The following is a 144,179-nucleotide window of genomic DNA, read 5'->3' as shown; positions in this document are numbered from 1 at the left end:
AGATATTTCCATGTTTACACAGATAGCGTTGTAGATATTTCCATCTTTATACAGATAGCGGTGTAGATATTTCAATGTTTATACAGATAACGGTGTTAGTATTTTCATGTTTATACAGATAGCGGTGTAGATATTTCCATGTTTATACAGAAGGCGGTGTAGATATTTCCAAGTTTATAAAGATAGCGGTGTAGTTATTTCCATGTTTATACAGATAGCGGTGTACATATTTCCATGTTTCTTCAGATGGCTGTGTAGATATTTCCATGTGTATACAGATGGCAGTGTAGATATTTCCATGTTTATACAGATGGAGGTGTAGATATTTCCAAGTTTATACAGATGACTGTGTAGATATCTTCATGTTTTTACAGAGGGCGGTGTAGATATTTCCATGTTTATACAGATAACGGTGTCGCTATTTCTATGTTTATACAGATAGCAGTGTAGCTATTTCCATGTTTATAGAGATAGCTGTGTAGATATTTCCATGTTTATACAGATAGCGGTGTAGATATTTCCATGTTTATACAGATAGCGTTGTACATATTTCCATGTTTATACAGATTGCAGTGTAGATATTTCACTGTTTATACTGATAGCGGTGGAGCCATTTCCATGTTAATACAGATAGCGATGTAGATATTTCCATGTTTATAGTGATGGCGGTGTAGATATTTCCATGTTTATAGAGATTGCAGTGTAGATATTTCCATATTTATAGAGATAGCGTTGTACGTATTTCCATGTTTATAGAGATAGCGGAGTAGATATTTCCGTGGTTACACAGATGGCTGGGTAGCTATTTCCACGGGTATACAGATGGCACTGTAGATATTTCCATGTTTATAGATATGGTGGTGTAGATATTTCCATGTTTATACAGATGACTCTGTAGATATTTGCATGTTTATACAGATGGTGGTGTAGATATTTCCATGTTTATAGAGATAACAGTGTAGATATTTCCATGTTTATAAAGATAGCGAAGTAGATATTTCCATGTTGATACAGATAGCGGTGTAGATATTTCCATGTTTACAGAGATAGCGGTGTAGATATTTCCATCTTTGCACAGATTGCGCTGTAGACATTTCGATCTTTACACAGATAGCTGTGTAGATATTTGCAAGTTTACACAGATATCTGTGTAGATACTTCCATGTTTACACAGATAGCGTTGTAGATATTTCCATGTTTATACAGATAGCGGTGTAGATATTTCCCTGTTTATACAGATATCGGTGTAGATATTTCCATGTTTATACTGATAGCGGTGGAGATATTTCCATATTTATACAGATAGCGATGTAGATATTTCCATGTTTATAGAGATGGCGGTGTAGATATTTCCAGGTTTATAGAGATTGCAATGTAGATATTTCTATGTTTATAGAGATAGTGGTGTAGATATTTCCATGTGTACAGAGATGGCGGAGTAGGTATTTCCATGTGTATAGATATGGCGGTGTAGGTATTTCCATGTTTATAGAGATAGTGGTGAGGATATTTCCGTAGTTATACAGATAGCGTTGTAGGTATTTCCAGGTTTATAGTGATAGTGGTGAGGATATTTCCATATTTATACAGATAGCGTTGTAGATATTTCCATGTTTATACAGATAGCCGTTTTGGTATTTCCATGTTTATAAAGATAGCGGTGTAGATATTTCCATGTTTATACAGATAGCGGTGTAGATATTTCCATGTTTACACAGATAGGTGTGTAGATATTTCCATGTTTATACAGATAGCGTTGTAGATATTTCCATCTTTATACAGATAGCGGTGTAGATATTTCAATGTTTATACAGATAACGGTGTTGGTATTTCCATGTTTATACAGATAGCGGTGTAGATATTTCCATGTTTTTACAGAAGGCGGTGTAGATATTTCCAAGTTTATAAAGATAGCGGTGTAGTTATTTCCATGTTTATACAGATAGCGGTGTACATACTTCCATGTTACTTCAGATGGCTGTGTAGATATTTCCATGTGTATACAGATGGCAGTGTAGATATTTCCATGTTTATACAGATGGAGGTGTAGATATTTCCAAGTTTATACAGATGACTGTGTAGATATCTTCATGTTTTTACAGAGGGCGGTGTAGATATTTCCATGTTTATACAGATAACGGTGTCGCTATTTCTATGTTTATACGGATAGCAGGGTAGCTATTTCCATGTTTATAGAGATAGCTGTGTAGATATTTCCATGTTTATACAGATAGCGGTGTAGATATTTCCATGTTTATACAGATAGCGTTGTACATATTTCCATGTTTATACAGATAGCGGTGTAGATATTTCATTGTTTATACTGATAGCGGTGGAGCTATTTCCTTGTTAATACAGATAGCGATGTAGATATTTCCATGTTTATAGTGATGGTAGTGTAGATATTTCCATGTTTGTAGAGATTGCAGTGTAGATATTTCCATATTTATAGAGATAGCGTTGTACGTATTTCCATGTTTATAGAGATAGCGGAGTAGATATTTCCGTGGTTACACAGATGGCTGGGTAGGTATTTCCTCGGGTATACAGATGGCACTGTAGATATTTCCATGTTTATAGATATGGTGGTGTAGATATTTCCATGTTTATACAGATGACTCTGTAGATATTTGCATGTTTATACAGATGGTGGTGTAGATATTTCCGTGTTTATAGAGATAACAGTGTAGATATTTCCATGTTTATAAAGATAGCGAAGTAGATATTTCCATGTTGATACAGATAGCGGTGTAGATATTTCCATGTTTACAGAGATAGCGGTGTAGATATTTCCATCTTTGCACAGATTGCGCTGTAGACACTTCGATCTTTACACAGATAGCTGTGTAGATATTTGCAAGTTTACGCAGATATCTGTGTAGATACTTCCATGTTTACACAGATAGCGCTGTAGATATTTCCATGTTTATACAGTTAGCGGTGTAGATATTTCCATGTTTATACAGATATCGGTGTAGATATTTCCATGTTTATACTGATAGCGGTGGAGATATTTCCATGTTTATACAGATAGCGGTGTAGATATTTCCATGTTTATACAGATATCGGTGTAGATATTTCCATGTTTATACTGATAGCGGTGGAGATATTTCCATATTTATACAGATAGCGATGTAGATATTTCCATGTTTATAGAGATGGCGGTGTAGATATTTCCATGTTAATAGAGATTGCAATGTAGATATGTCTATGTTTATAGAGATAGTGGTGTAGATATTTCCATGTGTATAGAGATGGCGGTGTAGGTATTTCCATGTGTATAGATATGGCGGTGTAGGTATTTCCATGTTTATAGAGATACTGGTGAGGATATTTCCGTATTTATACAGATAGCGTTGTAGGTATTTCCAGGTTTATAGTGATAGTGGTGAGGATATTTCCGTATTTATACAGATAGCGTTGTGGATATTTCCATGATAATACAGATAGCCGTTTTGGTATTTCCATGTTTATACAGATAGCGGTGTAGATATTTCCATGTTTATACAGATAGCGGTGTAGATATTTCCATGTTTACACAGATAGGTGTGTAGATATTTCCATGTTTACACAGATAGCGTTGTAGATATTTCCATCTTTATACAGATAGCGGTGTAGATATTTCAATGTTTATACAGATAACGGTGTTGGTATTTCCATGTTTATACAGACAGCGGTGTAGATATTTCCATGTTTATACAGAAGGCGGTGTAGATATTTCCAAGTTTATAAAGATTGCGGTGTAGTTATTTCCATGTTTATACAGATAGCGGTGTACATATTTCCATGTTTCTTCAGATGGCTGTGTAGATATTTCCATGTGTATACAGATGGCAGTGTAGATATTTCCATGTTTATACAGATGGAGGTGTAGATATTTCCAAGTTTATACAGATGACTGTGTAGATATCTTGATGTTTTTACAGAGGGCGGTGTAGATATTTCCATGTTTATACAGAGGGCGGTGTAGCTATTTCCATGTTTATACAGATAACGGTGTCGCTATTTCTATGTTTATACAGATAGCAGTGTAGCTATTTCCATGTTTATAGAGATAGCTGTGTAGATATTTCCATGTTTATACAGATAGCGGTGTAGATATTTCCATGTTTATACAGATAGCGTTGTACATATTTCCATGTTTATACAGATAGCGGTGTAGATATTTCAGTGTTTATACTGATAGCGGTGGAGCTATTTCCATGTTAATACAGATAGCGATGTAGATATTTCCAAGTTTATAGTGATGGCGGTGTAGATGTTTCCATGTTTGTAGAGATTGCAGTGTAGATATTTCCATATTTATAGAGATAGCGTTGTACGTATTTCCATGTTTATAGAGATAGCGGAGTAGATATTTCCGTGGTTACACAGATGGCTGGGTTGGTATTTCCACGGGTATACAGATGGCACTGTAGATATTTCCATGTTTATAGATATGGTGGTGTAGATATTTCCATGTTTATACAGATGACTCTGTAGATATTTGCATGTTTATACAGATGGTGGTGTAGATATTTCCATGTTTATAGAGATAACAGTGTAGATATTTCCATGTTTATAAAGATAGCGAAGTAGATATTTCCATGTTGATACAGATAGCGGTGTAGATATTTCCATGTTTACAGAGATAGCGGTGTAGATATTTCCATCTTTGCACAGATTGCGCTGTAGACATTTCGATCTTTACACAGATAGCTGTGTAGATATTTGCAAGTTTACACAGATATCTGTGTAGATACTTCCATGTTTACACAGATAGCGTTGTAGATATTTCCATGTTTATACAGATAGCGGTGTAGACATTTCCATGTTTATACAGATATCGGTGTAGATATTTCCATGTTTATACAGATAGCGGTGGAGATATTTCCATATTTATACAGATAGCGGTGTATGTATTTCCATGTTTATAGAGATGGCGGTGTAGATATTTCCATGTTTATAGAGATTGCAATGTAGATATTTCTATGTTTATAGAGATAGTGGTGTAGATATTTCCAAGTGTACAGAGATGGCAGTGTAGGTATTTCCATGTGTATAGATATGGCGGTGTAGGTATTTCCATGTTTATAGAGATAGTGGTGAGGATATTTCCGTATTTATACAGATAGCGTTGCAGGTATTTCCAGGTTTATAGTGATAGTGGTGAGGATATTTCCGTATTTATACAGATAGCGTTGTAGATATTTCCATGTTTATACAGATAGCCGTTTTGGTATTTCCATGTTTATACAGATACCGGTGTAGATATTTCCATGTTTATACAGATAGCGGTGTAGATATTTCCATGTTTACACAGATAGGTGTGTAGATATTTCCATGTTTACAAAGATAGCGTTGTAGATATTTCCATCTTTATACAGATAGCGGTGTAGATATTTCAATGTTTATACAGATAACGGTGTTGGTATTTCCATGTTTATACAGATAGCGGTGTAGATATTTCCATGTTTTTACAGAAGGCGGTGTAGATATTTCCAAGTTTATAAAGATAGCGGTGTAGTTATTTCCATGTTTATACAGATAGCGGTGTACATATTTCCATGTTTCTTCAGATGGCTGTGTAGATATTTCCATGTGTATACAGATGGCAGTGTAGATATTTCCATGTTTATACAGATGGAGGTGTAGATATTTCCAAGTTTATACAGATGACTGTGTAGATATCTTCATGTTTTTACAGAGGGCGGTGTAGATATTTCCATGTTTATACAGATAACGGTGTCGCTATTTCTATGTTTATACAGATAGCAGGGTAGCTATTTCCATGTTTATAGAGATAGCTGTGTAGATATTTCCATGTTTATACAGATAGCGGTGTAGATATTTCCATGTTTATACAGATAGCGTTGTACATATTTCCATGTTTATACAGATAGCGGTGTAGATATTTCAGTGTTTATACTGATAGCGGTGGAGCTATTTCCATGTTAATACAGATAGCGATGTAGATATTTCCATGTTTATAGTGATGGTGGTGTAGATATTTCCATGTTTGTAGAGATTGCAGTGTAGATATTTCCATATTTATAGAGATAGCGTTGTACGTATTTCCATGTTTATAGAGATAGCGGAGTAGATATTTCCGTGGTTACACAGATGGCTGGGTAGGTATTTCCACGGGTATACAGATGGCACTGTAGATATTTCCATGTTTATAGATATGGTGGTGTAGATATTTCCATGTTTATACAGATGACTCTGTAGACATTTGCATGTTTATACAGATGGTGGTGTAGATATTTCCATGTTTATAGAGATAACAGTGTAGATATTTCCATGTTTATACAGATAGCGAAGTAGATATTTCCATGTTGATACAGATAGCGGTGTAGATATTTCCATGTTTACAGAGATAGCGGTGTAGATATTTAAATCTTTGCACAGATTGCGCTGTAGACATTTCGATCTTTACACAGATAGCTGTGTAGATATTTGCAAGTTTACACAGATATCTGTGTAGATACTTCCATGTTTACACAGATAGCATTGTAGATATTTCCATGTTTATACAGATAGCGGTGTAGATATTTCCATGTTTATACAGATATCGGTGTAGATATTTCCATGTTTATACTGATAGCGGTGGAGATATTTCCATATTTATACAGATAGCGATGTAGATATTTCCATGTTTATAGAGATGGCGGTGTAGATATTTCCATGTTTATAGAGATTGCAATGTAGATATTTCTATGTTTATAGAGATAGTTGTGTAGATATTTCCATGTGTATAGAGATGGCATTGTAGGTATTTAGATGTGTATAGATATGGCGGTGTAGGTATTTCCATGTTTATAGAGATAGTGGTGAGGATATTTCCGTATTTATACAGATAGCGTTGTAGGTATTTCCAGGTTTATAGTGATAGTGGTGAGGATATTTCCGTATTTATACAGATAGCGTTATAGATATTTCCATGTTTATACAGATAGCCGTTTTGGTATTTCCATGTTTATACAGATAGCGGTGTAGATATTTCCATGTTTATACAGATAGCGGTGTAGATATTTCCATGTTTACACAGATAGGTGTGTAGATATTTCCATGTTTACACAGATAGCGTTGTAGATATTTCCATCTTTATACAGATAGCGGTGTAGATATTTCAATGTTTATACAGATAACGGTGTTAGTATTTTCATGTTTATACAGATAGCGGTGTAGATATTTCCATGTTTATACAGAAGGCGGTGTAGATATTTCCAAGTTTATAAAGATAGCGGTGTAGTTATTTCCATGTTTATACAGATAGCGGTGTACATATTTCCATGTTTCTTCAGATGGCTGTGTAGATATTTCCATGTGTATACAGATGGCAGTGTAGATATTTCCATGTTTATACAGATGGAGGTGTAGATATTTCCAAGTTTATACAGATGACTGTGTAGATATCTTCATGTTTTTACAGAGGGCGGTGTAGATATTTCCATGTTTATACAGATAACGGTGTCGCTATTTCTATGTTTATACAGATAGCAGTGTAGCTATTTCCATGTTTATAGAGATAGCTGTGTAGATATTTCCATGTTTATACAGATAGCGGTGTAGATATTTCCATGTTTATACAGATAGCGTTGTACATATTTCCATGTTTATACAGATAGCAGTGTAGATATTTCACTGTTTATACTGATAGCGGTGGAGCCATTTCCATGTTAATACAGATAGCGATGTAGATATTTCCATGTTTATAGTGATGGCGGTGTAGATATTTCCATGTTTATAGAGATTGCAGTGTAGATATTTCCATATTTATAGAGATAGCGTTGTACGTATTTCCATGTTTATAGAGATAGCGGAGTAGATATTTCCGTGGTTACACAGATGGCTGGGTAGCTATTTCCACGGGTATACAGATGGCACTGTAGATATTTCCATGTTTATAGATATGGTGGTGTAGATATTTCCATGTTTATACAGATGACTCTGTAGATATTTGCATGTTTATACAGATGGTGGTGTAGATATTTCCATGTTTATAGAGATAACAGTGTAGATATTTCCATGTTTATAAAGATAGCGAAGTAGATATTTCCATGTTGATACAGATAGCGGTGTAGATATTTCCATGTTTACAGAGATAGCGGTGTAGATATTTCCATCTTTGCACAGATTGCGCTGTAGACACTTCGATCTTTACACAGATAGCTGTGTAGATATTTGCAAGTTTACGCAGATATCTGTGTAGATACTTCCATGTTTACACAGATAGCGTTGTAGATATTTCCATGTTTATACAGTTAGCGGTGTAGATATTTCCATATTTATACAGATATCGGTGTAGATATTTCCATGTTTATACTGATAGCGGTGGAGATATTTCCATGTTTATACAGATAGCGGTGTAGATATTTCCATGTTTATACAGATATCGGTGTAGATATTTCCATGTTTATACTGATAGCGGTGGAGATATTTTCATATTTATACAGATAGCGATGTAGATATTTCCATGTTTATAGAGATTTCGGTGTAGATATTTCCATGTTAATAGAGATTGCAATGTAGATATTTCTATGTTTATAGAGATAGTGGTGTAGATATTTCCATGTGTATAGAGATGGCGGTGTAGGTATTTCCATGTGTATAGATATGGCGGTGTAGGTATTTCCATGTTTATAGAGATAGTGGTGAGGATATTTCCGTATTTATACAGATAGCGTTGTAGGTATTTCCAGGTTTATAGTGATAGTGGTGAGGATATTTCCGTATTTATACAGATAGCGTTGTAGATATTTCCATGTTTATACAGATAGCCGTTTTGGTATTTCCATGTTTATACAGATACCGGTGTAGATATTTCCATGTTTATACAGATAGCGGTGTAGATATTTCCATGTTTACACAGATAGGTGTGTAGATATTTCCATGTTTACAAAGATAGCGTTGTAGATATTTCCATCTTTATACAGATAGCGGTGTAGATATTTCAATGTTTATACAGATAACGGTGTTGGTATTTCCATGTTTATACAGATAGCGGTGTAGATATTTCCATGTTTTTACAGAAGGCGGTGTAGATATTTCCAAGTTTATAAAGATAGCGGTGTAGTTATTTCCATGTTTATACAGATAGCGGTGTACATACTTCCATGTTACTTCAGATGGCTGTGTAGATATTTCCATGTGTATACAGATGGCAGTGTAGATATTTCCATGTTTATACAGATGGAGGTGTAGATATTTCCAAGTTTATACAGATGACTGTGTAGATATCTTCATGTTTTTACAGAGGGCGGTGTAGATATTTCCATGTTTATACAGATAACGGTTTCGCTATTTCTATGTTTATACAGATAGCAGGGTAGCTATTTCCATGTTTATAGAGATAGCTGTGTAGATATTTCCATGTTTATACAGATAGCGGTGTAGATATTTCCATGTTTATACAGATAGCGTTGTACATATTTCCATGTTTATACAGATAGCGGTGTAGATATTTCAGTGTTTATACTGATAGCGGTGGAGCTATTTCCATGTTAATACAGATAGCGATGTAGATATTTCCATGTTTATAGTGATGGTGGTGTAGATATTTCCATGTTTGTAGAGATTGCAGTGTAGATATTTCCATATTTATAGAGATAGCGTTGTACGTATTTCCATGTTTATAGAGATAGCGGAGTAGATATTTCCGTGGTTACACAGATGGCTGGGTAGGTATTTCCACGGGTATACAGATGGCACTGTAGATATTTCCATGTTTATAGATATGGTGGTGTAGATATTTCCATGTTTATACAGATGACTCTGTAGATATTTGCATGTTTATACAGATGGTGGTGTAGATATTTCCGTGTTTATAGAGATAACAGTGTAGATATTTCCATGTTTATAAAGATAGCGAAGTAGATATTTCCATGTTGATACAGATAGCGGTGTAGATATTTCCATGTTTACAGAGATAGCGGTGTAGATATTTCCATCTTTGCACAGATTGCGCTGTAGACATTTCGATCTTTACACAGATAGCTGTGTAGATATTTGCAAGTTTACACAGATATCTGTGTAGATACTTCCATGTTTACACAGATAGCGTTGTAGATATTTCCATGTTTATACAGATAGCGGTGTAGATATTTCCATGTTTATACAGATATCGGTGTAGATATTTCCATGTTTATACTGATAGCGGTGGAGATATTTCCATATTTATACAGATAGCGATGTAGATATTTCCATGTTTATACAGATGGCGGTGTAGATATTTCCATGTTTATAGAGATTGCAATGTAGATATTTCTATGTTTATAGAGATGGTGGTGTAGATATTTCCATGTGTACAGAGATGGCGGTGTAGGTATTTCCATGTGTATAGATATGGCGGTGTAGGTATTTCCATGTTTATAGAGATAGCGGTGAGGATATTTCCGTATTTATACAGATAGCGTTGTAGGTATTTCCAGGTTTATAGTGATAGTGGTGAGGATATTTCCGTATTTATACAGATAGCGTTGTAGATATTTCCATGTTTATACAGATAGCCATTTTGGTATCTCCATGTTTATAAAGATAGCGGTGTAGATATTTCCATGTTTATACAGATAGCTGTGTAGATATTTCCATGTTTACACAGATAGGTGTGTAGATATTTCCATGTTTACACAGATAGCGTTGTAGATATTTCCATCTTTATACAGATAGCGGTGTAGATATTTCAATGTTTATACAGATAACGGTGTTGGTATTTCCATGTTTATACAGATAGCGGTGTAGATATTTCCATGTTTATACAGAAGGCGGTGTAGATATTTCCAAGTTTATAAAGATAGCGGTGTAGTTATTTCCATGTTTATACCGATAGCGGTGTACATATTTCCATGTTTCTTCAGATGGCTGTGTAGATATTTCCATGTGTATACAGATGGCAGTGTAGATATTTCCATGTTTATACAGATGGAGGTGTAGATATTTCCAAGTTTATACAGATGACTGTGTAGATATCTTCATGTTTTTACAGAGGGCGGTGTAGATATTTCCATGTTTATACAGATAACGGTGTCGCTATTTCTATGTTTATACAGATAGCAGTGTAGCTATTTCCATGTTTATAGAGATAGCTGTGTAGATATTTCCATGTTTATACAGATAACGGTGTAGATATTTCCATGTTTATACAGATAGCATTGTACATATTTCCATGTTTATACAGATAGCGGTGTAGATATTTCAGTGTTTATACTGATAGCGGTGGAGCTATTTCCATGTTAATACAGATAGCGATGTAGATATTTCCATGTTTGTAGTGATTGCGGTGTAGATATTTCCATGTTTATAGAGATTGCAGTGTAGATATTTCCATATTTATAGAGATAGCGTTGTACGTATTTCCATGTTTATAGAGATAGCGGAGTAGATATTTCCGTGGTTACACAGATGGCTGGGTAGGTATTTCCACGGGTATACAGATGGCACTGTAGATATTTCCATGTTTATAGATATGGTGGTGTAGATGTTTCCATGTTTATACAGATGACTCTGTAGATATTTGCATGTTTATACAGATGGTGGTGTAGATATTTCCATGTTTATAGAGATAACAGTGTAGATATTTCCATGTTTATAAAGATAGCGAAGTAGATATTTCCATGTTGATACAGATAGCGGTGTAGATATTTCCATGTTTACAGAGATAGCGGTGTAGATATTTCCATCTTTGCACAGATTGCGCTGTAGACATTTCGATCTTTACACAGATAGCTGTGTAGATATTTGCAAGTTTACACAGATATCTGTGTAGATACTTCCATGTTTACACAGATAGCGTTGTAGATATTTCCATGTTTATACAGATAGCGGTGTAGACATTTCCATGTTTATACAGATATCGGTGTAGATATTTCCATGTTTATACTGATAGCGGTGGAGACATTTCCATATTTATACAGATAGCGATGTAGATATTTCCATGTTTATAGAGATGGCGGTGTAGATATTTCCATGTTTATAGAGATTGCAATGTAGATATTTCTATGTTTATAGAGATAGTGGTGTAGATATCTCCATGTGTATAGAGATGGCGGTGTAGGTATTTCCATGTGTATAGATATGGCGGTGTAGGTATTTCCATGTTTATAGAGATAGCGGTGAGGATATTTCCGTATTTATACAGATAGCGTTGTAGGTATTTCCAGGTTTATAGTGATAGTGGTGAGGATATTTCCGTATTTATACAGATAGCGTTGTAGATATTTCCATGTTTGTACAGATAGCCGTTTTGGTATTTCCATGTTTATACAGATAGCGGTGTAGATATTTCCATGTTTACACAGATAGTGGTGTAGATATTTCCATGTTTACACAGATAGGTGTGTAGATATTTCCATGTTTACACAGATAGCGTTGTAGATATTTCCATCTTTATACAGATAGCGGTGTAGATATTTCAATGTTTATACAGATAACGGTGTTGGTATTTCCATGTTTATACAGATAGCGGTGTAGATATTTCCATGTTTATACAGAAGGCGGTGTAGATATTTCCAAGTTTATAAAGATAGCGGTGTAGTTATTTCCATGTTTATACAGATAGCGGTGTACATATTTCCATGTTTCTTCAGATGGCTGTGTAGATATTTCCATGTGTATACAGATGGCAGTGTAGATATTATCATGTTTATACAGATGGAGGTGTAGATATTTCCAAGTTTATACAGATGACTGTGTAGATATCTTGATGTTTTTACAGAGGGCGGTGTAGATATTTCCATGTTTATACAGATAACGGTGTCGCTATTTCTATGTTTATACAGATAGCAGTGTAGCTATTTCCATGTTTATAGAGATAGCTGTGTAGATATTTCCATGTTTATACAGATAGCGTTGTAGATATTTCCATGTTTATACAGATAGCGTTGTACATATTTCCATGTTTATACAGATAGCGGTGTAGATATTTCAGTGTTTATACTGATAGCGGTGGAGCTATTTCCATGTTAATACAGATAGCGATGTAGATATTTCCATGTTTATAGTGATGGCGGTGTAGATATTTCCATGTTTATAGAGATTGCAGTGAAGATATTTCGATATTTATAGAGATAGCGTTGTACATATTTCCATGTTGATAGAGATAGCGGAGTAGATATTTCCGTGGTTACACAGATGGCTGGGTAGGTATTTCCACGGGTATACAGATGGCACTGTAGATATTTCCATGTTTATAGATATGGTGGTGTAGATGTTTCCATGTTTATACAGATGACTCTGTAGATATTTGCATGTTTATACAGATGGTGGTGTAGATATTTCCATGTTTATAGAGATAACAGTGTAGATATTTCCATGTTTATAAAGATAGCGAAGTAGATATTTCCATGTTGATACAGATAGCGGTGTAGATATTTCCATGTTTACAGAGATAGCGGTGTAGATATTTCCATCTTTGCACAGATTGCGCTGTAGACATTTCGATCTTTACACAGATAGCTGTGTAGATATTTGCAAGTTTACACAGATATCTGTGTAGATACTTCCATGTTTACACAGATAGCGTTGTAGATATTTCCATGTTTATACAGATAGCGGTGTAGACATTTCCATGTTTATACAGATATCGGTGTAGATATTTCCATGTTTATACTGATAGCGGTGGAGATATTTCCATATTTATACAGATAGCGATGTAGATATTTCCATGTTTATAGAGATGGCGGTGTAGATATTTCCATGTTTATAGAGATTGCAATGTAGATATTTCTATGTTTATATAGATAGTGGTGTAGATATTTCCATGTGTACAGAGATGGCGGTGTAGGTATTTCCATGTGTATAGATATGGCGGTGTAGGTATTTCCATGTTTATAGAGATAGTGGTGAGGATATTTCCGTATTTATACAGATAGCGTTGTAGGTATTTCCAGGTTTATAGTGATAGTGGTGAGGATATTTCCGTATTTATACAGATAGCGTTGTAGATATTTCCATGTTTATACAGATAGCCGTTTTGGTATTTCCATGTTTATACAGATAGCGGTGTAGATATTTCCATGTTTATACAGATAGCGGTGTAGATATTTCCATGTTTACACAGATAGGTGTGTAGATATTTCCATGTTTACACAGATAGCGTTGTAGATATTTCCATCTTTATACAGATAGCGGTGTAGATATTTCAATGTTTATACAGATAACGGTGTTAGTATTTCCATGTTTATACAGATAGCGGTGTAGATATTTCCATGTTTATACAGAAGGCGGTGTAGATATTTCCAAGTTTATAAAGATAGCGGTGCAGTTATTTCCATGTTTATACAGATAGCGGTGTACATATTTCCATGTTTCTTCAGATGGCTGTGTAGATATTTCCATGTGTATACAGATGGCAGTGTAGATATTTCCATGTTTATACAGATGGAAGTGTAGATATTTCCAAGTTTATACAGATGACTGTGTAGATATCTTCATGTTTTTACAGAGGGCGGTGTAGATATTTCCATGTTTATACAGATAACGGTGTCGCTATTTCTATGTTTATACAGATAGCAGGGTAGCTATTTCCATGTTTATAGAGATAGCTGTGTAGATATTTCCATGTTTATACAGATAGCGGTGTAGATATTTCCATGTTTATACAGATAGCGTTGTACATATTTCCATGTTTATACAGATAGCGGTGTAGATATTCCAGTGTTTATACTGATAGCGGTGGAACTATTTCCATGTTAATACAGATAGCGATATAGATATTTCCATGTTTATAGTGATGGTGGTGTAGATATTTCCATGTTTGTAGAGATTGCAGTGTAGATATTTCCATATTTATAGAGATAGCGTTGTACCTATTTCCATGTTTATAGAGATAGCGGAGTAGATATTTCCGTGGTTACACAGATGGCTGGGTAGGTATTTCCACGGGTATACAGATGGCACTGTAGATATTTCCATGTTTATAGATATGGTGGTGTAGATATTTCCATGTTTATACAGATGACTCTGTAGATATTTGCATGTTTATACAGATGGTGGTGTAGATATTTCCATGTTTATAGAGATAAAAGTGTAGATATTTCCATGTTTATAAAGATAGCGAAGTAGATATTTCCATGTTGATACAGATAGCGGTGTAGATATTTCCATGTTTACAGAGATAGCGGTGTAGATATTTCCATCTTTGCACAGATTGCGCTGTAGACATTTCGATCTTTACACAGATAGCTGTGTAGATATTTGCAAGTTTACACAGATATCTGTGTAGATACTTCCATGTTTACACAGATAGCGTTGTAGATATTTCCATGTTTATACAGATAGCGGTGTAGATATTTCCATGTTTATACAGATATCGGTGTAGATATTTCCATGTTTATACTGATAGCGGTGGAGATATTTCCATATTTATACAGATAGCGATGTAGATATTTCCATGTTTATAGAGATGGCGGTGTAGATATTTCCATGTTTATAGAGATTGCAATGTAGATATTTCTATGTTTATAGAGATAGTGGTGTAGATATTTCCATGTGTACAGAGATGGCGGTGTAGGTATTTCCATGTGTATAGATATGGCGGTGTAGGTATTTCCATGTTTATAGAGATAGTGGTGAGGATATTTCCGTATTTATACAGATAGCGTTGTAGGTATTTCCAGGTTTATAGTGATAGTGGTGAGGATATTTCCGTATTTATACAGATAGCGTTGTAGATATTTCCATGTTTATACAGATAGCCGTTTTGGTATTTCCATGTTTATAAAGATAGCGGTGTAGATATTTCCATGTTTATACAGATAGCGGTGTAGATATTTCCATGTTTACACAGATAGGTGTGTAGATATTTCCATGTTTATACAGATAGCGTTGTAGATATTTCCATCTTTATACAGATAGCGGTGTAGATATTTCAATGTTTATACAGATAACGGTGTTGGTATTTCCATGTTTATACAGATAGCGGTGTAGATATTTCCATGTTTATACAGAAGGCGGTGTAGATATTTCCAAGTTTATAAAGATAGCGGTGTAGTTATTTCCATGTTTATACAGATAGCGGTGTACATATTTCCATGTTTCTTCAGATGGCTGTGTAGATATTTCCATGTGTATACAGATGGCAGTGTAGATATTTCCATGTTTATACAGATGGAGGTGTAGATATTTCCTAGTTTATACAGATGACTGTGTATATATCTTGATGTTTTTACAGAGGGCGGTGTAGATATTTCCATGTTTATACAGATAACGGTGTCGCTATTTCTATGTTTATACAGATAGCAGGGTAGCTATTTCCATGTTTATAGAGATAGCTGTGTAGATATTTCCATGTGTATACAGATGGCAGTGTAGATATTTCCATGTTTATACAGATGGAGGTGTAGATATTTCCAAGTTTATACAGATGACTGTGTAGATATCTTCATGTTTTTACAGAGGGCGGTGTAGATGTTTCCATGTTTATACAGATAACGGTGTCGATATTTCTATGTTTCTACAGATAGCAGTGTAGCTATTTCCATGTTTATAGAGATAGCTGTGTAGATATTTCCATGTTTATACAGATAGCGGTGTAGATATTTCCATGTTTATACAGATAGCGTTGTACATATTTCCATGTTTATACAGATAGCGGTGTAGATATTTCAGTGTTTTTACTGATAGCGGTGGAGCTATTTCCATGTTAATACAGATAGCGATGTAGATATTTCCATGTTTATAGTGATGGCGGTGTAGATATTTCCATGTTTATAGAGATTGCAGCGTAGGTATTTCCATATTTATAGAGATAGCGTTGTACGTATTTCCATGTTTATGGAGATAGCGTAGTAGATATTTCCGTGGTTACACAGTTGGCTGGGTAGGTATTTCCACGGCTATACAGATGGCACTGTAGGTATTTCCATGTTTATAGATATGGTGGTGTAGATGTTTCCATGTTTATACAGATGACTGTGTAGATATTTGCATGTTTATACAGATGATGGTGTAGATATTTCCATGTTTATAGAGATAGCGGTGTAGATATTTCCATGTTTATACAGATATCGGTGTAGATATTTCCATGTTTATACTGATAGCGGTGGAGATATTTCCATATTTATACAGATAGCGATGTAGATATTTCCATGTTTATAGAGATGGCGGTGTAGATATTTCCATGTTTATAGAGATTGCAATGTAGATATTTCTATGTTTATAGAGATAGTGGTGTAGATATTTCCATGTGTATAGAGATGGCGGTGTAGGTATTTCCATGTGTATAGATATGGCGGTGTAGGTATTTCCATGTTTATAGAGATAGTGGTGAGGATATTTCCGTATTTATACAGATAGCGTTGTAGGTATTTCCAGGTTTATAGTCATAGTGGTGAGGATATTTCCGTATTTATACAGATAGCGTTGTAGATATTTCCATGTTTATACAGATAGCCGTTTTGGTATTTCCATGTTTATACAGATAGCAGTGTAGATATTTCCATGTTTATACAGATAGCGGTGTAGATATTTCCATGTTTACACAGATAGGTGTGTAGATATTTCCATGTTTACACAGATAGCGTTGTAGATATTTCCATCTTTATACAGATAGCGGTGTAGATATTTCAATGTTTATACAGATAACGGTGAATATATTTCAGTGTTTTTACTGATAGCGGTGGAGCTATTTCCATGTTAATACAGATAGCGATGTAGATATTTCCATGTTTATAGTGATGGCGGTGTAGATATTTCCATGTTTATAGAGATTGCAGCATAGGTATTTCCATATTTATGGAGATAGCGTTGTACGTATTTCCATGTTTATAGAGATAGCGGAGTAGATATTTCCGTGGTTACACAGATGGCTGGGTAGGTATTTCCACGGGTATACAGATGGCACTGTAGGTATTTCCATGTTTATAGATATGGTGGTGTAGATGTTTCCATGTTTATACAGATGACTGTGTAGATATTTGCATGTTTATACAGATGGTGGTGTAGATATTTCCATGTTTATAGAGATAACAGTGTAGATATTTCCATGTTTATAAAGATAGCGAAGTAGATATTTCCATGTTGATACAGATAGCGGTGTAGATATTTCCATGTTTACAGAGATAGCGGTGTAGATATTTCCATCTTTGCACAGATTGCGCTGTAGACATTTCGATCTTTACACAGATAGCTGTGTAGATATTTGCAAGTTTACACAGATATCTGTGTAGATACTTCCATGTTTACACAGATAGCGTTGTAGATATTTCCATGTTTATACAGATAGCGGTGTAGATATTTCCATGTTTATACAGATATCGGTGTAGATATTTCCATGTTTATACTGATAGCGGTGGAGATATTTCCATATTTATACAGATAGCGATGTAGATATTTCCATGTTTATAGAGATGGCGGTGTAGATATTTCCATGTTTATAGAGATTGCAATGTAGATATTTCTATGTTTATAGAGATAGTGGTGTAGATATTTCCATGTGTATAGAGATGGCGGTGTAGGTATTTCCATGTGTATAGATATGGCGGTGTAGGTATTTCCATGTTTATAGAGATAGTGGTGAGGATATTTCCGTATTTATACAGATAGCGTTGTAGGTATTTCCAGGTTTATAGTGATAGTGGTGAGGATATTTCCGTATTTATACAGATAGCGTTGTAGATATTTCCATGTTTATACAGATAGCCGTTTTGGTATTTCCATGTTTATACAGATAGCGGTGTAGATATTTCCATGTTTATACAGATAGCGGTGTAGATATTTCCATGTTTACACAGATAGGTGTGTAGATATTTCCATGTTTACACAGATAGCGTTGTAGATATTTCCATCTTTATACAGATAGCGGTGTAGATATTTCAATGTTTATACAGATAACGGTGTTGGTATTTCCATGTTTATACAGATAGCGGTGTAGATATTTCCATGTTTATACAGAAGGCGGTGTAGATATTTCCAAGTTTATAAAGATAGCGGTGTAGTTATTTCCATGTTTATACAGATAGCTGTGTACATATTTCCATGTTTCTTCAGATGGCTGTGTAGATATTTCCATGTGTATACAGATGGCAGTGTAAATATTTCCATGTTTATACAGATGGAGGTGTAGATATTTCCAAGTTTATACAGATGACTGTGTAGATATCTTCATGTTTTTACAGAGGGCGGTGTAGATGTTTCCATGTTTATACAGATAACGGTGTCGCTATTTCTATGTTTATACAGATAGCAGGGTAGATATTTCCATGTTTATAGAGATAGCTGTGTAGATATTTCCATGTTTATACAGATAGCGGTGTAGATATTTCCATGTTTATACAGATAGCGTTGTACATATTTCCATGTTTATACAGATAGCGGTGTAGATATTTCAGTGTTTATACTGATAGCGGTGGAGCTATTTCCATGTTAATACAGATAGTGATGTAGATATTTCCATGTTTATAGTGATGGCGGTTTAGATATTTCCATGTTTGTAGAGATTGCCGTGTAGATATTTCCATATTTTTATAGAGATAGCGTTGTACGTATTTCCATGTTTATAGAGATAGCGGAGTAGATATTTCCGTGGTTACACAGATGGCTGGGTAGGTATTTCCACGGGTATACAGATGGCACTGTAGGTATTTCCATGTTTATAGATATGGTGGTGTAGATGTTTCCATGTTTATACAGATGACTGTGTAGATATTTGCATGTTTATACAGATGGTGGTGTAGATATTTCCATGTTTATAGAGATAACAGTGTAGATATTTCCATGTTTATAAAGATAGCGAAGTAGATATTTCCATGTTGATACAGATAGCGGTGTAGATATTTCCATGTTTACAGAGATAGCGGTGTAGATATTTCCCTCTTTGCACAGATTGCGCTGTAGACATTTCGATCTTTACACAGATAGCTGTGTAGATATTTGCAAGTTTACACAGATATCTGTGTAGATACTTCCATGTTTACACAGATAGCGTTGTAGATATTTCCATGTTTATACAGATAGCGGTGTAGATATTTCCATGTTTATACAGATATCGGTGTAGATATTTCCATGTTTATACTGATAGCGGTGGAGATATTTCCATATTTATACAGATAGCGATGTAGATATTTCCATGTTTATAGAGATGGCGTTGTAGATATTTCCATGTTTATAGAGATTGCAATGTAGATATGTCTATGTTTATAGAGATAGTGGTGTAGATATTTCCATGTGTATAGAGATGGCGGTGTAGGTATTTCCATGTGTATAGATATGGCGGTGTAGGTATTTCCATGTTTATAGAGATAGTGGTGAGGATATTTCCGTATTTATACAGATAGCGTTGTAGGCATTTCCAGGTTTATAGTGATAGTGGTGAGGATATTCCCGTATTTATACAGATAGCGTTGTAGATATTTCCATGTTTATACAGATAGCCGTTTTGGTATTTCCATATTTATACAGATAGCGGTGTAGATATTTCCATGTTTATACAGATAGCGGTGTAGATATTTCCATGTTTATACAGATAGCGGTGTAGATATTTCCATGTTTACACAGATAGCGTTTTAGATATTTCCATCTTTATACAGATAACGGTGTAGATATTTCAATGTTTATACAGATAACGGTGTTGGTATTTCCATGTTTATACAGATAGCGGTGTAGATATTTCCATGTTTATACATAAGGCGGTGTAGATATTTCCAAGTTTATAAAGATAGCGGTGTAGTTATTTCCATGTTTATACAGATAGCGGTGTACATATTTCCATGTTTCTTCAGATGGCTGTGTAGATATTTCCATGTGTATACAGATGGCAGTGTAGATATTTCCATGTTTATACAGATGGAGGTGTAGATATTTCCAAGTTTATACAGATGACTGTGTAGTTATCTTCATGTTTTTACAGAGGGCGGTGTAGATATTTCCATGTTTATACAGATAACGGTGTCGCTATTTCTATGTTTATACAGATAGCAGTGTAGCTATTTCCATGTTTGTAGAGATAGCTGTGTAGATATTTCCATGTTTATACAGATAGCGGTGTAGATATTTCCATGTTTATACAGATAGCGTTGTACATATTTCCATGTTTATACAGATAGCGGTGTAGATATTTCAGTGTTTTTACTGATAGCGGTGGAGCTATTTCCATGTTAATACAGATAGCGATGTAGATATTTCCATGTTTATAGTGATGGCGGTGTAGATATTTCCATGTTTATAGAGATTGCAGCGTAGGTATTTCCATATTTATAGAGATAGCGTTGTACGTATTTCCATGTTTATAGAGATAGCGGAGTAGATATTTCCGTGGTTACACAGATGGCTGGGTAGGTATTTCCACGGGTATACAGATGGCACTGTAGGTATTTCCATGTTTATAGATATGGTGGTGTAGATGTTTCCATGTTTATACAGATGACTGTGTAGATATTTGCATGTTTATACAGATGGTGGTGTAGATATTTCCATGTTTATAGAGATAACAGTGTAGATATTTCCATGTTTATAAAGATAGCGAAGTAGATATTTCCATGTTGATACAGATAGCGGTGTAGATATTTCCATGTTTACAGAGATAGCGGTGTAGATATTTCCATCTTTGCACAGATTGCGCTGTAGACATTTCGATCTTTACACAGATAGCTGTGTAGATATTTGCAAGTTTACACAGATATCTGTGTAGATACTTCCATGTTTACACAGATAGCGTTGTAGATATTTCCATGTTTATACAGATAGCGGTGTAGATATTTCCATGTTTATACAGATAGCGGTGTAGATATTTCCATGTTTATACAGATATCGGTGTAGATATTTCCATGTTTATACTGATAGCGGTGGAGATATTTCCATATTTATACAGATAGCGATGTAGATATTTCCATGTTTATAGAGATGGCGGTGTAGATATTTCCATGTTTATAGAGATTGCAATGTAGATATGTCTATGTTTATAGAGATAGTGGTGTAGATATTTCCATGTGTATAGGGATGGCGGTGTAGGTATTTCCATGTGTATAGATATGGTGGTGTAGGTATTTCCATGTTTATAGAGATAGTTGTGAGGATATTTGCGTATTTATACAGATAGCGTTGTAGGCATTTCCAGGTTTATAGTGATATTGGTGAGGATATTTCCGTATTTATACAGATAGCGTTTTAGATATTTCCATGTTTATACAGATAGCCGTTTTGGTATTTCCATGTTTATACAGATAGCGGTGTAGATATTTCCATGTTTATACAGATAGCGGTGTAGATATTTCCATGTTTACACAGATAGGTGTGTAGATATTTCCATGTTTACACAGATAGCGTTGTAGATATTTCCATCTTTATACAGATAGCGGTGTAGATATTTCAATGTTTATACAGATAACGGTGTTGGTATTTCCATGTTTATACAGATAGCGGTGTAGATATTTCCATGTTTATACAGAAGGCGGTGTAGATATTTCCAAGTTTATAAAGATAGCGGTGTAGTTATTTCCATGTTTATACAGATAGCGGTGTACATATTTCCATGTTTCTTCAGATGGCTGTGTAGATATTTCCATGTGTATACAGATGGCAGTGTAGATATTTCCATGTTTATACAGATGGAGGTGTAGATATTTCCAAGTTTATACAGATGACTGTGTAGATATCTTCATGTTTTTACAGAGGGCGGTGTAGATATTTCCATGTTTATACAGATAACGGTGTCGCTATTTCTATGTTTATACAGATAGCAGTGTAGCTATTTCCATGTTTGTAGAGATAGCTATGTAGATATTTCCATGTTTATACAGATAGCGGTGTAGATATTTCCATGTTTATACAGATAGCGTTGTATATATTTCCATGTTTATACAGATAGCGGTGTAGATATTTCAGTGTTTTTACTGATAGCGGTGGAGCTATTTCCATGTTAATACAGATAGCGATGTAGATATTTCCATGTTTATAGTGATGGCGGTGTAGATATTTCCATGTTTATAGAGATTGCAGCGTAGTTATTTCCATATTTATAGAGATAGCGTTGTACGTATTTCCATGTTTATAGAGATAGCGGAGTAGATATTTCCGTGGTTACACAGATCGCTGGGTAGGTATTTCCACGGGTATACAGATGGCACTGTAGATATTTCCATGTTTATAGATATGGTGGTGTAGATGTTTCCATGTTTATACAGATGACTGTGTAGATATTTGCATGTTTATACAGATGGTGGTGTAGATATTTCCATGTTTATAGAGATAACAGTGTAGATATTTCCATGTTTATAAAGATAGCGAAGTAGATATTTCCATGTTGATACAGATAGCGGTGTAGATATTTCCATGTTCACAGAGATAGCGGTGTAGATATTTCCATCTTTGCACAGATTGCGATGTAGACATTTCGATCTTTACACAGATAGCTGTGTAGATATTTGCAAGTTTACACAGATATCTGTGTAGATACTTCCATGTTTACACAGATAGCGTTGTAGATATTTCCATGTTTATAGAGATAGCGGTGTAGATATTTCCATGTTTATACAGATATCGGTGTAGATATTTCCATGTTTATACTGATAGCGGTGGAGATATTTCCATATTTATACAGATAGCGATGTAGATATTTCCATGTTTATAGAGATGGCGGTGTAGATATTTCCATGTTTATAGAGATTGCAATGTAGATATGTCTATGTTTATAGAGATAGTGGTGTAGATATTCCCATGTGTATAGAGATGGCGGTGTAGGTATTTCCATGTGTATAGATATGGCGGTGTAGGTATTTCCATGTTTATACAGATAGTGGTGAGGATATTTGCGTATTTATACAGATAGCGTTGTAGGCATTTCCAGGTTTATAGTGATAGTGGTGAGGATATTTCCGTATTTATACAGATAGCGTTGTAGATATTTCCATGTTTATACAGATAGCCGTTTTGGTATTTCCATGTTTATACAGATAGCGGTGTAGATATTTCCATGTTTATACAGAAAGCGGTGCAGATATTTCCATGTTTACACAGATAGGTGTGTAGATATTTCCATGTTTACACAGATAGCATTGTAGATATTTCCATCTTTATACAGATAGCGGTGTAGATATTTCAATGTTTATACAGATAACGGTGTTGGTATTTCCATGTTTATACAGATAGCGGTGTAGATATTTCCATGTTTATACAGAAGGCGGTGTAGATATTTCCAAGTTTATAAAGATAGCGGTGTAGTTATTTCCATGTTTATACAGATAGCGGTGTACATATTTCCATGTTTCTTCAGATGGCTGTGTAGATATTTCCATGTGTATACAGATGGCAGTGTAGATATTTCCATGTTTATACAGATGGAGGTGTAGATATTTCCAAGTTTATACAGATGACTGTGTAGATATCTTCATGTTTTTACAGAGGGCGGTGTAGATATTTCCATGTTTATACAGATAACGGTGTCGCTATTTCTATGTTTATACAGATAGCAGTGTAGCTATTTCCATGTTTGTAGAGATAGCTATGTAGATATTTCCATGTTTATACAGATAGCGATGTAGATATTTCCATGTTTATAGAGATGGCGGTGTAGATATTTCCATGTTTATAGAGATTGCAATGTAGATATGTCTATGTATATAGAGATAGTGGTGTAGATATTTCCATGTGTATAGAGATGGCGGTGTAGGTATTTCCATGTGTATAGATATGGCGGTGTAGGTATTTCCATGTTTATAGAGATAGTGGTGAGGATATTTGCGTATTTATACAGATAGCGTTTTAGGCATTTCCAGGTTTATAGTGATAGTGGTGAGGATATTTCCGTATTTATACAGATAGCGTTGTAGATATTTCCATGTTTACACAGATAGCCGTTTTGGTATTTCCATGTTTATACAGATAGTGGTGTAGATATTTCCATGTTTATACAGATAGCGGTGTAGATATTTCCATGTTTACACAGATAGGTGTGTAGATATTTCCATGTTTACACAGATAGCGTTGTAGATATTTCCATCTTTATACAGATAGCGGTGTAGATATTTCAATGTTTATACAGATAACGGTGTTGGTATTTCCATGTTTATACAGATAGCGGTGTAGATATTTCCATGTTTATACAGAAGGCGGTGTAGATATTTCCAAGTTTATAAAGATAGCGGTGTAGATATTTCCATGTTTATACAGATAGCGGTGTACATATTTCCATGTTTCTTCAGATGGCTGTGTAGATATTTCCATGTGTATACAGATGGAGGTGTAGATATTTCCAAGTTTATATAGATGACTGTGTAGATATCTTCACGTTTTTACAGAGGGCGGTGTAGATATTTCCATGTTTATACAGATAACGGTGTCGATATTTCTATGTTTATACAGATAGCAGTGTAGCTATTTCCATGTTTATAGAGATAGCTGTGTAGATATTTCCATGTTTATACAGATAGCGGTGTAGATAGTTCCATGTTAATACAGATAGCGTTGTACATATTTCCATGTTTATACAGATAGCGGTGTAGATATTTCAGTGTTTTTACTGATAGCGGTGGAGCTATTTCCATGTTAATACAGATAGCGATGTAGATATTTCCATGTTTATAGTGATGGCGGTGTAGATATTTCCATGTTTATAGAGATTGCAGCGTAGGTATTTCCATATTTATAGAGATAGCGTTGTACGTATTTCCATGTTTATAGAGATAGCGGAGTAGATATTTCCGTGGTTACACAGATGGCTGGGTAGGTATTTCCACGGGTATACAGATGGCACTGTAGATATTTCCATGTTTATAGATATGGTGGTGTACATGTTTCCATGGTTATACAGAAGACTCTGTAGATATTTGCATGTTTATACAGATGGTGGTGTAGATATTTCCATGTTTATAGAGATAACAGTGTAGATATTTCCATGTTTATAAAGATAGCGAAGTAGATATTTCCATGTTGATACAGATAGCGGTGTAGATATTTCCATGTTTACAGAGATAGCGGTGTAGATATTTCCATCTTTGCACAGATTGCGCTGTAGACATTTCGATCTTTACACAGATAGCTGTGTAGATATTTGCAAGTTTACACAGATATCTGTGTAGATACTTCCATGTTTACACAGATAGCGTTGTAGATATTTCCATGTTTATAGAGATAGCGGTGTAGATATTTCCATGTTTATACAGATATCGGTGTAGATATTTCCATGTTTATACTGATAGCGGTGGAGATATTTCCATATTTATACAGATAGCGATGTAGATATTTCCATGTTTATAGAGATGGCGGTGTAGATATTCCCATGTTTATAGAGATTGCAATGTAGATATGTCTATGTTTATAGAGATAGTGGTGTAGATATTCCCATGTGTATAGAGATGGCGGTGTAGGTATTTCCATGTGTATAGATATGGCGGTGTAGGTATTTCCATGTTTATAGAGATAGTGGTGAGGATATTTGCGTATTTATACAGATAGCGTTGTAGGCATTTCCAGGTTTATAGTGATAGTGGTGAGGATATTTCCGTATTTATACAGATAGCGTTGTAGATATTTCCATGTTTATACAGATAGCCGTTTTGGTATTTCCATGTTTATACAGATAGCGGTGTAGATATTTCCATGTTTATACAGAAAGCGGTGTAGATATTCCCATGTTTACACAGATAGGTGTGTAGATATTTCCATGTTTACACAGATAGCGTTGTAGATATTTCCATCTTTATACAGATAGCGGTGTAGATATTTCAATGTTTATACAGATATCGGTGTTGGTATTTCCATGTTTATACAGATAGCTGTGTAGATATTTCCATGTTTATACAGAAGGCGGTGTAGATATTTCCAAGTTTATAAAGATAGCGGTGTAGTTATTTCCATGTTTATACAGATAGCGGTGTACATATTTCCATGTTTCTTCAGATGGCTGTGTAGATATTTCCATGTGTATACAGATGGCAGTGTAGATATTTCCATGTTTATACAGATGGAGGTGTAGATATTTCCAAGTTTATACAGATGACTGTGTAGTTATCTTCATGTTTTTACAGAGGGCGGTGTAGATATTTCCATGTTTATACAGATAACGGTGTCGCTATTTCTATGTTTATACAGATAGCAGTGTAGCTATTTCCATGTTTGTAGAGATAGCTGTGTAGATATTTCCATGTTTATACAGATAGCGGTGTAGATATTTCCATGTTTATACAGATAGCGTTGTACATATTTCCATGTTTATACAGATAGCGGTGTAGATATTTCAGTGTTTTTACTGATAGCGGTGGAGCTATTTCCATGTTAATACAGATAGCGATGTAGATATTTCCATGTTTATAGTGATGGCGGTGTAGATATTTCCATGTTTATAGAGATTGCAGCGTAGGTATTTCCATATTTATAGAGATAGCGTTGTACTTATTTCCATGTTTATAGAGATAGCGGAGTAGATATTTCCGTGGTTACACAGATGGCTGGGTAGGTATTTCCACGGGTATACAGATTGCACTGTAGATATTTCCATGTTTATAGATATGGTGGTGTAGATGTTTCCATGTTTATACAGATGACTCTGTAGATATTTGCATGTTTATACAGATGGTGGTGTAGATATTTCCATGTTTATAGAGATAACAGTGTAGATATTTCCATGTTTATAAAGATAGCGAAGTAGATATTTCCATGTTGATACAGATAGCGGTGTAGATATTTCCATGTTTACAGAGATAGCAGTGTAGATATTTCCATCTTTGCACAGATTGCGCTGTAGACATTTCGATCTTTACACAGATAGCTGTGTAGATATTTGCAAGTTTACACAGATATCTGTGTAGATACTTCCATGTTTACACAGATAGCGTTGTAGATATTTCCATGTTTATAGAGATAGCGGTGTAGATATTTCCATGTTTATACAGATATCGGTGTAGATATTTCCATGTTTATACTGATAGCGGTGGAGATATTTCCATATTTATACAGATAGCGATGTAGATATTTCCATGTTTATAGAGATGGCGGTGTAGATATTTCCATGTTTATAGAGATTGCAATGTAGATATGTCTATGTTTATAGAGATAGTGGTGTAGATATTCCCATGTGTATAGAGATGGCGGTGTAGGTATTTCCATGTGTATAGATATGGCGGTGTAGGTATTTCCATGTTTATAGAGATAGTGGTGAGGATATTTGCGTATTTATACAGATAGCGTTGTAGGCATTTCCAGGTTTATAGTGATAGTGGTGAGGATATTTCCGTATTTATACAGATAGCGTTGTAGATATTTCCATGTTTATACAGATAGCCGTTTTGGTATTTCCATGTTTATACAGATAGCGGTGTAGATATTTCCATGTTTATACAGAAAGCGGTGTAGATATTTCCATGTTTACACAGATAGGTGTGTAGATATTTCCATGTTTACACAGATAGCGTTGTAGATATTTCCATCTTTATACAGATAGCGGTGTAGATATTTCAATGTTTATACAGATAACGGTGTTGGTATTTCCATGTTTATACAGATAGCGGTGTAGATATTTCCATGTTTATACAGAAGGCGGTGTAGATATTTCCAAGTTTATAAAGATAGCGGTGTAGTTATTTCCATGTTTATACAGATAGCGGTGTATATATTTCCATGTTTCTTCAGATGGCTGTGTAGATATTTCCATGTGTATACAGATGGCAGTGTAGATATTTCCATGTTTATACAGATGGAGGTGTAGATATTTCCAAGTTTATACAGATGACTGTGTAGATATCTTCATGTTTTTACAGAGGGCGGTGTAGATATTTCCATGTTTATACAGATAACGGTGTCGCTATTTCTATGTTTATACAGATAGCAGTGTAGCTATTTCCATGTTTGTAGAGATAGCTATGTAGATATTTCCATGTTTATACAGATAGCGGTGTAGATATTTCCATGTTTATACAGATAGCGTTGTACATATTTCCATGTTTATACAGATAGCGGTGTAGATATTTCAGTGTTTTTACTGATAGCGGTGGAGCTATTTCCATGTTAATACAGATAGCGATGTAGATATTTCCATGTTTATAGTGATGGCGGTGTAGATATTTCCATGTTTATAGAGATTGCAGCGTAGTTATTTCCAGATTTATAGAGATAGCGTTGTACGTATTTCCATGTTTATAGAGATAGCGGAGTAGATATTTCCGTGGTTACACAGATGGCTGGGTAGGTATTTCCACGGGTATACAGATGGCACTGTAGATATTTCCATGTTTATAGATATGGTGGTGTAGATGTTTCCATGTTTATACAGATGACTCTGTAGATATTTGCATGTTTATACAGATGGTGGTGTAGATATTTCCATGTTTATAGAGATAACAGTGTAGATATTTCCATGTTTATAAAGATAGCGAAGTAGATATTTCCATGTTGATACAGATAGCGGTGTAGATATTTCCATGTTTACAGAGATAGCGGTGTAGATATTTCCATCTTTGCACAGATTGCGCTGTAGACATTTCGATCTTTACACAGATAGCTGTGTAGATATTTGCAAGTTTACACAGATATCTGTGTAGATACTTCCATGTTTACACAGATAGCGTTGTAGATATTTCCATGTTTATAGAGATAGCGGTGTAGATATTTCCATGTTTATACAGATATCGGTGTAGATATTTCCATGTTTATACTGATAGCGGTGGAGATATTTCCATATTTATACAGATAGCGATGTAGATATTTCCATGTTTATAGAGATGGCGGTGTAGATATTTCCATGTTTATAGAGATTGCAATGTAGATATGTCTATGTTTATAGAGATAGTGGTGTAGATATTCCCATGTGTATAGAGATGGCGGTGTAGGTATTTCCATGTGTATAGATATGGCGGTGTAGGTATTTCCATGTTTATAGAGATAGTGGTGAGGATATTTGCGTATTTATACAGATAGCGTTGTAGGCATTTCCAGGTTTATAGTGATAGTGGTGAGGATATTTCCGTATTTATACAGATAGCGTTGTAGATATTTCCATGTTTATACAGATAGCCGTTTTGGTATTTCCATGTTTATACAGATAGCGGTGTAGATATTTCCATGTTTATACAGAAAGCGGTGTAGATATTTCCATGTTTACACAGATAGGTGTGTAGATATTTCCATGTTTACACAGATAGCGTTGTAGATATTTCCATCTTTATACAGATAGCGGTGTAGATATTTCAATGTTTATACAGATAACGGTGTTGGTATTTCCATGTTTATACAGATAGCAGTGTAGATATTTCCATGTTTATACAGAAGGCGGTGTAGATATTTCCGAGTTTATAAAGATAGCGGTGTAGTTATTTCCATGTTTATACAGATAGCGGTGTACATATTTCCATGTTTCTTCAGATGGCTGTGTAGATATTTCCATGTGTATACAGATGGCAGTGTAGATATTTCCATGTTTATACAGATGGAGGTGTAGATATTTCCAAGTTTATACAGATGACTGTGTAGATATCTTCATGTTTTTACAGAGGGCGGTGTAGATATTTCCATGTTTATACAGATAACGGTGTCGCTATTTCTATGTTTATACAGATAGCAGTGTAGCTATTTCCATGTTTGTAGAGATAGCTATGTAGATATTTCCATGTTTATACAGATAGCGGTGTAGATATTTCCATGTTTATACAGATAGCGTTGTACATATTTCCATGTTTATACAGATAGCGGTGTAGATATTTCAGTGTTTTTACTGATAGCGGTGGAGCTATTTCCATGTTAATACAGATAGCGATGTAGATATTTCCATGTTTATAGTGATGGCGGTGTAGATATTTCCATGTTTATAGAGATTGCAGCGTAGTTATTTCCATATTTATAGAGATAGCGTTGTACGTATTTCCATGTTTATAGAGATAGCGGAGTAGATATTTCCGTGGTTACACAGATGGCTGGGTAGGTATTTCCACGGGTATACAGATGGCACTGTAGATATTTCCATGTTTATAGATATGGTGGTGTAGATGTTTCCATGTTTATACAGATGACTCTGTAGATATTTGCATGTTTATACAGATGGTGGTGTAGATATTTCCATGTTTATAGAGATAACAGTGTAGATATTTCCCTGTTTATAAAGATAGCGAAGTAGATATTTCCATGTTGATACAGATAGCGGTGTAGATATTTCCATGTTTACAGAGATAGCGGTGTAGATATTTCCATCTTTGCACAGATTGCGCTGTAGACATTTCGATCTTTACACAGATAGCTGTGTAGATATTTGCAAGTTTACACAGATATCTGTGTAGATACTTCCATGTTTACACAGATAGCGTTGTAGATATTTCCATGTTTATACAGATAGCGGTGTAGATATTTCCATGTTTATACAGATATCGGTGTAGATATTTCCATGTTTATACTGATAGCGGTGGAGATATTTCCATATTTAAACAGATAGCGATGTAGATATTTCCATGTTTATAGAGATGGCGGTGTAGATATTTCCATGTTTATAGAGATTGCAATGTAGATATGTCTATGTTTATAGAGATAGTGGTGTAGATATTTCCATGTGTATAGAGATGGCGGTGTAGGTATTTCCATGTGTATAGATATGGCGGTGTAGGTATTTCCATGTTTATAGAGATAGTGGTGAGGATATTTGCGTATTTATACAGATAGCGTTTTAGGCATTTCCAGGTTTATAGTGATAGTGGTGAGGATATTTCCGTATTTATACAGATAGCGTTGTAGATATTTCCATGTTTACACAGATAGCCGTTTTGGTATTTCCATGTTTATACAGATAGTGGTGTAGATATTTCCATGTTTATACAGATAGCGGTGTAGATATTTCCATGTTTACACAGATAGGTGTGTAGATATTTCCATGTTTACACAGATAGCGTTGTAGATATTTCCATCTTTATACAGATAGCGGTGTAGATATTTCAATGTTTATACAGATAACGGTGTTGGTATTTCCATGTTTATACAGATAGCGGTGTAGATATTTCCATGTTTATACAGAAGGCGGTGTAGATATTTCCAAGTTTATAAAGATAGCGGTGTAGATATTTCCATGTTTATACAGATAGCGGTGTACATATTTCCATGTTTCTTCAGATGGCTGTGTAGATATTTCCATGTGTATACAGATGGAGGTGTAGATATTTCCAAGTTTATACAGATGACTGTGTAGATATCTTCACGTTTTTACAGAGGGCGGTGTAGATATTTCCATGTTTATACAGATAACGGTGTCGATATTTCTATGTTTATACAGATAGCAGTGTAGCTATTTCCATGTTTATAGAGATAGCTGTGTAGATATTTCCATGTTTATACAGATAGCGGTGTAGATAGTTCCATGTTAATACAGATAGCGTTGTACATATTTCCATGTTTATACAGATAGCGGTGTAGATATTTCAGTGTTTTTACTGATAGCGGTGGAGCTATTTCCATGTTAATACAGATAGCGATGTAGATATTTCCATGTTTATAGTGATGGCGGTGTAGATATTTCCATGTTTATAGAGATTGCAGCGTAGGTATTTCCATATTTATAGAGATAGCGTTGTACGTATTTCCATGTTTATAGAGATAGCGGAGTAGATATTTCCGTGGTTACACAGATGGCTGGGTAGGTATTTCCACGGGTATACAGATGGCACTGTAGATATTTCCATGTTTATAGATATGGTGGTGTAGATGTTTCCATGTTTATACAGAAGACTCTGTAGATATTTGCATGTTTATACAGATGGTGGTGTAGATATTTCCATGTTTATAGAGATAACAGTGTAGATATTTCCATGTTTATAAAGATAGCGAAGTAGATATTTCCATGTTGATACAGATAGCGGTGTAGATATTTCCATGTTTACAGAGATAGCGGTGTAGATATTTCCATCTTTGCACAGATTGCGCTGTAGACATTTCGATCTTTACACAGATAGCTGTGTAGATATTTGCAAGTTTACACAGATATCTGTGTAGATACTTCCATGTTTACACAGATAGCGTTGTAGATATTTCCATGTTTATACAGATAGCGGTGTAGATATTTCCATGTTTATACAGATATCGGTGTAGATATTTCCATGTTTATACTGATAGCGGTGGAGATATTTCCATATTTATACAGATAGCGATGTAGATATTTCCATGTTTATAGAGATGGCGGTGTAGATATTTCCATGTTTATAGAGATTGCAATGTAGATATGTCTATGTTTATAGAGATAGTGGTGTAGATATTTCCATGTGTATAGAGATGGCGGTGTAGGTATTTCCATGTGTATAGATATGGCGGTGTAGGTATTTCCATGTTTATAGCGATAGTGGTGAGGATATTTCCGTATTTATACAGATAGCGTTGTAGGCATTTCCAGGTTTATAGTGATAGTGGTGAGGATATTTCCGTATTTATACAGATAGCGTTGTAGATATTTCCATGTTTATACAGATAGCCGTTTTGGTATTTCCATGTTTATACAGATAGCGGTATAGATATTTCCATGTTTATACAGATAGCGGTGTAGATATTTCCATGTTTACACAGATAGCGGTGTAGATATTTCCATGTTTACACAGATAGCGTTGTAGATATTTCCATCTTTATACAGATAGCGGTGTAGATATTTCAATGTTTATACAGATAACGGTGTTGGTATTTCCATGTTTATACAGATAGCGGTGTAGATATTTCCATGTTTATACAGAAGGCTGTGTAGATATTTCCAAGTTTATAAAGATAGCGGTGTAGTTATTTCCATGTTTATACAGATAGCGGTGTACATATTTCCATGTTTCTTCAGATGGCTGTGTAGATATTTCCATGTGTATACAGATGGCAGTGTAGATATTTCCATGTTTATACAGATGGAGGTGTAGATATTTCCAAGTTTATACAGATGACTGTGTAGTTATCTTCATGTTTTTACAGAGGGCGGTGTAGATATTTCCATGTTTATACAGATAACGGTGTCGCTATTTCTATGTTTATACAGATAGCAGTGTAGCTATTTCCATGTTTGTAGAGATAGCTGTGTAGATATTTCCATGTTTATACAGATAGCGGTGTAGATATTTCCATGTTTATACAGATAGCGTTGTACATATTTCCATGTTTATACAGATAGCGGTGTAGATATTTCAGTGTTTTTACTGATAGCGGTGGAGCTATTTCCATGTTAATACATATAGCGATGTAGATATTTCCATGTTTATAGTGATGGCGGTGTAGATATTTCCATGTTTATAGAGATTGCAGCGTAGGTATTTCCATATTTATAGAGATAGCGTTGTACGTATTTCCATGTTTATAGAGATAGCGGAGTAGATATTTCCGTGGTTACACAGATGGCTGGGTAGGTATTTCCACGGGTATACAGATTGCACTGTAGATATTTCCATGTTTATAGATATGGTGGTGTAGATGTTTCCATGTTTATACAGATGACTCTGTAGATATTTGCATGTTTATACAGATGGTGGTGTAGATATTTCCATGTTTATAGAGATAACAGTGTAGATATTTCCATGTTTATAAAGATAGCGAAGTAGATATTTCCATGTTGATACAGATAGCGGTGTAGATATTTCCATGTTTACAGAGATAGCAGTGTAGATATTTCCATCTTTGCACAGATTGCGCTGTAGACATTTCGATCTTTACACAGATAGCTGTGTAGATATTTGCAAGTTTACACAGATATCTGTGTAGATACTTCCATGTTTACAAAGATAGCGTTGTAGATATTTCCATGTTTATAGAGATAGCGGTGTAGATATTTCCATGTTTATACAGATATCGGTGTAGATATTTCCATGTTTATACTGATAGCGGTGGAGATATTTCCATATTTATACAGATAGCGATGTAGATATTTCCATGTTTATAGAGATGGCGGTGTAGATATTCCCATGTTTATAGAGATTGCAATGTAGATATGTCTATGTTTATAGAGATAGTGGTGTAGATATTCCCATGTGTATAGAGATGGCGGTGTAGGTATTTCCATGTGTATAGATATGGCGGTGTAGGTATTTCCATGTTTATAGAGATAGTGGTGAGGATATTTGCGTATTTATACAGATAGCGTTGTAGGCATTTCCAGGTTTATAGTGATAGTGGTGAGGATATTTCCGTATTTATACAGATAGCGTTGTAGATATTTCCATGTTTATACAGATAGCCGTTTTGGTATTTCCATGTTTATACAGATAGCGGTGTAGATATTTCCATGTTTATACAGAAAGCGGTGTAGATATTTCCATGTTTACACAGATAGGTGTGTAGATATTTCCATGTTTACACAGATAGCGTTGTAGATATTTCCATCTTTATACAGATAGCGGTGTAGATATTTCAATGTTTATACAGATAACGGTGTTGGTATTTCCATGTTTATACAGATAGCGGTGTAGATATTTCCATGTTTATACAGAAGGCGGTGTAGATATTTCCAAGTTTATAAAGATAGCGGTGCAGTTATTTCCATGTTTATACAGATAGCGGTGTACATATTTCCATGTTTCTTCAGATGGCTGTGTAGATATTTCCATGTGTATACAGATGGCAGTGTAGATATTTCCATGTTTATACAGATGGAGGTGTAGATATTTCCAAGTTTATACAGATGACTGTGTAGTTATCTTCATGTTTTTACAGAGGGCGGTGTAGATATTTCCATGTTTATACAGATAACGGTGTCGCTATTTCTATGTTTATACAGATAGCAGTGTAGCTATTTCCATGTTTGTAGAGATAGCTGTGTAGATATTTCCATGTTTGTACAGATAGCGGTGTAGATATTTCCATGTTTATACAGATAGCGGTGTAGATATTTCCATGTTTATACAGATAGCGTTGTACATATTTCCATGTTTATACAGATAGCGGTGTAGATATTTCAGTGTTTTTACTGATAGCGGTGGAGCTATTTCCATGTTAATACATATAGCGATGTAGATATTTCCATGTTTATAGTGATGGCGATGTAGATATTTCCATGTTTATAGAGATTGCAGCGTAGGTATTTCCATATTTATAGAGATAGCGTTGTACGTATTTCCATGTTTATAGAGATAGCGGAGTAGATATTTCCGTGGTTACACAGATGGCTGGGTAGGTATTTCCACGGGTATACAGATGGCACTGTAGATATTTCCATGTTTATAGATATGGTGGTGTAGATGTTTCCATGTTTATACAGATGACTCTGTAGATATTTGCATGTTTATACAAATGGTGGTGTAGATATTTCCATGTTTATAGAGATAACAGTGTAGATATTTCCATGTTTATAAAGATAGCGAAGTAGATATTTCCATGTTGATACAGATAGCGGTGTAGATATTTCCATGTTTACAGAGATAGCAGTGTAGATATTTCCATCTTTGCACAGATTGCGCTGTAGACATTTCGATCTTTACACAGATAACTGTGTAGATATTTGCAAGTTTACACAGATATCTGTGTAGATACTTCCATGTTTACACAGATAGCGTTGTAGATATTTCCATGTTTATAGAGATAGCGGTGTAGATATTTCCATGTTTATACAGATATCGGTGTAGATATTTCCATGTTTATACTGATAGCGGTGGAGATATTTCCATATTTATACAGATAGCGATGTAGATATTTCCATGTTTATAGAGATGGCGGTGTAGATATTTCCATGTTTATAGAGATTGCAATGTAGATATGTCTATGTTTATAGAGATAGTGGTGTAGATATTCCCATGTGTATAGAGATGGCGGTGTAGGTATTTCCATGTGTATAGATATGGCGGTGTAGGTATTTCCATGTTTATAGAGATAGTGGTGAGGATATTTGCGTATTTATACAGATAGCGTTGTAGGCATTTCCAGGTTTATAGTGATAGTGGTGAGGATATTTCCGTATTTATACAGATAGCGTTGTAGATATTTCCATGTTTATACAGATAGCCGTTTTGGTATTTCCATGTTTATACAGATAGCGGTGTAGATATTTCCATGTTTATACAGATAGCGGTGTAGATATTTCCATGTTTACACAGATAGGTGTGTAGATATTTCCATGTTTACAGAGATAGCGTTGTAGATATTTCCATCTTTATACAGATAGCGGTGTAGATATTTCAATGTTTATACAGATAACGGTGTTGGTATTTCCATGTTTATACAGATAGCGGTGTAGATATTTCCATGTTTATACAGAAGGCGGTGTAGATATTTCCAAGTTTATAAAGATAGCGGTGTAGTTATTTCCATGTTTATACAGATAGCGGTGTACATATTTCCATGTTTCTTCAGATGGCTGTGTAGATATTTCCATGTGTATACAGATGGCAGTGTAGATATTTCCATGTTTATACAGATGGAGGTGTAGATATTTCCAAGTTTATACAGATGACTGTGTAGATATCTTCATGTTTTTACAGAGGGCGGTGTAGATATTTCCATGTTTATACAGATAACGGTGTCGCTATTTCTATGTTTATACAGATAGCAGTGTAGCTATTTCCATGTTTGTAGAGATAGCTATGTAGATATTTCCATGTTTATACAGATAGCGGTGTAGATATTTCCATGTTTATACAGATAGCGTTGTACATATTTCCATGTTTATACAGATAGCGGTGTAGATATTTCAGTGTTTTTACTGATAGCGGTGGAGCTATTTCCATGTTAATACAGATAGCGATGTAGATATTTCCATGTTTATAGTGATGGCGGTGTAGATATTTCCATGTTTATAGAGATTGCAGCGTAGTTATTTCCATATTTATAGAGATAGCGTTGTACGTATTTCCATGTTTATAGAGATAGCGGAGTAGATATTTCCGTGGTTACACAGATGGCTGGGTAGGTATTTCCACGGGTATACAGATGGCACTGTAGATATTTCCATGTTTATAGATATGGTGGTGTAGATGTTTCCATGTTTATACAGATGACTCTGTAGATATTTGCATGTTTGTACAGATGGTGGTGTAGATATTTCCATGTTTATAGAGATAACAGTGTAGATATTTCCATGTTTATAAAGATAGCGAAGTAGATATTTCCATGTTGATACAGATAGCGGTGTAGATATTTCCATGTTTACAGAGATAGCGGTGTAGATATTTCCATCTTTGCACAGATTGCGCTGTAGACATTTCGATCTTTACACAGATAGCTGTGTAGATATTTGCAAGTTTACACAGATAACTGTGTAGATACTTCCATGTTTACACAGATAGCGTTGTAGATATTTCCATGTTTATAGAGATAGCGGTGTAGATATTTCCATGTTTATACAGATATCGGTGTAGATATTTCCATGTTTATACTGATAGCGGTGGAGATATTTCCATATTTATACAGATAGCGATGTAGATATTTCCATGTTTATAGAGATGGCGGTGTAGATATTTCCATGTTTATAGAGATTGCAATGTAGATATGTCTATGTTTATAGAGATAGTGGTGTAGATATTCCCATGTGTATAGAGATGGCGGTGTAGGTATTTCCATGTGTATAGATATGGCGGTGTAGGTATTTCCATGTTTATAGAGATAGTGGTGAGGATATTTGCGTATTTATACAGATAGCGTTGTAGGCATTTCCAGGTTTATAGTGATAGTGGTGAGGATATTTCCGTATTTATACAGATAGCGTTGTAGATATTTCCATGTTTATACAGATAGCCGTTTTGGTATTTCCATGTTTATACAGATAGCGGTGTAGATATTTCCATGTTTATACAGAAAGCGGTGTAGATATTTCCATGTTTACACAGATAGGTGTGTAGATATTTCCATGTTTACACAGATAGCGTTGTAGATATTTCCATCTTTATACAGATAGCGGTGTAGATATTTCAATGTTTATACAGATAACGGTGTTGGTATTTCCATGTTTATACAGACAGCGGTGTAGATATTTCCATGTTTATACAGAAGGCGGTGTAGTTATTTCCGAGTTTATAAAGATAGCGGTGTAGTTATTTCCATGTTTATACAGATAGCGGTGTACATATTTCTATGTTTCTTCAGATGGCTGTGTAGATATTTCCATGTGTATACAGATGGCAGTGTAGATATTTCCATGTTTATACAGATGGAGGTGTAGATATTTCCAAGTTTATACAGATGACTGTGTAGATATCTTCATGTTTTTACAGAGGGCGGTGTAGATATTTCCATGTTTATACAGATAACGGTGTCGCTATTTCTATGTTTATACAGATAGCAGTGTAGCTATTTCCATGTTTGTAGAGATAGCTGTGTAGATATTTCCATGTTTATACAGATAGCGGTGTAGATATTTCCATGTTTATACAGATAGCGTTGTACATATTTCCATGTTTATACAGATAGCGGTGTAGATATTTCAGTGCTTTTACTGATAGCGGTGGAGCTATTTCCATGTTAATTCAGATAGCGATGTAGATATTTCCATGTTTATAGTGATGGCGGTGTAGATATTTCCATGTTTATAGAGATTGCAGCGTAGGTATTTCCATATTTATAGAGATAGCGTTGTACGTATTTCCATGTTTATAGAGATAGCGGAGTAGATATTTCCGTGGTTACACAGATGGCTGGGTAGGTATTTCCACGGGTATACAGAGGGCACTGTAGATATTTCCATGTTTATAGATATTTTGGTGTAGATGTTTCCATGTTTGTACAGATGACTCTGTAGATATTTGCGTGTTTATACAGATGGTGGTGTAGATATTTCCATGTTTATAGAGATAACAGTGTAGATATTTCCATGTTTATAAAGATAGCGAAGTAGATATTTCCCTGTTGATACAGATAGCGGTGTAGATATTTCCATGTTTACAGAGATAGCGGTGTAGATATTTCCATCTTTGCACAGATTGCGCTGTAGACATTTCGATCTTTACACAGATAGCTGTGTAGATATTTGCAAGTTTACACAGATATCTGTGTAGATACTTCCATGTTTACACAGATAGCGTTGTAGATATTTCCATGTTTATACAGATAGCGGTGTAGATATTTCCATGTTTATACAGATATCGGTGTAGATATTTCCATGTTTATACTGATAGCGGTGGAGATATTTCCATATTTATACAGATAGCGATGTAGATATTTCCATGTTTATAGAGATGGCGGTGTAGATATTTCCATGTTTATAGAGATTGCAATGTAGATATGTCTATGTTTATAGAGATAGTGGTGTAGATATTTCCATGTGTATAGAGATGGCGGTCTAGGTATTTCCATGTGTATAGATATGGCGGTGTAGGTATTTCCATGTTTATAGAGATAGTGGTGAGGATATTTCCGTATTTATACAGATAGCGTTTTAGGCATTTCCAGGTTTATAGTGATAGTGGTGAGGATATTTCCGTATTTATACAGATAGCGTTGTAGATATTTCCATGTTTACACAGATAGCCGTTTTGGTATTTCCATGTTTATACAGATAGCGGTGTAGATATTTTCATGTTTATACAGATAGCGGTGTAGATATTTCCATGTTTACACAGATAGGTGTGTAGATATTTCCATGTTTACACAGATAGCGTTGTAGATATTTCCATCTTTATACAGATAGCGGTGTAGATATTTCAATGTTTATACAGATAACGGTGTTGGTATTTCCATGTTTATACAGATAGCGGTGTAGATATTTCCATGTTTATACAGAAGGCGGTGTAGATATTTCCAAGTTTATAAAGATAGCGGTGTAGATATTTCCATGTTTATACAGATAGCGGTGTACATATTTCCATGTTTCTTCAGATGGCTGTGTAGATATTTCCATGTGTATACAGATGGAGGTGTAGATATTTCCAAGTTTATACAGATGACTGTGTAGATATCTTCATGTTTTTACAGAGGGCGGTGTAGATATTTCCATGTTTATACAGATAACGGTGTCGATATTTCTATGTTTATACAGATAGCAGTGTAGCTATTTCCATGTTTGTAGAGATAGCTGTGTAGATATTTCCATGTTTATACAGATAGCGGTGTAGATAGTTCCATGTTTATACAGATAGCGTTGTACATATTTCCATGTTTATACAGATAGCGGTGTAGATATTTCAGTGTTTTTACTGATAGCGGTGGAGCTATTTCCATGTTAATACAGATACCGATGTAGATATTTCCATGTTTATAGTGATGGCGGTGTAGATATTTCCATGTTTATAGAGATTGCAGCGTAGGTATTTCCATATTTATAGAGATAGCGTTGTACGTATTTCCATGTTTATAGAGATAGCGGAGTAGATATTTCCGTGGTTACACAGATGGCTGGGTAGGTATTTCCACGGGTATACAGAGGGCACTGTAGATATTTCCATGTTTATAGATATGGTGGTGTAGATGTTTCCATGTTTATACAGAAGACTCTGTAGATATTTGCATGTTTATACAGATGGTGGTGTAGATATTTCCATGTTTATAGAGATAACAGTGTAGATATTTCCATGTTTATAAAGATAGCGAAGTAGATATTTCCCTGTTGATACAGATAGCGGTGTAGATATTTCCATGTTTACAGAGATAGCGGTGTAGATATTTCCATCTTTGCACAGATTGCGCTGTAGACATTTCGATCTTTACACAGATAGCTGTGTAGATATTTGCAAGTTTACACAGATATCTGTGTAGATACTTCCATGTTTACAGAGATAGCGTTGTAGATATTTCCATGTTTATACAGATAGCGGTGTAGATATTTCCATGTTTATACAGATATCGGTGTAGATATTTCCATGTTTATACTGATAGCGGTGGAGATATTTCCATATTTATACAGATAGCGATGTAGATATTTCCATGTTTATAGAGATGGCGGTGTAGATATTTCCATGTTTATAGAGATTGCAATGTAGATATGTCTATGTTTATTGAGATAGTGGTGTAGATATTTCCATGTGTATAGAGATGGCGGTGTAGGTATTTCCATGTTTATAGAGATAGTGGTGAGGATATTTCCGTATTTATACAGATAGCGTTGTAGGCATTTCCAGGTTTATAGTGATAGTGGTGAGGATATTTCCGTATTTATACAGATAGCGTTGTAGATATTTCCATGTTTATACAGATAGCCGTTTTGGTATTTCCATGTTTATACAGATAGCGGTGTAGATATTTCCATGTTTATACAGATAGCGGTGTAGATATTTCCATGTTTACACAGATAGGTGTGTAGATATTTCCATGTTTACACAGATAGCGTTGTAGATATTTCCATCTTTATACAGATAGCGGTGTAGATATTTCAATGTTTATACAGATAACGGTGTTGGTATTTCCATGTTTATACAGATAGCGGTGTAGATATTTCCATGTTTATACAGAAGGCGGTGTAGATATTTCCAAGTTTATAAAGATAGCGGTGTAGTTATTTCCATGTTTATACAGATAGCGGTGTACATATTTCCATGTTTCTTCAGATGGCTGTGTAGATATTTCCATGTGTATACAGATGGCAGTGTAGATATTTCCATGTTTATACAGATGGAGGTGTAGATATTTCCAAGTTTATACAGATGACTGTGTAGATATCTTCATGTTTTTACAGAGGGCGGTGTAGATATTTCCATGTTTATACAGATAACGGTGTCGCTATTTCTATGTTTATACAGATAGCAGTGTAGCTATTTCCATGTTTGTAGAGATAGCTGTGTAGATATTTCCATGTTTATACAGATAGCGGTGTAGATATTTCCATGTTTATACAGATAGCGTTGTACATATTTCCATGTTTATACAGATAGCGGTGTAGATATTTCAGTGTTTTTACTGATAGCGGTGGAGCTATTTCCATGTTAATACAGATAGCGATGTAGATATTTCCATGTTTATAGAGATGGCGGTGTAGATATTTCCATGTTTATAGAGATTGCAGCGTAGGTATTTCCATATTTATAGAGATAGCGTTGTACGTATTTCCATGTTTATAGAGATAGCGGAGTAGATATTTCCGTGGTTACACAGATGGCTGGGTAGGTATTTCCACGGGTATACAGATGGCACTGCAGATATTTCCATGTTTATAGATATGGTGGTGTAGATGTTTCCATGTTTATACAGATGACTCTGTAGATATTTGCATGTTTATACAGATGGTGGTGTAGATATTTCCATGTTTATAGAGATAACAGTGTAGATATTTCCCTGTTTATAAAGATAGCGAAGTAGATATTTCCATGTTGATACAGATAGCGGTGTAGATATTTCCATGTTTACAGAGATAGCGGTGTAGATATTTCCATCTTTGCACAGATTGCGCTGTAGACATTTCGATCTTTACACAGATAGCTGTGTAGATATTTCAATGTTTATACAGATAACGGTGTTGGTATTTCCATGTTTATACAGATAGCGGTGTAGATATTTCCATGTTTATACAGAAGGCGGTGTAGATATTTCCAAGTTTATAAAAATAGCGGTGTAGTTATTTCCATGTTTATACAGATAGCGGTGCACATATTTCCATGTTTCTTCAGATTGCTGTGTAGACATTTCCATGTGTATACAGATGGCAGTGTAGATATTTCCATGTTTATAAAGATAGCGAAGTAGATATTTCCATGTTGATACAGATAGCGGTGTAGATATTTCCATGTTTACAGAGATAGTGGTGTAGATATTTCCATCTTTGCACAGATTGCGCTGTAGACATTTCGATCTTTACACAGATAGCTGTGTAGATATTTGCAAGTTTACACAGATATCTGTGTAGATACTTCCATGGTTACACAGATAGCGTTGTAGATATTTCCATGTTTATACAGATAGCGGTGTAGATATTTCCATGTTTGTACAGATATCGGTGTAGATATTTCCATGTTTATACTGATAGCGGTGGAGATATTTCCATATTTATACAGATAGCGATGTAGATATTTCCATGTTTATAGAGATGGCGGTGTAGATATTTCCATGTTTATAGAGATTGCAATGTAGATATGTCTATGTTTATACAGATAGTGGTGTAGATATTTCCATGTGTATAGAGATGGCGGTGTAGGTATTTCCATGTGTATAGATATGGCGGTGTAGGTATTTCCATGTTTATAGAGATAGTGGTGAGGATATTTCCGTATTTATACAGATAGCGTTGTAGGCATTTCCAGGTTTATAATGATTGTGGTGAGGATATTTCCGAATTTATACAGATAGCGTTGTAGATATTTCCATGTTTATACCGATAGCCGTTTTGGTATTTCCATGTTTATACAGATAGCGGTGTAGATATTTCCATGTTTATACAGATAGCGGTGTAGATATTTCCATGTTTACACAGATAGGTGTGTAGATATTTCCATGTTTACACAGATAGCGTTGTAGATATTTCCATCTTTATACAGATAGCGGTGTAGATATTTCAATGTTTATACAGATAACGGTGTTGGTATTTCCATGTTTATACAGATAGCGGTGTAGATATTTCCATGTTTATACAGAAGGCGGTGTAGATATTTCCAAGTTTATAAAGATAGCGGTGTATTTATTTCCATGTTTATACAGATAGCGGTGTACATATTTCCATGTTTCTTCAGATGGCTGTGTAGATATTTCCATGTGTATACAGATGGAGGTGTAGATATTTCCAAGTTTATACAGATGACTGTGTAGATATCTTCATGTTTTTACAGAGGGCGGTGTAGATATTTCCTTGTTTATACAGATAACGGTGTCGATATTTCTATGTTTATACAGATAGCAGTGTAGCTATTTCCATGTTTATAGAGATAGCTGTGTAGATATTTCCATGTTTATACAGAAAACGGTGTAGATAGTTCCATGTTTATACAGATAGCGTTGTACATATTTCCATGTTTATACAGATAGCGGTGCAGATATTTCAGTGTTTTTACTGATAGCGGTGGAGCTATTTCCATGTTAATACAGATAGCGATGTAGATATTTCCATGTTTATAGTGATGGCGGTGTAGATATTTCCATGTTTATAGAGATTGCAGCGTAGGTATTTCCATATTTATAGAGATAGCGTTGTACGTATTTCCATGTTTATAGAGATAGCGGAGTAGATATTTCCGTGGTTACACAGATGGCTGGGTAGGTATTTCCACGGGTATACAGATGCCACTGTAGATATTTCCATGTTTATAGATATGGTGGTGTAGATGTTTCCATGTTTATACAGATGACTCTGTAGATATTTGCATGTTTATACAGATGGTGGTGTAGATATTTCCATGTTTATAGAGATAACAGTGTAGATATTTCCATGTTTATAATGATAGCGAAGTAGATATTTCCATGTTGATACAGATAGCGGTGTAGATATTTCCATGTTTACAGAGATAGCGGTGTAGATATTTCCATCTTTGCACAGATTGCGCTGTAGACATTTCGATCTTTACACAGATAGCTGTGTAGATATTTGCAAGTTTACACAGATATCTGTGTAGATACTTCCATGTTAACACAGATAGCGTTGTAGATATTTCCATGTTTATACAGATAGCGGTGTAGATATTTCCATGTTTATACAGATTTCGGTGTAGATATTTCCATGTTTATACTGATAGCGGTGGAGATATTTCCATATTTATACAGATAGCGATGTAGATATTTCCATGTTTATAGAGATGGCGGTGTAGATATTTCCATGTTTATAGAGATTGCAATGTAGATATGTCCATGTTTATAGAGATAGTTGTGTAGATATTTCCAAGTGTATAGAGATGGCGGTGTAGTTATTTCCATGTGTGTAGATATGGCGGTGTAGGTATTTCCATGTTTATAGAGATAGTGGTGAGGATATATCCGTATTTATACAGATAGCGTTGTAGGTATTTCCAGGTTTATACAGATAGCCGTTTTGGTATTTCCATGTTTATACAGATAGCGGTGTAGATATTTCCATGTTTATACAGATAGCGGTGTAGATATTTCCATGTTTACACAGATAGGTGTGTAGATATTTCCATGTTTACACAGATAGCGTTGTAGATATTTCCATCTTTATACAGATAGCGGTGTAGATATTTCAATGTTTATACAGATAAGGGTGTTGGTATTTCCATGTTTATACAGATAGCGGTGTAGATATTTCCATGTTTATACAGAAGGCGGTGTAGATATTTCCAAGTTTATAAAGATAGCGGTGTAGTTATTTCCATGTTTATACAGATAGCGGTGTACATATTTCCATGTTTCTTCAGATGGCTGTGTAGATATTTCCATGTGTATACAGATGGCAGTGTAGATATTTCCATATTTACACAGATGGAGGTGTAGATATTTCCAAGTTTATACAGATGACTGTGTAGATATCTTCATGTTTTTACAGAGGGCGGTGTAGATATTTCCATGTTTATACAGATAACGTTGTCGCTATTTCTATGTTTATACAGATAGCAGTGTAGCTATTTCCATGTTTATAGAGATAGCTGTGTAGATATTTCCATGTTTATACAGATAGCGGTGTAGATATTTCCATGTTTATACAGATAGCGTTGTACATATTTCCATGTTTATACAGATAGCGGTGTAGATATTTCAGTGTTTATACTGATAGCGGTGGAGCTATTTCCATGTTAATACAGATAGCAATGTAGACATTTCCATGTTTATAGTGATGGCGGTGTAGATATTTCCATGTTTATAGAGATTGCAGTGTAGATATTTCCATATTTATAGAGATAGCGTTGTACGTATTTCCATGTTTATAGAGATAGCGGAGTAGATATTTCCGTGGTTACACAAATGGCTGGGTAGGTATTTCCACGGTTATACAGATGGCACTGTAGATATTTCCATGTTTATAGATATGGTGGTGTAGATATTTCCATGTTTATACAGATGACTCTGTAGATATTTGCATGTTTATACAGATGGTGGTGTAGATATTTCCATGTTTATAGAGATAACAGTGTAGATATTTCCATGTTTATAAAGATAGCGAAGAAGATATTTCCATGTTGATACAGATAGCGGTGTAGATATTTCCATGTTTACAGAGATAGCGGTGTAGATATTTCCATCTTTGCACAGATTGCGCTGTAGACATTTCGATCTTTACACAGATAGCTGTGTAGATATTTGCAAGTTTACACAGATATCTGTGTAGATACTTCCATGTTTACACAGATAGCGTTGTAGATATTTCCATGTTTATACAGATAGCGGTGTAGATATTTCCATGTTTATACAGATATCGGTGTAGATATTTCCATGTTTATACTGATAGCGGTGGAGATATTTCCATATTTATACAGATAGCGATGTAGATATTTCCATGTTTATAGAGATGGCGGTGTATATATTTCCATGATTATAGAGATTGCAATGTAGATATGTCTATGTTTATAGAGATAGTGGTGTAGATATTTCCATGTGTATAGAGATGGCGGTGTAGGTATTTCCATGTGTATAGATATGGCGGTGTAGGTATTTCCATGTTTATAGAGATAGTGGTGAGGATATTTGCGTATTTATACAGATAGCGTTGTAGGCATTTCCAGGTTTATAGTGATAGTGGTGAGGATATTTCCGTATTTATACAGATAGCGTTGTAGATATTTCCATGTTTATACAGATAGCCGTTTTGGTATTTCCATGTTTATACAGATAGCGGTGTAGATATTTCCATGTTTATACAGATAGCGGTGTAGATATTTCCATGTTTACACAGATAGGTGTGTAGATATTTCCATGTTTACACAGATAGCGTTGTAGATATTTCCATCTTTATACAGATACCGGTGTAGATATTTCAATGTTTATACAGATAACGGTGTTGGTATTTCCATGTTTATACAGATAGCGGTGTAGATATTGCCATGTTTATACAGAAGGCGGTGTAGATATTTCCAAGTTTATAAAGATAGCGGTGTAGTTATTTCCATGTTTATACAGATAGAGGTGTACATATTTCCATGTTTCTTCAGATGGCTGTGTAGATATTTCCATGTGTATACAGATGGAGGTGTAGATATTTCCAAGTTTATACAGATGACTGTGTAGATATCTTCATGTTTTTACAGAGGGCGGTGTAGATATTTCCATGTTTATACAGATAACGGTGTCGATATTTCTATGTTTATACAGATAGCAGTGTAGCTATTTCCATGTTTATAGAGATAGCTGTGTAGATATTTCCATGTTTATACAGATAGCGGTGTAGATAGTTCCATGTTTATACAGATAGCGTTGTACATATTTCCATGTTTATACAGATAGCGGTGTAGATATTTCAGTGTTTTTACTGATAGCGGTGGAGCTATTTCCATGTTAATACAGATAGCGATGTAGATATTTCCATGTTTATAGTGATGGCGGTGTAGATATTTCCATGTTTATAGAGATTGCAGTGTAGATATTTCCATATTTATAGAGATAGCATTGTACGTATTTCCATGTTTATAGAGATAGCGGAGTAGATATTTCCGTGGTTACACAGATGGCTGGGTAGGTATTTCCACGGGTATACAGATGGCACTGTAGATATTTCCATGTTTATAGATATGGTGGTGTAGATGTTTCCATGTTTATACAGATGACTCTGTAGATATTTGCATGTTTATACAGATGGTGGTGTAGATATTTCCATGTTTATAGAGATAACAGTGTAGATATTTCCATGTTTATAAAGATAGCGAAGTAGATATTTCCACGTTGATACAGATAGCGGTGTAGATATTTCCATGTTTACAGAGATAGCGGTGTAGATATTTCCATCTTTGCACAGATTGCGCTGTAGACATTTCGATCTTTACACAGATAGCTGTGTAGTTATTTGCAAGTTTACACAGATATCTGTGTAGATACTTCCATGTTTACACAGATAGCGTTGTAGATATTTCCATGTTTATACAGATAGCGGTGTAGATATTTCCATGTTTATACAGATTTCGGTGTAGATATTTCCATGTTTATACTGATAGCGGTGGAGATATTTCCATATTTATACAGATAGCGATGTAGATATTTCCATGTTTATAGAGATGGCGGTGTAGATATTTCCATGTTTATAGAGATTGCAATGTAGATATGTCTATGTTTATAGAGATAGTTGTGTAGATATTTCCATGTGTATAGAGATGGCGGTGTAGTTATTTCCATGTGTATAGATATGGCGGTGTAGGTATTTCCATGTTTATAGAGATAGTGGTGAGGATATTTCCGTATTTATACAGATAGCGTTGTAGGTATTTCCAGGTTTATAGTGATAGTGGTGAGTATATTTCCGTATTTATACAGATAGCGTTGTAGATATTTCCATGTTTATACAGATAGCCGTTTTGGTATTTCCATGTTTATACAGATAGCGGTGTAGATATTTCCATGTTTATACAGATAGCGGTGTAGATATTTCCATGTTTACACAGATAGGTGTGTAGATATTTCCATGTTTACACAGATAGCGTTGTAGATATTTCCATCTTTATACAGATAGCGGTGTAGATATTTCAATGTTTATACAGATAAGGGTGTTGGTATTTCCATGTTTATACAGATAGCGGTGTAGATATTTCCATGTTTATACAGAAGGCGGTGTAGATATTTCCAAGTTTATATAGATAGCGGTGTAGTTATTTCCATGTTTATACAGATAGCGTTGTACATATTTCCATGTTTCTTCAGATGGCTGTGTAGATATTTCCATGTGTATACAGATGGCAGTGTAGATATTTCCATGTTTATACAGATGGAGGTGTAGATATTTCCAAGTTTATACAGATGACTGTGTAGATATCTTCATGTTTTTACAGAGGGCGGTGTAGATATTTCCATGTTTATACAGATAACGGTGTCGCTATTTCTATGTTTATACAGATAGCAGTGTAGCTATTTCCATGTTTATAGAGATAGCTGTGTAGATATTTCCATGTTTATACAGATAGCGGTGTAGATATTTCCATGTTTATACAGATAGCGTTGTACATATTTCCATGTTTATACAGATAGTGGTGTAGATATTTCAGTGTTTATACTGATAGCGGTGGAGCTATTTCCATGTTAATACAGATAGCGATGTAGATATTTCCATGTTTATAGTGATGGCGGTGTAGATATTTCCATGTTTATAGAGATTGCAGTGTAGATATTTCCATATTTATAGAGATAGCGTTGTACGTATTTCCATGTTTATAGAGATAGCGGAGTAGATATTTCCGTGGTTACACAGATGGCTGGGTAGGTATTTCCACGGTTATACAGATGGCACTGTAGATATTTTCATGTTTATAGATATGGTGGTGTAGATATTTCCATGTTTATACAGATGACTCTGTAGATATTTGCATGTTTATACAGATGGTGGTGTAGATATTTCCATGTTTATAGAGATAACAGTGTAGATATTTCCATGTTTATAAAGATAGCGAAGTAGATATTTCCACGTTGATACAGATAGCGGTGTAGATATTTCCATGTTTACAGAGATAGCGGTGTAGATATTTCCATCTTTGCACAGATTGCGCTGTAGACATTTCGATCTTTACACAGATAGCTGTGTAGTTATTTGCAAGTTTACACAGATATCTGTGTAGATACTTCCATGTTTACACAGATAGCGTTGTAGATATTTCCATGTTTATACAGATAGCGGTGTAGATATTTCCATGTTTATACAGATTTCGGGGTAGATATTTCCATGTTTATACTGATAGCGGTGGAGATATTTCCATATTTATACAGATAGCGATGTAGATATTTCCATGTTTATAGAGATGGCGGTGTAGATATTTCCATGTTTATAGAGATTGCAATGTAGATATGTCTATGTTTATAGAGATAGTTGTGTAGATATTTCCATGTGTATAGAGATGGCGGTGTAGTTATTTCCATGTGTATAGATATGGCGGTGTAGTTATTTCCATGTTTATAGAGATAGTGGTGAGGATATTTCCGTATTTATACAGATAGCGTTGTAGGTATTTCCAGGTTTATAGTGATAGTGGTGAGTATATTTCCGTATTTATACAGATAGCGTTGTAGATATTTCCATGTTTATACAGATAGCCGTTTTGGTATTTCCATGTTTATACAGATAGTGGTGTAGATATTTCCATGTTTATACAGATAGCGGTGTAGATATTTCCATGTTTACACAGATAGGTGTGTAGATATTTCCATGTTTACACAGATAGCGTTGTAGATATTTCCATCTTTATACAGATAGCGGTGTAGATATTTCAATGTTTATACAGATAAGGGTGTTGGTATTTCCATGTTTATACAGATAGCGGTGTAGATATTTCCATGTTTATACAGAAGGCGGTGTAGATATTTCCAAGTTTATATAGATAGCGGTGTAGTTATTTCCATGTTTATACAGATAGCGTTGTACATATTTCCATGTTTCTTCAGATGGCTGTGTAGATATTTCCATGTGTATACAGATGGCAGTGTAGATATTTCCATGTTTATACAGATGGAGGTGTAGATATTTCCAAGTTTATACAGATGACTGTGTAGATATCTTCATGTTTTTACAGAGGGCGGTGTAGATATTTCCATGTTTATACAGATAACGGTGTCGCTGTTTCTATGTTTATACAGATAGCAGTGTAGCTATTTCCATGTTTATAGAGATAGCTGTGTAGATATTTCCATGTTTATACAGATAGCGGTGTAGATATTTCCATGTTTATACAGATAGCGTTGTACATATTTCCATGTTTATACAGATAGCGGTGTAGATATTTCAGTGTTTATACTGATAGCGGTGGAGCTATTTCCATGTTAATACAGATAGCGATGTAGATATTTCCATGTTTATAGTGATGGCGGTGTAGATATTTCCATGTTTATAGAGATTGCAGTGTAGATATTTCCATATTTATAGAGATAGCGTTGTACGTATTTCCATGTTTATAGAGATAGCGGAGTAGATATTTCCGTGGTTACACAGATGGCTGGGTAGGTTTTTCCACGGTTATACAGATGGCACTGTAGATATTTTCATGTTTATAGATATGGTGGTGTAGATATTTCCATGTTTATACAGATGACTCTGTAGATATTTGCATGTTTATACAGATGGTGGTGTAGATATTTCCATGTTTATAGAGATAACAGTGTAGATATTTCCATGTTTATAAAGATAGCGAAGTAGATATTTCCATGTTGATACAGATAGTGGTGTAGATATTTCCATGTTTACAGAGATAGCGGTGTAGATATTTCCATCTTTGCACAGATTGCGCTGTAGACATTTCGATCTTTACACAGATAGCTGTGTAGATATTTGCAAGTTTACACAGATATCTGTGTAGATACTTCCATGTTTACACAGATAGCGTTGTAGATATTTCCATGTTTATACAGATAGCGGTGTAGATATTTCCATGTTTATACAGATTTCGGTGTAGATATTTCCATGTTTATACTGATAGCGGTGGAGATATTTCCATATTTATACAGATAGCGATGTAGATATTTCCATGTTTATAGAGATGGCGGTGTAGATATTTCCATGTTTATAGAGATTGCAATGTAGATATGTCTATGTTTATAGAGATAGTTGTGTAGATATTTCCATGTGTATAGAGATGGCGGTGTAGTTATTTCCATGTGTATAGATATGGCGGTGTAGGTATTTCCATGTTTATAGAGATAGTGGTGAGGATATTTCTGTATTTATACAGATAGCGTTGTAGGTATTTCCAGGTTTATAGTGATAGTGGTGAGTATATTTCCGTATTTATACAGATAGCGTTGTAGATATTTCCATGTTTATACAGATAGCCGTTTTGGTATTTCCATGTTTATACAGATAGCGGTGTAGATATTTCCATGTTTATACAGATAGCGGTGTAGATATTTCCATGTTTACACAGATAGGTGTGTAGATATTTCCATGTTTACACAGATAGCGTTGTAGATATTTCCATCTTTATACAGATAGCGGTGTAGATATTTCAATGTTTATACAGATAAGGGTGTTGGTATTTCCATGTTTATACAGATAGCGGTGTAGATATTTCCATGTTTATACAGAAGGCGGTGTAGATATTTCCAAGTTTATATAGATAGCGGTGTAGTTATTTCCATGTTTATACAGATAGCGTTGTACATATTTCCATGTTTCTTCAGATGGCTGTGTAGATATTTCCATGTGTATACAGATGGCAGTGTAGATATTTCCATGTTTATACAGATGGAGGTGTAGATATTTCCAAGTTTATACAGATGACTGAGTAGATATCTTCATGTTTTTACAGAGGGCGGTGTAGATATTTCCATGTTTATACAGATAACGGTGTCGCTATTTCTATGTCTATACAGATAGCAGTGTAGCTATTTCCATGTTTATAGAGATAGCTGTGTAGATATTTCCATGTTTATACAGATAGCGGTGTAGATATTTCCATGTTTATACAGATAGCGTTGTACATATTTCCATGTTTATACAGATAGCGGTGTAGATATTTCAGTGTTTATACTGATAGCGGTGGAGCTATTTCCATGTTAATACAGATAGCGATGTAGATATTTCCATGTTTATAGTGATGGCGGTGTAGATATTTCCATGTTTATAGAGATTGCAGTGTAGATATTTCCATATTTATAGAGATAGCGTTGTACGTATTTCCATGTTTATAGAGATAGCGGAGTAGATATTTCCGTGGTTACACAGATGGCTGGGTAGGTATTTCCACGGTTATACAGATGGCACTGTAGATATTTTCATGTTTATAGATATGGTGGTGTAGATATTTCCATGTTTATACAGATGACTCTGTAGATATTTGCATGTTTATACAGATGGTGGTGTAGATATTTCCATGTTTATAGAGATAACAGTGTAGATATTTCCATGTTTATAAAGATAGCGAAGTAGATATTTCCACGTTGATACAGATAGCGGTGTAGATATTTCCATGTTTACAGAGATAGCGGTGTAGATATTTCCATCTTTGCACAGATTGCGCTGTAGACATTTCGATCTTTACACAGATAGCTGTGTAGTTATTTGCAAGTTTACACAGATATCTGTGTAGATACTTCCATGTTTACACAGATAGCGTTGTAGATATTTCCATGTTTATACAGATAGCGGTGTAGATATTTCCATGTTTATACAGATTTCGGTGTAGATATTTCCATGTTTATACTGATAGCGGTGGAGATATTTCCATATTTATACAGATAGCGATGTAGATATTTCCATGTTTATAGAGATGGCGGTGTAGATATTTCCATGTTTATAGAGATTGCAATGTAGATATGTCTATGTTTATAGAGATAGTTGTGTAGATATTTCCATGTGTATAGAGATGGCGGTGTAGTTATTTCCATGTGTATAGATATGGCGGTGTAGTTATTTCCATGTTTATAGAGATAGTGGTGAGGATATTTCCGTATTTATACAGATAGCGTTGTAGGTATTTCCAGGTTTATAGTGATAGTGGTGAGGATATTTCCGTATTTATACAGATAGCGTTGTAGATATTTCCATGTTTATACAGATAGCCGTTTTGGTATTTCCATGTTTATACAGATAGCGGTGTAGATATTTCCATGTTTATACAGATAGCGGTGTAGATATTTCCATGTTTACACAGATAGGTGTGTAGATATTTCCATGTTTACACAGATAGCGTTGTAGATATTTCCATCTTTATACAGATAGCGGTGTAGATATTTCAATGTTTATACAGATAAGGGTGTTGGTATTTCCATGTTTATACAGATAGCGGTGTAGATATTTCCATGTTTATACAGAAGGCGGTGTAGATATTTCCAAGTTTATATAGATAGCGGTGTAGTTATTTCCATGTTTATACAGATAGCGTTGTACATATTTCCATGTTTCTTCAGATGGCTGTGTAGATATTTCCATGTGTATACAGATGGCAGTGTAGATATTTCCATGTTTATACAGATGGAGGTGTAGATATTTCCAAGTTTATACAGATGACTGTGTAGATATCTTCATGTTTTTACAGAGGGCGGTGTAGATATTTCCATGTTTATACAGATAACGGTGTCGCTATTTCTATGTTTATACAGATAGCAGTGTAGCTATTTCCATGTTTATAGAGATAGCTGTGTAGATATTTCCATGTTTATACAGATAGCGGTGTAGATATTTCCATGTTTATACAGATAGCGTTGTACATATTTCCATGTTTATACAGATAGCGGTGTAGATATTTCAGTGTTTATACTGATAGCGGTGGAGCTATTTCCATGTTAATACAGATAGCGATGTAGATATTTCCATGTTTATAGTGATGGCGGTGTAGATATTTCCATGTTTATAGAGATTGCAGTGTAGATATTTCCATATTTATAGAGATAGCGTTGTACGTATTTCCATGTTTATAGAGATAGCGGAGTAGATATTTCCGTGGTTACACAGATGGCTGGGTAGGTTTTTCCACGGTTATACAGATGGCACTGTAGATATTTTCATGTTTATAGATATGGTGGTGTAGATATTTCCATGTTTATACAGATGACTCTGTAGATATTTGCATGTTTATACAGATGGTGGTGTAGATATTTCCATGTTTATAGAGATAACAGTGTAGATATTTCCATGTTTATAAAGATAGCGAAGTAGATATTTCCATGTTGATACAGATAGCGGTGTAGATATTTCCATGTTTACAGAGATAGCGGTGTAGATATTTCCATCTTTGCACAGATTGCGCTGTAGACATTTCGATCTTTACACAGATAGCTGTGTAGATATTTGCAAGTTTACACAGATATCTGTGTAGATACTTCCATGTTTACACAGATAGCGTTGTAGATATTTCCATGTTTATACAGATAGCCGTTTTGGTATTTCCATGTTTATACAGATAGCGGTGTAGATATTTCCATGTTTATACAGATAGCGGTGTAGATATTTCCATGTTTACACAGATAGGTGTGTAGATATTTCCATGTTTACACAGATAGCGTTGTAGATATTTCCATCTTTATACAGATAGCGGTGTAGATATTTCAATGTTTATACAGATAACAGTGTTGGTATTTCCATGTTTATACAGATAGCGGTGTAGATATTTCCATGTTTATACAGAAGGCGGTGTAGATATTTCCAAGTTTATAAAGATAGCGGTGTAGTTATTTCCATGTTTATACAGATAGCGGTGTACATATTTCCATGTTTCTTCAGATGGCTGTGTAGATATATCCATGTGTATACAGATGGCAGTGTAGATATTTCCATGTTTATACAGATGGAGGTGTAGATATTTCCAAGTTTATACAGATGACTGTGTAGATATCTTCATGTTTTTACAGAGGGCGGTGTAGATATTTCCATGTTTATACAGATAACGGTGTCGATATTTCTATGTTTATACAGATAGCAGTGTAGCTATTTCCATGTTTATAGAGATAGCTGTGTAGATATTTCCATGTTTATACAGATAGCGGTGTAGATATTTCCATGTTTATACAGATAGCGTTGTACATATTTCCATGTTTATACAGATAGCGGTGTAGATATTTCAGTGTTTTTACTGATAGCGGTGGAGCTATTTCCATGTTAATACAGATAGCGATGTAGATATTTCCATGTTTATAGTGATGGCGGTGTAGATATTTCCATGTTTATAGAGATTGCAGCGTAGGTATTTCCATATTTAGAGAGATAGTGTTGTACGTATTTCCATGTTTATAGAGATAGCGGAGTAGATATTTCCGTGGTTACACAGATGGCTGGGTAGGTATTTCCACGGGTATACAGATGGCACTGTAGATATTTCCATGTTTATAGATATTTTGGTGTAGATGTTTCCATGTTTGTACAGATGACTCTGTAGATATTTGCGTGTTTATACAGATGGTGGTGTAGATATTTCCATGTTTATAGAGATAACAGTGTAGATATTTCCATGTTTATAAAGATAGCGAAGTAGATATTTCCATGTTGATACAGATAGCGGTGTAGATATTTCCATGTTTACAGAGATAGCGGTGTAGATATTTCCATCTTTGCACTGATTGCGCTGTAGACATTTCGATCTTTACACAGATAGCTGTGTAGATATTTGCAAGTTTACACAGATATCTGTGTAGATACTTCCATGTTTACACAGATAGCGTTGTAGATATCTCCATGTTTATACAGATAGCGGTTTAGATATTTCCATGTTTATACAGATATCGGTGTAGATATTTCCATATTTATACTGATAGCGGTGGAGATATTTCCATATTTATACAGATAGCGATGTAGATATTTCCATGTTTATAGAGATGGCGGTGTAGATATTTCCATGTTTATAGAGATTGCAATGTAGATATTTCTATGTTTATAGAGATAGCTGTGTAGATATTTCCATGTGTATAGAGATGGCGGTGTAGTTATTTCCATGTGTATAGATATGGCGGTGTAGGTATTTCCATGTTTATAGATATAGTGGTGAGGATATTTCCGTATTTATACAGATAGCGTTGTAGGTATTTCCAGGATTATAGTGATAGTGGTGAGGATATTTCCGTATTTATACAGATAGCGTTGTAGATATTTCCATGTTTATACAGATAGCCGTTTTGGTATTTCCATGTTTATACAGATAGCGGTGTAGATATTTCCATGTTTATACAGATAGCGGTGTAGATATTTCCATGTTTACACAGATAGGTGTGTAGATATTTCCATGCTTATACAGATAGCGTTGTAGATATTTCCATCTTTATACAGATAGCGGTGTAGATATTTCAATGTTTATACAGATAACGGTGTTGGTATTTCCATGTTTATACAGATAGCGGTGTAGATATTTCCATGTTTATACAGAAGGCGGTGTAGATATTTCCAAGTTTATAAAAATAGCGGTGTAGTTATTTCCATGTTTATACAGATAGCGGTGTACATATTTCCATGTTTCTTCAGATTGCTGTGTAGACATTTCCATGTGTATACAGATGGCAGTGTAGATATTTCCATGTTTATAAAGATAGCGAAGTAGATATTTCCATGTTGATACAGATAGCGGTGTAGATATTTCCATGTTTACAGAGATAGCGGTGTAGATATTTCCATCTTTGCACAGATTGCGCTGTAGACATTTCGATCTTTACACAGATAGCTGTGTAGATATTTGCAAGTTTACACAGATATCTGTGTAGATACTTCCATGTTTACACAGATAGCGTTGTAGATATTTCCATGTTTATACAGATAGCGGTGTAGATATTTCCATGTTTATACAGATATCGGTGTAGATATTTCCATGTTTATACTGATAGCGGTGGAGATATTTCCATATTTATACAGATAGTGATGTAGATATTTCCATGTTTATAGAGATGGCGGTGTAGATATTTCCATGTTTATAGAGATTGCAATGTAGATATGTCTATGTTTATACAGATAGTGGTGTAGATATTTCCATGTGTATAGAGATGGCGGTGTAGGTATTTCCATGTGTATAGATATGGCGGTGTAGGTATTTCCATGTTTATAGAGATAGTGGTGAGGATATTTCCGTATTTATACAGATAGCGTTGTAGGCATTTCCAGGTTTATAGTGATTGTGGTGAGGATATTTCCGTATTTATACAGATAGCGTTGTAGATATTTCCATGTTTATACAGATAGCCGTTTTGGTATTTCCATGTTTATACAGATAGCGGTGTAGATATTTCCATGTTTATACAGATAGCTGTGTAGATATTTCCATGTTTACACAGATAGGTGTGTAGATATTTCCATGTTTACACAGATAGCGTTGTAGATATTTCCATCTTTATACAGATAGCGGTGTAGATATTTCAATGTTTATACAGATAACAGTGTTGGTATTTCCATGTTTATACAGATAGCGGTGTAGATATTTCCATGTTTATACAGAAGGCGGTGTAGATATTTCCAAGTTTATAAAGATAGCGGTGTAGTTATTTCCATGTTTATACAGATAGCGGTGTACATATTTCCATGTTTCTTCAGATGGCTGTGTAGATATATCCATGTGTATACAGATGGCAGTGTAGATATTTCCATGTTTATACAGATGGAGGTGTAGATATTTCCAAGTTTATACAGATGACTGTGTAGATATCTTCATGTTTTTACAGAGGGCGGTGTAGATATTTCCATGTTTATACAGATAACGGTGTCGATATTTCTATGTTTATACAGATAGCAGTGTAGCTATTTCCATGTTTATAGAGATAGCTGTGTAGATATTTCCATGTTTATACAGATAGCGGTGTAGATATTTCCATGTTTATACAGATAGCGTTGTACATATTTCCATGTTTATACAGATAGCGGTGTAGATATTTCAGTGTTTTTACTGATAGCGGTGGAGCTATTTCCATGTTAATACAGATAGCGATGTAGATATTTCCATGTTTATAGTGATGGCGGTGTAGATATTTCCATGTTTATAGAGATTGCAGCGTAGGTATTTCCATATTTAGAGAGATAGTGTTGTACGTATTTCCATGTTTATAGAGATAGCGGAGTAGATATTTCCGTGGTTACACAGATGGCTGGGTAGGTATTTCCACGGGTATACAGATGGCACTGTAGATATTTCCATGTTTATAGATATTTTGGTGTAGATGTTTCCATGTTTGTACAGATGACTCTGTAGATATTTGCGTGTTTATACAGATGGTGGTGTAGATATTTCCATGTTTATAGAGATAACAGTGTAGATATTTCCATGTTTATAAAGATAGCGAAGTAGATATTTCCATGTTGATACAGATAGCGGTGTAGATATTTCCATGTTTACAGAGATAGCGGTGTAGATATTTCCATCTTTGCACTGATTGCGCTGTAGACATTTCGATCTTTACACAGATAGCTGTGTAGATATTTGCAAGTTTACACAGATATCTGTGTAGATACTTCCATGTTTACACAGATAGCGTTGTAGATATCTCCATGTTTATACAGATAGCGGTTTAGATATTTCCATGTTTATACAGATATCGGTGTAGATATTTCCATATTTATACTGATAGCGGTGGAGATATTTCCATATTTATACAGATAGCGATGTAGATATTTCCATGTTTATAGAGATGGCGGTGTAGATATTTCCATGTTTATAGAGATTGCAATGTAGATATTTCTATGTTTATAGAGATAGCTGTGTAGATATTTCCATGTGTATAGAGATGGCGGTGTAGTTATTTCCATGTGTATAGATATGGCGGTGTAGGTATTTCCATGTTTATAGATATAGTGGTGAGGATATTTCCGTATTTATACAGATAGCGTTGTAGGTATTTCCAGGATTATAGTGATAGTGGTGAGGATATTTCCGTATTTATACAGATAGCGTTGTAGATATTTCCATGTTTATACAGATAGCCGTTTTGGTATTTCCATGTTTATACAGATAGCGGTGTAGATATTTCCATGTTTATACAGATAGCGGTGTAGATATTTCCATGTTTACACAGATAGGTGTGTAGATATTTCCATGCTTATACAGATAGCGTTGTAGATATTTCCATCTTTATACAGATAGCGGTGTAGATATTTCAATGTTTATACAGATAACGGTGTTGGTATTTCCATGTTTATACAGATAGCGGTGTAGATATTTCCATGTTTATACAGAAGGCGGTGTAGATATTTCCAAGTTTATAAAAATAGCGGTGTAGTTATTTCCATGTTTATACAGATAGCGGTGTACATATTTCCATGTTTCTTCAGATTGCTGTGTAGACATTTCCATGTGTATACAGATGGCAGTGTAGATATTTCCATGTTTATAAAGATAGCGAAGTAGATATTTCCATGTTGATACAGATAGCGGTGTAGATATTTCCATGTTTACAGAGATAGCGGTGTAGATATTTCCATCTTTGCACAGATTGCGCTGTAGACATTTCGATCTTTACACAGATAGCTGTGTAGATATTTGCAAGTTTACACAGATATCTGTGTAGATACTTCCATGTTTACACAGATAGCGTTGTAGATATTTCCATGTTTATACAGATAGCGGTGTAGATATTTCCATGTTTATACAGATATCGGTGTAGATATTTCCATGTTTATACTGATAGCGGTGGAGATATTTCCATATTTATACAGATAGTGATGTAGATATTTCCATGTTTATAGAGATGGCGGTGTAGATATTTCCATGTTTATAGAGATTGCAATGTAGATATGTCTATGTTTATACAGATAGTGGTGTAGATATTTCCATGTGTATAGAGATGGCGGTGTAGGTATTTCCATGTGTATAGATATGGCGGTGTAGGTATTTCCATGTTTATAGAGATAGTGGTGAGGATATTTCCGTATTTATACAGATAGCGTTGTAGGCATTTCCAGGTTTATAGTGATTGTGGTGAGGATATTTCCGTATTTATAGAGATAGCGTTGTAGATATTTCCATGTTTATACAGATAGCCGTTTTGGTATTTCCATGTTTATACAGATAGCGGTGTAGATATTTCCATGTTTATACAGATAGCTGTGTAGATATTTCCATGTTTACACAGATAGGTGTGTAGATATTTCCATGTTTACACAGATAGCGTTGTAGATATTTCCATCTTTATACAGATAGCGGTGTAGATATTTCAATGTTTATACAGATAACGGTGTTGGTATTTCCATGTTTATACAGATAGCGGTGTAGATATTTCCATGTTTATACAGAAGGCGGTGTAGATATTTCCAAGTTTATAAAGATAGCGGTGTAGTTATTTCCATGTTTATACAGATAGCGGTGTACATATTTCCATGTTTCTTCAGATGGCTGTGTAGATATTTCCATGTGTATACAGATGGCAGTGTAGATATTTCCATGTTTATACAGATGGAGGTGTAGATATTTCCAAGTTTATACAGATGACTGTGTAGATATCTTCATGTTTTTACAGAGGGCGGTGTAGATATTTCCATGTTTATACAGATAACGGTGTCGCTATTTCTATGTTTATACAGGTAGCAGTGTAGCTATTTCCATGTTTGTAGAGATAGCTGTGTAGAGATTTCCATGTTTATACAGATAGCGGTGTAGATATTTCCATGTTTATACAGATAGCGTTGTACATATTTCCATGTTTATACAGATAGCGGTGTAGATATTTCAGTGTTTTTACTGATAGCGGTGGAGCTATTTCCATGTTAATACAGATAGCGATGTAGATATTTCCATGTTTATAGTGATGGCGGTGTAGATATTTCCATGTTTATAGAGATTGCAGCGTAGGTATTTCCATATTTATAGAGATAGCGTTGTACGTATTTCCATGTTTATAGAGATAGCGGAGTAGATATTTCCGTGGTTACACAGATGGCTGGGTAGGTATTTCCACGGGTATACAGATGGCACTGTAGATATTTCCATGTTTATAGATATGGTGGTGTAGATGTTTCCATGTTTATACAGATGACTCTGTAGATATTTGCATGTTTATACAGATGGTGGTGTAGATATTTCCATGTTTATAGAGATAACAGTGTAGATATTTCCATGTTTATAAAGATAGCGAAGTAGATATTTCCATGTTGATACAGATAGCGGTGTAGATATTTCCATGTTTACAGAGATAGCGGTGTAGATATTTCCATCTTTGCACAGATTGCGCTGTAGACATTTCGATCTTTACACAGATAGCTGTGTAGATATTTGCAAGTTTACACAGATATCTGTGTAGATACTTCCATGTTTACACAGATAGCGTTGTATTTATTTCCATGTTTATACAGATAGCGGTGTAGATATTTCCATGTTTATACAGATATCGGTGTAGATATTTCCATGTTTATACTGATAGCGGTGGAGATATTTCCATATTTATACAGATAGCGATGTAGATATTTCCATGTTTATAGAGATGGCGGTGTAGATATTTCCATGTTTATAGAGATTGCCATGTAGATATGTCTATGTTTATAGAGATAGTTGTGTAGATATTTCCATGTGTGTAGAGATGGCGGTGTAGTTATTTCCATGTGTGTAGATATGGCGGTGTAGGTATTTCCATGTTTATAGAGATAGTGGTGAGGATATTTCCGTATTTATACAGATAGCGTTGTAGGTATTTCCAGGTTTATAGTGATAGTGGTGAGGATATTTCCGTATTTATACAGATAGCGTTGTAGATATTTCCATGTTTATACAGATAGCCGTTTTGGTATTTCCATGTTTATAAAGATAGCGGTGTAGATATTTCCATGTTTATACAGATAGCGGTGTAGATATTTCCATGTTTACACAGATAGGTGTGTAGATATTTCCATGTTTACACAGATAGCGTTGTAGATATTTCCATCTTTATACAGATAGCGGTGTAGATATTTCAATGTTTATACAGATAAGGGTGTTGGTATTTCCATGTTTATACAGATAGCGGTGTAGATATTTCCATGTTTATACAGAAGGCGTTGTAGATATTTCCAAGTTTATAAAGATAGCGGTGTAGTTATTTCCATGTTTATACAGATAGCGGTGTACATATTTCCATGTTTCTTCAGATGGCTGTGTAGATATTTCCATGTGTATACAGATGGCAGTGTAGATATTTCCATGTTTACACAGATGGAGGTGTAGATATTTCCAAGTTTATACAGATGACTGTGTAGATATCTTCATGTTTTTATAGAGGGCGGTGTAGATATTTCCATGTTTATACAGATAACGGTGTCGCTATTTCTATGTTTATACAGATAGCAGTGTAGCTATATCCATGTTTATAGAGATAGCTGTGTAGATATTTCCATGTTTATACAGATAGCGGAGTAGATATTTCCATGTTTATACAGATAGCGTTGTACATATTTCCATGTTTATACAGATAGCGGTGTAGATATTTCAGTGTTTATACTGATAGCGGTGGAGCTATTTCCATGTTAATACAGATAGCAATGTAGACATTTCCATGTTTATAGTGATGGCGGTGTAGATATTTCCATGTTTATAGAGATTGCAGTGTAGATATTTCCATATTTATAGAGATAGCGTTGTACGTATTTCCATGTTTATAGAGATAGCGGAGTAGATATTTCCGTGGTTACACAGATGGCTGGGTAGGTATTTCCACGGTTATACAGATGGCACTGTAGATATTTCCATGTTTATAGATATGGTGGTGTAGATATTTCCATGTTTATACAGATGACTCTGTAGATATTTGCATGTTTATACAGATGGTGGTGTAGATATTTCCATGTTTATAGAGATAACAGTGTAGATATTTCCATGTTTATAAAGATAGCGAAGTAGATATTTCCATGTTGATACAGATAGCGGTGTAGATATTTCCATGTTTACAGAGATAGCGGTGTAGATATTTCCATCTTTGCACAGATTGCGCTGTAGACATTTCGATCTTTACACAGATAGCTGTGTAGATATTTGCAAGTTTACACAGATATCTGTGTAGATACTTCCATGTTTACACAGATAGCGTTGTAGATATTTCCATGTTTATACAGATAGCGGTGTAGATATTTCCATGTTTATACAGATATCGGTGTAGATATTTCCATGTTTATACTGATAGCGGTGGAGATATTTCCATATTTATACAGATAGCGATGTAGATATTTCCATGTTTATAGAGATGGCGGTGTAGATATTTCCATGTTTATAGAGATTGCAATGTAGATATGTCTATGTTTATAGAGATAGTGGTGTAGATATTTCCATGTGTATAGAGATGGCGGTGTAGGTATTTCCATGTGTATAGATATGGCGGTGTAGGTATTTCCATGTTTATAGAGATAGTGGTGAGGATATTTCCGTATTTATACAGATAGCATTGTAGGCATTTCCAGGTTTATAGTGATAGTGGTGAGGATATTTCCGTATTTATACAGATAGCGTTGTAGATATTTCCATGTTTATACAGATAGCCGTTTTGGTATTTCCATGTTTATAAAGATAGCGGTGTAGATATTTCCATGTTTATACAGATAGCGGTGTAGATATTTCCATGTTTACACAGATAGGTGTGTAGATATTTCCATGTTTACACAGATAGCGTTGTAGATATTTCCATCTTTATACAGATACCGGTGTAGATATTTCAATGTTTATACAGATAACGGTGTTGGTATTTCCATGTTTATACAGATAGCGGTGTAGATATTGCCATGTTTATACAGAAGGCGGTGTAGATATTTCCAAGTTTATAAAGATAGCGGTGTAGTTAATTCCATGTTTATACAGATAGCGGTGTACATATTTCCATGTTTCTTCAGATGGCTGTGTAGATATTTCCAGGTGTATACAGATGGAGGTGTAGATATTTCCAAGTTCATACAGATGACTGTGTAGATATCTTCATGTTTTTACAGAGGGCGGTGTAGATATTTCCATGTTTATACAGATAACGGTGTCGATATTTCTATGTTTATACAGATAGCAGTGTAGCTATTTCCATGTTTATAGAGATAGCTGTGTAGATATTTCCATGTTTATACAGATAGCGGTGTAGATAGTTCCATGTTTATACAGATAGCGTTGTACATATTTCCATGTTTATACAGATAGCGGTGTAGATATTTCAGTGTTTTTACTGATAGCGGTGGAGCTATTTCCATGTTAATACAGATAGCGATGTAGATATTTCCATGTTTATAGTGATGGCGGTGTAGATATTTCCATGTTTATAGAGATTGCAGTGTAGATATTTCCATATTTATAGAGATAGCGTTGTACGTATTTCCATGTTTATAGAGATAGCGGAGTAGATATTTCCGTCGTTACACAGATGGCTGGGTAGGTATTTCCACGGGTATACAGATGGCACTGTAGATATTTCCATGTTTATAGATATGGTGGTGTAGATGTTTCCATGTTTACACAGATGACTCTGTCGATATTTGCATGTTTATACAGATGGTGGTGTAGATATTTCCATGTTTATAGAGATAACAGTGTAGATATTTCCATGTTTATAAAGATAGCGAAGTAGATATTTCCATGTTGATACAGATAGCGGTGTAGATATTTCCATGTTTACAGAGATAGCGGTGTAGATATTTCCATCTTTGCACAGATTGCGCTGTAGACATTTCGATCTTTACACAGATAGCTGTGTAGTTATTTGCAAGTTTACACAGATATCTGTGTAGATACTTCCATGTTTACACAGATAGCGTTGTAGATATTTCCATGTTTATACAGATAGCGGTGTAGATATTTCCATGTTTATACAGATTTCGGTGTAGATATTTCCATGTTTATACTGATAGCGGTGGAGATATTTCCATATTTATACAGATAGCGATGTAGATATTTCCATGTTTATAGAGATGGCGGTGTAGATATTTCCATGTTTATAGAGATTGCAATGTAGATATGTCTATGTTTATAGAGATAGTTGTGTAGATATTTCCATGTGTATAGAGATGGCGGTGTAGTTATTTCCATGTGTATAGATATGGCGGTGTAGGTATTTCCATGTTTATAGAGATAGTGGTGAGGATATTTCCGTATTTATACAGATAGCGTTGTAGGTATTTCCAGGTTTATAGTGATAGTGGTGAGGATATTTCCGTATTTATACAGATAGCGTTGTAGATATTTCCATGTTTATACAGATAGCCGTTTTGGTATTTCCATGTTTATACAGATAGCGGTGTAGATATTTCCATGTTTATACAGATAGCGGTGTAGATATTTCCATGTTTACACAGATAGGTGTGTAGATATTTCAATGTTTACACAGATAGCGTTGTAGATATTTCCATCTTTATACAGATAGCGGTATAGATATTTCAATGTTTATACAGATAAGGGTGTTGGTATTTCCATGTTTATACAGATAGCGGTGTAGATATTTCCATGTTTATACAGAAGGCGGTGTAGATATTTCCAAGTTTATATAGATAGCGGTGTAGTTATTTCCATGTTTATACAGATAGCGTTGTACATACTTCCATGTTTCTTCAGATGGCTGTGTAGATATTTCCATGTGTATACAGATGGCAGTGTAGATATTTCCATGTTTATACAGATGGAGGTGTAGATATTTCCAAGTTTATACAGATGACTGTGTAGATATCTTCATGTTTTTACAGAGGGCGGTGTAGATATTTCCATGTTTATACAGATAACGGTGTCGCTATTTCTATGTTTATACAGGTAGCAGTGTAGCTATTTCCATGTTTGTAGAGATACCTGTGTAGATATTTCCATGTTTATACAGATAGCGGTGTAGATATTTCCATGTTTATACAGATAGCGTTGTACATATTTCCATGTTTATACAGATAGCGGTGTAGATATTTCAGTGTTTTTACTGATAGCGGTGGAGCTATTTCCACGTTAATACAGATAGCGATGTAGATATTTCCATGTTTATAGTGATGGCGGTGTAGATATTTCCATGTTTATAGAGATTGCAGCATAGGTATTTCCATATTTATAGAGATAGCGTTGTACGTATTTCCATGTTTATAGAGATAGCGGAGTAGATATTTCCGTGGTTACACAGATGGCTGGGTAGGTATTTCCACGGGTATACAGATGGCACTGTAGATATTTCCATGTTTATAGATATGGTGGTGTAGATATTTCCATGTTTATACAGATGACTCTGTAGATATTTGCATGTTTATACAGATGGTGGTGTAGATATTTCCATGTTTATAGAGATAACAGTGTAGATATTTCCATGTTTATAAAGATAACGAAGTAGATATTTCCATGTTGATACAGATAGCGGTGTAGATATTTCCATGTTTACAGAGATAGCGGTGTAGATATTTCCATCTTTGCACAGATTGCGCTGTAGACATTTCGATCTTTACACAGATAGCTGTGTAGATATTTGCAAGTTTACACAGATATCTGTGTAGATACTTCCATGTTTACACAGATAGCGTTGTAGATATTTCCATGTTTATACAGATAGCGGTGTAGATATTTCCATGTTTATACAGATATCGTTGTAGATATTTCCATGTTTATACTGATAGCGGTGGAGATATTTCCATATTTATACAGATAGCGATGTAGATATTTCCATGTTTATAGAGATGGCGGTGTATATATTTCCATGTTTATAGAGATTGCAATGTAGATATGTCTATGTTTATAGAGATAGTGGTGTAGATATTTCCATGTGTATAGAGATGGCGGTGTAGGTATTTCCATGTGTATAGATATGGCGGTGTAGGTATTTCCATTTTTATAGAGATAGTGGTGAGGATATTTCCGTATTTATACAGATAGCGTTGTAGGCATTTCCAGGTTTATAGTGATAGTGGTGAGGATATTTCCGTATTTATACAGATAGAGTTGTAGATATTTCCCTGTTTATACAGATAGCCGTTTTGGTATTTCCATGTTTATAAAGATAGCGGTGTAGATATTTCCATGTTTATACAGATAGCGGTGTAGATATTTCCATGTTTACACAGATAGGTGTGTAGATATTTCCATGTTTACACAGATAGCGTTGTAGATATTTCCATCTTTATACAGATACCGGTGTAGATATTTCAATGTTTATACAGATAACGGTGTTGGTATTTCCATGTTTATACAGATAGCGGTGTAGATATTGCCATGTTTATACAGAAGGCGGTGTAGATATTTCCAAGTTTATAAAGATAGCGGTGTAGTTATTTCCATGTTTATACAGATAGCGGTGTACATATTTCCATGTTTCTTCAGATGGCTGTGTAGATATTTCCATGTGTATACAGATGGAGGTGTAGATATTTCCAAGTTTATACAGATGACTGTGTAGATATCTTCATGTTTTTACAGAGGGCGGTGTAGATATTTCCATGTTTATACAGATAACGGTGTCGATATTTCTATGTTTATACAGATAACGGTGTCGCTATTTCTATGTTTATACAGATAGCAGTGTAGCTATTTCCATGTTTATAGAGATAGCTGTGTAGATATTTCCATGTTTATACAGATAGCGGTGTAGATAGTTCCATGTTTATACAGATAGCGTTGTACATATTTCCATGTTTATACAGATAGCGGTGTAGATATTTCAGTGTTTTTACTGATAGCGGTGGAGCTATTTCCATGTTAATACAGATAGCGATGTAGATATTTCCATGTTTATACAGATGGAGGTGTAGATATTTCCAAGTTTATACAGATGACTGTGTAGATATCTTCATGTTTTTACAGAGGGCGGTGTAGATATTTCCATGTTTATAAAGATAACGGTGTCGATATTTCTATGTTTATACAGATAACGGTGTCGCTATTTCTATGTTTATACAGATAGCAGTGTAGCTATTTCCATGTTTATAGAGATAGCTGTGTAGATATTTCCATGTTTATACAGATAGCGGTGTAGATAGTTCCATGTTTATACAGATAGCGTTGTACATATTTCCATGTTTATACAGATAGCGGTGTAGATATTTCAGTGTTTTTACTGATAGCGGTGGAGCTATTTCCATGTTAATACAGATAGCGATGTAGATATTTCCATGTTTATAGTGATGGCGGTGTAGATATTTCCATGTTTATAGAGATTGCAGTGTAGATATTTCCATATTTATAGAGATAGCGTTGTACGTATTTCCATGTTTATAGAGATAGCGGAGTAGATATTTCCGTCGTTACACAGATGGCTGGGTAGGTATTTCCACGGGTATACAGATGGCACTGTAGATATTTCCATGTTTATAGATATGGTGGTGTAGATGTTTCCATGTTTATACAGATGACTCTGTAGATATTTGCATGTTTATACAGATGGTGGTGTAGATATTTCCATGTTTATAGAGATAACAGTGTAGATATTTCCATGTTTATAAAGATAGCGAAGTAGATATTTCCATGTTGATACAGATAGCGGTGTAGATATTTCCATGTTTACAGAGATAGCGGTGTAGATAATTCCATCTTTGCACAGATTGCGCTGTAGACATTTCGATCTTTACACAGATAGCTGTGTAGTTATTTGCAAGTTTACACAGATATCTGTGTAGATACTTCCATGTTTACACAGATAGCGTTGTAGATATTTCCATGTTTATACAGATAGCGGTGTAGATATTTCCATGTTTATACAGATTTCGGTGTAGATATTTCCATGTTTATACTGATAGCGGTGGAGATATTTCCATATTTATACAGATAGCGATGTAGATATTTCCATGTTTATAGAGATGGCGGTGTAGATATTTCCATGTTTATAGAGATTGCAATGTAGATATGTCTATGTTTATAGAGATAGTTGTGTAGATATTTCCATGTGTATAGAGATGGCGGTGTAGTTATTTCCATGTGTATAGATATGGCGGTGTAGGTATTTCCATGTTTATAGAGATAGTGGTGAGGATATTTCCGTATTTATACAGATAGCGTTGTAGGTATTTCCATGTTTATAGTGATAGTGGTGAGGATATTTCCGTATTTATACAGATAGCGTTGTAGATATTTCCATGTTTATACAGATAGCCGTTTTGGTATTTCCATGTTTATACAGATAGCGGTGTAGATATTTCCATGTTTATACAGATAGCGGTGTAGATATTTCCATGTTTACACAGATAGGTGTGTAGATATTTCCATGTTTACACAGATAGCGTTGTAGATATTTCCATCTTTATACAGATAGCGGTGTAGATATTTCAATGTTTATACAGATAAGGGTGTTGGTATTTCCATGTTTATACAGATAGCGGTGTAGATATTTCCATGTTTATACAGAAGGCGGTGTAGATATTTCCAAGTTTATATAGATAGCGGTGTAGTTATTTCCATGTTTATACAGATAGCGTTGTACATACTTCCATGTTTCTTCAGATGGCTGTGTAGATATTTCCATGTGTATACAGATGGCAGTGTAGATATTTCCATGTTTATACAGATGGAGGTGTAGATATTTCCAAGTTTATACAGATGACTGTGTAGATATCTTCATGTTTTTACAGAGGGCGGTGTAGATATTTCCATGCTTATACAGATAACGGTGTCGCTATTTCTATGTTTATACAGATAGCAGTGTAGCTATTTCCATGTTTATAGAGATAGCTGTGTAGATATTTCCATGTTTATACAGATAGCGGTGTAGATATTTCCATGTTTATACAGATAGCGTTGTACATATCTCCATGTTTATACAGATAGCGGTGTAGATATTTCAGTGTTTATACTGATAGCGGTGGAGCTATTTCCATGTTAATACAGATAGCGATGTAGATATTTCCATGTTTATAGTGATGGCGGTGTAGATATTTCCATGTTTATAGAGATTGCAGTGTAGATATTTCCATATTTATAGAGATAGCGTTGTACGTATTTCCATGTTTATAGAGATAGCGGAGTAGATATTTCCGTGGTTACACAGATGGCTGGGTAGGTATTTCCACGGCTATACAGATGGCACTGTAGATATTTTCATGTTTATAGATATGGTGGTGTAGATATTTCCATGTTTATACAGATGACTCTGTAGATATTTGCATGTTTATACAGATGGTGGTGTAGATATTTCCATGTTTATAGAGATAACAGTGTAGATATTTCCATGTTTATAAAGATAGCGAAGTAGATATTTCCATGTTGATACAGATAGCGGTGTAGATATTTCCATGTTTACAGAGATAGCGGTGTAGATATTTCCATCTTTGCACAGATTGCGCTGTAGACATTTCGATCTTTACACAGATAGCTGTGTAGATATTTGCAAGTTTACACAGATATCTGTGTAGATACTTCCATGTTTACACAGATAGCGTTGTAGATATTTCCATGTTTATACAGATAGCGGTGTAGATATTTCCATGTTTATACAGATATCAGTGTAGATATTTCCATGTTTATACTGATAGCGGTGGAGATATTTCCATATTTATACAGATAGCGATGTAGATATTTCCATGTTTATAGAGATGGCGGTGTAGATATTTCCATGTTTATAGAGATTGCAATGTAGATATGTCTATGTTTATAGAGATAGTGGTGTAGATATTTCCATGTGTATAGAGATGGCGGTGTAGGTATTTCCATGTGTATAGATATGGCGGTGTAGGTATTTCCATGTTTATAGAGATAGTGGTGAGGATATTTCCGTATTTATACAGATAGCGTTGTAGGCATTTCCAGGTTTATAGTGATAGTGGTGAGGATATTTCCGTATTTATACAGATAGCGTTGTAGATATTTCCATGTTTATACAGATAGCCGTTTTGGTATTTCCATGTTTATACAGATAGCGGTGTAGATATTTCCATGTTTATACAGATAGCGGTGTAGATATTTCCATGTTTACACAGATAGGTGTGTAGATATTTCCATGTTTACACAGATAGCGTTGTAGATATTTCCATCTTTATACAGATAGCGGTGTAGATATTTCAATGTTTATACAGATAACGGTGTTGGTATTTCCATGTTTATACAGATAGCGGTGTAGATATTTCCATGTTTATACAGAAGGCGGTGTAGATATTTCCAAGTTTATAAAGATAGCGGTGTAGTTATTTCCATGTTTATACAGATAGCGGTGTACATATTTCCATGTTTCTTCAGATGGCTGTGTAGATATATCCATGTGTATACAGATGGCAGTGTAGATATTTCCATGTTTATACAGATGGAGGTGTAGATATTTCCAAGTTTATACAGATGACTGTGTAGATATCTTCATGTTTTTACAGAGGGCGGTGTAGATATTTCCATGTTTATACAGATAACTGTGTCGCTATTTCTATGTTTATACAGATAGCAGTGTAGCTATTTCCATGTTTATAGAGATAGCTGTGTAGATATTTCCATGTTTATACAGATAGCGGTGTAGATATTTCCATGTTTATACAGATAGCGTTGTACATATTTCCATGTTTATACAGATAGCGGTGTAGATATTTCAGTGTTTTTACTGATAGCGGTGGAGCTATTTCCATGTTAATACAGATAGCGATGTAGATATTTCCATGTTTATAGTGATGGCGGTGTAGATATTTCCATGTTTATAGAGATTGCAGCGTAGGTATTTCCATATTTATAGAGATAGCGTTGTACGTATTTCCATGTTTATAGAGATAGCGGAGTAGATATTTCCGTGGTTACACAAATGGCTGGGTAGGTATTTCCACGGGTATACAGATGGCAGCGTAGGTATTTCCATATTTATAGAGATAGCGTTGTACGTATTTCCATGTTTATAGAGATAGCGGAGTAGATATTTCCGTGGTTACACAGATGGCTGGGTAGGTATTTCCACGGGTATACAGATGGCACTGTAGATATTTCCATGTTTATAGATATGGTGGTGTAGATGTTTCCATGTTTATACAGATGACTCTGTAGATATTTGCATGTTTATACAGATGGTGGTGTAGATATTTCCATGTTTATAGAGATAACAGTGTAGATATTTCCATGTTTATAAAGATAGCGAAGTAGATATTTCCATGTTGATACAGATAGCGGTGTAGATATTTCCATGTTTACAGAGATAGCGGTGTAGATATTTCCATCTTTGCACAGATTGCGCTGTAGACATTTCGATCTTTACACAGATAACTGTGTAGATATTTCAATGTTTATACAGATAACGGTGTTGGTATTTCCATGTTTATACAGATAGCGGTGTAGACATTTCCATGTTTATACAGAAGGCGGTGTAGATATTTCCAAGTTTATAAAAATAGCGGTGTAGTTATTTCCATGTTTATACAGATAGCGGTGTACATATTTCCATGTTTCTTCAGATTGCTGTGTAGACATTTCCATGTGTATACAGATGGCGGTGTAGATATTTCCATGTTTATAAAGATAGCGAAGTAGATATTTCCATGTTGATACAGATAGCGGTGTAGATATTTCCATGTTTACAGAGATAGCGGTGTAGATATTTCCATCTTTGCACAGATTGCGCTGTAGACATTTCGATCTTTACACAGATAGCTGTGTAGATATTTGCAAGTTTACACAGATATCTGTGTAGATACTTCCATGTTTACACAGATAGCGTTGTAGATATTTCCATGTTTATACAGATAGCGGTGTAGATATTTCCATGTTTATACAGATATCGGTGTAGATATTTCCATGTTTATACTGACAGCGGTGGAGATATTTCCATATTTATACAGATAGCGATGTAGATATTTCCATGTTTATAGAGATGGCGGTGTAGATATTTCCATGTTTATAGAGATTGCAATGTAGATATGTCTATGTTTATAGAGATAGTGGTGTAGATATTTCCATGTGTATACAGATGGCGGTGTAGGTATTTCCATGTGTATAGATATGGCGGTGTAGGTATTTCCATGTTTATAGAGATAGTTGTGAGGATATTTCCGTATTTATACAGATAGCGTTGTAGGCATTTCCAGGTTTATAGTGATTGTGGTGAGGATATTTCCGTATTTATACAGATAGCGTTGTAGATATTTCCATGTTTATACAGATAGCCGTTTTGGTATTTCCATGTTTATACAGATAGCGGTGTAGATATTTCCATGTTTATACAGATAGCGGTGTAGATATTTCCATGTTTACACAGATAGGTGTGTAGATATTTCCATGTTTACACTGATAGCGTTGTAGATATTTCCATCTTTATACAGATAGCGGTGTAGATATTTCCATGTTTATACAGAAGGTGGTGTAGGTATTTCCAAGTTTATAAAGATAGCGCTGTAGTTATTTCCATGTTTATACAGATAGCGGTGTACATATTTCCATGTTTCTTCAGATGGCTGTGTAGATATTTCCATGTGTATACAGATGGCAGTGTAGATTATTTCCATGTTTATACAGATGGAGGTGTAGATATTTCCAAGTTTATACAGATGACTGTGTAGATATCTTCATGTTTTTACAGAGGGCGGTGTAGATATTTCCATGTTTATACAGATAACGGTGTCACTATTTCTATGTTTATACAGATAGCAGTGTAGCTATTTCCATGTTTATAGAGATAGCTGTGTAGATATTTCCATGTTTATACAGATAGCGGTGTAGATATTTCCATGTTTATACAGATAGCGTTGTACATATTTCCATGTTTATACAGATAGCGGTGTAGATATTTCAGTGTTTTTACTGATAGCGGTGGAGCTATTTCCATGTTAATACAGATAGCGATGTAGATATTTCCATGTTTATAGTGATGGCGGTGTAGATATTTCCATGTTTATAGAGATTGCAGCGTAGGTATTTCCATATTTATAGAGATAGCGTTGTACGTATTTCCATGTTTATAGAGATAGCGGAGTAGATATTTCCGTGGTTACACAGATGGCTGGGTAGGTATTTCCACGGGTATACAGATGGCACTGTAGATATTTCCATGTTTATAGATATTTTGGTGTAGATGTTTCCATGTTTGTACAGATGACTCTGTAGATATTTGCGTGTTTATACAGATGGTGGTGTAGATATTTCCATGTTTATAGAGATAACAGTGTAGATATTTCCATGTTTATAAAGATAGCGAAGTAGATATTTCCATGTTGATACAGATAGCGGTGTAGATATTTCCATGTTTACAGAGATAGCGGTGTAGATATTTCCATCTTTGCACTGATTGCGCTGTAGACATTTCGATCTTTACTCAGATAGCTGTGTAGATATTTGCAAGTTTACACAGATACCTGTGTAGATACTTCCATGTTTACACAGATAGCGTTGTAGATATCTCCATGTTTATACAGATAGCGGTTTAGATATTTCCATGTTTATACAGATATCGGTGTAGATATTTCCATATTTATACTGATAGCGGTGGAGATATTTCCATATTTATACAGATAGCGATGTAGATATTTCCATGTTTATAGAGATGGCGGTGTAGATATTTCCATGTTTATAGAGATTGCAATGTAGATATTTCTATGTTTATAGAGATAGCTGTGTAGATATTTCCATGTGTATAGAGATGGCGGTGTAGTTATTTCCATGTGTATAGATATGGCGGTGTAGGTATTTCCATGTTTATAGATATAGTGGTGAGGATATTTCCGTATTTATACAGATAGCGTTGTAGGTATTTCCAGGTTTATAGTGATAGTGGTGAGGATATTTCCGTATTTATACAGATAGCGTTGTAGATATTTCCATGTTTATACAGATAGCCGTTTTGGTATTTCCATGTTTATACAGATAGCGGTGTAGATATTTCCATGTTTATACAGATAGCGGTGTAGATATTTCCATGTTTACACAGATAGGTGTGTAGATATTTCCATGCTTACACAGATAGCGGTGTAGATATTTCCATCTTTATACAGATAGCGTTGTACATATTTCCATGTTTATACAGATAGCGGTGTAGATATTTCAGTGTTTTTACTGATAGCGGTGGAGCTATTTCCATGTTAATACAGATAGCGATGTAGATATTTCCATGTTTATAGTGATGGCGGTGTAGATATTTCCATGTTTATAGAGATTGCAGCGTAGGTATTTCCATATTTATAGAGATAGCGTTGTACGTATTTCCATGTTTATAGAGATAGCGGAGTAGATATTTCCGTGGTTACACAGATGGCTGGGTAGGTATTTCCACGGGTATACAGATGGCACTGTAGATATTTCCATGTTTATAGATATTTTGGTGTAGATGTTTCCATGTTTGTACAGATGACTCTGTAGATATTTGCGTGTTTATACAGATGGTGGTGTAGATATTTCCATGTTTATAGAGATAACAGTGTAGATATTTCCATGTTTATAAAGATAGCGAAGTAGATATTTCCATGTTGATACAGATAGCGGTGTAGATATTTCCATGTTTACAGAGATAGCGGTGTAGATATTTCCATCTTTGCACTGATTGCGCTGTAGACATTTCGATCTTTACACAGATAGCTGTGTAGATATTTGCAAGTTTACACAGATACCTGTGTAGATACTTCCATGTTTACACAGATAGCGTTGTAGATATCTCCATGTTTATACAGATAGCGGTTTAGATATTTCCATGTTTATACAGATATCGGTGTAGATATTTCCATATTTATACTGATAGCGGTGGAGATATTTCCATATTTATACAGATAGCGATGTAGATATTTCCATGTTTATAGAGATGGCGGTGTAGATATTTCCATGTTTATAGAGATTGCAATGTAGATATTTCTATGTTTATAGAGATAGCTGTGTAGATATTTCCATGTGTATAGAGATGGCGGTGTAGTTATTTCCATGTGTATAGATATGGCGGTGTAGGTATTTCCATGTTTATAGATATAGTGGTGAGGATATTTCCGTATTTATACAGATAGCGTTGTAGGTATTTCCAGGTTTATAGTGATAGTGGTGAGGATATTTCCGTATTTATACAGATAGCGTTGTAGATATTTCCATGTTTATACAGATAGCCGTTTTGGTATTTCCATGTTTATACAGATAGCGGTGTAGATATTTCCATGTTTATACAGATAGCGGTGTAGATATTTCCATGTTTACACAGATAGGTGTGTAGATATTTCCATGCTTACACAGATAGCGTTGTAGATATTTCCATCTTTATACAGATAGTGGTGTAGACATTTCAATGTTTATACAGATAACGGTGTTGGTATTTCCATGTTTATACAGATAGCGGTGTAGATATTTCCATGTTTATACAGAAGGCGGTGTAGATATTTCCAAGTTTATAAAAATAGCGGTGTAGTTATTTCCATGTTTATACAGATAGCGGTGTACATATTTCCATGTTTCTTCAGATTGCTGTGTAGACATTTCCATGTGTATACAGATGGCAGTGTAGATATTTCCATGTTTATAAAGATAGCGAAGTAGATATTTCCATGTTGATACAGATAGCGGTGTAGATATTTCCATGTTTACAGAGATAGCGGTGTAGATATTTCCATCTTTGCACAGATTGCGCTGTAGACATTTCGATCTTTACACAGATAGCTGTGTAGATATTTGCAAGTTTACACAGATATCTGTGTAGATACTTCCATGTTTACACAGATAGCGTTGTATATATTTCCATGTTTATACAGATAGCGGTGTAGATATTTCCATGTTTATACAGATATCAGTGTAGATATTTCCATGTTTATACTGATAGCGGTGGAGATATTTCCATATTTATACAGATAGCGATGTAGATATTTCCATGTTTATAGAGATGGCGGTGTAGATATTTCCATGTTTATAGAGATTGCAATGTAGATATGTCTATGTTTATAGAGATAGTGGTGTAGATATTTCCATGTGTATAGAGATGGCGGTGTAGGTATTTCCATGTGTATAGATATGGCGGTGTAGGTATTTCCATGTTTATAGCGATAGTGGTGAGGATATTTCCGTATTTATACATATAGCGTTGTAGGCATTTCCAGGTTTATAGTGATAGTGGTGAGGATATTTCCGTATTTATACAGATAGCGTTGTAGATATTTCCATGTTTATACAGATAGCCGTTTTGGTATTTCCATGTTTATACAGTTAGCGGTGAAGATATTTCCATGTTTATACAGATAGCGGTGTAGATATTTCCATGTTTACACAGATAGGTGTGTAGATATTTCCATGTTTACACAGATAGCGTTGTAGATATTTCCATCTTTATACAGATAGCAGTGTAGATATTTCAATGTTTATACAGATAACGGTGTTGGTATTTCCATGTTTATACAGATAGCGGTGTAGATATTTCCATGTTTATACAGAAGGCGGTGTAGATATTTCCAAGTTTATAAAGATAGCGGTGTAGTTATTTCCATGTTTATACAGATAGCGGTGTACATATTTCCATGTTTCTTCAGATGGCTGTGTAGATATTTCCATGTGTATACAGATGGCAGTGTAGATATTTCCATGTTTATACAGATGGAGGTGTAGATATTTCCAAGTTTATACAGATGACTGTGTAGATATCCTCATGTTTTTACAGAGGGCGGTGTAGATATTTCCATGTTTATACAGATAACGGTATCGCTATTTCTATGTTTATACAGGTAGCAGTGTAGCTATTTCCATGTTTGTAGAGATAGCTGTGTAGATATTTCCATGTTTATACAGATAGCGGTGTAGATATTTCCATGTTTATACAGATAGCGTTGTACATATTTCCATGTTTATACAGATAGCGGTGTAGATATTTCAGTGTTTTTACTGATAGCGGTGGAGCTATTTCCATGTTAATAGAGATAGCGATGTAGATATTTCCATGTTTATAGTGATGGCGGTGTAGATATTTCCATGTTTATAGAGATTGCAGCGTAGGTATTTCCATATTTATAGAGATAGCGTTGTACGTATTTCCATGTTTATAGAGATAGCGGAGTAGATATTTCCGTGGTTACACAGATGGCTGGGTAGGTATTTCCACGGGTATACAGATGGCACTGTAGGTATTTCCATGTTTATAGATATGGTGGTGTAGATGTTTCCATGTTTATACAGATGACTCTGTAGATATTTGCATGTTTATACAGATGGTGGTGTAGATATTTCCATGTTTATAGAGATAACAGTGTAGATATTTCCATGTTTATAAAGATAGCGAAGTAGATATTTCCATGTTGATACAGATAGCGGTGTAGATATTTCCATGTTTACAGAGATAGCGGTGTAGATATTTCCATCTTTGCACAGATTGCGCTGTAGACATTTCGATCTTTACACAGATAGCTGTGTAGATATTTCAATGTTTATACAGATAACGGTGTTGGTATTTCCATGTTTATACAGATAGCGGTGTAGACATTTCCATGTTTATACAGAAGGCGGTGTAGATATTTCCAAGTTTATAAAAATAGCGGTGTAGTTATTTCCATGTTTATACAGATAGCGGTGTACATATTTCCATGTTTCTTCAGATTGCTGTGTAGACATTTCCATGTGTATACAGATGGCAGTGTAGATATTTCCATGTTTATAAAGATAGCGAAGTAGATATTTCCATGTTGATAGAGATAGCGGTGTAGATATTTCCATGTTTACAGAGATAGCGGTGTAGATATTTCCATCTTTGCACAGATTGCGCTGTAGACATTTCGATCTTTACACAGATAGCTGTGTAGATATTTGCAAGTTTACACAGATATCTGTGTAGATACTTCCATGTTTACACAGATAGCGTTGTAGATATTTCCATGCTTATACAGATAGCGGTGTAGATATTTCCATGTTTATACAGATATCGGTGTAGATATTTCCATGTTTATACTGACAGCGGTGGAGATATTTCCATATTTATACAGATAGCGATGTAGATATTTCCATGTTTATAGAGATGGCGGTGTAGATATTTCCATGTTTATAGAGATTGCAATGTAGATATGTCTATGTTTATAGAGATAGTGGTGTAGATATTTCCATGTGTATAGAGATGGCGGTGTAGGTATTTCTATGTGTATAGATATGGCGGTGTAGGTATTTCCATGTTTATAGAGATAGTGGTGAGGATATTTCCGTATTTATACAGATAGCGTTGTAGGCATTTCCAGGTTTATAGTGATTGTGGTGAGGATATTTCCGTATTTATACAGATAGCGTTGTAGATATTTCCATGTTTATACAGATAGCCGTTTTGGTATTTCCATGTTTATACAGATAGCGGTGTAGATATTTCCATGTTCATACAGATAGCGGTGTAGATATTTCCATGTTTACACAGATAGGTGTGTAGATATTTCCATGTTTACACAGATAGCGTTGTAGATATTTCCATCTTTATACAGATAGCGGTGTAGATATTTCAATGTTTATACAGATAACGGTGTTGGTATTTCCATGTTTATACAGATAGCGGTGTAGATATTTCCATGTTTATACAGAAGGTGTTGTAGATATTTCCAAGTTTATAAAGATAGCGCTGTAGTTATTTCCATGTTTATACAGATAGCGGTGTACATATTTCCATGTTTCTTCAGATGGCTGTGTAGATATTTCCATGTGTATACAGATGGCAGTGTAGATTATTTCCATGTTTATACAGATGGAGGTGTAGATATTTCCAAGTTTATACAGATGACTGTGTAGATATCTTCATGTTTTTACAGAGGGCGGTGTAGATATTTCCATGTTTATACAGATAACGGTGTCGCTATTTCTATGTTTATACAGATAGCAGTGTAGCTATTTCCATGTTTATAGAGATAGCTGTGTAGATATTTCCATGTTTATACAGATAGCGGTGTAGATATTTCCATGTTTATACAGATAGCGTTGTACATATTTCCATGTTTATACAGATAGCGGTGTAGATATTTCAGTGTTTTTACTGATAGCGGTGGAGCTATTTCCATGTTAATACAGATAGCGATGTAGATATTTCCATGTTTATAGTGATGGCGGTGTAGATATTTCCATGTTTATAGAGATTGCAGCGTAGGTATTTCCATATTTATAGAGATAGCGTTGTACGTATTTCCATGTTTATAGAGATAGCGGAGTAGATATTTCCGTGGTTACACAGATGGCTGGGTAGGTATTTCCACGGGTATACAGATGGCACTGTAGATATTTCCATGTTTATAGATATTTTGGTGTAGATGTTTCCATGTTTGTACAGATGACTCTGTAGATATTTGCGTGTTTATACAGATGGTGGTGTAGATATTTCCATGTTTATAGAGATAACAGTGTAGATATTTCCATGTTTATAAAGATAGCGAAGTAGATATTTCCATGTTGATACAGATAGCGGTGTAGATATTTCCATGTTTACAGAGATAGCGGTGTAGATATTTCCATCTTTGCACTGATTGCGCTGTAGACATTTCGATCTTTACACAGATAGCTGTGTAGATATTTGCAAGTTTACACAGATATCTGTGTAGATACTTCCATGTTTACACAGATAGCGTTGTAGATATCTCCATGTTTATACAGATAGCGGTTTAGATATTTCCATGTTTATACAGATATCGGTGTAGATATTTCCATGTTTATACTGATAGCGGTGGAGATATTTCCATATTTATACAGATAGCGATGTAGATATTTCCATGTTTATAGAGATGGCGGTGTAGATATTTCCATGTTTATAGAGATTGCAATGTAGATATTTCTATGTTTATAGAGATAGCTGTGTAGATATTTCCATGTGTATAGAGATGGCGGTGTAGTTATTTCCATGTGTATAGATATGGCGGTGTAGGTATTTCCAGGTTTATAGATATAGTGGTGAGGATATTTCCGTATTTATACAGATAGCGTTGTAGATATTTCCATGTTTATACAGATAGCCGTTTTGGTATTTCCATGTTTATACAGATAGCGGTGTAGATATTTCCATGTTTATACAGATAGCGGTGTAGATATTTCCATGTTTACACAGATAGGTGTGTAGATATTTCCATGCTTACACAGATAGCGTTGTAGATATTTCCATCTTTATACAGATAGCGGTGTAGATATTTCAATGTTTATACAGATAACGGTGTTGGTATTTCCATGTTTATACAGATAGCGGTGTAGATATTTCCATGTTTATACAGAAGGCGGTGTAGATATTTCCAAGTTTATAAAAATAGCGGTGTAGTTATTTCCATGTTTATACAGATAGCGGTGTACATATTTCCATGTTTCTTCAGATGGCTGTGTAGATATTTCCATGTGTATACAGATGGCAGTGTAGATATTTCCATGTTTATACAGATGGAGGTGTAGATATTTCCAAGTTTATACAGATGACTGTGTAGATATCTTCATGTTTTTACAGAGGGCGGTGTAGATATTTACATGTTTATTCAGATAACGGTGTCGCTATTTCTATGTTTATACAGATAGCAGTGTAGCTATTTCCATGTTTATAGAGATAGCTGTGTAGATATTTCCATGTTTATACAGATAGCGGTGTAGATATTTCCATGTTTATACAGATAGCGTTGTACATATTTCCATGTTTATACAGATAGCGGTGTAGATATTTCAGTGTTTTTACTGATAGCGGTGGAGCTATTTCCATGTTAATACAGATAGCGATGTAGATATTTCCATGTTTATAGTGATGGCGGTGTAGATATTTCCATGTTTATAGAGATTGCAGCGTAGGTATTTCCATATTTATAGAGATAGCGTTGTACGTATTTCCATGTTTATAGAGATAGCGGAGTAGATATTTCCGTGGTTACACAGATGGCTGGGTAGGTATTTCCACGGGTATACAGATGGCACTGTAGGTATTTCCATGTTTATAGATATGGTGGTGTAGATGTTTCCATGTTTATACAGATGACTCTGTAGATATTTGCATGTTTATACAGATGGTGGTGTACATATTTCCATGTTTATAGAGATAACAGTGTAGATATTTCCATGTTTATAAAGATAGCGAAGTAGATATTTCCATGTTGATACAGATAGCGGTGTAGATATTTCCATGTTTACAGAGATAGCGGTGTAGATATTTCCATCTTTGCACAGATTGCGCTGTAGACATTTCGATCTTTACACAGATAGCTGTGTAGATATTTGCAAGTTTACACAGATATCTGTGTAGATACTTCCATGTTTACACAGATAGCGTTGTAGATATTTCCATGTTTATACAGATAGCGGTGTAGATATTTCCATGTTTATACAGATATCAGTGTAGATATTTCCATGTTTATACTGATAGTGGTGGAGATATTTCCATATTTATACAGATAGCGATGTAGATATTTCCATGTTTATAGAGATGGCGGTGTAGATATTTCCATGTTTATAGAGATTGCAATGTAGATATGTCTATGTTTATAGAGATAGTGGTGTAGATATTTCCATGTGTATAGAGATGGCGGTGTAGGTATTTCCATGTGTATAGATATGGCGGTGTAGGTATTTCCATGTTTATAGCGATAGTGGTGAGGATATTTCCGTATTTATACAGATAGCGTTGTAGGCATTTCCAGGTTTATAGTGATAGTGGTGAGGATATTTCCGTATTTATACAGATAGCGTTGTAGATATTTCCATGTTTATACAGATAGCCGTTTTGGTATTTCCATGTTTATACAGATAGCGGTGAAGATATTTCCATGTTTATACAGATAGCGGTGTAGATATTTCCATGTTTACACAGATAGGTGTGTAGATATTTCCATGTTTACACAGATAGCGTTGTAGATATTTCCATCTTTATACAGATAGCGGTGTAGATATTTCAATGTTTATACAGATAACGGTGTTGGTATTTCCATGTTTATACAGATAGCGGTGTAGATATTTCCATGTTTATACAGAAGGCGGTGTAGATATTTCCAAGTTTATAAAGATAGCGGTGTAGTTATTTCCATGTTTATACAGATAGCGGTGTACATATTTCCATGTTTCTTCAGATGGCTGTGTAGATATTTCCATGTGTATACAGATGGCAGTGTAGATATTTCCATGTTTATACAGATGGAGGTGTAGATATTTCCAAGTTTATACAGATGACTGTGTAGATATCTTCATGTTTTTACTGAGGGCGGTGTAGATATTTCCATGTTTATACAGATAACGGTGTCGCTATTTCTATGTTTATACAGGTAGCAGTGTAGCTATTTCCATGTTTGTAGAGATAGCTGTGTAGATATCTCCATGTTTATACAGATAGCGGTGTAGATATTTCCATGTTTATACAGATAGCGTTGTACATATTTCCATGTTTATACAGATAGCGGTGTAGATATTTCAGTGTTTTTACTGATAGCGGTGGAGCTATTTCCATGTTAATAGAGATAGCGATGTAGATATTTCCATGTTTATAGTGATGGCGGTGTAGATATTTCCATGTTTATAGAGATTGCAGCGTAGGTATTTCAATATTTATAGAGATAGCGTTGTACGTATTTCCATGTTTATAGAGATAGTGGAGTAGATATTTCCGTGGTTACACAGATGGCTGGGTAGGTATTTCCACGGGTATACAGATGGCACTGTAGGTATTTCCATGTTTATAGATATGGTGGTGTAGATGTTTCCATGTTTATACAGATGACTCTGTAGATATTTGCATGTTTATACAGATGGTGGTGTAGATATTTCCATGTTTATAGAGATAACAGTGTAGATATTTCCATGTTTACAGAGATAGCGGTGTAGATATTTCCATCTTTGCACAGATTGCGCTGTAGACATTTCGATCTTTACACAGATAGCTGTGTAGATATTTGCAAGTTTACACAGATATCTGTGTAGATACTTCCATGTTTACACAGATAGCGTTGTAGATATTTCCATGTTTATACAGATAGCGGTGTAGATATTTCCATGTTTATACAGATATCGGTGTAGATATTTCCATGTTTATACTGATAGCGGTGGAGATATTTCCATATTTATACAGATAGCGATGTAGATATTTCCATGTTTATAGAGATGGCGGTGTAGATATTTCCATGTTTATAGAGATTGCCATGTAGATATGTCTATGTTTATAGAGATAGTTGTGTAGATATTTCCATGTGTATAGAGATGGCGGTGTAGTTATTTCCATGTGTGTAGATATGGCGGTGTAGGTATTTCCATGTTTATAGAGATAGTGGTGAGGATATTTCCGTATTTATACAGATAGCGTTGTAGGTATTTCCAGGTTTATAGTGATAGTGGTGAGGATATTTCCGTATTTATACAGATAGCGTTGTAGATATTTCCATGTTTATACAGATAGCCGTTTTGGTATTTCCATGTTTATACAGATAGCGGTGTAGATATTTCCATGTTTATACAGATAGCGGTGTAGATATTTCCATGTTTACACAGATAGGTGTGTAGATATTTCCATGTTTACACAGATAGCGTTGTAGATATTTCCATCTTTATACAGATACCGGTGTAGATATTTCAATGTTTATACAGATAACGGTGTTGGTATTTCCATGTTTATACAGATAGCGGTGTAGATATTTCCATGTTTATACAGATAGCGGTGTAGATATTTCCATGTTTACACAGATAGGTGTGTAGATATTTCCATGTTTACACAGATAGCGTTGTAGATATTTCCATCTTTATACAGATAGCGGTGTAGATATTTCAATGTTTATACAGATAACGGTGTTGGTATTTCCATGTTTATACAGATAGCGTTGTAGATATTTCCATGTTTATACAGAAGGTGGTGTAGATATTTCCAAGTTTATAAAGATAGTGCTGTAGTTATTTCCATGTTTATACAGATAGCGGTGTACATATTTCCATGTTTCTTCAGATGGCTGTGTAGATATTTCCATGTGTATACAGATGGCAGTGTAGATATTTCCATGTTTATACAGATGGAGGTGTAGATATTTCCAAGTTTATACAGATGACTGTGTAGATATCTTCATGTTTTTACAGAGGGCGGTGTAGATATTTACATGTTTATTCAGATAACGGTGTCGCTATTTCTATGTTTATACAGATAGCAGTGTAGCTATTTCCATGTTTATAGAGATAGCTGTGTAGATATTTCCATGTTTATACAGATAGCGGTGTAGATATTTCCATGTTTATACAGATAGCGTTGTACATATTTCCATGTTTATACAGATAGCGGTGTAGATATTTCAGTGTTTTTACTGATAGCGGTGGAGCTATTTCCATGTTAATACAGATAGCGATGTAGATATTTCCATGTTTATAGTGATGGCGGTGTAGATATTTCCATGTTTATAGAGATTGCAGCGTAGGTATTTCCATATTTATAGAGATAGCGTTGTACGTATTTCCATGTTTATAGAGATAGCGGAGTAGATATTTCCGTGGTTACACAGATGGCTGGGTAGGTATTTCCACGGGTATACAGATGGCACTGTAGGTATTTCCATGTTTATAGATATGGTGGTGTAGATGTTTCCATGTTTATACAGATGACTCTGTAGATATTTGCATGTTTATACAGATGGTGGTGTACATATTTCCATGTTTATAGAGATAACAGTGTAGATATTTCCATGTTTATAAAGATAGCGAAGTAGATATTTCCATGTTGATACAGATAGCGGTGTAGATATTTCCATGTTTACAGAGATAGCGGTGTAGATATTTCCATCTTTGCACAGATTGCGCTGTAGACATTTCGATCTTTACACAGATAGCTGTGTAGATATTTGCAAGTTTACACAGATATCTGTGTAGATACTTCCATGTTTACACAGATAGCGTTGTAGATATTTCCATGTTTATACAGATAGCGGTGTAGATATTTCCATGTTTATACAGATATCAGTGTAGATATTTCCATGTTTATACTGATAGTGGTGGAGATATTTCCATATTTATACAGATAGCGATGTAGATATTTCCATGTTTATAGAGATGGCGGTGTAGATATTTCCATGTTTATAGAGATTGCAATGTAGATATGTCTATGTTTATAGAGATAGTGGTGTAGATATTTCCATGTGTATAGAGATGGCGGTGTAGGTATTTCCATGTGTATAGATATGGCGGTGTAGGTATTTCCATGTTTATAGCGATAGTGGTGAGGATATTTCCGTATTTATACAGATAGCGTTGTAGGCATTTCCAGGTTTATAGTGATAGTGGTGAGGATATTTCCGTATTTATACAGATAGCGTTGTAGATATTTCCATGTTTATACAGATAGCCGTTTTGGTATTTCCATGTTTATACAGATAGCGGTGAAGATATTTCCATGTTTATACAGATAGCGGTGTAGATATTTCCATGTTTACACAGATAGGTGTGTAGATATTTCCATGTTTACACAGATAGCGTTGTAGATATTTCCATCTTTATACAGATAGCGGTGTAGATATTTCAATGTTTATACAGATAACGCTGTTGGTATTTCCATGTTTATACAGATAGCGGTGTAGATATTTCCATGTTTATACAGAAGGCGGTGTAGATATTTCCAAGTTTATAAAGATAGCGGTGTAGTTATTTCCATGTTTATACAGATAGCGGTGTACATATTTCCATGTTTCTTCAGATGGCTGTGTAGATATTTCCATGTGTATACAGATGGCAGTGTAGATATTTCCATGTTTATACAGATGGAGGTGTAGATATTTCCAAGTTTATACAGATGACTGTGTAGATATCTTCATGTTTTTACAGAGGGCGGTGTAGATATTTCCATGTTTATACAGATAACGGTGTCGCTATTTCTATGTTTATACAGGTAGCAGTGTAGCTATTTCCATGTTTGTAGAGATAGCTGTGTAGATATTTCCATGTTTATACAGATAGCGGTGTAGATATTTCCATGTTTATACAGATAGCGTTGTACATATTTCCATGTTTATACAGATAGCGGTGTAGATATTTCAGTGTTTTTACTGATAGCGGTGGAGCTATTTCCATGTTAATAGAGATAGCGATGTAGATATTTCCATGTTTATAGTGATGGCGGTGTAGATATTTCCATGTTTATAGAGATTGCAGCGTAGGTATTTCCATATTTATAGAGATAGCGTTGTACGTATTTCCATGTTTATAGAGATAGCGGAGTAGATATTTCCGTGGTTACACAGATGGCTGGGTAGGTATTTCCACGGGTATACAGATGGCACTGTAGGTATTTCCATGTTTATAGATATGGTGGTGTAGATGTTTCCATGTTTATACAGATGACTCTGTAGATATTTGCATGTTTATACAGATGGTGGTGTAGATATTTCCATGTTTATAGAGATAACAGTGTAGATATTTCCATGTTTACAGAGATAGCGGTGTAGATATTTCCATCTTTGCACAGATTGCGCTGTAGACATTTCGATCTTTACACAGATAGCTGTGTAGATATTTGCAAGTTTACACAGATATCTGTGTAGATACTTCCATGTTTACACAGATAGCGTTGTAGATATTTCCATGTTTATACAGATAGCGGTGTAGATATTTCCATGTTTATACAGATATCGGTGTAGATATTTCCATGTTTATACTGATAGCGGTGGAGATATTTCCATATTTATACAGATAGCGATGTAGATATTTCCATGTTTATAGAGATGGCGGTGTAGATATTTCCATGTTTATAGAGATTGCCATGTAGATATGTCTATGTTTATAGAGATAGTTGTGTAGATATTTCCATGTGTATAGAGATGGCGGTGTAGTTATTTCCATGTGTGTAGATATGGCGGTGTAGGTATTTCCATGTTTATAGAGATAGTGGTGAGGATATTTCCGTATTTATACAGATAGCGTTGTAGGTATTTCCAGGTTTATAGTGATAGTGGTGAGGATATTTCCGTATTTATACAGATAGCGTTGTAGATATTTCCATGTTTATACAGATAGCCGTTTTGGTATTTCCATGTTTATACAGATAGCGGTGTAGATATTTCCATGTTTATACAGATAGCGGTGTAGATATTTCCATGTTTACACAGATAGGTGTGTAGATATTTCCATGTTTACACAGATAGCGTTGTAGATATTTCCATCTTTATACAGATACCGGTGTAGATATTTCAATGTTTATACAGATAACGGTGTTGGTATTTCCATGTTTATACAGATAGCGGTGTAGATATTGCCATGTTTATACAGAAGGCGGTGTAGATATTTCCAAGTTTATAAAGATAGCGGTGTAGTTATTTCCATGTTTATACAGATAGCGGTGTACATATTTCCATGTTTCTTCAGATGGCTGTGTAGATATTTCCATGTGTATACAGATGGAGGTGTAGATATTTCCAAGTTTATACAGATGACTGTGTAGATATCTTCATGTTTTTACAGAGGGCGGTGTAGATATTTCCATGTTTATACAGATAACGGTGTCGATATTTCTATGTTTATACAGATAGCAGTGTAGCTATTTCCATGTTTATAGAGATAGCTGTGTAGATATTTCCATGTTTATACAGATAGCGGTGTAGATAGTTCCATGTTTATACAGATAGCGTTGTACATATTTCCATGTTTATACAGATAGCGGTGTAGATATTTCAGTGTTTTTACTGATAGCGGTGGAGCTATTTCCATGTTAATACAGATAGCGATGTAGATATTTCCATGTTTATAGTGATGGCGGTGTAGATATTTCCATGTTTATAGAGATTGCAGTGTAGATATTTCCATATTTATAGAGATAGCGTTGTACGTATTTCCATGTTTATAGAGATAGCGGAGTAGATATTTCCGTCGTTACACAGATGGCTGGGTAGGTATTTCCACGGGTATACAGATGGCACTGTAGATATTTCCATGTTTATAGATATGGTGGTGTAGATGTTTCCATGTTTATACAGATGACTCTGTAGATATTTGCATGTTTATACAGATGGTGGTGTAGATATTTCCATGTTTATAGAGATAACAGTGTAGATATTTCCATGTTTATAAAGATAGCGAAGTAGATATTTCCATGTTGATACAGATAGCGGTGTAGATATTTCCATGTTTACAGAGATAGCGGTGTAGATATTTCCATCTTTGCACAGATTGCGCTGTAGACATTTCGATCTTTACACAGATAGCTGTGTAGTTATTTGCAAGTTTACACAGATATCTGTGTAGATACTTCCATGTTTACACAGATAGCGTTGTAGATATTTCCATGTTTATACAGATAGTGGTGTAGATATTTCCATGTTTATACAGATTTCGGTGTAGATATTTCCATGTTTATACTGATAGCGGTGGAGATATTTCCATATTTATACAGATAGCGATGTAGATATTTCCATGTTTATAGAGATGGCGGTGTAGATATTTCCATGTTTATAGAGATTGCAATGTAGATATGTCTATGTTTATAGAGATAGTTGTGTAGATATTTCCATGTGTATAGAGATGGCGGTGTAGTTATTTCCATGTGTATAGATATGGCGGTGTAGGTATTTCCATGTTTATAGAGATAGTGGTGAGGATATTTCCGTATTTATACAGATAGCGTTGTAGGTATTTCCAGGTTTATAGTGATAGTCGTGAGGATATTTCCGTATTTATACAGATAGCGTTGTAGATATTTCCATGTTTATACAGATAGCCGTTTTGGTATTTCCATGTTTATACAGATAGCGGTGTAGATATTTCCATGTTTATACAGATAGCGGTGTAGATATTTCCATGTTTACACAGATAGGTGTGTAGATATTTCCATGTTTACACAGATAGCGTTGTAGATATTTCCATCTTTATACAGATAGCGGTATAGATATTTCAATGTTTATACAGATAAGGGTGTTGGTATTTCCATGTTTATACAGATAGCGGTGTAGATATTTCCATGTTTATACAGAAGGCGGTGTAGATATTTCCAAGTTTATATAGATAGCGGTGTAGTTATTTCCATGTTTATACAGATAGCGTTGTACATACTTCCATGTTTCTTCAGATGGCTGTGTAGATATTTCCATGTGTATACAGATGGCAGTGTAGATATTTCCATGTTTATAAAGATGGAGGTGTAGATATTTCCAAGTTTATACAGATGACTGTGTAGATATCTTCATGTTTTTACAGAGGGCGGTGTAGATATTTCCATGTTTATACAGATAACGGTGTCGCTATTTCTATGTTTATACAGATAGCAGTGTAGCTATTTCCATGTTTGTAGAGATAGCTGTGTAGATATTTCCATGTTTATACAGATAGCGGTGTAGATATTTCCATGTTTATACAGATAGCGTTGTACATATTTCCATATTTATACAGATAGCGGTGTAGATATTTCAGTGTTTTTACTGATAGCGGTGGAGCTATTTCCATGTTAATACAGATAGCGATGTAGATATTTCCAGGTTTATAGTGATGGCGGTGTAGATATTTCCATGTTTATAGAGATTGCAGCATAGGTATTTCCATATTTATAGAGATAGCGTTGTACGTATTTCCATGTTTATAGAGATAGCGGAGTAGATATTTCCGTGGTTACACAGATGGCTGGGTAGGTATTTCCACGGGTATACAGATGGCACTGTAGGTATTTCCATGTTTATAGATATGGTGGTGTAGATGTTTCCATGTTTATACAGATGACTCTGTAGGTATTTGCATGTTTATACAGATGGTGGTGTAGATATTTCCATGTTTATAGAGATAACAGTGTAGATATTTCCATGTTTATAAAGATAGCGAAGTAGATATTTCCATGTTGATACAGATAGCGGTGTAGATATTTCCATGTTTACAGAGATAGCGGTGTAGATATTTCCATCTTTGCACAGATTGCGCTGTAGACATTTCGATCTTTACACAGACAGCTGTGTAGATATTTGCAAGTTTACACAGATATCTGTGTAGATACTTCCATGTTTACACAGATAGCGTTGTAGATATTTCCATGTTTATAGAGATAGCGGTGTAGATATTTCCATGTTTATACAGATATCGGTGTAGATATTTCCATGTTTATACTGATAGCGGTGGAGATATTTCCATATTTATACAGATAGCGATGTAGATATTTCCATGTTTATAGAGATGGCGGTGTAGATATTTCCATGTTTATAGAGATTGCCATGTAGATATGTCTATGTTTATAGAGATAGTTGTGTAGATATTTCCATGTGTATAGAGATGGCGGTGTAGTTATTTCCATGTGTGTAGATATGGCGGTGTAGGTATTTCCATGTTTATAGAGATAGTGGTGAGGATATTTCCGTATTTATACAGATAGCGTTGTAGGTATTTCCAGGTTTATAGTGATAGTGGTGAGGATATTTCCGTATTTATACAGATAGCGTTGTAGATATTTCCATGTTTATACAGATAGCCGTTTTGGTATTTCCATGTTTATACAGATAGCGGTGTAGATATTTCCATGTTTATACAGATAGCGGTGTAGATATTTCCATGTTTACACAGATAGGTGTGTAGATATTTCCATGTTTACACAGATAGCGTTGTAGATATTTCCATCTTTATACAGATAGCGGTGTAGATATTTCAATGTTTATACAGATAAGGGTGTTGGTATTTCCATGTTTATACAGATAGCGGTGTAGATATTTCCATGTTTATACAGAAGGCGGTGTAGATATTTCCAAGTTTATAAAGATAGCGGTGTAGTTATTTCCATGTTTATACAGATAGCGGTGTACATATTTCCATGTTTCTTCAGATGGCTGTGTAGATATTTCCATGTGTATACAGATGGCAGTGTAGATATTTCCATGTTTACACAGATGGAGGTGTAGATATTTCCAAGTTTAAACAGATGACTGTGTAGATATCTTCATGTTTTTACAGAGGGCGGTGTAGATATTTCCATGTTTATACAGATAACGGTGTCGCTATTTCTATGTTTATACAGATAGCAGTGTAGCTATATCCATGTTTATAGAGATAGCTGTGTAGATATTTCCATGTTTATACAGATAGCGGAGTAGATATTTCCATGTTTATACAGATAGCGTTGTACATATTTCCATGTTTATACAGATAGCGGTGTAGATATTTCAGTGTTTATACTGATAGCGGTGGAGCTATTTCCATGTTAATACAGATAGCAATGTAGACATTTCCATGTTTATAGTGATGGCGGTGTAGATATTTCCATGTTTATAGAGATTGCAGTGTAGATATTTCCACATTTATAGAGATAGCGTTGTACGTATTTCCATGTTTATAGAGATAGCGGAGTAGATATTTCCGTGGTTACACAGATGGCTGGTTAGGTATTTCCACGGTTATACAGATGGCACTGTAGATATTTCCATGTTTATAGATATGGTGGTGTAGATATTTCCATGTTTATACAGATGACTCTGTAGATATTTGCATGTTTATACAGATGGTGGTGTAGATATTTCCATGTTTACAGAGATAACAGTGTAGATATTTCCATGTTTATAAAGATAGCGAAGTAGATATTTCCATGTTGATACAGATAGCGGTGTAGATATTTCCATGTTTACAGAGATAGCGGTGTAGATATTTCCATCTTTGCACAGATTGCGCTGTAGACATTTCGATCTTTACACAGATAGCTGTGTAGATATTTGCAAGTTTACACAGATATCTGTGTAGATACTTCCATGTTTACACAGATAGCGTTGTAGATATTTCCATGTTTATACAGATAGCGGTGTAGATATTTCCATGTTTATACAGATATCGGTGTAGATATTTCCATGTTTATACTGATAGCGGTGGAGATATTTCCATATTTATACAGATAGCGATGTAGATATTTCCATGTTTATAGAGATGGCGGTGTATATATTTCCATGTTTATAGAGATTGCAATGTAGATATGTCTATGTTTATAGAGATAGTGGTGTAGATATTTCCATGTGTATAGAGATGGCGGTGTAGGTATTTCCATGTGTATAGATATGGCGGTGTAGGTATTTCCATGTTTATAGAGATAGTGGTGAGGATATTTCCGTATTTATACAGATAGCGTTGTAGGCATTTCCAGGTTTATAGTGATAGTGGTGAGGATATTTCCGTATTTATACAGATAGCGTTGTAGATATTTCCCTGTTTATACAGATAGCCGTTTTGGTATTTCCATGTTTATAAAGATAGCGGTGTAGATATTTCCATGTTTACACAGATAGGTGTGTAGATATTTCCATGTTTACACAGATAGCGTTGTAGATATTTCCATCTTTATACAGATAGCGGTGTAGATATTTCAATGTTTATACAGATAACGCTGTTGGTATTTCCATGTTTATACAGATAGCGGTGTAGATATTTCCATGTTTATACAGAAGGCGGTGTAGATATTTCCAAGTTTATAAAGATAGCGGTGTAGTTATTTCCATGTTTATACAGATAGCGGTGTACATATTTCCATGTTTCTTCAGATGGCTGTGTAGATATTTCCATGTGTATACAGATGGCAGTGTAGATATTTCCATGTTTATACAGATGGAGGTGTAGATATTTCCAAGTTTATACAGATGACTGTGTAGATATCTTCATGTTTTTACAGAGGGCGGTGTAGATATTTCCATGTTTATACAGATAACGGTGTCGCTATTTCTATGTTGATACAGGTAGCAGTGTAGCTATTTCCATGTTTGTAGAGATAGCTGTGTAGATATTTCCATGTTTATACAGATAGCGGTGTAGATATTTCCATGTTTATACAGATAGCGTTGTACATATTTCCATGTTTATACAGATAGCGGTGTAGATATTTCAGTGTTTTTACTGATAGCGGTGGAGCTATTTCCATGTTAATAGAGATAGCGATGTAGATATTTCCATGTTTATAGTGATGGCGGTGTAGATATTTCCATGTTTATAGAGATTGCAGCGTAGGTATTTCCATATTTATAGAGATAGCGTTGTACGTATTTCCATGTTTATAGAGATAGCGGAGTAGATATTTCCGTGGTTACACAGATGGCTGGGTAGGTATTTCCACGGGTATACAGATGGCACTGTAGGTATTTCCATGTTTATAGATATGGTGGTGTAGATGTTTCCATGTTTATACAGATGACTCTGTAGATATTTGCATGTTTATACAGATGGTGGTGTAGATATTTCCATGTTTATAGAGATAACAGTGTAGATATTTCCATGTTTACAGAGATAGCGGTGTAGATATTTCCATCTTTGCACAGATTGCGCTGTAGACATTTCGATCTTTACACAGATAGCTGTGTAGATATTTGCAAGTTTACACAGATATCTGTGTAGATACTTCCATGTTTACACAGATAGCGTTGTAGATATTTCCATGTTTATACAGATAGCGGTGTAGATATTTCCATGTTTATACAGATATCGGTGTAGATATTTCCATGTTTATACTGATAGCGGTGGAGATATTTCCATATTTATACAGATAGCGATGTAGATATTTCCATGTTTATAGAGATGGCGGTGTAGATATTTCCATGTTTATAGAGATTGCCATGTAGATATGTCTATGTTTATAGAGATAGTTGTGTAGATATTTCCATGTGTATAGAGATGGCGGTGTAGTTATTTCCATGTGTGTAGATATGGCGGTGTAGGTATTTCCATGTTTATAGAGATAGTGGTGAGGATATTTCCGTATTTATACAGATAGCGTTGTAGGTATTTCCAGGTTTATAGTGATAGTGGTGAGGATATTTCCGTATTTATACAGATAGCGTTGTAGATATTTCCATGTTTATACAGATAGCCGTTTTGGTATTTCCATGTTTATACAGATAGCGGTGTAGATATTTCCATGTTTATACAGATAGCGGTGTAGATATTTCCATGTTTACACAGATAGGTGTGTAGATATTTCCATGTTTACACAGATAGCGTTGTAGATATTTCCATCTTTATACAGATACCGGTGTAGATATTTCAATGTTTATACAGATAACGGTGTTGGTATTTCCATGTTTATACAGATAGCGGTGTAGATATTGCCATGTTTATACAGAAGGCGGTGTAGATATTTCCAAGTTTATAAAGATAGCGGTGTAGTTATTTCCATGTTTATACAGATAGCGGTGTACATATTTCCATGTTTCTTCAGATGGCTGTGTAGATATTTCCATGTGTATACAGATGGAGGTGTAGATATTTCCAAGTTTATACAGATGACTGTGTAGATATCTTCATGTTTTTACAGAGGGCGGTGTAGATATTTCCATGTTTATACAGATAACGGTGTCGATATTTCTATGTTTATACAGATAGCAGTGTAGCTATTTCCATGTTTATAGAGATAGCTGTGTAGATATTTCCATGTTTATACAGATAGCGGTGTAGATAGTTCCATGTTTATACAGATAGCGTTGTACATATTTCCATGTTTATACAGATAGCGGTGTAGATATTTCAGTGTTTTTACGGATAGCGGTGGAGCTATTTCCATGTTAATACAGATAGCGATGTAGATATTTCCATGTTTATAGTGATGGCGGTGTAGATATTTCCATGTTTATAGAGATTGCAGTGTAGATATTTCCATATTTATAGAGATAGCGTTGTACGTATTTCCATGTTTATAGAGATAGCGGAGTAGATATTTCCGTCGTTACACAGATGGCTGGGTAGGTATTTCCACGGGTATACAGATGGCACTGTAGATATTTCCATGTTTATAGATATGGTGGTGTAGATGTTTCCATGTTTATACAGATGACTCTGTAGATATTTGCATGTTTATACAGATGGTGGTGTAGATATTTCCATGTTTATAGAGATAACAGTGTAGATATTTCCATGTTTATAAAGATAGCGAAGTAGATATTTCCATGTTGATACAGATAGCGGTGTAGATATTTCCATGTTTACAGAGATAGCGGTGTAGATATTTCCATCTTTGCACAGATTGCGCTGTAGACATTTCGATCTTTACACAGATAGCTGTGTAGTTATTTGCAAGTTTACACAGATATCTGTGTAGATACTTCCATGTTTACACAGATAGCGTTGTAGATATTTCCATGTTTATACAGATAGTGGTGTAGATATTTCCATGTTTATACAGATTTCGGTGTAGATATTTCCATGTTTATACTGATAGCGGTGGAGATATTTCCATATTTATACAGATAGCGATGTAGATATTTCCATGTTTATAGAGATGGCGGTGTAGATATTTCCATGTTTATAGAGATTGCAATGTAGATATGTCTATGTTTATAGAGATAGTTGTGTAGATATTTCCATGTGTATAGAGATGGCGGTGTAGTTATTTCCATGTGTATAGATATGGCGGTGTAGGTATTTCCATGTTTATAGAGATAGTGGTGAGGATATTTCCGTATTTATACAGATAGCGTTGTAGGTATTTCCAGGTTTATAGTGATAGTCGTGAGGATATTTCCGTATTTATACAGATAGCGTTGTAGATATTTCCATGTTTATACAGATAGCCGTTTTGGTATTTCCATGTTTATACAGATAGCGGTGTAGATATTTCCATGTTTATACAGATAGCGGTGTAGATATTTCCATGTTTACACAGATAGGTGTGTAGATATTTCCATGTTTACACAGATAGCGTTGTAGATATTTCCATCTTTATACAGATAGCGGTATAGATATTTCAATGTTTATACAGATAAGGGTGTTGGTATTTCCATGTTTATACAGATAGCGGTGTAGATATTTCCATGTTTATACAGAAGGCGGTGTAGATATTTCCAAGTTTATATAGATAGCGGTGTAGTTATTTCCATGTTTATACAGATAGCGTTGTACATACTTCCATGTTTCTTCAGATGGCTGTGTAGATATTTCCATGTGTATACAGATGGCAGTGTAGATATTTCCATGTTTATAAAGATGGAGGTGTAGATATTTCCAAGTTTATACAGATGACTGTGTAGATATCTTCATGTTTTTACAGAGGGCGGTGTAGATATTTCCATGTTTATACAGATAACGGTGTCGCTATTTCTATGTTTATACAGATAGCAGTGTAGCTATTTCCATGTTTGTAGAGATAGCTGTGTAGATATTTCCATGTTTATACAGATAGCGGTGTAGATATTTCCATGTTTATACAGATAGCGTTGTACATATTTCCATATTTATACAGATAGCGGTGTAGATATTTCAGTGTTTTTACTGATAGCGGTGGAGCTATTTCCATGTTAATACAGATAGCGATGTAGATATTTCCAGGTTTATAGTGATGGCGGTGTAGATATTTCCATGTTTATAGAGATTGCAGCATAGGTATTTCCATATTTATAGAGATAGCGTTGTACGTATTTCCATGTTTATAGAGATAGCGGAGTAGATATTTCCGTGGTTACACAGATGGCTGGGTAGGTATTTCCACGGGTATACAGATGGCACTGTAGGTATTTCCATGTTTATAGATATGGTGGTGTAGATGTTTCCATGTTTATACAGATGACTCTGTAGGTATTTGCATGTTTATACAGATGGTGGTGTAGATATTTCCATGTTTATAGAGATAACAGTGTAGATATTTCCATGTTTATAAAGATAGCGAAGTAGATATTTCCATGTTGATACAGATAGCGGTGTAGATATTTCCATGTTTACAGAGATAGCGGTGTAGATATTTCCATCTTTGCACAGATTGCGCTGTAGACATTTCGATCTTTACACAGACAGCTGTGTAGATATTTGCAAGTTTACACAGATATCTGTGTAGATACTTCCATGTTTACACAGATAGCGTTGTAGATATTTCCATGTTTATAGAGATAGCGGTGTAGATATTTCCATGTTTATACAGATATCGGTGTAGATATTTCCATGTTTATACTGATAGCGGTGGAGATATTTCCATATTTATACAGATAGCGATGTAGATATTTCCATGTTTATAGAGATGGCGGTGTAGATATTTCCATGTTTATAGAGATTGCCATGTAGATATGTCTATGTTTATAGAGATAGTTGTGTAGATATTTCCATGTGTATAGAGATGGCGGTGTAGTTATTTCCATGTGTGTAGATATGGCGGTGTAGGTATTTCCATGTTTATAGAGATAGTGGTGAGGATATTTCCGTATTTATACAGATAGCGTTGTAGGTATTTCCAGGTTTATAGTGATAGTGGTGAGGATATTTCCGTATTTATACAGATAGCGTTGTAGATATTTCCATGTTTATACAGATAGCCGTTTTGGTATTTCCATGTTTATACAGATAGCGGTGTAGATATTTCCATGTTTATACAGATAGCGGTGTAGATATTTCCATGTTTACACAGATAGGTGTGTAGATATTTCCATGTTTACACAGATAGCGTTGTAGATATTTCCATCTTTATACAGATAGCGGTGTAGATATTTCAATGTTTATACAGATAAGGGTGTTGGTATTTCCATGTTTATACAGATAGCGGTGTAGATATTTCCATGTTTATACAGAAGGCGGTGTAGATATTTCCAAGTTTATAAAGATAGCGGTGTAGTTATTTCCATGTTTATACAGATAGCGGTGTACATATTTCCATGTTTCTTCAGATGGCTGTGTAGATATTTCCATGTGTATACAGATGGCAGTGTAGATATTTCCATGTTTACACAGATGGAGGTGTAGATATTTCCAAGTTTAAACAGATGACTGTGTAGATATCTTCATGTTTTTACAGAGGGCGGTGTAGATATTTCCATGTTTATACAGATAACGGTGTCGCTATTTCTATGTTTATACAGATAGCAGTGTAGCTATATCCATGTTTATAGAGATAGCTGTGTAGATATTTCCATGTTTATACAGATAGCGGAGTAGATATTTCCATGTTTATACAGATAGCGTTGTACATATTTCCATGTTTATACAGATAGCGGTGTAGATATTTCAGTGTTTATACTGATAGCGGTGGAGCTATTTCCATGTTAATACAGATAGCAATGTAGACATTTCCATGTTTATAGTGATGGCGGTGTAGATATTTCCATGTTTATAGAGATTGCAGTGTAGATATTTCCATATTTATAGAGATAGCGTTGTACGTATTTCCATGTTTATAGAGATAGCGGAGTAGATATTTCCGTGGTTACACAGATGGCTGGTTAGGTATTTCCACGGTTATACAGATGGCACTGTAGATATTTCCATGTTTATAGATATGGTGGTGTAGATATTTCCATGTTTATACAGATGACTCTGTAGATATTTGCATGTTTATACAGATGGTGGTGTAGATATTTCCATGTTTATAGAGATAACAGTGTAGATATTTCCATGTTTATAAAGATAGCGAAGTAGATATTTCCATGTTGATACAGATAGCGGTGTAGATATTTCCATGTTTACAGAGATAGCGGTGTAGATATTTCCATCTTTGCACAGATTGCGCTGTAGACATTTCGATCTTTACACAGATAGCTGTGTAGATATTTGCAAGTTTACACAGATATCTGTGTAGATACTTCCATGTTTACACAGATAGCGTTGTAGATATTTCCATGTTTATACAGATAGCGGTGTAGATATTTCCATGTTTATACAGATATCGGTGTAGATATTTCCATGTTTATACTGATAGCGGTGGAGATATTTCCATATTTATACAGATAGCGATGTAGATATTTCCATGTTTATAGAGATGGCGGTGTATATATTTCCATGTTTATAGAGATTGCAATGTAGATATGTCTATGTTTATAGAGATAGTGGTGTAGATATTTCCATGTGTATAGAGATGGCGGTGTAGGTATTTCCATGTGTATAGATATGGCGGTGTAGGTATTTCCATGTTTATAGAGATAGTGGTGAGGATATTTCCGTATTTATACAGATAGCGTTGTAGGCATTTCCAGGTTTATAGTGATAGTGGTGAGGATATTTCCGTATTTATACAGATAGCGTTGTAGATATTTCCCTGTTTATACAGATAGCCGTTTTGGTATTTCCATGTTTATAAAGATAGCGGTGTAGATATTTCCATGTTTACACAGATAGGTGTGTAGATATTTCCATGTTTACACAGATAGCGTTGTAGATATTTCCATCTTTATACAGATAGCGGTGTAGATATTTCAATGTTTATACAGATAACGCTGTTGGTATTTCCATGTTTATACAGATAGCGGTGTAGATATTTCCATGTTTATACAGAAGGCGGTGTAGATATTTCCAAGTTTATAAAGATAGCGGTGTAGTTATTTCCATGTTTATACAGATAGCGGTGTACATATTTCCATGTTTCTTCAGATGGCTGTGTAGATATTTCCATGTGTATACAGATGGCAGTGTAGATATTTCCATGTTTATACAGATGGAGGTGTAGATATTTCCAAGTTTATACAGATGACTGTGTAGATATCTTCATGTTTTTACAGAGGGCGGTGTAGATATTTCCATGTTTATACAGATAACGGTGTCGCTATTTCTATGTTGATACAGGTAGCAGTGTAGCTATTTCCATGTTTGTAGAGATAGCTGTGTAGATATTTCCATGTTTATACAGATAGCGGTGTAGATATTTCCATGTTTATACAGATAGCGTTGTACATATTTCCATGTTTATACAGATAGCGGTGTAGATATTTCAGTGTTTTTACTGATAGCGGTGGAGCTATTTCCATGTTAATAGAGATAGCGATGTAGATATTTCCATGTTTATAGTGATGGCGGTGTAGATATTTCCATGTTTATAGAGATTGCAGCGTAGGTATTTCCATATTTATAGAGATAGCGTTGTACGTATTTCCATGTTTATAGAGATAGCGGAGTAGATATTTCCGTGGTTACACAGATGGCTGGGTAGGTATTTCCACGGGTATACAGATGGCACTGTAGGTATTTCCATGTTTATAGATATGGTGGTGTAGATGTTTCCATGTTTATACAGATGACTCTGTAGATATTTGCATGTTTATACAGATGGTGGTGTAGATATTTCCATGTTTATAGAGATAACAGTGTAGATATTTCCATGTTTACAGAGATAGCGGTGTAGATATTTCCATCTTTGCACAGATTGCGCTGTAGACATTTCGATCTTTACACAGATAGCTGTGTAGATATTTGCAAGTTTACACAGATATCTGTGTAGATACTTCCATGTTTACACAGATAGCGTTGTAGATATTTCCATGTTTATACAGATAGCGGTGTAGATATTTCCATGTTTATACAGATATCGGTGTAGATATTTCCATGTTTATACTGATAGCGGTGGAGATATTTCCATATTTATACAGATAGCGATGTAGATATTTCCATGTTTATAGAGATGGCGGTGTAGATATTTCCATGTTTATAGAGATTGCCATGTAGATATGTCTATGTTTATAGAGATAGTTGTGTAGATATTTCCATGTGTATAGAGATGGCGGTGTAGTTATTTCCATGTGTGTAGATATGGCGGTGTAGGTATTTCCATGTTTATAGAGATAGTGGTGAGGATATTTCCGTATTTATACAGATAGCGTTGTAGGTATTTCCAGGTTTATAGTGATAGTGGTGAGGATATTTCCGTATTTATACAGATAGCGTTGTAGATATTTCCATGTTTATACAGATAGCCGTTTTGGTATTTCCATGTTTATACAGATAGCGGTGTAGATATTTCCATGTTTATACAGATAGCGGTGTAGATATTTCCATGTTTACACAGATAGGTGTGTAGATATTTCCATGTTTACACAGATAGCGTTGTAGATATTTCCATCTTTATACAGATACCGGTGTAGATATTTCAATGTTTATACAGATAACGGTGTTGGTATTTCCATGTTTATACAGATAGCGGTGTAGATATTGCCATGTTTATACAGAAGGCGGTGTAGATATTTCCAAGTTTATAAAGATAGCGGTGTAGTTATTTCCATGTTTATACAGATAGCGGTGTACATATTTCCATGTTTCTTCAGATGGCTGTGTAGATATTTCCATGTGTATACAGATGGAGGTGTAGATATTTCCAAGTTTATACAGATGACTGTGTAGATATCTTCATGTTTTTACAGAGGGCGGTGTAGATATTTCCATGTTTATACAGATAACGGTGTCGATATTTCTATGTTTATACAGATAGCAGTGTAGCTATTTCCATGTTTATAGAGATAGCTGTGTAGATATTTCCATGTTTATACAGATAGCGGTGTAGATAGTTCCATGTTTATACAGATAGCGTTGTACATATTTCCATGTTTATACAGATAGCGGTGTAGATATTTCAGTGTTTTTACGGATAGCGGTGGAGCTATTTCCATGTTAATACAGATAGCGATGTAGATATTTCCATGTTTATAGTGATGGCGGTGTAGATATTTCCATGTTTATAGAGATTGCAGTGTAGATATTTCCATATTTATAGAGATAGCGTTGTACGTATTTCCATGTTTATAGAGATAGCGGAGTAGATATTTCCGTCGTTACACAGATGGCTGGGTAGGTATTTCCACGGGTATACAGATGGCACTGTAGATATTTCCATGTTTATAGATATGGTGGTGTAGATGTTTCCATGTTTATACAGATGACTCTGTAGATATTTGCATGTTTATACAGATGGTGGTGTAGATATTTCCATGTTTATAGAGATAACAGTGTAGATATTTCCATGTTTATAAAGATAGCGAAGTAGATATTTCCATGTTGATACAGATAGCGGTGTAGATATTTCCATGTTTACAGAGATAGCGGTGTAGATATTTCCATCTTTGCACAGATTGCGCTGTAGACATTTCGATCTTTACACAGATAGCTGTGTAGTTATTTGCAAGTTTACACAGATATCTGTGTAGATACTTCCATGTTTACACAGATAGCGTTGTAGATATTTCCATGTTTATACAGATAGTGGTGTAGATATTTCCATGTTTATACAGATTTCGGTGTAGATATTTCCATGTTTATACTGATAGCGGTGGAGATATTTCCATATTTATACAGATAGCGATGTAGATATTTCCATGTTTATAGAGATGGCGGTGTAGATATTTCCATGTTTATAGAGATTGCAATGTAGATATGTCTATGTTTATAGAGATAGTTGTGTAGATATTTCCATGTGTATAGAGATGGCGGTGTAGTTATTTCCATGTGTATAGATATGGCGGTGTAGGTATTTCCATGTTTATAGAGATAGTGGTGAGGATATTTCCGTATTTATACAGATAGCGTTGTAGGTATTTCCAGGTTTATAGTGATAGTCGTGAGGATATTTCCGTATTTATACAGATAGCGTTGTAGATATTTCCATGTTTATACAGATAGCCGTTTTGGTATTTCCATGTTTATACAGATAGCGGTGTAGATATTTCCATGTTTATACAGATAGCGGTGTAGATATTTCCATGTTTACACAGATAGGTGTGTAGATATTTCCATGTTTACACAGATAGCGTTGTAGATATTTCCATCTTTATACAGATTGCGGTATAGATATTTCAATGTTTATACAGATAAGGGTGTTGGTATTTCCATGTTTATACAGATAGCGGTGTAGATATTTCCATGTTTATACAGAAGGCGGTGTAGATATTTCCAAGTTTATATAGATAGCGGTGTTGTTATTTCCATGTTTATACAGATAGCGTTGTACATACTTCCATGTTTCTTCAGATGGCTGTGTAGGTATTTCCATGTGTATACAGATGGCATTGTAGTTATTTCCATGTTTATACAGATGTTGGTGTAGACATTTCCATGATTTCACAGATGACTGTATAGGTATTTCCATGTTTATAAAGATGGCGGTGTAGATATATCCAAGTTTATAGAGATAGCGGTGTAGATATTTCCATATTTATACAGATAACGGTGTAGAAGTTTCCATGTTTATACAGATAGCGGTGTAAATATTTCCATATTTATACAGATCACGGTGTAGATATTTCCATGTTTATACCGATAGCGGTGTTGATATTTCCATGTATATACAGACCGCGGTGTAGATATTTCCATGTTTATTCAGATAGCGGTGCAGATATTTCCATGTTTGTACTGATGGCAGTGTTGATATTTCCATCTATACATGGATGACCGTGTAGATATTTCCATGTTTATACAGATGGCGGTGTAGATATTTCGATGTTTATAGAGTTAGCAGTGGAGATATTTCCATGTTTATACAGATAGCGGTGTAGATATTTCCATGTTTATAGTGATCGTGGTGTAGACACTTCCATGTTTATAGAGATGGCGGTGTAGATATTTCCATGTTCATAGAGATAGCGGTGTTGATTTTTCCGTGTTTATAGAGATAGCGGTGTGGATATTTCCATGTTTATACAGATAGGGGTGTAGATATTTCCCTGTTTATAGAGATGGCGGTGTAGATATTTCCATGTTTATACAGATCACGGTGTAGATATTTCCTTGTTTATACAAATAGCGGTGTAGTTATTTCCATGTTTATTCAGATAGCGGTGTAGATATTTCCATGTATATACAGATGGCTGTGTAGATATTTCCATGTTTATACAGATGGCTGTGTAGATATTTCCATGTTTATACAGATGACTTTGTAGGTATTTCCATGTTTATACAGATGGCATTGTAGATATTTCCATGTTTATAGAGATAACTGTGTAGATATTTCCATGTTTATACAGATAGCGGTGTAGATATTTCCATGTTTATTCAGATCGCGGTGTAGATATTTCCATGTTGATACAGATCGCGGTGTAGATATTTCCATGTTTATACAGATCGCGGTGTAGATATTTCCATGTTTATACAGATAGCGGTGTAGATATTTCCATGTTTTTACAGATATCGGTGTAGATATTTCCATGTTTACACAGATTGCGGTGTAGATATTTCCATCTTTCTACAGATGGCATTGTAGATATTTCCATGTTTATACAGATGACTGTATAGGTGTTTCCATGTTTTCACAGATGGCGGTGCAGATATTTCCATGTCTATAGAGATAGCGGTGTAGTTATTTCCATGTTTGTACAGATGGCGGTGTTGATATTTCCATCTATACACAGATGGCCGTGTAGATATTTCCATGTTTATTCAGATGGCGGCGTAGATATTTCCAAGGACATGCAGATGGCGGTGTAGTTATTTCCATGTTTATACAGATAGCGGTGTAGGTATTTCCATGTTTACACAGATGGTGGTGTAGATATTTCCGTGTTTATACACATGGCGGAGTAGATACTTCCATCTTTATGGAGATGGCAGTGTAGATATTTTCATGTTCATAGAGATGGCGGTGTAGATATTTCCATATTTACCGAGACAGCGGTGTAGATATTTCCATCTTTCTACAGATGGCAGTGTAGATATTTCCATGTTTATACCGATGGTCGTGTAGATATTTCCATATTTATACAGATGTCTGTGTAGATATTTCCATGTGTATACAGATGGTATTGTAGCTATTTCCATGTTTATACAGATGGTGGTGTAGATATATCCATGTTTATTCAGATGACTGTGTAGATATTTCCATGTTTTTACAGATGGCAGTGTAGATATTTCAATGTTTATATAGATGGCGCTGTTGATATTTCCATGTTTATACAGATAACGGTGGAGATATTTCCATGTTTATACAGAGAGCAGTGGAGATATTTCCATGTTTATACACATAGCGGTGTACATATTTCCATGTTTATAGAGCCAGCGGTGTAGGTATTTCCACGTTTATACAGATAGCGGTGCAGATATTTCCATGTTTACACAGATGCCTATGCAGATATTTCCATATTTATACAGAGGGCTGTGTAGATATTTCTATATCTATACAGATGGCAGTGTAGACATTTAAATGTTCCTACACATGACTGTGTAGGTATTTCCATGTTTACACAGATGTCTTTGTAGTTATTTCCATGTTTATAGAGATAGCGGTGCAGATATTTCCATGTTTATACAGATAGTGGTGTATATATTTCCATGTTTATACAGATCATGGTGTGGATATTTCCATGTTTATACAGATACCGGTGTAGATATTTCCATGTTTATACAGACCACAGTGTAGATATTTCCATGTTTTATAGAGATAGCAGTGTAGATATTTCCATGTTTGTACAGATGGCGGTGTTGATGTTTCCATCTATACACTGATTGCCGTGTAGGTATTTCCATGTGTATACAGATGGCATTGTAGATATTTCCATGTTTATACAGATGGTGGTGTAGATATTTCCATGTTTACACAGATGACTGTATAGGTATTTCCATGTTTATACAGATGGCGGTGTAGATATTTCCAAGTTTATAGAGATAGCGGTGTAGATATTTCCATGTTTATACAGATAACGGTGTAGAAGTTTCCATGTTTATACAGACAGCGGTGTTAATATTTCCATGTTTATAAAGATCACGGTGTAGATATTTCCATGTTTATAGAGATAGAGGTGTAGATATTTCCATGTTTATACCGATAGCGGTGTTGATATTTTCATCTATACACAGATGACCGTGTAGATATTTCCATGTTTATACAGATGGCGGCGCAGATATTTCCATGGATATGTAGATGGCGGTGTAGATATTTCCATGTTTATACAGATAGCGGTGTAGTTATTTCCATGTTTATATAGATAGTGGAGTAGATATTTCCATGTATGTACACATGGCTGTGTAGATATTTCCATGTTTATACAGATGGCGGTGTAGATATTTCCATGTTTATACAGATAACTTTGTAAGTATTTCCATGTTTATACAGATGGCGGTGTAGATATTTCGATGTTTATAGAGATAGCAGTGGAGATATTTCCATTTTTATACAGATAGCGGTGTAGATATTTCCATGTTTATACTGATCGTGGTGCAGACATTTCCATGTTTATAGAGATGGCGGTGTAGATATTTCCATGTTTATAGAGATAGCGGTGTTGATTTTTCCATGTTTATAGAGATAGCGGTGTGGATATTTCCATGTTTATACAGATAGGGGTGTAGATATTTCCCTGTTTATAGAGATGGCGGTGTACATATTTCCATGTTTATAGAGATCACGGTGTAGATATTTCCTTGTTTATACAAATAGCGGTGTAGTTATTTCCATGTTTATACAGATAGTGGTGTAGATATTTCCATGTATATACAGATGGCTGTGTAGATATTTCCATGTTTATACAGAGGGCTGTGTAGATATTTCCATGTTTATACAGATGACTTTGTAGGTATTTCCATGTTTATACAGATGGCGGTGTTGATATTTCCAAGTTTATAGAGATAACTGTGTAGATATTTCCATGTTTATACAGATAGCGGTGTAGATATTTCCATGTTTATACAGATCGCGGTGTAGATAATTCCATGTTTATACAGATCGCGATGTAGATATTTCCATGTTTATACAGATAGCGGTGTAGATATTTCCAGGTTTTTACAGATATCGGTGTAGATATTTCCATGTTTACACAGATTGCGGTGTAGATATTTCCATCTTTCTACAGATGGCATTGTAGATATTTCCCTGATTATACAGATGACTGTATAGGTATTTCCATGTTTTTACAGATGGCGGTGCAGATATTTCCATGTCTATAGAGATAGCGGTGTAGATATTTCCATGTTTGTACAGATGGCGGTGTTGATATTTCCATCTATACACAGATGGCCGTGTAGATATTTCCATGTTTATGCAGATGGCGGCGTAGATATTTCCAAGGACATGCAGATGGCGGTGTAGTTATTTCCATGTTTATACAGATAGCGGTGTAGGTATTTCCATGTTTACACAGATGGTGGTGTAGATATTTCCGTGTTTATACACATGGCGGAGTAGATACTTCCATCTTTATGGAGATGGCAGTGTAGATATTTTCATGTTCATAGAGATGGCGGTGTAGATATTTCCATATTTATAGAGATAGCGGTGTAGATATTTCCATCTTTCTACAGATGGCAGTGTAGATATTTCCATGTTTATACAGATGGTCGTGTAGATATTTCCATATTTATACAGATGTCTGTGTAGATATTTCCATGTGTATACAGATGGTATTGTAGCTATTTCCATGTTTATACAGATGGTGGTGTAGATATTTCCATGTTTATTCAGATGAATGTGTAGATATTTCCATGTTTTTACAGATGGCAGTGTAGATATTTCAATGTTTACATAGATGGCGCTGTTGATATTTCCAAGTTTACACAGATAACGGTGGAGATATTTCCATGTTTATACAGAGAGCAGTGGAGATATTTCCATGTTTATACACATAGCGGTGTACATATTTCCACGTTTATAGAGACAGCGGTGTAGGTATTTCCACGTTTATACAGATAGCGGTGCAGATATTTCCATGTTTACACAGATGCCTATGCAGATATTTCCATATTTATACAGAGGGCTGTGTAGTTATTTCTATATTTATTCAGATGGCAGTGTAGATATTTAAATGTTCCTACACATGACTGTGTATGTATTTCCATGTTTATACAGATGTCTTTGTAGTTATTTCCATGTTTATACAGATAGCTGTGTAGATATTTCCATGTTTATACAGATAGTGGTGTAGATATTTCCATGTTTATACAGATCGCGGTGTAGATATTTCCATGTTTATACAGATAGCGGTGTAGATTTTTCCATATTTTTACAGATATCGGTGTAGATATTTCCATGTTTACACAGATTGCGGTGTAGATATTTCCATCTTTCTACAGATGGCATTGTAGATATTTCCATGGTTATACAGATGTCTGTATAGGTACTTCCATGTTTTTACAGATGGCGGTGCAGATATTTCCATGTCTATAGAGATAGTGGTGTAGATATTTCCATGTTTGTACAGATGACGGTGTTGATATTTCCATCTATACACAGATGGCCGTGTAGATATTTCCATGTGTATTCAGATGGCAGCGTAGATATTTCCAAGGACATGCAGATGGCGGTGTAGTTATTTCCATGTTTATACAGATAGCGGTGTAGGTATTTCCATGTTTACACAGATGGTGGTGTAGATATTTCCGTGTTTATACACATGGCGGAGTAGATACTTCCATCTTTATGGAGATGGCAGTGTAGATATTTTCATGTTCATAGAGATGGCGTTGTAGATATTTCCATATTTATAGAGATAGCGGTGTAGATATTTCCATCTTTCTACAGATGGCAGTGTAGATATTTCCATGTTTATACAGATGGCCGTGTAGATATTTCCATATTTATACAGATGTCTGTGTAGATATTTCCATGTTTTTACAGATGGTATTGTAGCTATTTCCATGTTTATACAGATGGTGGTGTAGATATTTCCATGTTTATTCAGATGAATGTGTAGATATTTCCATGTTTTTACAGATGGCAGTGTAGATATTTCAATGTTTACATAGATGGCGCTGTTGATATTTCCAAGTTTACACAGATAACGGTGGAGATATTTCCATGTTTATACAGAGAGCAGTGGAGCTATTTCCATTTTTATACACATAGCGGTGTACATATTTCCATGTTTTTAGAAACAGCGGTGTAGGCATTTCCATGTTTTTAGAGACAGCGGTGTAGGTATTTCCATGTTTATACAGATAGCAGTGCAGATATTTCCATGTTTACACAGATGCCTATGCAGATATTTCCATATTTATACAGAGGGCTGTGTAGATATTTCTACATTTATACAGATGGCAGTGTAGATATTTAAATGTTCCTACACATGACTGTGTAGGTATTTCCATGTTTATACAGATGTCTTTGTAGTTATTTCCATGTTTATAGAGATAGCGGTGCAGATATTTCCATGTTTATACAGAAAGCGGTGTATATATTTCCATGTTTATACAGATCATGGTGTAGATATTTCCATGTTTATACAGATACCGGTGTAGACATTTCCATGTTTATACAGACCGCAGTGTAGATATTTCCATGTTTATAGAGATAGCAGTGTAGATATTTCCATGTTTGTACAGATGGCGGTGTTGATGTTTCCATCTATACACTGATTGCCCTGTAGGTATTTCCATGTGTATACAGATGGCATTGTAGATATTCCCATGTTTATACAAATGGTGGTGTAGATATTTCCATGTTTACACAGATGACTGTATAGGTATTTCCATGTTTATACAGATGGCGGTGTAGATATTTCCAAGTTTATAGAGATAGCGGTGTAGATATTTCCATATTTATACAGATAACGGTGTAGAAGTTTCCATGTTTTTACAGATAGCGGTGTAAATATTTCCATGTTTATACAGATCACGGTGTAGATATTTCCATGTTTATAGAGATAGCGGTGTAGATATTTCCATGTTTATACCGATAGCGGTGTTGATATTTCCATGTTTATACAGACCGCGGTGTAGATATTTCCATGTTTATACAGATAGCGGTGCAGATATTTCCATGTTTGTACAGATGGCGGTGTTGATATTTCCATCTATACACAGATGACCGTGTAGATATTTCCATGTTTATACAGATGGCGGCGCAGATATTTCCATGGATATGTAGATGGCGGTGTAGATATTTCCATGTTTATACAGATAGCGGTGTAGTTATTTCCATGTTTATATAGATAGCGGTGTAGATATTTCCATGTATGTTCACATGGCTGTGTAGATATTTCCATGTTTATACAGATGGCGGTGTAGATATTTCCATGTTTATACAGATCGCGGTGTAGATATTTACATGTTTATACAGATAGCGGTGTAGATATTTCCATGTTTTTACAGATATCGGTGTAGATATTTCCATATTTACACAGATTGCAGTGTAGATATTTCCATCTATCTACAGAAGGCATTGTAGATATTTCCATGTTTATACAGATGACTGTATAGGTATTTCCATGTTTTTACAGATGGCGATGCAGATATTTCCATGTCTATAGAGATAGCGGTGTAGATATTTCCATGTTTTTACAGATGGCGGTGTTGATATTTCCATCTATACACAGATGGCCGTGTAGATATTTCCATGTTTATCCAGAAGGCGGCGTAGATATTTCCAAGGACATGCATATGGCGGTGTAGTTATTTCCATGTTTATACAGATAGCGGTGTAGGTATTTCCATGTTTACACAGATGGTGGTGTAGATATTTCCGTGTTTATACACATGGCGGAGTAGAAACTTCCATCTTTATGGAGATGGCAGTGTAGATATTTTCATGTTCATAGAGATGGCGGTGTAGATATTTCCATATTTATAGAGATAGCGGTGTAGATATTTCCATCTTTCTACAGATGGCAGTGTAGATATTTCCATGTTTATACAGATGGCCGTGTAGATATTTCCATATTTATACAGATGTCTGTGTAGATATTTCCATGTGTATACAGATGGTATTGTAGCTATTTCCATGTTTATACAGATGGTGGTGTAGATATTTCCATGTTTATTCAGATGACTGTGTAGATAGTTCCATGTTTTTACAGATGGCAGTGTAGATATTTCAATGTTTATATAGATGGCGCTGTTGATATTTCCATGTTTATACAGATGACGGTGGAGATATTTCCATGTTTATAAAGAGAGCAGTGGAGATATTTCCATGTTTATACACATAGCGGTGTACATATTTCCATGTTTACAGAGACAGCGGTGTAGGTATTTCCATGTTTATACAGATAGCGGTGCAGATATTTCCATGTTTACACAGATGCCTATGCAGATATTTCCATATTTATACAGAGGGCTGTGTAGATATTTCTATATTTATACAGATGGCAGTGTAGATATTTAAATGTTCCTACACATGACTGTGTAGGTATTTCCATGTTTATACGGATGTCTTTGAAGTTATTTCCATGTTTATAGAGATAGCGGTGCAGATATTTCCATGTTTATACAGACAGCGGTGTATATATTTCCATGTTTATACAGATCGTGGTGCAGATATTTCCATGTTTATACAGATACCGGTGTAGATATTTCCATGTTTATACAGACCGCAGTGTAGATATTTCCATGTTTATAGAGATAGCAGTGTAGATATTTCCATGTTTGTACAGATGGCGGTGTTGATGTTTCCATCTATACACTGATTGCCGTGTAGGTATTTCCATGTGTATACAGATGGCATTGTAGATATTTCCATGTTTATACAGATGGTGGTGTAGATATTTCCATGTATACACAGATGACTGTATAGGTATTTCCATGTTTATACAGATGGCGGTGTAGATATTTCCATGTTTATAGAGATAACTGTGTAGGTATTTCCATGTTTATACAGATAGCGGTGTAGATATTTCCATGTTTATACAGATCGCGGTGTAGATATTTCCATGTTTATACAGATCGCGGTGTCGATATTTCCATGTTTATACAGATAGTGGTGTAGATATTTCCATGTTTTTACAGATATCGGTGTAGATATTTCCATGTTTACACAGATTGCGGTGTAGATATTTCCATCTTTCTACAGATGGCATTGTAGATATTTCCATGTTTATACAGATGACTGTATAGGTATTTCCATGTTTTTACAGATGGCGGCGCAGATATTTCCATGGATATGTAGATGGCGGTGTAGATATTTCCATGTTTATACAGATAGCGGTGTAGTTATTTCCATGTTTATATAGATAGCGGTGTTGATATTTCCATGTATGTACACATGGCTGTGTAGATATTTCCATGTTTATACAGATGGCGGTGTAGATATTTCCATGTTTATAATGATCGTGGTGTAGACATTTCCATGTTTATAGAGATGGCGGTGTAGATATTTCCACGTTCATAGAGATAGCGGTGTTGATTTTTCCATGTTTATAGAGATAGCGGTGTGGATATTTCCATGTTTATACAGATAGGGGTGTAGATATTTCCCTGTTTATAGAGATGGCGGTGTAGATATTTCCATGTTTATAGAGATCACAGTGTAGATATTTCCTTGTTTATACAAATAGCGGTGTAGTTATTTCCATGTTTATACAGATAGTGGTGTAGATATTTCCATGTATATACAGATGGCTGTGTAGATATTTCCATGTTTATACAGATGGCTTAGATATTTCCATGTTTATACAAATGACTTTGTAGGTATTTCCATGTTTATACAGATGGCGGTGTAGATATTTCCATGTTTATAGAGATAACTGTGTAGATATTTCCATGTTTATACAGATCGCGGTGTAGATATTTCCATGTTTATACAGATCGCGGTGTAGATATTTCCATGTTTATACAGATCGCGGTGAAGATATTTCCATGTTTATACAGATCGCGTTGTAGATATTTCCATGTTTATACAGATATCGGTGTAGATATTTCCATGTTTACACAGATTGCGGTGTAGATATTTCCATCTTTCTACAGATGGCATTGTAGATATTTCCATGTTTTTACAAATGGCGGTGCAGTTATTTCCATGTCTATAGAGATAGCGGTGTAGATATTTCCATGTTTGTACAGATGGCGGTGTTGATATTTCCAGCTATACACAGATGGCCGTGTAGATATTTCCATGTTTATTCAGATGGCGGCGTAGATATTTCCAAGGACATGTAGATGGCGGTGTAGTTATTTCCATATTTATACAGATAGAGGTGTAGGTATTTCCATGTTTACACAGATGGTGGTGTAGATATTTCTGTGTTTATACACATGGCGGAGTAGATACTTCCATCTTTATGGAGATGGCAGTGTAGATATTTTATGTTCATACAGATGGCGGTGTAGATATTTCCATATTTATAGAGATAGCGGTGTAGATATTTCCATCTTTCTACAGATGGCAGTGTAGATATTTCCATGTTTATACAGATGGCCGTGTAGATATTTCCATATTTATACAGATGTCGGTGTAGATATTTCCATGTGTATACAGATGGTATTGTAGCTATTTCCATGTTTATACAGATGGTGCTGTAGGTATTTCCATGTTTATACAGATAGCGGTGCAGATATTTCCATGTTTACACAGATGCCTATGCAGATATTTCCATATTTATACAGAGGGCTGTGTAGATATTTCTATATTTATACAGATGGCAGTGTAGATATTTAAATGTTCCTACACATGACTGTGTAGGTATTTCCAAGTTTATACAGATGTCTTTGTAGTTATTTCCATGTTTATAGAGATAGCGGTGCAGATATTTCCATGTTTATACAGATAGCGGTGTATATATTTCCATGTTTATACAGATCATGGTGTAGATATATCCATGTTTATAGAGACCGCAGTGTAGATATTTCCATGTTTATAGAGATAGAAGTGTAGATATTTCCATGTTTGTACAGATGGCGGTGTTGATGTTTCCATCGATACACTGATGGCCGTGTAGGTATTTCCATGTGTATACAGATGGCATTGTAGATATTTCCATGTTTATACAGATGGTGGTGTAGATATTTCCATGTATACACAGATGACTGTATAGGTATTTCCAAGTTTATACAGATGGTGGTGTAGATATTTCCAAGTTTATTGAGATAGCGGTGTAGATATTTCCCTGTTTATACAGATAATGGTGTAGAAGTTTCCATGTTTATACAGATAGCGGTGTAAATATTTCCATGTTTATACAGATCACAGTGTAGATATTTCCATGTTTATAGAGATAGCGGTGTAGATATTTCCATGTTTATACCGATAGTGGTGTTGATATTTCCATGTTTATACAGACCGCGGTGTAGATATTTCCATGTTTATACAGATAGCGGTGCAGATATTTCCATGTTTGTACAGATGGCGGTGTTGATATTTCCATCTATACACAGATGACCGTGTAGATATTTCCATGTTTATACAGATGGCGGCACAGATATTTCCATGGATATGTAGATGGCGGTGTAGATATTTCCATGTTTATACAGATAGCGGTGTTGTTATTTCCATGTTTATATAGATAGCGGTGTAGATATTTCCATGTATGTACACATGGCTGTGTAGATATTTCCATGTTTATACAGATGGCGGTGTAGATATTTCCATGTTTATACAGATAACTTTGTAAGTATTTCCATGTTTATACAGATGGCGGTGTAGATATTTCGATGTTTATAGAGATAGCAGTGGAGATATTTCCATGTTTATACAGATAGCGGTGTAGATATTTCCATGTTTATACTGATCGTGGTGTAGACATTTCCATGTTTATAGAGATGGCGGTGTAGATATTTCCATGTTCATAGAGATAGCGGTGTTGATTTTTCCATGTTTATAGAGATAGCGGTGTGGATATTTCCATGTTTATACAGATAGGGGTGTAGATATTTCCCTGTTTATAGAGATGGCGGTGTAGATATTTCCATGTTTATAGAGATCACAGTGTAGATATTTCCTTGTTTATACAAATAGCGGTGTAGTTATTTCCATGTTTATACAGATAGTGGTGTAGATATTTCCATGTATATACAGATGGCTGTGTAGATATTTCCATGTTTATACAGATGGCTGTGTAGATATTTCCATGTTTATACAGATGACTTTGTAGGTATTTCCATGTTTATACAGATGGCGGTGTAGATATTTCCATGTTTATAGAGATAACTGTGTAGATATTTCCATGTTTATACAGATCGCGGTGTAGATATTTCCATGTTTATACAGATCGCGGTGTAGATATTTCCATGTTTATACAGATCGCGGTGTAGATATTTCCATGTTTATACAGATATCGGTGTAGATATTTCCATGTTTACACAGATTGCGGTGTAGATATTTCCATCTTTCTACAGATGGCATTGTAGATATTTCCATGTTTATACAGATGACTGTATAGGTATTTCCATGTTTTTACAGATGGCGGTGCAGATATTTCCATGTCTATAGTGATAGCGGTGTAGATATTTCCATGTTTGTACAGATGGCGGTGTTGATATTTCCAGCTATACACAGATGGCCGTGTAGATATTTCCATGTTTATTCAGATGGCGGCGTAGATATTTCCAAGGACATGTAGAAGGCGGTGTAGTTATTTCCATGTTTATACAGATAGCGGTGTAGGTATTTCCATGTTTACACAGATGGTGGTGTAGATATTTCTGTGTTTATACACATGGCGGAGTAGATACTTCCATCTTTATGGAGATGGCAGTGTAGATATTTTATGTTCATACAGATGGCGTTGTAGATATTTCCATATTTATAGAGATAGCGGTGTAGATATTTCCATCTTTCTACAGATGGCAGTGTAGATATTTCCATGTTTATACAGATGGCCGTGTAGATATTTCCATATTTATACAGATGTCGGTGTAGATATTTCCATGTGTATACAGATGGTATTGTAGCTATTTCCATGTTTATACAGATGGTGGTGTAGATATTTCCATGTTTATTCAGATGAATGTGTAGATATTTCCATGTTTTTACAGATGGCAGTGTAGATATTTCAATGTTTATATAGATGGCGCTGTTGATATTTCCATGTTTATACAGATAACGGTGGAGATATTTCCATGTTTATACAGAGAGCAGTGGAGATATTTCCATGTTTATACACATAGCGGTGTACATATTTCCATGTATATAGAGACAGCGGTGTAGGTATTTCCATGTTTATACAGATAGCGGTGCAGATATTTCCATGTTTACACAGATGCCTATGCAGATATTTCCATATTTATACAGAGGGCTGTGTAGATATTTCTATATTTATACAGATGGCAGTGTAGATATTTAAATGTTCCTACACATGACTGTGTAGGTATTTCCAAGTTTATACAGATGTCTTTGTAGTTATTTCCATGTTTATAGAGATAGCGGTGCAGATATATCCATGTTTATACAGATAGCGGTGTATATATTTCCATGTTTATACAGATCATGGTGTAGATATATCCATGTTTATAGAGACCGCAGTGTAGATATTTCCATGTTTATAGAGATAGAAGTGTAGATATTTCCATGTTTGTACAGATGGCGGTGTTGATGTTTCCATCTATACACTGATTGCCGTGTAGGTATTTCCATGTGTATACAGATGGCATTGTAGATATTTCCATGTTTATACAGATGGTGGTGTAGATATTTCCATGTTTACACAGATGACTGTATAGGTATTTCCAAGTTTATACAGATGGTGGTGTAGATATTTCCAAGTTTATTGAGATAGCGGTGTAGATATTTCCCTGTTTATACAGATAATGGTGTAGAAGTTTCCATGTTTATACAGATAGCGGTGTAAATATTTCCATGTTTATACAGATCACAGTGTAGATATTTCCATGTTTATAGAGATAGCGGTGTAGATATTTCCATGTTTATACCGATAGCGGTGTTGATATTTCCATGTTTATACAGACCGCGGTGTAGATATTTCCATGTTTATACAGATAGCGGTGCAGATATTTCCATGTTTGTACAGATGGCGGTGTTGATATTTCCATCTATACACAGATGACCGTGTAGATATTTCCATGTTTATACAGATGGCGGCGCAGATATTTCCATGGATATGTAGATGGCGGTGTAGATATTTCCATGTTTATACAGATATCGGTGTAGTTATTTCCATGTTTATATAGATAGCGGTGTAGATATTTCCATGTATGTACACATGGCTGTGAAGATATTTCCATGTTTATACAGATGGCGGTGTAGATATTTCCATGTTTATACAGATAACTTTGTAAGTATTTCCATGTTTATACAGATGGCGGTGTAGGTATGTCGATGTTTATAGAGATAGCAGTGGAGATATTTCCATGTTTATACAGATAGCAGTGTAGATATTTCCATGTTTATACTGATCGTGGTGTAGACATTTCCATGTTTATAGAGATGGCGGTGTAGATATTTCCATGTTCATAGAGATATCGGTGTTGATTTTTCCATGTTTATAGAGATAGCGGTGTGGATATTTCCGTGTTTATACAGATAGGGGTGTAGACATTTCCCTGTTTATAGAGATGGCGGTGTAGATATTTCCATGTTTATACAGATCACGGTGTAGATATTTCCTTGTTTATACAAATAGCGGTGTAGTTATTTCCATGTTTATACAGATAGTGGTGTAGATATTTCCATGTATATACAGATGGCTGTGTAGATATTTCCATGTTTATACAGATGGCTGTGTAGGTATTTCAATGTTTATATAGATGGCGCTGTTGATATTTCCATGTTTATACAGATAACGGTGGAGTTATTTCCATGTTTATACAGAGAGCAGTGGAGAGATTTCCATGTTTATACCCATAGCGGTGTACATATTTCCATGTTTATAGAGACAGCGGTGTAGGTATTTCCATGTTTATACAGATAGCGGTGCAGATATTTCCATGTTTACACTGATGCCTATGCAGATATTTCCATATTTATACAGAGGGCTGTGTAGATATTTCTATATTTATACAGATGGCAGTGTAGATATTTAAATGTTCCTACACATGACTGTGTAGGTATTTCCAAGTTTATACAGATGTCTTTGTAGTTATTTCCATGTTTATAGAGATAGCGGTGCAGATATTTCCATGTTTATACAGATAGCGGTGTATATATTTCCATGTTTATACAGATCATGGTGTAGATATTTCCATGTTTATAGAGACCGCAGTGTAGATATTTCCATGTTTATAGAGATAGAAGTATAGATATTTCCCTGTTTGTACAGATGGCGGTGTTGATGTTTCCATCTATACACTGATTGCCGTGTAGGTATTTCCATGTGTATACAGATGGCATTGTAGATACTTCCATGTTTATACAGATGGTGGTGTAGATATTTCCATGTTTACACAGATGACTGTATAGATATTTCCATGTTTATACAGATGGTGGTGTAGATATTTCCAAGTTTATTGAGATTGCGGTGTAGATATTTCCATATTTATACAGATAACGGTGTAGAAGTTTCCATGTTTATACAGATAGCGGTGTAAATATTTCCATGTTTATACAGATCACGGTGTAGATATTTCCATGTTTATAGAGATAGCGGTGTAGATATTTCCATGTTTATACCGATAGCGGTGTTGATATTTCCAAGTTTGTACACACCGCGGTGTAGATATTTCCATGTATGTACACATGGCTGTGTAGATATTTCCATGTTTATACAGATGGCAGTGTAGATATTTCCATGTTTACACAGATAACTTTGTAAGTATTTCCATGTTTATACAGATGGCGGTGTAGATATTTCGATGTTTATAGAGATAACAGTGGAGATATTTCCATGTTTATACAGATAGCGGTGTGGATATTTCCATGTTTATACTGATCGTGGTGTAGACATTTCCGTGTTTATAGAGATGGCGGTGTAGATATTTCCATGTTCATAGAGATAGTGGTGTTGATTTTTCCATGTTTATAGAGATAGCGGTGTGGATATTTCCATGTTTATACAGATAGGGGTGTAGATATTTCCCTGTTTATAGAGATGGCGGTGTAGATATTTCCATGTTTATACAGATCACAGTGTAGATATTTCCTTGTTTATACAAATAGCGGTGTAGTTATTTCCATGTTTATACAGATAGTGGTGTAGATATTTCCATGTATATGCAGATGGCTGTGTAGATATTTCCATGTTTATACAGATGGCTGTGTAGATATTTCCATGTTTATACAGATGTCTTTGTAGTTATGTCCATGTTTATAGAGATAGCGGTGCAGATATTTCCATGTTTATACAGATAGCGGTGTATATATTTCCATGTTTATACAGATCATGGTGTAGATATTTCCACGTTTATACAGATACCGGTGTATATATTTCCATGTTTATACAGACCGCAGTGTAGATATTTCCATGTTTATAGAGATAGTAGTGTATATATTTCCATGTTTGTACAGATGGCGGTGTTGATGTTTCCATCTATACACTGATTGCCGTGAAGGTATTTCCATGTGTATACAGATGGCATTGTAGTTATTTCCATGTTTATACAGATGGTGGTGTAGATATTTCCATGATTTCACAGATGACTGTATAGGTATTTCCATGTTTATACAGATGGCGGTGTAGATATATCCAAGTTTATAGAGATAGCGGTGTAGATATTTCCATATTTATACAGATAACGGTGTAGAAGTTTCCATGTTTATACAGATAGCGTTGTAAATATTTCCATGTTTATACAGATCACGGTGTAGATATTTCCATGTTTATAGAGATAGCGGTGTAGATATTTCCATGTTTATACCGATAGCGGTGTTGATATTTCCATGTTTATACAGACCGCGGTGTAGATATTTCCATGTTTATACAGATAGCGGTGCAGATATTTCCATGTTTGTACAGATGGCAGTGTTGATATTTCCATCTATACATGGATGACCGTGTAGATATTTCCATGTTTATACAGATGGCGGTGTAGATATTTCGATGTTTATAGAGATGGCAGTGGAGATATTTCCATGTTTATACAGATAGCGGTGTAGATATTTCCATGTTTATAGTGATCGTGGTGTAGACACTTCCATGTTTATAGAGATGGCGGTGTAGATATTTCCATGTTCATAGAGATAGCGGTGTTGATTTTTCCGTGTTTATAGAGATAGCGGTGTGGATATTTCCATGTTTACACAGATAGGGGTGTAGATATTTCCCTGTTTATAGAGATGGCGGTGTAGATATTTCCATGTTTATACAGATCACGGTGTAGATATTTCCTTGTTTATACAAATAGCGGTGTAGTTATTTCCATGTTTATTCAGATAGCGGTGTAGATATTTCCATGTATATACAGATGGCTGTGTAGATATTTCCATGTTTATACAGATGGCTGTGTAGATATTTCCATGTTTATACAGATGACTTTGTAGGTATTTCCATGTTTATACAGATGGCGGTGTAGATATTTCCATGTTTATAGAGATAACTGTGTAGATATTTCCATGTTTATACAGATAGAGGTGTAGATATTTCCATGTTTATTCAGATCGCGGTGTAGATATTTCCATGTTTATACAGATCACGGTGTAGATATTTCCATGTTTGTACAGATCGTGGTGTAGATATTTCCATGTTTATACAGATAGCGGTGTAGATATTTCCATGTTTTTACAGATATCAGTGTAGATATTTCCATGTTTACACAGATTGCGGTGTAGATATTTCCATCTTTCTACAGATGGCATTGTAGATATTTCCATGTTTATACAGATGACTGTATAGTTATTTCCATGCTTTTACAGATGGCGGTGCAGATATTTCCATGTCTATAGAGATAGCGGTGTAGATATTTCCATGTTTGTACAGATGGCGGTGTTGATATTTCCATCTATACACAGATGTCCGTGTAGATATTTCCATGTTTATTCAGATGGCGGCGTAGATATTTCCAAGGACATGCAGATGGTGGTGTAGTTATTTCCATGTTTATACAGATAGCGGTGTAGGTATTTCCATGTTTACACAGATGGTGGTGTAGATATTTCCGTGTTTATACACATGGCAGAGTAGATACTTCCATCTTTATGGAGATGGCATTGTAGATATTTTCATGTTCATAGAGATGGCGGTGTAGATATTTCCATATTTATAGAGATAGCGGTGTAGATATTTCCATCTTTCTACAGATGGCAGTGTAGATATTTCCATGTTTATACAGATGGCCGTGTAGATATTTCCATATTTATACAGATGTCTGTGTAGATATTTCCATGTGTATACAGATGGTATTGTAGCTATTTCCATGTTTATACAGATGGTGGTGTAGATATTTCCATGTTTATTCAGATGAATGTGTAGATATTTCCATGTTTTTACAGATTGCAGTGTAGATATTTCAATGTTTATATAGATGGCGCTGTTGATATTTCCATGTTTATACAGATAACGGTGGAGATATTTCCATGTTTATACAGAGAGCAGTGGAGATATTTCCATGTTTATACACATAGCGGTGTACATATTTCCATGTTTATAGAGAGAGCGGTGTAGGTATTTCCACGTTTATGCAGATAGCGGTGCAGATATTTCCATGTTTACACAGATGCCTATGCAGATATTTCCATATTTATACAGAGGGCTGTGTAGATATTTCTATATTTATACAGATGGCAGTGTAGATATTTAAATGTTCCTACACATGACTGTGTAGGTATTTCCATGTTTATACAGATGTCTTTGTAGTTATTTCCATGTTCATAGAGATAGCGGTGCAGATATTTCCATGTTTATACAGATAGCGGTGTATATATTTCCATGTTTATACAGATCATGGTGTAGATATTTCCATGTTTATACAGATACCGGTGTAGATATTTCCATGTTTATACAGACCGCAGTGTATATATTTCCATGTTTATAGAGATAGCAGTGTAGATATTTCCATGTTTGTACAGATGGCGGTGTTGATGTTTCCATCTATACACTGATTTCCGTGTAGGTATTTCCATGTGTATACAGAAGGCATTGTAGATATTTCCATGTTTATACAGATGGTGGTGTAGATATTTCCATGTTTACACTGATGACTGTAGGTATTTCCACGTTTATACAGATGGCGGTGTAGATATTTCCAAGTTTATAGAGATAGCGGTGTAGATATTTCCATATTTATACAGATAACGGTGTAGAAGTTTCCATGTTTATACAGATAGCAGTGTAAATATTTCCAAGTTTATACAGATCACGGTGTAGATATTTCCATGTTTACAGAGATAGCGGTGTAGATATTTCCATGTTTATACCGATAGCGGTGTTGATATTTCCATGTTTATACAGACCGCGGTGTAGATATTTCCATGTTTATACAGATAGCGGTGCAGATATTTCCATGTTTGTACAGATGGCGGTGTTGATATTTCCATCTATACACAGATGACCGTGAAGATATTTCCATGTTTATACAGATGGCGGTGCAGATATTTCCATGGATATGTAGATGGCGGTGTAGATATTTCCATGTTTATACAGATAACGGTGTAGTTATTTCCATGTTTATATAGATAGCGGTGTAGATATTTCCATGTATGTACACATGGCTGTGTAGATATTTCCATGTTTATACAGATGGCGGTGTAGATATTTCCATGTTTATACAGATAACTTTGTAAGTATTTCCATGTTTATACAGATGGTGGTGTAGATATTTCGATGTTTATAGAGATAGCAGTGGAGGTATTTCCATGTTTATACAGATAGCGGTGTAGATATTTCCATGTTTATACTGATCGTGGTGTAGACATTTCCATGTTTCTAGAGATGGCGGTGTAGATATTTCCATGTTCATAGAGATAGTGGTGTTGATTTTTCCATGTTTATAGAGATAGCGGTGTGGATATTTCCATGTTTATACAGATAGGGGTGTAGATATTTCCCTGTTTATAGAGATGGCGGTGTAGATATTTCCATGTTTATACAGATCACAGTGTAGATATTTCCTTGTTTATACAAATAGCGGTGTAGTTATTTCCATGTTTATACAGATAGTGGTGTAGATATTTCCATGTATATACAGATGGCTGTGTAGATATTTCCATGTTTATACAGATGGCTGTGTAGATATTTCCATGTTTATACAGATGTCTTTGTAGTTATGTCCATGTTTATACAGATAGCGGTGCAGATATTTCCATGTTTATACAGATAGCGGTGTATATATTTCCATGTTTATACAGATCATGGTGTAGATATTTCCACGTTTATACAGATACCGGTGTATATATTTCCATGTTTATACAGACCGCAGTGTAGATATTTCTATGTTTATAGAGATAGCAGTGTATATATTTCCATGTTTGTACAGATGGCGGTGTTGATGTTTCCATCTATACACTGATTGCCGTGTAGCTATTTCCATGTGTATACAGATGGCATTGTAGTTATTTCCATGTTTATACAGATGGTGGTGTAGACATTTCCATGATTTCACAGATGACTGTATAGGTATTTCCATGTTTATACAGATGGCGGTGTAGATATATCCAAGTTTATAGAGATAGCGGTGTAGATATTTCCATATTTATACAGATAACGGTGTAGAAGTTTCCATGTTTATACAGATAGCGGTGTAAATATTTCCATATTTATACAGATCACGGTGTAGATATTTCCATGTTTATAGAGATAGCGGTGTAGATATTTCCATGTTTATACCGATAGCGGTGTTGATATTTCCATGTTTATACAGACCGCGGTGTAGATATTTCCATGTTTATTCAGATAGCGGTGCAGATATTTCCATGTTTGTACAGATGGCAGTGTTGATATTTCCATCTATACATGGATGACCGTGTAGATATTTCCATGTTTATACAGATGGCGGTGTAGATATTTCGATGTTTATAGAGATAGCAGTGGAGATATTTCCATGTTTATACAGACAGCGGTGTAGATATTTCCATGTTTATAGTGATCGTGGTGTAGACACTTCCATGTTTATAGAGATGGCGGTGTAGATATTTCCATGTTCATAGAGATAGCGGTGTTGATTTTTCCGTGTTTATAGAGATAGCGGTGTGGATATTTCCATGTTTACACAGATAGGGGTGTAGATATTTCCCTGTTTATAGAGATGGCGGTGTAGATATTTCCATGTTTATACAGATCACGGTGTAGATATTTCCTTGTTTATACAAATAGCGGTGTAGTTATTTCCATGTTTATTCAGATAGCGGTGTAGATATTTCCATGTATATACAGATGGCTGTGTAGATATTTCCATGTTTATACAGATGGCTGTGTAGATATTTCCATTTTTATACAGATGACTTTGTAGGTATTTCCATGTTTATACAGATGGCGGTGTAGATATTTCCATGTTTATAGAGATAACTGTGTAGATATTTCCATGTTTATACAGATAGAGGTGTAGATATTTCCATGTTTATTCAGATCGCGGTGTAGATATTTCCATGTATATACAGATCACGGTGTAGATATTTCCATGTTTGTACAGATCGTGGTGTAGATATTTCCATGTTTATACAGATAGCGGTGTAGATATTTCCATGTTTTTACAGATATCAGTGTAGATATTTCCATGTTTACACAGATTGCGGTGTAGATATTTCCATCTTTCTACAGATGGCATTGTAGATATTTCCATGTTTATACAGATGACTGTATAGTTATTTCCATGCTTTTACAGATGGCGGTGCAGATATTTCCATGTCTATAGAGATAGCGGTGTAGATATTTCCATGTTTGTACAGATGGCGGTGTTGATATTTCCATCTATACACAGATGTCCGTGTAGATATTTCCATGTTTATTCAGATGGCGGCGTAGATATTTCCAAGGACATGCAGATGGTGGTGTAGTTATTTCCATGTTTATACAGATAGCGGTGTAGGTATTTCCATGTTTACACAGATGGTGGTGTAGATATTTCCGTGTTTATACACATGGCAGAGTAGATACTTCCATCTTTATGGAGATGGCATTGTAGATATTTTCATGTTCATAGAGATGGCGGTGTAGATATTTCCATATTTATAGAGATAGCGGTGTATATATTTCCATCTTTCTACAGATGGCAGTGTAGATATTTCCATGTTTATACAGATGGCCGTGTAGATATTTCCATATTTATACAGATGTCTGTGTAGATATTTCCATGTGTATATAGATGGTATTGTAGCTATTTCCATGTTTATACAGATGGTGGTGTAGATATTTCCATGTTTATTCAGATGAATGTGTAGATATTTCCATGTTTTTACAGATTGCAGTGTAGATATTTCAATGTTTATATAGATGGCGCTGTTGATATTTCCATGTTTATACAGATAACGGTGGAGATATTTCCATGTTTATACAGAGAGCAGTGGAGATATTTCCATGTTTATACACATAGCGGTGTACATATTTCCATGTTTATAGAGAGAGCGGTGTAGGTATTTCCACGTTTATGCAGATAGCGGTGCAGATATTTCCATGTTTACACAGATGCCTATGCAGATATTTCCATATTTATACAGAGGGCTGTGTAGATATTTCTATATTTATACAGATGGCAGTGTAGATATTTAAATGTTCCTACACATGACTGTGTAGGTATTTCCATCTTTATACAGATGTCTTTGTAGTTATTTCCATGTTCATAGAGATAGCGGTGCAGATATTTCCATGTTTATACAGATAGCGGTGTATATATTTCCATGTTTATACAGATCATGGTGTAGATATTTCCATGTTTATACAGATACCGGTGTAGATATTTCCATGTTTATACAGACCGCAGTGAAGATATTTCAATGTTTATAGAGATAGCAGTGTAGATATTTCCATGTTTGTACAGATGGCGGTGTTGATGTTTCCATCTATACACTGATTTCCGTGTAGGTATTTCCATGTGTATACAGAAGGCATTGTAGATATTTCCATGTTTATACAGATGGTGGTGTAGATATTTCCATGTTTACACTGATGACTGTAGGTATTTCCACGTTTATACGGATGGCGGTGTAGATATTTCCAAGTTTATAGAGATAGCGGTGTAGATATTTCCATACTTATACAGATAACGGTGTAGAAGTTTCCATGTTTATACAGATAGCAGTGTAAATATTTCCAAGTTTATACAGATCACGGTGTAGATATTTCCATGTTTACAGAGATAGCGGTGTAGATATTTCCATGTTTATACCGATAGCGGTGTTGATATTTCCATGTTTATACAGACCGCGGTGTAGATATTTCCATGTTTATACAGATAGCGGTGCAGATATTTCCATGTTTGTACAGATGGCGGTGTTGATATTTCCATCTATACACAGATGACCGTGAAGATATTTCCATGTTTATACAGATGGCGGTGCAGATATTTCCATGGATATGTAGATGGCGGTGTAGATATTTCCATGTTTATACAGATAACGGTGTAGTTATTTCCATGTTTATATAGATAGCGGTGTAGATATTTCCATGTATGTACACATGGCTGTGTAGATATTTCCATGTTTATACAGATGGCGGTGTAGATATTTCCATGTTTATACAGATAACTTTGTAAGTATTTCCATGTTTATACAGATGGTGGTGTAGATATTTCGATGTTTATAGAGATAGCAGTGGAGGTATTTCCATGTTTATACAGATAGCGGTGTAGATATTTCCATGTTTATACTGATCGTGGTGTAGACATTTCCATGTTTCTAGAGATGGCGGTGTAGATATTTCCATGTTCATAGAGATAGTGGTGTTGATTTTTCCATGTTTATAGAGATAGCGGTGTGGATATTTCCATGTTTATACAGATAGGGGTGTAGATATTTCCCTGTTTATAGAGATGGCGGTGTAGATATTTCCATGTTTATACAGATCACAGTGTAGATATTTCCTTGTTTATACAAATAGCGGTGTAGTTATTTCCATGTTTATACAGATAGTGGTGTAGATATTTCCATGTATATACAGATGGCTGTGTAGATATTTCCATGTTTATACAGATGGCTGTGTAGATATTTCCATGTTTATACAGATGTCTTTGTAGTTATGTCCATGTTTATACAGATAGCGGTGCAGATATTTCCATGTTTATACAGATAGCGGTGTATATATTTCCATGTTTATACAGATCATGGTGTAGATATTTCCACGTTTATACAGATACCGGTGTATATATTTCCATGTTTATACAGACCGCAGTGTAGATATTTCTATGTTTATAGAGATAGCAGTGTATATATTTCCATGTTTGTACAGATGGCGGTGTTGATGTTTCCATCTATACACTGATTGCCGTGTAGGTATTTCCATGTGTATACAGATGGCATTGTAGTTATTTCCATGTTTATACAGATGGTGGTGTAGACATTTCCATGATTTCACAGATGACTGTATAGGTATTTCCATGTTTATACAGATGGCGGTGTAGATATATCCAAGTTTATAGAGATAGCGGTGTAGATATTTCCATATTTATACAGATAACGGTGTAGAAGTTTCCATGTTTATACAGATAGCGGTGTAAATATTTCCATATTTATACAGATCACGGTGTAGATATTTCCATGTTTATAGAGATAGCGGTGTAGATATTTCCATGTTTATACCGATAGCGGTGTTGATATTTCCATGTTTATACAGACCGCGGTGTAGATATTTCCATGTTTATTCAGATAGCGGTGCAGATATTTCCATGTTTGTACAGATGGCAGTGTTGATATTTCCATCTATACATGGATGACCGTGTAGATATTTCCATGTTTATACAGATGGCGGTGTAGATATTTCGATGTTTATAGAGATAGCAGTGGAGATATTTCCATGTTTATACAGATAGCGGTGTAGATATTTCCATGTTTATAGTGATCGTGGTGTAGACACTTCCATGTTTATAGAGATGGCGGTGTAGATATTTCCATGTTCATAGAGATAGCGGTGTTGATTTTTCCGTGTTTATAGAGATAGCGGTGTGGATATTTCCATGTTTATACAGATAGGGGTGTAGATATTTCCCTGTTTATAGAGATGGCGGTGTAGATATTTCCATGTTTATACAGATCACGGTGTAGATATTTCCTTGTTTATACAAATAGCGGTGTAGTTATTTCCATGTTTATTCAGATAGCGGTGTAGATATTTCCATGTATATACAGATGGCTGTGTAGATATTTCCATGTTTATACAGATGGCTGTGTAGATATTTCCATGTTTATACAGATGACTTTGTAGGTATTTCCATGTTTATACAGATGGCAGTGTAGATATTTCCATGTTTATAGAGATAACTGTGTAGATATTTCCATGTTTATACAGATAGCGGTGTAGATATTTCCATGTTTATTCAGATCGCGGTGTAGATATTTCCATGTTGATACAGATCGCGGTGTAGATATTTCCAAGTTTGTACAGATCGCGGTGTAGATATTTCCATGTTTATACAGATAGCAGTGTAGATATTTCCATGTTTTTACAGATATCGGTGTAGATATTTCCATGTTTACACAGATTGCGGTGTAGATATTTCCATCTTTCTACAGATGGCATTGTAGATATTTCCATGTTTATACAGATGACTGTATAGTTATTTCCATGCTTTTACAGATGGCGGTGCAGATATTTCCATGTCTATAGAGATAGCGGTGTAGATATTTCCATGTTTGTACAGATGGCGGTGTTGATATTTCCATCTATACACAGATGTCCGTGTAGATATTTCCATGTTTATTCAGATGGCGGCGTAGATATTTCCAAGGACATGCAGATGGCGGTGTTGTTATTTCCATGTTTATACAGATAGCGGTGTAGGTATTTCCATGTTTACACAGATGGTGGTGTAGATATTTCCGTGTTTATACACATGGCGGAGTAGATACTTCCATCTTTATGGAGATGGCAGTGTAGATATTTTCATGTTCATAGAGATGGTGGTGTAGATATTTCCATATTTATAGAGATAGCGGTGTAGATATTTCCATCTTTCTACAGATGGCAGTGTAGATATTTCCATGTTTATACAGATGGCCGTGTAGATATTTCCATATTTATACAGATGTCTGTGTATATATTTCCATGTGTATACAGATGGTATTGTAGCTATTTCCATGTTTATACAGATGGTGGTGTAGATATTTCTATGTTTATTCAGATGAATGTGTAGATATTTCCATGTTTTTACAGATTGCAGTGTAGATATTTCAATGTTTATATAGATGGCGCTGTTGATATTTCCATGTTTATACAGATAACGGTGGAGATATTTCCATGTTTATACAGAGAGCAGTGGAGATATTTCCATGTTTATACACATAGCGGTGTACATATTTCCATGTTTATAGAGAGAGCGGTGTAGGTATTTCCACGTTTATACAGATAGCGGTGCAGATATTTCCATGTTTACACAGATGCCTATGCAGATATTTCCATATTTATACAGAGGGCTGTGTAGATATTTCTATATTTATACAGATGGCAGTGTAGATATTTAAATGTTCCTACACATGACTGTGTAGGTATTTCCATGTTTATACAGATGTCTTTGTAGTTATTTCCATGTTCATAGAGATAGCGGTGCAGATATTTCCATGTTTATGCAGATAGCGGTGTATATATTTCCATGTTATACAGATCATGGTGTAGATATTTCCATGTTTATACAGATACCGGTGTAGATATTTCCATGTTTATACAGACCGCAGTGAAGATATTTCCATGTTTATAGAGATAGCAGTGTAGATATTTCCATGTTTGAACAGATGGCGGTGTTGATGTTTCCATCTATACACTGATTTCCGTGTAGGTATTTCCATGTGTATACAGATGGCATTGTAGATATTTCCATGTTTATACAGATGGTGGTGTAGATATTTCCATGTTTACACTGATGACTGTAGGTATTTCCACGTTTATACGGATGGTGGTGTAGATATTTCCAAGTTTATAGAGATAGCGGTGTAGATATTTCCATATTTATACAGATAACGGTGTAGAAGTTTCCATGTTTATACAGATAGCAGTGTAAATATTTCCAAGTTTATACAGATCACGGTGTAGATATTTCCATGTTTATAGAGATAGCGGTGTAGATATTTCCATGTTTATACCGATAGCGGTGTTGATATTTCCATGTTTATACAGACCGCGGTGTAGATATTTCCATGTTTATACAGATAGCGGTGCAGATATTTCCATGTTTGTACAGATGGCGGTGTTGATATTTCCATCTATACACAGATGACCGTGAAGATATTTCCATGTTTATACAGATGGCGGTGCAGATATTTCCATGGATATGTAGATGGCGGTGTAGATATTTCCATATTTATACAGATAGCGGTGTAGTCATTTCCATGTTTATATAGATAGCGGTGTAGATATTTCCATGTATGTACACATGGCTGTGTAGATATTTCCATGTTTATACAGATGGCGGTGTAGATATTTCCATGTTTATACAGATAACTTTGTAAGTATTTCCATGTTTATACAGATAGCGGTGTAGATATTTCCATGTTTATACTGATCGTGGTGTAGACATTTCCATGTTTATAGAGATGGGGGTGTAGATATTTCCATGTTCATAGAGATAGCGGTGTTGAGTTTTCCATGTTTATAGAGATAGCGGTGTGGATATTTCCATGTTTATACAGATAGGGGTGTAGATATTTCCCTGTTTATAGAGATGGCGGTGTAGATATTTCCATGTTTATACAGATCACGGTGTAGATATTTCCTTGTTTATACAAATAGCGGTGTAGTTATTTCCATGTTCATACAGATAGTGGTGTAGATATTTCCATGTATATACAGATGGCTGTGTAGATATTTCCATGTTTATACAGATGGCTGAGTAGATATTTCCATGTTTATACAGATGACTTTGTAGTTATTTCCATGTTTATACAGATGGCGGTGTAGATATTTCCATGTTTATAGAGATAACTGTGTAGATATTTCCATGTTTATACAGATAGCGGTGTAGATATTTCCATGTTTATACAGATCGCGGTGTAGATATTTCCATGTTTATACAGATCGCGGTGTAGATATTTCCATGTTTATACAGATAGCGGTGCAGATATTTCCATGTTTTTACAGATATCGGTGTATATATTTCCATGTTTACACAGATTGCGGTGTAGATATTTCCATCTTTCTACAAATGGCATTGTAGATATTTCCATGTTTATACAGATGACTGTATAGGTATTTCCATGTTTTTACAGATGGCGGTGCAGATATTTCCATGTCTATAGAGATAGCGGGGTAGAGATTTCCATGTTTGTACGGATGGCGGTGTTGATATTTCCATCTATACACAGATGGCCGTGTAGATATTTCCATGTTTATTCAGATGGTGGCGAAGATATTTCCAAGGACATGCAGATGGCGGTGTAGTTATTTCCATGTTTATACAGATAGCGGTGTAGGTATTTCCATGTTTACACAGATGGTGGTATAGATATTTCCGTGTTTATACACATGGCTGAGTAGATACTTCCATCTTTATGGAGATGGCAGTGTAGATATTTTCATGTTCATAGAGATGGCGGTGTAGATATTTCCATATTTATACAGATAGCGGTGTAGATATTTCCATCTTTCTACAGATGGCAGTGTAGATATTTCCATGTTTATACAGATGGCCGTGTAGATATTTCCATATTTATACAGATGTCTGTGTAGATATTTCCATGTGTCTACAGATGGTATTGTAGCTATTTCCATGTTTATACAGATGGTGGTGTAGATATTTCCATGTTTATTCAGATGACTGTGTAGATATTTCCATGTTTCTACAGATGGCAGTGTAGATATTTCAATGTTTATATAGATGGCGCTGTTGATATTTCCATGTTTATACAGATAACGGTGTAGATATTTCCAAGTTTATACAGAGAGCAGTGGAGATATTTCCATGTTTATACACATAGCGGTGTACATATTTCCATGTTTATAGAGACAGCGGTGTAGTTATTTCCACGTTTATACAGATAGCGGTGCAGATATTTCCATGTTTACACAGATGCCTATGCAGATATTTCCATATTTATACAGAGGGATGTGTAGATATTTCTATATTTATACAGATGGCAGTGTAGATATTTAAATGTTCCTACACATGACTGTGTAGGTATTTCCATGTTTATACAGATGTCTTTGTCGTTATTTCCATGTTTATAGAGATAGCGGTTCAGATATTTCCATGTTTATACAGATAGCGGTGTATATATTTCCATGTTTATACAGATCATGTTGTGGATATTTCAGTGTTTATACAGATACCGGTGTAGATATTTCCATGTTTATACAGACCACAGTGTAGATATTTCCATGTTTATAGAGATAGCAGTGTAGATATTTCCATGTTTGTACAGATGGCGGTGTTGATGTTTCCATCTATACACTGATTGCCGTGTAGGTATTTCCATGTGTATACAGATGGCATTGTAGATATTTCCATGTTTATACGGATGGTGGTTTAGATATTTCCATGTTTACACAGATGACTGTATAGCTATTTCCATGTTTATACAGATGGCGGTGTAGATATTTCCAAGTTTATAGAGATAGCGGTGTAGATATTTCCATATTTATACAGATAACGGTGTAGAAGTTTCCATGTTTATACAGATAGCGGTGTAAATATTTCCATGTTTATACAGATCACGGTGTAGATATTTCCATGTTTATAGAGATAGCGGTGCAGATATTTCCATGTTTGTACAGATGGCGGTGTTGATATTTCCATCTATACACAGATGACCGTGTAGATATTTCCATGTGTATACAGATGGCGGCGCAGATATTTCCATGGATATGTAGATGGCGGTGTAGATATTTCCATGTTTATACAGATAGCGGTGTAGTTATTTCCATGTTTATATAGATAGCGGTGTAGATATTTCCATGTATGTACACATGGCTGTGTAGATATTTCCATGTTTATACAGATGGCGGTGTAGATATTTCCATGTTCATACAGATAACTTTGTAAGTATTTCCATGTTTATACAGATGGCGGTGTAGATATTTCGATGTTTATAGAGATAGCAGTGGAGATATTTCCATGTTTATACAGATAGCGGTGTAGATATTTCCATGTTTATACTGATCGTGGTGTAGACATTTCCATGTTTATAGAGATGGCGGTGTAGATATTTCCATGTTCATAGAAATAGCGGTGTTGATATTTCCTTGTTTATACAAATAGCGGTGTTGTTATTTCCATGTTCATACAGATAGTGGTGTATATATTTCCATGTATATACAGATGGCTGTGTAGATATTTCCATGTTTATACAGAGGGCTGTGTAGATATTTCCAAGTTTATACAGATGACTTTGTAGGTATTTCCATGTTTATACAGATGGCGGTGTAGATATTTCCATGTTTATAGAGATGACTGTGTAGATATTTCCATGTTTATACAGATAGCGGTGTAGATATTTCCATGTTTATACAGATCGCACTGTAGATATTTCCATGTTTATAGAGATAACTGTGTAGATATTTCCATGTTTATACAGATAGCGGTGTAGATATTTCCATGCTTATACAGATCACAGTGTAGATATTTCCATGTTTATACAGATCGCGGTGTAGATATTTCCATGTTTATTCAGATAGCGGTGGAGATATTTCCATGTTTTTACAGATATCGGTGTAGATATTTCCATGTTTACACAGATTGCGTTGTAGATATTTCCATCTTTCTACAGATGGCATTGGAGATACTTCCATGATTATACAGATGACTGTATAGGTATTTCCATGTTTTTACAGATGGCGGTGCAGATATTTCCATGTCTATAGAGATAGCGGTGTAGATATTTCCATGTTTGTACAGATGGCGGTGTTGATATTTCCATCTATACACAGATGGCCGTGTAGATATTTCCATGTTTATTCAGATGGCGGCGTAGATATTTCCAAGGACATGCAGATGGCGGTGTAGTTATTTCCATGTTTATACAGATAGTGGTGTAGGTATTTCCATGTTTACACAGATGGTGGTGTAGATATTTCCGTGTTTATACACATGGCGGAGTAGGTACTTCCATCTTTATTGAGATGGCAGTGTAGATATTTCCATATTTATAGAGATAGCGGTGTAGATATTTCCATCTTTCTACAGATGGCAGTGTAGATATTTCCATGTTTATACAGATGGCCATGTAGATATTTCCATATTTATACAGATGTCTGTGTAGATATTTCCATGTGTATACAGATGGTATTGTAGCTATTTCCATGTTTATACAGATGGTGGGGTAGATATTTCCATGTTTATTCAGATGACTGTGTAGATATTTCCATGTTTCTACAGATGGCAGTGTAGATATTTCAATGTTTATATAGATGGCGCTGTTGATATTTCCATGTTCATACAGATAACGGTGGAGATATTTCCATGTTTATACAGAGAGCCGTGGAGATATTTCCAGGTTTATACACATAGCGGTGTACATATTTCCATGTTTATAGAGACAGCGGTGTAGGTATTTCCACGTTTATACAGATAGCGGTGCAGATATTTCCATGTTTACACAGATGCCTATGCAGATATTTCAATATTTATACAGAGGGCTGTGTAGATATTTCTATATTTATACAGATGGCAGTGTAGATATTTAAATGTTCCTACACATGACTGTGTAGGTATTTCCATGTTTATACAGATGTCTTTGTCGTTATTTCCATGTTTATAGAGATAGCGGTGCACATATTTCCATGTTTATACAGATAGCGGTGTATATATTTCTATGTTTATACAGATCATGGTGTCGATATTTCCATGTTTATACAGATACCGGTGTAGATATTTCCATGTTTATACAGACCACAGTGTAGATATTTCCATGTTTATAGAGATAGCAGTGTAGATATTTCCATGTTTGTACAGATGGCGGTGTTCATGTTTCCATCTATACACTGATTGCCGTGTAGGTATTTCCATGTGTATACAGATGGCATTGTAGATATTTCCATGTTTATACAGTTGGTGGTGTAGATATTTCCATGTTTACACAGATGACTGTATAGGTATTTTCATGTTTATACAGATGGTGGTGAAGATATTTCCAAGTTTATAGAGATAGCGGTGTAGATATTTCCATATTTATACAGATAACGGTGTGGAAGTTTCCATGTTTATACAATTAGCGGTGTAAATATTTCCATGTTTATACAGATCACGGTGTAGATATTTCCATGTTTATAGAGATAGCGGTGTAGATATTTCCATGTTTATACCGATAGCGGTGTTGATATTTCCATGTTTATACAGACCGCGGTGTAGATATTTCCATGTTTATACAGATAGCGGTGCAGATATTTCCATGTTTGTACAGATGGCGGTGTTGATATTTCCATCAATACACAGATGACCGTGTAGATATTTCCATGTTTATACAGATGGCGGCGCAGATATTTCCATGGATATGTAGATGGCGGTGTAGATATTTCCATGTTTATACAGATAGCGGTGTAGTTATTTCCATCTTTATATAGATAGCGGTGTATATATTTCCAAGTATGTATACATGGCTGTGTAGATATTTCCATGTTTATACAGATGGCGGTGTAGATATTTCCATGTTTATACAGATAACTTTGTAAGTATTTCCATGTTCATACAAATGGCGGTGTAGATATTTTGATGTTTATAGAGACAGCAGTGGAGATATTTCCATGTTTATACAGATTGCGGTGTAGATATTTCCATGTTTATACTGATCGTGGTGTAGACATTTCCAAGTTTATAGAAATGGCGGTGTAGATATTTCCATGTTCATAGAGATAGCGGTGTTGATTTTTCCATGTTTATAGAGATAGCGGTGTGGATATTTCCATGTTTATACAGATAGGGGTGTAGATATTTCCCTGTTTATAGAGATGGCGGAGTAGATATTTCCATGTTTATAGAGATCACGGTGTAGATATTTCCTTATTTATACAAATAGCGGTGTAGTTATTTCCATGTTTATACAGATAGTGGTGTAGATATTTCCATGTATATACAGATGGCTGTGTAGATATTTGCATGTTTATACAGAGGGCTGTGTAGATATTTCCATGTTTATACAGATGACTTTGTAGGTATTTCCAAGTTTGTACAGATGGCGGTGTAGATATTTCCATGTTTATAGAGATAACTGTGTAGATATTTCCATGTTTATACAGATCACGGTGTAGATATTTCCATGTTTATACAGATCACGGTGTAGATATTTCCATGTTTATACAGATAGCGGTGTAGATATTTCCATGTTTTTACAGATATCGGTGTAGATATTTCCATGTTTACACAGATTGCGGTGTAGATATTTCCATCTTTCTATAGATGGCATTGTAGATATTTCCATGTTTATACAGATGACTGTATAGGTATTTCCATGTTTTTACAGATGGCGGTGCAGATATTTCCATGTCTATAGAGATAGCGGTGTAGATATTTCCATGTTTGTACAGATGGCGGTGTTGATATTTCCGTCTATACACTGATGGCCGTGTAGATATTTCCATGTTTATTCAGATGGCGGTGAAGATATTTCCAAGGACATGCAGATGGCGGTGTAGTTATTTCCATGTTTATACAGATAGCGGTGTAGGTATTTCCATGTTTACACAGATGGTGGTGTAGATATTTCCGTGTTTATACACATGGCGTAGTAGATACTTCCATCTTTATGGAGATGGCAGTGTAGATATTTTCATGTTCATAGAGATGGCAGTGTAGATATTTCCATATTTATAGAGATAGCGGTGTAGATATTTCCATCTTTCTACAGATGGCAGTGTAGATATTTCCATGTTTATACAGATGGCCGTGTAGATATTTCCATATTTATACAGATGTCTGTGTAGATATTTCCATGTGTGTACAGATGGTATTGTAGCTATTTCCATGTTTATACAGATGGTGGTGTAGATATTTCCATGTTTATTCAGATGACTGTGTAGATATTTCCATGTTTCTACAGATGGCAGTGTAGATATTTCAATGTTTATATAGATGGCGCTCTTGATATTTCCATGTTTATACAGATAACGGTGCAGATATTTGCATGTTTATACAGAGAGCAGTGGAGATATTTCCATGTTTATACACATAGCGGTTTACATATTTCCATGTTTATAGAGACAGCGGTGTAGGTATTTCCACGTTTATACAGATAGCGGTGCAGATATTTCCATGTTTACACAGATGCCTATGCAGATATTTCCATATTTATACAGAGGGCTGTGTAGATATTTCTATTTTTATACAGATGGCAGTGTAGATATTTAAATGATCCTACACATGACTGTGTAGGTATTTCCATGTTTATACAGATGTCTTTGTCGTTATTTCCATGTTTATAGAGATAGCGGTGCAGATATTTCCATGTTTATACAGATAGCGGTGTATATATTTCCATGTTTATACAGATCATGGTGTGGATATTTCCATGTTTATACAGATACCGGTGTAGATATTTCCATGTTTATACAGACCACAGTGTAGATATTTCCATGTTTATAGAGATAGCAGTGTAGATATTTCCATGTTTGTACAGATGGCGGTGTTGATGTTTCCATCTATACACTGATTTCCGTGTAGGTATTTCCATGTGTATACAGATGGCATTGTAGATATTTCCATGTTTATACAGATGGTGGTGTAGATATTTCCATGTTTACACAGATGAATGTATAGGTATTTCCATGTTTATACAGATGGCGGTTTAGATATTTCCAAGTTTATAGAGATAGCGGTGTAGATATTTCCATATTTATACAGATAACGGTGTGGAAGTTTCCATGTTTATACAGATAGCGGTGTAAATATTTCCATGTTTATACAGATCACGGTGTAGATATTTCCATGTTTATAGAGATAGCGGTGCAGATATTTCCATGTTTATACCCATAGCGGTGTTGATATTTCCATGTTTATACAGACCGCGGTGTAGATATTTCCATGTTTATACAGTTAGCGGTGCAGATATTTCCATGTTTGTACAGATGGCGGTGTTGATATTTCCATCTATACACAGATGACCGTGTAGATATTTCCATGTTTATACAGATGGCGGTGTAGTTATTTCCATGTTTATATAGATAGGGGTGTAGATATTTCCAGGTTTATACAGATGGCGGTGTAGTTATTTCCATGTTTATATAGATAGCGGTGTAGATATTTCCATGTATGTACACATGGCTGTGTAGATATTTCCATGTTTATACAGATGGCGGTGTAGATATTTCCATGTTTATAGAGATAACTTTGTAAGTATTTCCATGTTTCTACAGATGGCGGTGTAGATATTTCGATGTTTATAGAGACATCTGTGGAGATATTTCCATGTTTATACAGATAGCGGTGTAGATATTTCCATGTTTATACTGATCGTGGTGTAGACATTTCCATGTTGATAGAGATGGCGGTGTAGATATTTCCATATTTATACAGATCACGGTGTAGATATTTCCTTGTTTATACAAATAGAGGTGTAGTTATTTCCATGTTTATACAGATAGTGGTGTAGATATTTCCATGTATATACAGACGGCTGTGTAGATATTTCCATGTTTATACAGAGGGCTGTGTAGATATTTCCATGTTTATACAGATGACTTTGTAGGTATTTCCATGTTTATACAGATGGCGGTGTAGATATTTCCATGTTTATAGAGATAACTGTGTAGGTATTTCCATGTTTATACAGATAGTGGTGTAGATATTTCCATGTTGATACAGATCACGGTGTAGATATTTCCATGTTTATACAGATAGCGGTGTAGATATTTCCATGTTTTTACAGATATCGGTGTAGATATTTCCATGTTTACACAGATTGCGGTGTAGATATTTCCATCTTTCTACAGATGGCATTGTAGATATTTCCATGTTCATACAGATGACTGTATAGGTATTTCCATGTTTGTACAGATGGCGGTGTTGATATTTCCATCTATACACAGATGGCCGTGTAGATATTTCCATGTTTATTCAGATGGTGGCGTAGATATTTCCAAGGACATGCAGATGGCGGTGTAGTTATTTCCATGTTTATACAGATAGCGGTGTAGGTATTTCCATGTTTACACAGATGGTGGTGTAGATATTTCCGTGTTTATACACATGGCGGAGTAGGTACTTCCATCTTTATTGAGATGGCAGTGTAGATATTTTCATGTTCATAGAGATGGCAGTGTAGATATTTCAATATTTATATAGATAGCGGTGTAGATATTTCCATCTTTCTACAGATGGCAGTGTAGGTATTTCCATGTTTATACAGATGGCCGTGTAGATATTTCCATATTTATACAGATGTCTGTGTAGATATTTCCATGTGTATACAGATGTTATTGTAGCTATTTCCATGTTTATACAGATGGTGGTGTAGATATTTCCATGTTTATTCAGATGACTGTGTAGATATTTCCATGTTTCTACAGATGGCAGTGTAGATATTTCAATGTTTATATAGATGGCGCTGTTGATATTTCCATGTTTATACAGATAACGGTGGAGATATTTCCATGTTTATACAGAGAGCCGTGGAGATATTTCCATGTTTATACACATAGCGGTGTACATATTTCCATGTTTATAGAGACAGCGGTGTAGGTATTTCCACGTTTATACAGATAGCGGTGCAGATATTTCCATGTTTACACAGATGCCTATGCAGATATTTCCATATTTATACAGAGGGCTGTGTAGATATTTCTATATTTATACAGATGGCAGTGTAGATAGTTAAATGTTCCTACACATGACTGTGTAGGTATTTCCATGTTTATACAGATGTCTTTGTAGTTATTTCCATGTTTATAGAGATAGCGGTGCAGATATTTCCATGTTTATACAGATAGCGGTGTATATATTTCCATGTTTACACAGATCATGGTGTGGATATTTCCATGTTTATACAGATACCGGTGTAGATATTTCCATGTTTATACAGACCACAGTGTAGGTATTTCCATGTTTATAGAGATAGCAGTGTAGATATTTCCATGTTTATACAGACGGTGGTGTAGATATTTCCATGTTTACACAGATGACTGTATAGGTATTTCCATGTTTATACAGATGGCGGTGTAGATATTTCCAAGTTTATAGAGATAGCGGTGTAGATATTTCCATATTTATACAGATAACGGTGTGGAAGTTTCCATGTTTATACAGATAGCGGTGTAAATATTTCCTTGTTTATACAGATCACGGTGTAGATATTTCCATGTTTATAGAGATAGCGGTGTAGATATTTCCATGTTTATACCGATAGCGGTGTTGATATTTCCATGTTTATACAGACCGCGGTGTAGATATTTCCATGTTTATACAGATAGCGGTGCAGATATTTCCATGTTTGTACAGATGGCGGTGTTGATATTTCCATCTATACACAGATGACCGTGTAGATATTTCCATGTTTATACAGATGGCGGCGCAGATATTTCCATGGATATGTAGATGGCGGTGTAGATATTTCCATGTTTATACAGATAGCGGTGTAGTTATTTCCATGTTTATATAGATAGCGGTGTAGATATTTCCATGTATGTACACATGGCTGTGTAGATATTTCCATGTTTATACAGATGGCGGTGTAGATATTTCGATATTTATAGAGATAGCAGTGGAGATATTTCCATGTTTATACAGAAAGCGGTGTAGATATTTCCATGTTTATACAGATAGCGGTGTAGTTATTTCCATGTTTACATAGATAGCGGTGTAGATATTTCCATGTATGTACACATGGCTGTGTAGATATTTCCATGTTTATACAGATGATGGCGGTGTAGATATTTCCATGTTTATGCAGATAACTTTGTAAGTATTTCCATGTTTATACAGATGGCGGTGTAGACATTTCGATGTTTACAGAGATAGCAGTGGAGCTATTTCCATGTTTATACAGATAGCGGTGTAGATATTTCCATGTTTATACTGATCGTGGTGTAGACATTTCCATGTTTATAGAGATGGCGGTGTAGATATTTCCATGTTCATAGAGATAGCGGTGTTGATTTTTCCATGTTTATAGAGATAGCGGTGTGGATATTTCCATGTTTATACAGATAGGGGTGTAGATATTTCCCTGTTTATAGAGATGGCGGTGTAGATATTTCCATGTTTATACGGATCACGGTGTAGATATTTCCTTGTTTATACAAATAGCGGTGTAGTTATTTCCATGTTTATACAGATAGTGTTTATAAAGATAGCGGTGGAGATATTTCCATGTTTATACAGATAGCGGTGTAAAAATTTCCATGTTCATACAAATAGCGGTGTAGTAATTTCCATGTTTATACAGATCGCGGTGTAGATATTTCCATGTTTATAGAGACTGCGGTGTAGATATTTCCATCTTTGCACAGATTGCTGTGTAGATATTTCCATGTTTATAGAGACAGCGGTGTAGGTATCTCCATGTTTATACAGATAGCGATGCAGATATTTCCAAGTTTATACAGATGCCTATGCAGATATTTCCATATTTATACAGAGGGCTGTGTAGATATTTCCATGTTTATACAGATGGAAGTGTAGATATTTCCATGTACCTACATATGACTGTGTAGATATTTCCATGTTTATGCAGATGGCAGTGTAGATATTTCCATGTTCCTACACCTGACTGTGTAGGTATTTCCATGTTTATACAGTTGGCTTTGTAGATCTTTCCATGCTTATACAGATAGCGGTGTAGATATTTCCATGTTTATACAGATAGCGGTGTAGTTATTTACATGTTTATATAGATAGCGGTGTAGATATTTCCACATTTACGCAGATCACGGAGTAGATATTTCCATGTTTATACAGATCGCGGTGTAGATATTTCCATGTTTATACAGATCATGGTGTAGACATTTCCATGTTTATACAGATCGCGGTGTTGATATTACCATGTTTGTAGGGATAGCGGTGCAAATATTTCCACATTTATACAGATAGCGGTGTAGTTATTAGCATGTTTATACAGATAGCGTTGTAGATATTTCCATGTTTATACAGATTGCGGTGTAGATATTTCCATCTTTCTACAGATGGCATTGTAGATATTTCCATGTTTATACAGATAGCGGTGTAGATATCTCCAAGTTTATACAGATAGCGGTGTATATATTCCCATGTGTATAAAGATAGCGATGTAGATATTTCCCTATTTATACAGATGGCGGTGTAGATATTTCCATGTTTATACAGATGGCAGTGTAGATATTTCCATGTTTATGCAGATGGCGCTGTAAGTATGTCCATGTTTATACAGATAGCGGTGTAGATATTTCCATGTTTATACAGCTCGCAGTGTTGATATTTCCATCTTTATACAGATGATATTGTAGATATTTCCATGTTTATAGAGATGGTGGTGTAGATATTTCCATATTTATACAGAAGAATGTGTAGATATTTCCAGGTTTATACAGATGGCGGTGTAGATATTTCCATGTTTATAGAGATAGCGGTGTAGATTTTTCCAGGTTTATATAGATAGCGGTGTTGATATTTTCATGTTTATACAAATAATGGAGTAGATATTACCATTTTTATGCACATAGCGGTGGAGATATTTCCATGTTTATACAGATGGCGATGTAGATATTTCCATGTTTATACAGATAGCAGTGTAGATATTTCCAAGTTTATACACTTAGCGGTGTTGGTATTTCCATGTTTTTACAGATATCGGTGTAGACATTTCCATGTTTATACAGAAAGCGGTGTAGGTATTTCCATGTTTATAGAGATAGCGGTGTAGATGTTTCCATGTTTATACTGATAGCTATGTAGATATTTCCATCTGTATACAGATGGCAGTGTAGATATTTCCATGTTTATACTCACGGAGTTGTAGATATTTCCAAGTTTATACAGATGACTGTGTAGATATTTCCATGTTTTTACAAATTGCGGTGTAGATATGTCCATGTTTATACAGATGGCGGAGTGGGTTTTTCCATGATTATGCAGACGGCACTGTTGATATTTCCATGTTTATACAGATAGCGGTGTATATATTTCCATGTTTATTTACCTCACGGAGTAGGTATTTACATCTTTACACAGATGGCATTGTAGATATTT

Source organism: Pan troglodytes, chromosome 6, assembly GCF_028858775.2.
Source record: "Pan troglodytes isolate AG18354 chromosome 6, NHGRI_mPanTro3-v2.0_pri, whole genome shotgun sequence".
NCBI classification, from domain to species: domain Eukaryota; kingdom Metazoa; phylum Chordata; class Mammalia; order Primates; family Hominidae; genus Pan; species Pan troglodytes.
This window is presented reverse-complemented; position numbering follows the sequence as displayed.